Source organism: Mangifera indica, chromosome 17, assembly GCF_011075055.1.
Source record: "Mangifera indica cultivar Alphonso chromosome 17, CATAS_Mindica_2.1, whole genome shotgun sequence".
Classification (NCBI taxonomy): domain Eukaryota; kingdom Viridiplantae; phylum Streptophyta; class Magnoliopsida; order Sapindales; family Anacardiaceae; genus Mangifera; species Mangifera indica.
Window position 1 is genome coordinate 2,502,441 of NC_058153.1, and position 120,380 is coordinate 2,622,820.

The window sequence follows — 120,380 nt, forward strand, 5'->3', positions numbered from 1 at the left end:
TTCGTTGAAATTGAATGGAACTCTTGCAGGTGGAATCAAATTCAGTCATGATGTGCATGAAACCAGGGCACAAAGGCCATGAAACGTGATAGTGTCAGCTAAAATTGAGGTGTCTCTCACAAACGCAGCATGTAATCTTTGGTCCCAACTCCCAATTCAACGCTTTCCCCAATGTGTCAGCATCTTTTTGGGGGTTACAAAACAATCCCAGATTCTATGTTATAAAAACTGGACCACATTAACACACTAATCTTTTTAAATCAAATCCGATAGGTTAATTTAATTTGTTGGATGAAAAATAAGTATAAAATTTGATTAGATTAATATAAAAAATTAATTTTATTATTAATTTGATCAAATTTAACCAAATTTTGATTTGATTAAATTTTTAGATTTTTCTTAAATTTTAATTTAATAATAAATTAAGTTGATCGATTCTTTAATTGAATCAATCAAACTGATAAAATCATAAGCAAATAAAATAATTATTTTGATTATTAACCTAGTTTTAAAAACATTGGTGTTAAGTAATTTGTACACTAAAAAGAAAATTTGATATATAAAAGCTTATAAATTCAAATCTTATTTTATTAATATATTAAAATTAAAATTTATTAATTTAATAATTAAAAATTAATTATTAAAATTAAATTTTATTTTATTTAATATAATTGATTTTGTCTCGTAAAATACCATTACCCTGTTATCTCCCTTGAAAAGCACAAGGGCGTTTTATACATTTTCAACAAAACTGTGATGGCCTCTTTTGGAGCAAGCATCTCTTGGTTGTCAAAATATGTACCACAGTCGAAAGAGAACGGAGGCCTATGCATTGCATTCAAACTTACTTTCTTCTAGGGCGAAAGCGAGATTATTTTCACCCCTTGATTTTGGAGACATTTTATCCTTTTTAATTCAAGTGGTAAAACTGACCTATGAAAGGGTTGGTTGTCTTGTCAATTCATTTCACATATAAACACTGTAGAGACCCAAAAAACCCTAATGTAATGAACAAAATTACCTTTTTGCAATTTTTACCAATGCAGAAAATTTATCCATTCATGAGGAATTGGGGGTGGACACGTAAGTCCACCTTCTTCTTCTTCTTGTGAAAGATTTAATCATCTACGAAATTTAGACAAAGATTTGGGTAAATGAAATTGTAGATACTGTTTAAAAAAGTTATAAGTAGGATTACGATGTCTTCTACATAATGAAATATTTATCTTGTTATAGAAGTCGAGATGCAGGTAGATGTGGTACGTTGACGTACATTCTCTTAAAACAGTTTCTAACTTTGAGAAGGAAAGGGTGAATTGGTAAATTAAAGAAAAATAGAGGGCAAAAACAATAGTTGATGGTACATATCACGACTGGTCCCCACATCTACTTCAGCTTCCTTTCACTCTTTTCTCCTCTCTTTCACTTGTCACTTTCCACTCCCCCTTTCTCTATGGCCGCGCAGGCGGCGCCATCAAAGTATTAGTGTAACCCATAATTTCAGCCCTTTCCATTTCCAAATCTGATCAAAATTCAAAACCAGCACTTGTATTTTATTATTCCAAATAATAAATGGGTACTTACGATTCAGCTACTTCCACTGGAAGCAGCAGTGGAAGCTCTTCCTGTTCGGCAACCAAACCACCCGCTGGCATCGATGGGTTACTTGCCGGAGCTGGTTACAAGGTTCGATCTTCCGAGCTCCGTCAGGTGGCTCAGAGCCTTGAACGACTTGAACCCGTCATGATCAACTCTCCCGCTGATATCTCCGTTCTCACCTCTGATACCGTCCATTACAATCCCTCCGATCTCGCCTCCTGGGTTGAGACTCTCTTATCCGAATTTAACCAGCCCGTCACTGTACCAACCGATCTACCGGAAATTCCCCATCTAATGGCTGGCTCCGACCCGGCGCCAAATCCAACGGTGGTGGATAATTACTTGGCCGACAGAATAATTCCGTCTCAACCGCATGAGCATAGTATTCCTCCGCAACAGCAGCAGTTGATGGTGGTTACAGCTATGGAAGAAGATTCTGGAATAAGACTGGTACATATGTTGTTGACTTGTGCAGAGTTAGTGCAACATGGAGAGCTGGCATTGGCTGGTTCCCTCTTTGAAGAAATGAAGGGCCTGCTAATTCATGTTAACACCGGCTGCGGAATCGGTAAAGTGGCTGGGTACTTCATCGACGCGTTGAGCCGCCGGATTGTCGGAGTCGGTGGCTCCGTCTGCAGTTCCACTTACGAACATGAGATTTTATATCATCACTTCTACGAGGCCTGTCCTTACTTAAAATTCGCTCATTTCACCGCTAATCAGGCGATTTTAGAAGCTTTCGACGGTCACGATTGTGTCCACGTTATTGATTTTAATTTGATGCACGGTTTGCAATGGCCGGCATTGATTCAGGCATTGGCTTTGCGTCCAGGTGGGCCTCCCTTGTTACGTTTAACCGGCATTGGCCCACCGTCACCGGACGGGCGTGACTCTCTCAGAGAAATCGGCTTGCGGCTTGCGGAATTGGCGCGGTCCGTGAATATCAGGTTCGCTTTTCGTGGCGTTGCTGCTTCGCGCCTGGAGGATGTGAAGCCGTGGATGCTCCAGGTTAGCCCAAAGGAAGCCTTGGCGGTCAACTCAATCATGCAGCTGCATAAACTACTCCGTTCGGACCCCGTCCGGAATTCACCAATAGAAACGGTACTGGGTTGGATCCGAAGCTTGAACCCGAAAATCATGACAGTAGTTGAGCAAGAAGCGAATCATAACCAACCCGAATTCTTGGACCGGTTCACTACGGCTTTGTACTATTACTCAACCATGTTTGACTCACTGGCGGCTTGTTCGCTTCAGCCGGAGAAGGCCATGGCGGAGATTTATATACAGAGAGAGATATGTAACGTTCTGTGTTGCGAGGGAGCAGCTAGAGTGGAGAGGCACGAGCCACTGACAAGGTGGCGGACACGGCTTGCGGAAGCCGGTTTTAGGCCGTTACATCTGGGATCTAAAGCGTTTAGGCAAGCCAGTATGCTTCTCACGCTTTTCTCGGCGGTGGGATATCGGGTTGAGGAAAATGAAGGGTTTTTGACGCTGGGTTGGCACAACTGCCCTCTCATCGCGGCTTCGGCTTGGCAACTAAAGCCGGATCCCAACATTAATCAGCTCCTCAATTATAGTAATAAATAATGTAAATATGAATTATGCTCTTTGTATTTACCAGTCTTTTTTAAATCAGGCCAGTTATTTTATTAGTTTACTATTTAAATTATTATATATTTTTTAAATATTTTCAAATATTTATTATATTTTATATTTATAAAAATATAATTTTAAATATATCAATTAAACAATTGATATTTTATTATAGATATAAAAAAATTATTTTTTTTTCAATTCAATAAATTTATCAAATTTAATTAGATTTTAAATAAATAAATATTTTTATATAAATTAGATTAAATTATAAATTGACTTATAACTCAATCGATTAAATTAAATAATTTTATTTAATTTTAAAAATATCGATATTTACTCAACTTATCACGTAATTAATTAATTTTAATAATAAATTTTAATCTGAGATGAAGGGTGGGATTGGGAATGGGAAGCTTTAGCCATCAGACAACGGAACATTGACATGTGACTGCAAAGTTAATCGGTAACGTCTGTAGCATCCTAACAGATTTCTAAATTTGAATTCAGAAGGGCGAATGTGAGTATCTGCAACAAGCCAAATAAAGACAATTAAGCAAACGGGACCCTTCACCGTAATAATAATGCGGTTCACGTAGAGGGATATGTTAGGAGTAAATTCGAATTGAATTGATTCAATTTTGAAGAATTAGTTTCATTCAGTTTTGCTGGATTTGAAATCATTTAATTCAAATTTGAGATAAATTTGAGTTGAAGTTGACTTATTTTTAAAACAGAATCAAATTCGAATTAAGAGAAGTTTTGGTTTGATTATATTCGAATTTATAATTTTAATTAGTATTTTAAATTTGTGGATTGATTCAGTTTGAATTTATAATTCAAATCAGTGTAAATTCATATTTCAAATAGTTCAAATATGTAAACCAAATTAATTTAAATTTATGATTTAAATCAATGATTTTATTTATTATTTAAATAAAATAAAATTATTTTTTATTTAAATTAAAATTATATTATTTTTAATTTTAATTTGATAGTTTAGATAAAACTTAAATTAAAATTATTTTTTATTTGATTTAAATTAAAATTAAAAATGATTTAAATTTAATTTGATTTACTGTAATATATCGGGGACCCTGGCCTGGGCCTGTGTGACTGACTGTGGAGGGAGAAGAAGATTGAGGTGAACTGAAATGGATGTCGATTTCCACTGCTATTCTCTCCTTCTCCCCATCAACATCAACCGAAGTTTTTTTTTTAATTATAATTAAGAGTTTAATTGATCATAACTGTAATTTAAATTTAATTATTTATGCCATCAATCTAATATCCACAGTTTGAATTGACGTGATGTGCATTTTCTCACTGAGTGGGCCCGAGCCATTAACAAAAGTAGTACAAATGCTGGAACTGGGGACCATCTGATGCCGTACGTATTCACGTCTGAAATTCCTAACACGTGTTGAAAGAGACGTAGCCTGTCGCTCTCCCAAGTCAATTGTGACGAAGGGACAGAGATAATTAAAAATTTTAATTATAATAAATAAAAAAGTCTTTAATAAAAAAAAAAAAAATCTTTATAATTGATGATGGTAGAAAACGAAAATATACCCTCTTTCTTTACGCTCTCCTTGGTCAGGTTCGGTTCCATTTTTATATTAATATTTTTATAATTTTAAATTATTTATAATTTTTAAATTTATTTATATTTTTATTATATATATTAAAATAATTAATTTATGATACTTAAAATAATAAATTAATTTTATTATTTAATACATTTATATTATATTTTGAGAATACAAAAAAGAGATTTTTTGGCAGAAACAAAACCAGAGAAGGAATAGAAATGCGATTTTTCTTTTTAAGAGGTGGGAAAAAATATCTTTTACATCCTGTAATAGAAGCAGAGATTTTCCGCTTTTTATGCCATCCTTAAAAGGGCTATTCTTAAATTAAAGATCCACCACCAGCAATCAAATGGTCCCGTTCAATCCATTTTGAATCGACCTCTCACAATCAGCTTTAGAAATTTGATGCAGTGGCACACTTGTAATTTTCGATTAAACCAATGGATATTGATGAAGGCTGGGGCTTCAGAATACCCCTCTTTTTCACTCTTGAGTCTTTCCTCATTAGCTTTTATGAAAATTCTAACTAAGAAGGAACCTTCTGTTAACTTTCACACTACAGAAATTCAAATTGAAAAAATCTTCTTTTCAAAATGATGGCCACCCAACTCTCAGAAATTCAGCCGAACCCTACTCTTCCTGCCTTAATATGCATCAAATCTACTATTAATATGTTTACCCGTTGCGTTAAAGCATAAAACATAGAGCTGCAGCAGTTGGTGTACATGCGGATTTAATCTTTGTTTGTGTTCAACAGTAAAACATGAGGTCCTTGACTTTGTCTTTTAAAGGAGGAAGGGGACGAATGTGCTGCATTTTACCATTCTCAGGGGGGGTTTCAGGCTCCATGTAGAATCGAGCTCGATAAGCTGCCAGATGGGCATAATATGCAGGAGGCACTGCATACATTGGAAATGAACATGCTTAAAAACCATAGTTTTACTGCATACTTACATATCATATTCATATTGTTGCACTCAACAACATGAGATAGCCAGAATTTTACCAACTGAAACCGATCGTGTGCACCTAGCATAACTGCAGCCGCATAGGAAACTATAGTTAAATTATTGAAAAAAAAAAAAAACCAAAGCAAATTATAGGAACAGCATAGGAAGTAAGAAAATTTCTTACGTATAACAAAGGTTATTCGTCAGAGATTGTATCTCATCTGCGGTAAAATTGTTCTCGTCCCAGAGGACGTTATAATGAGCAGGTCGACTTGTGCCCTGTGAATGAGCATTGTAAGAAAAATTTGGATTGGATCTGTTTTGCAAAATTTCAAAGCAAATTTTCCACCCCAAACCTGGATTCCTGCATGACTGCATAGATAGAAGTCGAATTCAGTAGGATGACAAATCTTAGTGTCCACCACTGTTCCTGCAGCGCAATTGAAATCATCAATTTCATTGGAGAATTCATTTCTATTCCATTGATCAATCACAAAACAGAAAAGTTATCACCAGGTAGGATATTGCCGCTCTTGTCAGTGCTATTTCTGTCTTTGTGGTTGCTTGAGAAGAGTCGTGTATGGTGGCGCTTTTGGACAACAACGAATGTAACTGGGGGTTGATAACTAGCTTCCAGTGATGCACAAGCCTGAGTAGCCAGCTTATAAATGCAGGAAAGATGTAATTCTTAGAATCAGAATGTGCAGTGTTAACTGACCTTACGGATGGCATCGAGTTCGTAAAGCAGGACTTGGTAGAACTGGCCCTCGCTAACACCATCTCTGAAAACATTGTTGAATACAACACAAAAATTATTCCAATTGAAACGCTTGAGCCTGAGCCTTTACTCAACTTCGGGTACTCACTGTACCTGTAAAATATTATTCTCAGTGGTTTTTGTCCAGTGGCCTTCTTAAATGAAAGTAAGAGCTCCCTGCAGTAGAATGAATAATCCCATTATTTAGACTATAGCTCTAGCCAGTTCTTTAGAAATAGCTGCAAAACAGCTGCCATTGTCAGCCATGTTGAAGATGAGCAAACAAGATCAGCGAGCTATAACTTGGTATATCGTCTTCACTCGTATAGAGCATTAAGTGGGTGACTCTTAACTAATGACAACCTCATGCAAAACTCTAATAGAAGCCGTAAATGTACAAACCTGATCATGCCTCCAGTAACCATGCCCCTCTCAGGGTCTTGCCAGGTTTTGAACAAATCTTGAATTAGTTCTTGTCGATGAGGCTGGGCGCATACCATACCCGTGTACTTTGTAACTTCGGGCCAGTCTTGTGAGGCTACAACCTGTGCAGCAGTGGTAATAATGGCTAGGATACATTTAAAAATGAGATTTCAATCCACAGGGTTTAATTCACTTACAGCAGCTATAGATGGACTTGAGTCCTCTCCAGACTCTGGATGAGTTACATCAGCTCCAAAAATTATTGTTGGAATGTCACTGACCAAGGGAATTCTCCAAGTTAAAGCATCTAAAAGCACAGTATTTCTTCCTCCCATCTACAGAAAAATGAACTATATCACATTTATAGGAAAAATAAAGGAACATACTATATATGAGAGAACTTCAATAATTATAACAGACCTTGACGTTGATTTTTAGAGACAAATTTTCCAGGTATTGCCTGCTGATCTTGAAGACGTGTTTTGCAAGGCAGCACTGAGAAATCAACCCCAGATCTGTCTCACAAATTCGTTTCAGCTCACCTGCATGCAGAAGAGTTTATCACTTTCTTTGCAGAACCAACAACAGAGGCTACGAATTCAATTCATTATGAAACTCAAAATGAGATTGTTTACATATTTGAGACCTAATTTTCAACTGCATGAGAATGAGAAAGAAGTGCATATGTTCAAAATCACTGCGTATGTTTTACAAAGGTGCCTTCATATTATTATTGTAAGATAAACTAAATGGGTATATGGTGGCAGAAACCACTGCTGTACCATATAAAGGGCCATTATTGTTGGGAAGAATGGCAATGAGTAACTCCAGTTCATCCCCTTGAAGTTTGTTTGCTGAAGCAAAGTACACATATTTTAGTGCTCTCTTCACCTGATCTGGTCTTGCTGAATAGACTGGAATTACAGGTTCTTGGTTGAATTCCTGAAAAGATGAGGGTGCCACTTATTACAAACATCTGCAATGGGGAGAAATGGGAGCAGTAGTATAATATTGGGTAAAAGTGACCACTAGATGTCACTCATCCATCCTATAATTCTATATGGGAAAGCCTACCATGCCGGAGATTCGGCAAGTCTGAACCAACTGTTGACAAAAAGCTTCTGCAGTGTTCTCTTGGACAGTTCGAGAGAAGTTAATACATGACCAATATCTTACAGTGCTTCCATTTATCACTTTCTAAAGTAAAAGCAAAATAAATTGCGTTAGATTACATTAAAATATTTGTGTTGAAAAAAAGAGATGAAAGTTTGCTGTTCGGTCTTAATAAGTTTAAAATTTTGACATTAACTAACCTTATTCATCATATTCCACTGACCAACTTGAGGTAAATATTCTTTTTCTTTTCCGGCATCATTATACTTCAGCTATCAAACAATGGTACAAAAGAACAATTGTTAACAGTACAAATCTGAATCTTGTAATGAGTAGATGACTTTAGACATACCCAAGGTGCCGGTAGAACTCGTGCCTCAATTGATGCAAGCTTGCTGGCTACTTTGATTCCAAACTCTCTTGCATATTCATCTTGCCCATAATGATTTTGGTGAACTGTCTGAAGATACACAACAGAATTCTTAAAATAGCAAGCATTTTATTTTGGTAAATAAAAGTAAACATTCTACCCAGTAATCAACCATCCAACCTGTAACTACTGAGTATGTAAGCAATTATTATCTGTCTAATTTATTCAGTTTTGTGTCATTTGGTTTAGTTAAAAAAAGCTGAAATTTTTCGAGGATCTGTTAAATAGACCTGCAAGATATCCATTTCTTGTTCACGAGGTCTTTGGCATGAAATTTTTAGTAGTGAAGTTATCTGCTTTCCATTCAACCTTTTTGTGTATCTCTGTCCCTCAACTATCTTGCAAGCCTGTAATAATATTTAGAGTGAATTGGCTTGAAGAATCTTTAATTGTTGCACATAAAAGGTTAAAAAGAAATAAGCAGAGACCTCCATGGGCAAGTACTTCTGGTTTCCAACTTGAAGACAAGGTAGATGGGTATATCGAATGGTATAGCCATACACTTCTTGGAAGTACTCAACAACTGACTTCATATTCATTTGCTCATCAAGTGGGAAACTGTTCAAAAGGACAAGCAAAAAATTTTAAAAAAAATCCCAGAAATTAGAATCTTGGAAAAGCAATTTGCTAAAATAAAACAGCAGAGGCAAAGTTCAGGATAGTAATTATTACATTAGCTCTCCAGTTGGCTGTGTTGACAACCCTGAAATCTTATATTTCCTTCGTATGTTTCCCCTGTGAGTTACTTCAACTTTGATACCTCTAAGGGATTTCTTGACCTGTACAGTATTGACACAGCCATAATTTATTTACATGACTAAAATATTTACTAATCTTTTAAAACTACAATGAAGGATGATATTAGACAACGTCACAAAAGCAAGCTTCCTGCATTTCATCTGCCACTCGGTATTGTACTTAGTTCCCTGAATACAGCCCCCTTGGCTGGTTAACATTTTTAAGGGAAGACATAATTTCTGTCAGATGAATAACATTATTCTGAAACTACTGATTAGATCTAATTGCATAGGAGGCACCTTGATCAGGAACATAGGTAGAAAAAAGTATAGGTGGCTCTTGGGGAGCTAAAATTTACACACCTAGCCTACAGAGGAAGCAACTACTTTCAATTTGAGGCAGAAAACAAAACAATTAGATCTATTTGAGGAGTTAGAAGTGAGCAGCAGAAGCTCAACATGGATAAACAAAATGCTTTTGTTATTTGATATATGATTATAGCAATTATGCTACAGAATTTATATAATGTCTCCCTAAGTTTGTCTAAAATTATGATATTTCAGAATGGTAATCTTGGCTTCTGTGACATATAATACCTTAAAACGGTCTGCATCTGACAGTGGCCTTGTATACACATCTTTATCCAAAACTTTGGCAACAAATTCAATCACAGGAAGTGGTTCAACGAAAGCAGTTGTCGACAAGTCTGGAAAGGTAACCATGGCAGTGAAAATGAATGCCATAATTTTAACAATTAAATGAATAAAATGTCTCAGAGGATTCTACCAATATTGAGTGACAGTCCCATCTGAGTAGGCCTTATACTCTGGTAAAAACCACGCCATGACTCTAAACCACCACCCAGCTGCTCCGGTCTCTTAAAAATCGGAGAATAAAGGAACTTTCCATAGGCTAAGTATCTAGATGCGTTCATACAGATATATGAAGGAAGAATTTTATATCTATTGGGTATAAACTCAGTTAAATTAAACAGAAAAATTTTGCAAAACCAAATTCATGGAAATAAAATGAACCTTTGTGCTGCAATCTCCCTTAGCACAACATCTATAATCTTAATGGATTTTTGAGGGCAATCAACCTGTTTCCCCAAAAGAAGCTTGCGTAACTGTACCATTGTAGCATGAGCTACAAACTTGATCACCACTTTAAATTCGAGTTTCCTGATACAAATAGTGAAATGTTAACAGAAGAAACATTAGCTTTTAGAGCAAGTATTAGAAGTAAAATACTAAATTACCTTATGTAACCTGTGCCAGTCTGTTGATCAACCAATGCAATGGTAAACTCTTTTGAGGTAAAAGGTAGCATTCCAGCGGTGTAAAGGGTACTTCCTCCATCATAAACAGGAAGCTTCATCCCCAAGTCACTGTTTCTGTGATTTTTAACCAACTGGGTCATAATAGCTTTGCTTAATTTAACAGAATGAACTTCAGGGGTAATCTTAACCTGTGCTAGGAAACAATGCCAAAGTAACTCTACATCAGCTATTAAGCCTTGATAAAGATATTTCAATACCGTAGAAACTGATGCTAAACTCACACTATAATGACTCAAGTCTGATCCCGTTATCTCTGTAAGAAAGTGGTTGGCTTTAACGATGCATTTGGTTCCCAACTGGCCATACCCAGGTCTGCTTTGGAACTTAAGGCTTTTGCAGGAACTGTTTGAATTTAGATCAAGAGTTGAATCTTGTAACCTCTCTACTTTGGCTCCTCTGCATCTTCTTCTTCCTTTCTTTCTTCCAATAGAATCTTTTACATCTTCAAAGTTATCTCCAGTTCTTGGCATCGCTTGAAATAATTTCTTCTGGTTCATTGACATCACATAGTCTTCCTCAGGGACTCTTATTTGCATGAGGGGCATATCTGTACAAAAAGGCACCTTCACTGAGTCCCTCAACAGAACACATTGCACTCTAAAGACACTGAAGCATTTTAATAAACTAGCAAAGCACACACATATACTCCAGTATTCACACACCAAGAGACAGAATGACAAAATGATATTTTGCACTTTTTGTTGCGAATCTTTGAGTATATACAAGAGATGGCATTAGATTTTCGATACTTGGACAGAGTACGGATACATAGCATGGCTACAAGCTAAAAACAAGCAGAAGGAAGCATCAAATATCTACAGTGTTTTATCACTTCTCAAGACTACGCTTATGCATCTCTGATCAAAAGCAGACGTGAAAAAATGCAGCATTGACAACACAAAGCTTTGAAAACGAAAAAGCTAATACCCCTAAAATTAACTCCACCATTCTAGTAAACAATAACGGGTGAAATAAGAAATGAAAAACGTAATTTCAGAGCAATAATCTTTTTCATTACTTCTGGCATAAGTTAGGCTTGCCTTTGTATTGTCGCCAATCACAGGACTATGACATTTACAGAGGCAATTACGAAATTCATTAATTTGCATATCCATTTGTTTTTATTCTCGGGTTTTTGTGGTGGAAAATAACTCGCTACTTGTTTGCATGCAGTGAGGCTGTGAGGAGCATATGAATATACACAACATAAATCTCACCATTCCTTTCCTTTTCAGTGGGGATGAAGGAGCTTTTTAGCTCATCAAAAAGCTTATCTAACAGTGACAACACATTCATCAGCACCTAAACTGTTAAAAGCATTAGTAAAAAGGACAATGCCTTTAAAAGTGATGGACTATATGAGTTGTAAACTTGTAATAAAGCATATCGTCAATGTATGTACTTCCTCTTGTCGTTTATAAACCCAACACACTGTTTGGCGTTTGTTCCTGTCAGCACTCCTCCATTTCCTCCTTTTGACAGACTCTAATTATAAAGCCATGGATAATACAATACTATTCATGGCTCAATTAGTTTGAGAGAGATTTTAAATATGAGAGCAAATACGAAGAAAACAAGTGAAAATAGCCAAACAGGAACAAAGGCAGCTGGGGAAAGAAAAGTTTCATCAATAAAATATGCAATATATAAAATTTATATTTTCCTTCTTTATGGCCGGACCATAATTAAAGCTGGTTTAGAAGCTAATACGCAACGCCAATGAACTAGAAAACAAACAATTTGCAGGTAAAGAGGGAAATTAAGGCCAAAAAGACTATTCCCCACCCAAGGTTTAGTGAAAAACCAATTTCCATCTTTTAACTTTTAAAAACCTAAATATCTACCTATCTATTAAAATTTACTATTAAAATTATACATAAAATTATCATTTAGCTAACAATATTAAAAAAACCTAAAAAATTATCGCATTCTCTCATAAATATAAAAATCTAATAATTTCCTTTCACTTAAGGTTTGAAAAGTTGTATTTTCCTTTTTAAGGTTTTATTTTTTCCAATAACCATTTTCTAGTAACCATTCAGGGAAGACCATCGGCTAGTCTTCCCACTACCTCCCTCCCCAACGGTTTTTTTATATGAAAACTACGGAAAAATCTAACCGAAATGATTGGATCATATCGCACAAACTTGTACAACATTGTATGGATCTATGTGTCGTTTTTCCACTTTGACATCAGTCAGATGACACACAGACGATGACGCACATGTCTTTGTGTCGCTTGGCTAACACCGAAGTGGTCGAATGATGCATAGATCAGTGGCACTTTGTATGACCATTTCGATTAGATTTTTTGTGGTTTTCACATTGAAAAACCACCTAAGAGGGAGATGGTGGGAAGACCGACCGACAATCATCTTGGAACAGTTGTCAAAAAGTGGTTATTAATAAAAATAAAATCACCCGAGAAAAATACAATTTTTCAAACCTGAAATGAGAGAAAATTGTTAGATTTTTAAATTTGGAGAGAATGTAATAATTTTTTAATTTTTAAAAATATTTTTAGTTAAATAATAATTTTATTTTTTAATTTTAACAAAAAATTTAATTAGATAAATAAATATTTAAATTTTAAAAAATTAACGAAAAAAATTTGTCGGTTCACTAAATCTGGGGTGGGAAATTGTCCTTTGGCCAGAAATTAATGGCGAAAAGCGAGTCAAAATTTCCAAGAATGCCATGGCGACTAACAGTTAGAAAGTGCAACATGAATCTGCAATCAAACCTTTTGCTTTACGTTAAAGACTTGTCTACCTAGCCATTAATGCAATGCTTCTTCTTAAAACTGGAACCTGCCAACTGCACCAAACCAACTGGACCACTCTGCACGTAATATATTAATTTGGTAAATAAAACAAACTCAACGAACTGCTGCTTGCAGTGATGAGTCAAGTCTTTCACTGCAACGCATGCAATGTGGTTGAAGATTCAGAAGCCTGACAAAAAATAATGCTATGGAAAGAGAGTTCATAATCTGTAGGCACGTAGGCAAGTGAACTAGATCACGCAAGAGGGTAAAAAAATTTTGGAAACAAATAGCTTATTGTACGAGGATAAGAATTAATTAAAGAAGTGAAAAAAGCTTCAAAGATATAGAGCTGCTGCTGTGTACTAAAAGTGAAACCGGCTGTGGGAGGATGAAATATCAAAGCTGCCAAAACACAGTTAGATCTTCATCTTCCCCAGATAGTCATCAAGTTGGAAAAGAAGAAAACATAAAAACCCTGGAAAACTTAAACCAGTTCATCATGTTAAAGAAATACTACACAAGAAAATAGTGCAACACTCATGGAGAAATCTCACATTTTTGTGTGCATTTTACTTCGTTTCTAGATATATTAAGATATAACTGATTAAATAAAATATTATTAAAATCAAAACTGTGATCATTGTATATTTTAAAAGTAAAAAAAATATTTTTGAATATAAAAAATATCTATCTTAAAATTCAAATATTTCTGTCTTTAAATTAAAATTCATTGCAATGACAATGGCCGCTACAGACCAGGAAAATTGAAATGATTTACTGTATTTACCGCGGAGCTACCTGTTACCTACCGGTGAGAGAATTTGTACAGATGGTGAAACTGGGATACAGATATAATAATTGTTTTAGTTTCTTTTTGTTCTCAGAGACTCACCATCTTTCAGAAAAGGAACTTTAAAGGAGAAAAAAAATGTGGGATTTACAGAAGCTTTGAGATGGGCTTTTAAGCAAGAAAGCCTGCATGCATCAATCTGGTGGAAAAACACAATAGTAAAATTTTTCAGAAAAATAACTGATTGGATAAAGAGCAGATTGAGTTAGTTGAAGAAATCAATAAAGGTGCAAGCTTCCTATTTTCAGAGAGTGATTAAAATGGTGGTCGTGGTTGTCTGACTTAACTGATCACTAGAAAGGCTTTCACTGCATTCCCAAGCTGGTGCTTTTGCTTTAAAGCCCCAGCAGTAGCTGAATAATGGAGAGAAAAAGACCGTATCCAGTTCTTGACTGGTACTTCCCGGCAATACGAGACGCCGACGAGAGGGAAAGAGAAAGAAAGAGAGAGAGAGGTGCAATGCAGAAGAGTAGCAATGAGCTCGCTCTAAAATAGGAGGTCCCTGCACTATCTTCGAGGCTGTATAAAATATTAATTAAAACTAGTTTTTTACTAAGTAGGATAAAATTATATAATTAAAAATTATTTTTTAAAGAAAAATTATAATAAATATTAAAATTAAAGGGTATTCAACCAAATTATTTAAAACTTTTAGGATTGAGTAAAAATATCTTTAATTTGAAAAATGATTAAATTGCTCTTATATAAAAATCTCACATTTTTCGTAGATTTATTGTTTAAATTTAGAGAAAAATTTGAATCTCCCACCAGTTTTTTATGGGTGCAACGAGTTTTGGTCTTTTCCATCGATTTTTCATGTTTTTTGATAACTGAAAATGACAAATAAGAATAGTACATCATCTCACTTCTTATTTAAATCAATTATTTTAGGAGTATTGAGATTTAAGAGAGATTTTGAGGTTTGAATATTTAGGGTTCCGATTTGAATAATGTATAAAATATTTTGATTCTTAGTTGTTTTGTTTGAATTTCTTGAGGGGTTTTGTGTTATTGGATAGGTAAATTTGATCTGTGTTGAAATTAGAGGCTGAAATGAGGATTTTTGGCTGAAAAATGAGTTAGATCTGTCGGAGCTACGGTAATCTCCCACAAGCGCCTATGGGGCGGGGGAAAATTTAGCGTTTTCAAAATTTTAAGGGGAGGGGAAGAGGGGGAGATCCACGGGGTTCCATGGAAAATTTTACACTGAACCGTGAAAACCATGAGTTGGGTGGAAATTGACTTTTTTTAAACTATAAGCCCTATAGGAGATAGACTTTAAACAACCATAATTTTTCATCCAACAGAAGTTACGAGGTCTATAATATATTAACGCAAAACTCATTTTGAGCTCTATAACAACAAATAGCTTTGCTGGTTGTGCCCAATTTGGAGGGCCAAATAAAACTATTTTTGTGTGTATTATGCAATTTTTTTGTTTTACCAAATTTAAGATTTTCTGTTTTTATGATTTTGAGCTTGTTTATGATGAGACTAAACTTTTTTGATATATAGTTTTCAAATTTGACACCTGTCTCTTTAGTTTTGATTTTTCTAGACAAGTTTTATGATATAATTATGAAATTTCAGATTGATTTTTTGGTTTTCTCTTTCCTAAGAACGTGTAGTTTTCAAAATTTAGATCTGTTTTTTCAGATTTTTGAGTGATTTTTTTATTGTTGAAAGGTATTTCAATATATCTATTTATTTTTAACGTGCTATTTAAATCTTTTATATACTGTGTAATATCAAAATGCCCCTCATATTTTTCTAACATTTTTTTAACCCTTAAATTATTATTAAATATCTAAATGCCCAATTTACATAGCATATAAACTAGATTTAACAAATAAAATTAAGTTTTAAGTTAAGATTCATATAAATACTTTTTTTCATGAATTGATTTTTTCGATTTGAATTCAGAAATACGAACTTCTTCCTTTTGAATGAACTCGTAGTAATTGATATTAAGTAAAAATGAGAGTGAGAGTGAATATTTAAGTGATATAAGAAGTGTATGTAATGAGAGTGAAAATGAGAGGGTTTATATAGACGTGGTGAAAGGTAATTTTGATATTTAAAAAAAAACTAGAGCATTTCTGTTTAAGAATAGGAGAAATGGGCATTTAATATAATTTTCTTTTTTTAATTTAAAATTATTTAATTATATAATATATATATATATATATATATATATATATATATATATATATATATATATATATATATATATATACATATATATATATATATACATACATATATATATATACATACATATATATACATACATATATATATATTTGTATATCTAAAATAGGTGTATATAGTTTTATTATAAAATTATATGTATGATTTATATATGCATCTCTAATTTAAAATCATTTAATCATATAGTGATAAATCATTATTTATACACAAAATTATGTATATTATTGGTACATATAACACTGCTTTTTTACATAACAAAACTATATATATAAATAATGTGTATAATTTTATATACAAACAATAATATATCAGCATGTGATTAAATATTATTTTTTCTCTAATTTAAAACTATTTAATCATATATTAATATGTCGTTGTTTATATATAAAATTATATATATTATTTATTCGTATAACACTACTCTTTTTTAAAAAGTTATAAAATAGAGTAATACTATATATACATATTTTTAATATATAAATATATATGTATGTATTATAATGCGATTAGTTATTATTTTATCATTAATTCAAAATTATCTATTTATATAATAACATATTTATATATATATATATTTATTTATAAATAAAAAATATATATACACATAATTTTATTGTATAAAAGACATTATCTTTAATGCAAATTATTTTTTAAGTATATTGACTCTCCTTCAATTTCAAAATTGCAATAACTCAAAATAGGGACAAAAAGTTTTACTAGTGTTTCATTGCTCATGGAGATGTTATTCAAATAAGTTAAAATTTTTTTGGTTTAAGAGTTTATATAGATTTTAGATTGAGTTGATTGATTTGTTGTTAAGTTTGTTTGCATGACATTATAGCCAGATAGGGCTAGAATCTAGCAATAAGGAAATCAAACATGAATTCATTTTTACGGTTTTTTTAGTACATATAAGTCATATATAAAAAAATAACTCAAAGGATAATTGAGAATCACCGATTAATTAGACAGTGAATGAGATGGGCCTAAAATTGATAAAAAAAGTTATGTTGATAAGAGAAATTGAGATTTAAAGTTTTACATAGATGATTAAGTATTTGTCAAAATAGTTTTGTACAAGCGCATCATGAGATTCGAGAAAAATGGGAAGTTGGCTCTAAAGTGTACCAACCCTTTTGAGATAATGGAGTGGGCTGATAAAGTGGCCTGCACACTTGTGTTGCCAGCTTGCTTGAACCGCACCCATAGTGTATTACATACTTTATTGTTGTGCAAGTATACAGGAGATCCTTTGCATGTGTTAAGGGACTAAGGAATCCATCATGCCTTTGCCTATAATTTCAATCCTCATTTGGTCCCCCATTGAAAGCATTCTATTCCTCATCATTGTTGGGTTCTTGTTAGCTTGTAGGTTCCCACTAACAGTCGTGAAAAGGTTCTGTGTGTCGGCTACACTATTGGAGGCTCATAGTTACTAGAATGATGGTTGGGCGACACAATGAGCATTGATTTTGGAAATTGAAGAGCTTCCCCTTAGCTTGTCACACATTGAAGAATCTGATAGAGGTTGATTCTAGAAGAGAGAAGTGAGTCATAATCAAATAGAAACAACGATTGATTGCATGTTCATACAAGTGGTGATACCACCAACTAAAACGTGCATTTGGGTTGCACAAATCTAGTGCGAAAGAGCAGACTGATCCCATGAGATAAAGAGTGATGATAATATTATGTATAAATAGGGTTTTAATGATCATGTCATCATAAAGATATGAAAAAATTAATTCTTGAAAATTAGTGAAGTTTTGAGCCTTGATATTGGAAAGAGGGAGAACAAAAATGAAAAGGAGGAAGAAAAAAAAATGCATTTTTTAAAAATCAGACTTTCACGGTGGCAAAATTTAATCACCGAAAAAAACTATATATATCTGTCAATCTTTTCACGGTGGATAAAAAATCAGACTCGGTAGTAAACGCGGGCGAGTGAGAGGACGAGCCGGAGAACAGGAAAGCAAAATGCTTGCACGGGACCAAGCAATAGCAACAATTAGATTTCTGATTCTGATATTAGTTGAAGAGTTTGTAGAAGGTCAGAGTGAAGATGACAATTGACGCTGAGAGTTGTGTCTACGTTGGAGGACTTCCCTATAACGCCACCGAGCGCACCATTCTCGAAGTCTTCGATCTCTACGGTTCTGTTGTCGCCGTTAAGGTCTCTCACCCACTATTTATTTCATTTCATTTCTCTTTCTCTGTCTTTTTTATGTAGGTTTTCTATTTCTGTTTAATGCTGCTGCTTCTTTTTGTATTTAAATTTTCAGTGCTTCATACTGTCATCATTGTTTTTCTCTTTGGTTCGTTGAGATATTAGTACAATGTTTACTGAAACTTACATGTTTCATGCTTCTTTTTGAAAAATTCCCATAGAAATCGACTGGATGATTCTCCTCTGCAATCTAAGTGAGTTGATCTTTGTAAATTTATTCTCAATACGTGAATCGGAGTCACCTGTTTGGTTTTCAGCTATAATTTTATTAATTTGTGCCATATTAACTGGAGATTTGTTGGGTTTATTTTGCATGTACAGTGTTTGTGGTTTGGTGTTTTAAGATGATAAACTTTGTCTGTGCTTGTGGCTTCAGATTGTTAATGATCGTGGGACTAGGGGAAAATGCTATGGCTTTGTTACTTTTACAAATCCTCGATTGGCAATTGATGCCGTCAATGACATGAATGGCAGGGTATGGATTTTCTCTATTAAATATTTTAAAATTTTACTTGAACTACTGCTTGCCAGTTTTGGAGGTCCCACGTTTATTTGAAAACCCTGACATTGTGAAACTTGTGATAGACAATTGATGGATGAGTTGTGAGAGTAAATGAAGTTACAACCAGAGGTAGGAAATCAACGTTTGGGCAGGAGTGTTTTCGTTGTGGAGACTGGGATAAAGGTCAAGATCATGAAAAGGATGATGATCATAATAGAAATAAGCATTGGGACCGGTACAGTGATAGGTCCAGAGGATATACTCCATCTCGAGACCATGAAAAAGATAAGAAAAGAGGATATGAATATGCCTATTATCATGATCCATCAAGGGACCATTTCTCTGACAGAGATCAAGACATAGATCTAGAGGATCATGAGCTAGGGGATGCTAGCTACCATGATCAAGAGTGTGACAGGAACAGTGAGTTTGATAGAAAATGAGATAGGGAAATTGACGAAGCCAATGATTATCATAGAAGTTTTGATAAGGGTAAAAAATATTCATCAAGGAAACACAATGTGTAAGTTAATCTGTCTCTCCTTTTATCTTTATTTTCCTTCTTTATTAGTTAATTATTTGTCATCGAAGGCCAATTAAAGTCAGTTATTAATTAGCAGTCTGTACTAATTTGGCTAGATTGTAGCATTCTTTAGTTATTTAGTATCAGGCCTTAGTTTATGGAATTGGCAAATACATTAATTACACCGCTGTATTTCTATGGCTTGTGTAGATCTCCCCTTCACCTAACAAAGAAGGAACAAACTACGAAAGCACACATGGTCACTCCCACACGCAATGGCAGTAACAACAACAATCCTTCCTGAGTTGTCAGCTGACAACTTTCAATCCTTACAGAAAGAATGCAATATGAATTATGTGACAGAAACCAAACCATTTTGAAGACAAATATTTCTATATTTTATAGGTTTATTGTCTTAAATCAGCAAAAAATAATGTAATAAAGAAAATTTCCATTTAGGGGATCAACTTTTAGAGTATATAGTCATTGTAGGTGTATTCTGCAGTTAGTTTAAACCATTTTGAAGACAAGTATATAGTCAGTATGACTCTGAAACCATGCAATTATCATTGTAGGTGTATTCTGCAGTTAGTTTAAAGCCTGGTCTAGCTTAAAATGTGTGCGTTTACATGACAACTGCAGTTTTGTTGGTAATGCAGCTCATTATCCCCTATTATTGTTGACACTAAGGATTGACTGTGTAGTAAAAAGCCTTGGATCTGAACCAAGAGGTACAGTTTACAAAATTTTAAATCCTCTGAGGGTCACATGCTTGGGATATCACATTCTAAGTTTCCTGTCCACCAGATTGTTGGGTCTGCAAGTAGCCTCTAATATAGAAGTTGGTGTATGTAGGAAGAGCATAGGGATTACATAAATTTAAAAAAAGGATACAGTGTAGCTGAAAACTCCTTTTGTGCTTCTGTAGAGGTGAAGAGTGGATTAAAAAGAAATCCTATTTCATCCTTTTCTCATGAATTATCTCTTGTATACCATTTAGTGGGCAATTCTGCCACCACACTGGATTACATACTTCATATGGGATCATGCACTGGGTTTGCAGTCCTATATATTAATTGGTTTATGTTCCACAATTGAAACTTAACATTTTATTCATTTCCCTGTAGGAAGGTCTTTTTTTTTCCAGATTAGCTTGTCACTACTGTTACATGATTTGTTTTGCGTGAGTTTGACGTAACTCTGTTTTCTAATTTTAGCTTGTTCTGATTGTTGTGCATGAGGTGCAAGCATTGTGCATAATATGAAGAGAATTTATGACACAATTTCTGGGCAAAATATCAAGCATGTGTTGTAGTTTGCATGTTGCAAAAATTTGAACGGCACATCATGATGATTGATATAATGATAAAGCATGGGAGGGAAGTTTCTACATCTCTGATGTGAGAACTTTCAATTCAAAAGTGTCTTGAATCTAAACTCCATGGATATACTCTGTTAATCAGGATGTATGAAATATGCTAAATCATGTATCTTTTCTGTGCAGTCATTGGTTGACGATTCAATGATAGAAAGTGACATGGGTGATGATTTTGGTTTAAAGGACATAGGAGCCCTGACAAATGCCATCAATGCATGATTTTGTGGTGTAGTTTTGAGGGTTTGATTCAGGAATCTAGCAGTCTTATAATCTTCTTAGTGGACATATTTATGCAGATATCTATACTGGGGCCAATTATCTCTTAATTTTAAGTGTTTTATCTATGCTTTCCTCTCATTATTGTGATCAATCAATGAGAAGTGTGATTTATACATTTTGCGCACTATACTTTTATTTTGAATATATAAATGGGTATACACTAATATGTGTCATAATGTGATTCAATATTATTTTATTTTTAATTCAAAAACATTTCCTCACGTGATAACACACATCAAATATGTACCTATTTGTATGTTTAAAGTGGGTATGTATAATTTTATTGATACATTTTGTGGTGAAAAAGTTTTTAGGAGAAATTATTGGTGGGAAAATGCAAATCACTTCTCTTACAATAAAATGCCCCCAAAGGTTGGCAGGCACCTCAGCACTTGGTTTGAAAACAATGAAATAAATAAAGGCCACAAAGAGAAAGAGAAAGAGAAAGAGGAAAGAGGTGCTTAGGAAAGTGTAGTATGTAGTGCAAAGACATCCTCCTCTTACCACTTTCGGTGCTACTTTCTCACTTTCTTTTACCTATTTTCACTTAATTTATGTGGATGATGGTGCCTATAAAAACAAAACAAAACCTTCAATTCCTTTCTCCCAAACCCTTAAACATTATTTTTTAGTGTAACGATATATGTGCAAATAATATATATAATTTTATTGGACTAGTTTTCTTAAAGTCTATCAACTTGATAATTGGAATTGGGTTACACCAAATGAGTTGCTTGTAAAAAATAAATAAATAAGCACAGACAGTGATGATCATAGGTTCCTTTTTTAAAATAGGCTAAATGATTATTTTTCACTCAAAGTTTTATAAAACGATAAATTTTAATTCTTTAAATTTGAAGAAAAATCATTTTTGTATTTGTTTGTTAACATTAGCGGTTAGAATTTAACCGTTAAAAAGTCCTTTTGCTATTTTATTTAAATATTATAATAATATTAATATTAATACATGTAAATTAACAAATATTTACATTCATGCAAATGAATTGGAAGAATTTGTTTACGTCTTTTTATATATTTTCATTGAAATGAGAAACTATAATAATAATAGAGAGTTTAAATTAAATTCTTTAATGGTATATTAAAATTAGACTTTTGACTTATTTGATTTAATAGTTATAAGATTAATTATTAACTTAAGATTTAATTAATTTGATGCAATTAATTCAATCTCATAAAGGCAATCTTATTCTAATAGATCCTTCGTTGACAAAAAAAAAAAAGGATAATGTATGTAAGGGTAAATTCGTCCAAAGGGAAAACGCCAAAGAACATTCAGAAAAAAGCCAACAACTCGTATAATTCAATTTTCAGTGTTTTCGTCGACATCAAACTCTAAAGGAATACAAAACAAACATTCACTTTTTCTTCATGTCGTTTTTACCCTCTCTACATATTTAAAATAACAATTTCGATTAATAATAATAATAATAATAATTTAGGATACCAACTAGGAAGACCTTAAAAAAACCCTAACCCTAATCTAGTAAAAATTAGAACTTGAGAGTTATGTCAATTCCATTGCTCTCCTCCCCATCTTCCCTGAGTGCAGCCAACCCTTTGCTCTCACCGACGCCATTCTCACCACTCTCACCTTTCTAGCTGCTGCTCTCCGACTTCCCATCTTCTATACTCTCGGAGCGGTCTCCAGCTTCCCGTAAATCTGAATCCGGTGAATTATGGCCTTGTGAGGTGGACCGGTAGAGGTGGAGCTGATTTTGGAGGTTGTGGTGGTGCATCTGGTGGTGGGGTGGTGGCAAAGGTGGTACTGACGGAGATGGAGTATAAAAATCTTGAGGCACAGGTGATGCAGCACAGAAATGTGTTGGGGTATGAGGGGAGGGGTGGTGGTTATATAGAGTGGGAGCTCCGTTGTGAGCCGCAGCTGCTGCCGTGGCGTACTCTGGTGGGACCCAAATGCCACCGAGGACTACGAGCTGTGCTGCGGCGGTTCCCGGTGCTTGGGGACTTGGACTCGGTCGTCTTGTGTGGAGCCTGTATTTCTGTTTATTCCGACAAGGACAAAAAAGAAACATCACTAGACGTTTACCGGCATTTTACTTTATAGTAGGCTTTTGACACCTTAGAGAAATCTCGTATCAGTAAAGAAAGTTAGGCATGAATATGTGTCTCTTTTATTGGTGTTAAGACAAGATATTTAAAAGTAAAATTATAATTAATTATGTGTCCAAAAATAGATAATATTGTAATAATTACTCAGGTTATTAGACTCTATATGATGGGTGATCTGAATTACTGGATCATGGTGTTACAAATTCGAGATTGATAATAGGACAAAATCCGTTTTATGCCTGCCTGCCTGCCTGCAACTGCTTGTCTCAGTAGAAACAAAGAAAGAAAGAAAGGGAGAGATACCTGCAGATGGCTTTTAACTTCATCATTAGTCAAGCCGTCAACCTTCATCAACTCCCGGATTTGTTTTGGAGTAGCAACTGTTTGCATCACCCAAAAGGATTCTTTAAATATTTTAATTTTGACAATAATATATAATTTGAGTTCCTGCTTGTTCTCTTACCTTGAGAACCGCCGAGCATCTGGAGAGCATTCACAAATCTGCGGTGCAAGTCCGGTGACCAACACCTCCTTGCTTTCCTATGAGTATTATTTGTAGGATTGTTTGAATTTATTTGACCTTCCGTTGAATTACAAGCCCCTTTTGCTTGTTCAATTGTAACCCCACCATTTCCAACCTTACCGGTATTCTCCTTATTTTCAGTAAACTTCTTATCTTCCATCTCTTTATCAACAGATGCAAGTGCCAAATCCGGAAGAGCCCTTAAAGTTGGACTTGGACACGAAATTCGTTCTTTTGAGAATGGAAGAAAAGCTCCTCCATTTCTCTGTCTGGTATCTAGGACTAGCTTGTGGCTGCCATTGAATCCCATATCGGTTTCTTTAGGGGATGTAGTATTGGTTTGTGGTTTGGTTTCATTTCCTGTTTGGCTCCAAAGTTGAGCAGTTGTCATCCAATTTGCCTTATCGGAGATAGTTGGGGATTTGTCTGAGTTATCGGAAGTGGATTTTTTGAGGGGTATGAATTCTTCAAGAACTGGCCTTGACCCTTGATTTGCTCTGTAGGCCTGTAGTTGTTGCCTTGAAAACTCCATAGCTGAAAAAAAAAAAAAAAACACAGAAAATTGAAAAGATTGATAATTATTCAACTCTCTTTTGGAAATTTCATGTCGGCTTTAGTTTCTTTACATACATAAATGTAGAATAACATGGCTACTTTTGAATTCAAAGAGATAGGGCTAACAGAAAGTAATCAAAAAAGATATAAAAGATACAATACAAATACGAACCATTGGTGAGAAGTTGCATGCAGAGAGGAAGCTCACGCTTCAGACCATCAATCTTGAACCTTTCTTCCTCAAGACGATTAAGGACCTCTTCAAGCGTCTGGGTTTGGTCTGCATGGTCTCCAAAAGATTTTAATAACAGAGAATAGCTGTGTGGTTTGCAGTCCAGACTTAATTCTGAGGGAGATGCCATAGTTTAGGTAGGTAGGTATATTATCAACAATATATCAAGAGCTCTCTTGTATTCTCTTCTTAAAATGCACTGTTTTTTAAGATGTTCATGCTCAAATAGGAAGAGCGAAAGATATTGTGTGGCCTCTAGCTTTCTAGTTTTGATTTCAAAGAGAGAAAGAAAAGGAGAAGGTGGTCTTCTTTTAATGGTGAGTTCAAGAGAATAAAGTAGAGAGAGATTAAAAGAAAAGGCCAAGGGATAAAGAGGGATATTGGTGGCTTCTTGCAAAGAACAAAGGCTGAAAAAAAAATAAAAATCAGAGTGAGCTTCACTCTTTCTTCTCTGAGAAAAGGAATCAAACCTCTGACAGTTGAGGGGTCATGGGCTTATGGCCTGGTTTTTGAACCCCCCTTTGGCATAGTCTTTGTACCAAATCAAAATCATACAAAAGATGATTCCCCTTCTTACTGTTAACTTTTTCTCTTTCTCCTTTGATGCGGATGCTTCTTCATCCTACTTTTATATTCTCTTAACTGTGTCATCTTTCACTAGAAATAAAGCTTCAGCTCTTCTTTATCTGGTTTTTCTTTATTAATCGATACTGATTACATCTGGGTTCGAGGCATCAAAGTCTCAGATAATACCATCCTCAGCATGATCCACGTTTAATTCTGCAATATCCTGATTAGGGAATCATTAGTTCATTAATTACATGAATATTGCCAATGATCAAAAGAGAACGGACGGATTGTAGGGTTAGGATGAAGTGATCAAGTAGTAGGATTAATCACAAGAATTTTATCATAGATAGGTTATAGAATACAAGAATTATTAGTTTTCAAGATGCAAACATATCTTATGTGCTACAATTCAGTAGAAACAACTTCAAATCTATAGATTATCAATTTTTATAAAACTGATATTCCTTTTTATATACTCCCAAAATGACGATATTACGATAGATGGATATTCATATGTGCACTGAAAACGGGGCATCTAGCCTCTTTTATAATAGTTTATGAGTTTTTCCACTAAAAACTTGATAAACTCAATAACCCACGTTTGAATCATCATAACTTATATTTTTATATAAATATAAAGACATTCAATGAAATTGATCACGGTATACTCATAAAACATAATTTGTTAAATTATACATTTGTATTGTGATCAGTTTTTAAATATATTTTAACTTGGGGTTGGGTTCAAGTTCATATATGTCAGGCTCAAGTTTGGGTTTATTCGAACAAAGTTTGTATAAAGTTTGAATAAGTTTGCTTCGAATCTAATCCTACCTTAAACATTAATAGAAAGATACATGAATTAGATAGGGAGATGGGCATCTTTATCAAAGTATTCGAATTAGGCAATAATAAAGAAATAATGATTCTGGGATGATTAATAAATAGAAAAGGGCTTGAAAAGAAGCATATACCAGGCATTATATTAATGAAAATTAAAGTTAAAAAAGAAAATAAGGCAAAATATATTGAAGAGGGAGAAAGGGAAAAGACATATTCAGAGGGGAGCTTAGTATCAATCCACCATGCAACTTTCTTTTTGGTTTCAAAGTTGCATAATTGTCATGAATTTGAGTGCATTCAGAGAGAAAAGAAAGGGAATATCTAATCTCTGTACATAAAAAAGAATCAAACATCTGAGGCCAAGGAAGGAATATCTTAGTTCCAATTCTACGACTCTAAATTAAGGGAATAACACAACACAACCTTCAAAGCTTAAAGGGAAAAACTCCCTCCCCAAAACAACATTAAAGGACTCTAAGACCTGGGAATCTTCTTCTGCTACCAACTTTACTCAAGTGCTTTGGAAGGTAAGCAGATTCTCCCCCCTCCCTCTATATATATCACTTATTTATTTCATGGGTTTATCAACTTCTTTTATTATTATTATTATTTTTTATAACGAAAAACTTTATTCAAATTGAGTCATTTTTTTAAAACTGATTCTGAAATGTGAGTCTTTTATATATACAGAGAAAGACAGAGAGAGAGAGAGAGAGAGAGAGGAGTGCATCGAATTCTCTCATATGAGTCTTGTATGAAATGTGAGATCCATAATGAAGTTTGAGTCTTATCCTACAAGACTCCAAGCCATGACTTTTCTCTGGATTCTCTCCATCTCTCTTTCCTCCCCAACTTAACAAAGCTAAAGATGAATGAGAAAGCAAACTGATTCTGTTCCTGACACGTGTCCCTTTATTCTCCTATTTCCTCTTCTGAATATCCCTTTTGTCTGGTGCATGAAATTTTGGGAATATTCCTTTCTCTTTCTCTGTTATTTATTTTCTCTTTTTCATTCTTTTGTTTGTTGTTATAATTTGACACCGAGCTTTATATGTTCCACTCCTAATTCTACCATGACAATTCACTTCTCTTGTAACTGAGCTGACTTCCCTTCCTGCAACATGTCTCTACAGAATCTCGTATTTTGATTAGTAGATAAACATCCTTCTAACAAAATATGTATTATATCAATTGACACGCATTTTATAGTATTTGTCTATGATAAAAAATTATAACTTGCTTTCCTATTAGTCTCGATCTCGATCTTAGTCTAATATTTTATGTAATAAAAAATAAAACGGACCTCCCACAACATTTTTTTTTTAAGTTACAATCTAGATAAAGGACATTATATATAAGAGTCGGTTCTCTATGTGCTTCCGTAAAATTTTCTCCCTAAAAAGGGGAATTTTATATTAAGAGTCAAAAATATTAATTAAAACAATAAACACTTTGTTATATGGTCAAAAATCCTCTTTAATCAAACTTGTGGATACGACATCTACAGAGGTAATTAATGATTAGTAAACAAATGTCGTACAAACTAACATGTTGAGAAAATCAGGTAATCTATCTACTACAACTCCTAAAACATTAAATTTTAAGTTTTCACATAAATTAAATAATGACAATCAAAATGCAATCAGTCTCCTACCATTTGACAAGTTGAACGATGTCCATCAAGTCACTTAACCTCACACTTAAAAAGCTCTAACCTTCATTAGTATAAATTTAAGACAATAAAATAGTTACGGAAGACAACACTTCTAGCATCTTACTCGCACTCTAGTATTATAATACTTACTCTTCTCTTTATGTTACTAAAAGAATATTACTATCGTGTATGTAGGTTCTTGGTTTTTCCAAGCGAACTATGTTCCACGTTAAAAATCGATTATCCTTTGATCGTCTCATGTAACCTAATCTTTTTACACTGAATTACATAATAGTTATTAGTAATTCTCCTTGGTGCCAATCAAATCACCAGCACATCTAAAGTTGAGAAGGATATTATTCATATTAAATGTAAAAGAGAGTGTTTTGCCTTTAATTTTATTGTTTTACTAACTATTGTTGATCCAAAACTATGCTCAGCTTAGCTGCAATATTAATTGCAAACCCTAGTTTATTCGAAATGGGCTAAGAAATGTACACAAATCTACTCTAAAGCCCAATTGGGGAGCAGCATTTGCCTTCTAAATTTCACTGGGAGCTGAATTATTCTTTCTCCCATCTCACAAAATTGATTTCTATATTTTCATTAAATTATTCAATCTTCTGCAAGAGGGCATGACATAATGTATATAATAATTTGCCCAAGTTGAGTATATATAATTTCTTTTTATTAAAAAAAATGCTTGACAATATGACAACATATAAGACTCTAAAAATTAATAAAATTAGTGGAACATTAGAACTTCTAAAATGAAGGTTTGGATTCAATTTTTTATAACGCGTATAAAATTTTGATTTACCTGATGTTGTAGGGGTTTACCCATCTAACAAATACATTTATATAGTAGAGTGGGGGTTTACCCGTTTAACAAATACGGACAGATCCCTGGTTAACCAAGGAAAAGTTCTTACAAGCTTTGTAGAAAGACGAGCGGATCCCGGTTAACCAAAAAAAAATTCTTACAAACTATGCGAAAAGACAATGATATTATCATAAGGTTTTTTCGTGAGAATAATATTCCATCAAATGGGATATTTCGATTAGAAACTCATTGTTCTTTTAACTTCAGGATACATTATTCCATTCGAACATTATCAAAACTGCTAGCTGTTCTCTTCTTTCGACGACTTCAAAATATGCTCAGGCTTTCTTTTAATCTTACATTTGTTTCCATTACAGATCAGAACGTGGAGATTGAAAGGGAACCAAATAGAAAATTCATAAGCTTGCCAATAGAGATGATAAGTATAGATAGATAGATATGACATTTACTTATAATAATCGAATATTATTCTCCCTTTTTTTTCACTTTTTCGCTAAAGTCTGTTTTTTCATATGTACATAGTGGGAATCCTGCATGATAAACAAGAGTTTTCTCTTTAGAAATAGAATTTGTATCAAAAAAATGTTTGACCAAAAGATAAGACTATTATGGAGTGAATATGAATATAGCATCTGCAGCAGAACCCATAAGAGTGGAAAATGGAATTAGAATCACTTTGGTCGGCCTCTAATCAAAGATATTTAAAGCTACATCCAGAGTGCCATTCAAGACTCCATTTTTTTTTTTCTTTTTAAAGCCACTTTCACAAGGTTTTACAAATTTAACAAAAGTTCGAACCCATATCTTCTATTTGAAAATTCTAATACTAACCCCCCATTTTTCTTTTTAATAAAAAAGTTCAGCACGAGCCCCCGAATTTTATTAATAATTTTAATGATTATTGAAGTTATACTTTGTTGACTTATTGATATTTCAACTACTGTCAACGCTCTATATATGCATACATATTCTATCAAAGTTAATTTAATTTTAGGTCTAAATATATAATACTTCTTTATCTAAGGATTATCTTCATCTTTGAATTTGAGCCACCATCCTAATATATGCAATGGCTGAATCAGGATTCTTGTCAAGAGAGGACCTTTGCGGCTTTGGTATTGTTTCTCAATCAATTAGTAAAACTTTTATTAAACCCACTAAAATTTGATCATAAAAAATAATATAATATGAAGTTATATTTGGTTTAACTGATTTAGTGGTTGTAAGGTCAATTATTAGTCCGAGATTTCTCTTACTCGATATGATTGATTCAATTCCGAAAGTGACAATTCAATTCAAATAAAGTTTTTTATTATAAAAAAAATACACAATTAATTTTTTATTGGAAAATAATATAATATAAAGAAGTTGAAAGGAAAATTTGCAATAACACAATTAACTTTTTAATTAAAAAAAACCTCTTTAATGTGAAGAAAGCAAAAGCAAAAGCAAAACTACGGTGATCGAACAATTAACTTGATTTCAATATAATCAAAAGTGGTTATAAGAGCCGAAACAATTAAATTGAAGAGTCGCATTATAGGAACAAACAATGAGTATAAATTTGTATATAAACGATAATATATTATTATATAATTGTGTATTATTATATCTCTATTTTAAAATTACTTAATTATATAATGACATATCATCATTTATGTATAAGTTTATACTTATTATTTGTATATATAATTTTATTATAAATTAAAATCTATATTTTATTCCAATTTATGATCCTTAGCAAAACCCCATAATAAATGCCTGAGTTGGAGTTGGACTAGGCCCATTTAATATCTAATGGCCCGACTTGCATATCTAAATTATCGCAACAAACACATTTCAAACTCCCTATTTTACAATTTCATGGTGATTTGACATGATGAAAAAGAGAAATTAGTTAAAATGACCATAATTCAATTAATCTAAATGAAATTAATGATTTTTTTTTTTTGGGTGTTGAACATATATAACCAATATTTTATATTTTGGTAAAAATACCCATATATAAATCAGTCTTAAATTCATTTCTAACTTTGAAACTCATATTCTCACCTTGCACACTTGATATCACCATGCATGCATGCATTGTTCACTGAATATAAATTCAATGATTCCATCCAATTTCCGATGGAAAAAATGGTTAAAAAATGTTAGTAAATTGTTTCTTATCATATTTAATAGCTCATAGTATAGAGATTTAAGCATTTTGATATAAATGTATAGTGTTTTTGGGCTTTGGTTCATCAGTTGATATTTGGTGTAAAATAACTTGAATCCTTTGCGATTTGATGAAATTTGTTAATGATTTTATATTCGAATAGATGTAAAATCTATTAATATTGAAATCATATATGAAATTATAGATTTACAGTGATCTGATCACCGCGTGTGATTCACAGTCACATAATGATAGAAGTTAAAGACGAGTTTTTTTTATATTTTTTCAACCATATGCGTGACTCACATGATAAGGGTTTTATGAGATTTTCACTATACCGGGGATATTTGATATAAAACTAGAGTAATACTATGTATACCCACTTTAGGTACACAAATATATACACACTCATATGTGTCATCATATGATTGATTATTATTTTATTCTTAATTCAAAATCATCTAATCACATGATGATACATATAAATGTGTATATATTTGTGTACCCAAAGTAGGTATACATAGTTTTATTGATAAAACTAGTATGTATGATTTACGTGGAGGAGATTTTCGGTTATTCATTATAAAGTATATTTTGCAATCCACCATGCAGGACACGTGTGATAAGTTTTTTTTTTTTCACTACGCATGTTTTATTTGGTGTGCGCAATACGCATGGGGGAGGGGTTTGCTTGTATCCTCAATTTTGCATGTCATAATCTCTTCTTAATCAAAAATCATTTGTCATAAATTGCCTCTTACATGATAATTCATCAATTAGTTGGTAAATATCGTAGTTAATCTTTTGGTAAATATCAATTAGTTGGTAAAATCATTAATGAAAGAAAACTTTATTTGAATTAAATCATTCTTTTGGAAGACAAACCGATCACACTAAACAAAACTTTTACTATTATATTTGGAATCTCACTTTTTTACTTCTCAAATTAGTTGGTAAAATCACTTTTTTTACCACTCAAATCTGGTTTAGTGCAACAACTAAGCATATATTGCATCTTCTACCCATCCAACCAAAATTTTGTTTTCCCTCTTCAGTTTACTCCACCTAGTTAACTTTTTTAAAGCTGGAAAAAATTATAATGAGGCCAGACAAGACTTGCTGGTGATGGACCAATCATTTCATAGTGGTTGTGATTATTCTTTCACAACAAATAAAGCATCTTTTTCATCCTTACGTACATGCACTATCATGAACCTCATCAATTCTAGGGGCAGTTCTTATTGATATTTATATATATTAAGTCTATAAATTCTTGGATCAAAACTCTTGAAATTCAACAAAAAACAAGATCTCGAAAACATTTGATGAATCAGACTGATGTTTATGATGTGCAATGGAGACCTTCTTCAGTAAGCATGATTATTATCTAAGATACCCAAAAGATATCTTTAGGTACTGAACCGATGCTTTTCTACGTTTCTGAAACGTTTCCGTTTTCGAAACACTCCAAAGTCGTGTTGTAACTATAACATGGAAGAGTTTTGGAATCTAATTTCATTGTTAAAGGAGAGAATAATGGGAAAAAGTCAGGTGTAATTGTGGTACCTTTTGGCGACATGTAAATTATTTTATGTTTACTGGGTGATGTTGTTAAAGAATAAACTTTGAAGGCAAGAAACTCTGTGTCTTTAGTATCACTCAAAGTTCTAACTTAATGAATAATGCCATCAGCTCACAGTTCTTTTATATTTCCTTCTTTTTTTAATCTACGGATATAAAGGCTGTGCCTAGACAGTAAGAAAGGAGTATCTTTCTGTAACCCACCAAAGACCCAGCTTGGATTTGACTACCGAAAACCTTATTCCATGGAGAATATAGAGATGTATTAAAGCCCCAGAGGTAATTAGAGTGATGAAAAGAAGGACTTCATGTATAAAAAAGTTGGATTTATGTTCTCTTTCAATATATTTTAAGATTAAACTTTTAACTTATTCAATCTTAAAGAATCGGTTAGGCTCGTATGGAGAAGGGAAAAAAGACTCTAAGCCACAAACATTTCAGCCATAACGGTGAACTGTAGGCGAGTGAAAATTTAGATGAACTGTAAAGTGGAGAGGAAAAAAGGGAGAAGTGATTAAAAGTGATGCTGAAGCATCCAATGTAATTTTCCAAATGCTTGTGGCTTTGAATTAATTGCAGATAAATAAATTATATGACAAGTCAATAATTGAGGCCAAAAGACTTATTCCCACTAAGGTGGAATGAAATTTCAAACTCTCGTTTTCTAATTTTTAAAAATTTAAACACTTATTCATAAGTTATAATCTATTAAAATTTTTAATTAGAGTTAAGAGTAAAATTGTCATTTATCAATAATATTTAAAAAATAAAAATTTATATCATTTTATCTCTTAATCTGGAAAACTGATAATTTTTTTCAAAATTAAGTTTTAAAAAGTGATATTTTCTTTGTTATTCAGGGTTTCAGATTTCTCCAACAAATTTCCGACGAATGGCAACTGATGTCTCTTCCTCCCGATGTCATCTCTATCTCTAACATTTTACTCCGGTCGATAATATTTAGACTCAATGAAATCTAAATAAAAAGTTAAAATTTTTCGTCTAAATCTTTATCATTTAGATGAAGTCGATTTTATCTATACGACAATGGTTGTTTATGATATGTATAAAGATCAAACTTATCATATTAATAATATATGAAGATCATACAAATATAAATTATCATTTGTATACAAATTTACCTTTTATCCAAAAGGGTGAGAAGCGCCTCCCTTCGGTGCACCAAAACATGAAAATGTGTTTTGCCCAAAGGGGCACCTTCTTATACAGGGTGTGTCACATGGTATTAAACTTAAACCAACTCAAAGACGAGACGGCGGCGCGTTAGTCACACTTTCCAATAACATCCACATGAAGAGACATAGTGGGCCTTCTCTTCAAAGAACTGTCTAAATTTTCCTATCAATTTTTAAGGCTTGATTTATTTGATTAATTAAATATTAAATGTTGTCACCTACATTTAGAATTATCAATAAATATTTAGTTTCCACTGGAAATTATAATTTTTTGTACAGCAAAAAGACAAAAAGGGCCCCAGATGTAATTGGGAATTGAGGTTGGTGGGTTCGAGGTCTCGTGAAGCACCGGCTGACAGCTAGTCTGGGGGTCAAAAGGCTCCGCAACTCTTTTATGTCAGATAGCAAAGAGCTTAGCCGGCCTACCTGTTCCCCGCTGGTCCTTCGATACACAACTGGACAAATCAATCTTTAAAATCCCCAATATGACCTTGCCCAATCATATTGCTTTACTTTAAGCCACGCGTCAACCGATCTTATTGTATCAACCCCACGTATTGCAAATTTTTGCAGCGCTCGTCCCTGCTTCTAATTTTGTGATAGGATAGTACAATCAAGACCAAGTTATTATTATTATTTTAAAATAAAAAAATCCGACATATGAAAAGGAAATTTTAACGGACAAAGAATATATAGAAGGTTACATTTAAATCAAATTTATTAAAATTTAAGTTTAAATTTGATTTAAATAAATTAGATTTTAATGAGTTTTAAATTAAATTTAAATTTAAGAGTTAAAATTGTTTTAGTTCAAACTTTAGAGACATTTCATTTGTTAAACTTATGAATTTAAAATTTTGATAAAAATTAATTAAAAAATATTATTTTAATTAATATATATTAAAATAATATTATTTTAATATTATATTATATTTAAAATTTGATTTAAATTCATACTTAAATTAATTTAAACTCAACTCTTATTAAAAGACGGGACTCAAATACATTTAAAATAAACTTAATAAACTTAACCGGTTTTCACCCGCTATATTTAAAAAATATTTTTTTAAAAACCGATTTGCATTAACACAGAAAAACGAAAAACCAGCGCATCCTTCTATTCTACAGAAATTTATTAAATAAGAAGAATAAAACAAAATGTTTTGGCATTTTACAAGAGCAAGAGGAGACAGTAGTTGGAATTTTCAGATGATTTTTTCAACGCCCAATTCGTACACTGCATTTAAAAATAATAATAAAAGGCCTGAACCAAAGGAAAACGTACATGAAAAGAAGAAAAAGCCATGTATTTACTGACAGAGAGGATTTGAGAAAGAATCATAAATAAAAATCAAACTAAATCCATCGATGGCCAATTCCAATCAGTTCATGGAACTCTCCAATGCACCCTTCATAAACAATCCAAACCTCCCCACCTGTAAAAATCATTGAAAGATGAAAAGGAAAAAGCTAAAACCAGAAAACACATTTGCAACAACTTTTTGTCGTCGCTTTAATCCCCCAACAGTGGCTAAAATTAGGGTGTTACAGCTCTAGGTGGGGTCCGTGATTCAGGGGGAGGTGTATGACCGTCCGATCCTTTTGAAGGATCATCAGACGACTGTCGTAACCCATCATCAGTCTCGCCTCTGTTTATATCCTCAATCATGCGTACCACCTCTTGCATTGCCGGTCTTTGATCAGGTACCGTCGAAACACAAGCCATTGCAATTTGCAACAACTGAACCATTTCCTCTTCAATATTGTGATACCTCATCAACTCCACATCAAAAACTTCCGCCGTCCATTCTTCCCGGACGACGGATTGGACCCACCGAGGCAAATCAATGCCTTCATCACCCAACGATGCTTGATTAGGCGATTTCCCGGTTAATAGCTCTAATAACAATACACCGAAACTGTACACGTCAGATTTGAAAGTAACTTTGCGGGCCTCAACTACTTCTGGGGCTCGATAACCGGCCATGCGATTGGGTGGAGTTGCGTTCCCGAAAAGCGGGTTGAGTCCGAAATCCGAAATGCCAGCATCATGGCCGGCTCGGAGCAGAATGTTGGAGGATTTTATGTTCCCGTGTATTACTTTTCCTGACACGTGGAGGTATGCCAGGCCTCTTGCCGCACTTAGTGCTACTCTCATCCGGTTGTCCCAGTCTAATGGCGTACGGCCTGAACCTCTGCTACCTACAAAACGGATTACCGCAAGTTCCGGTTAACAGTCAATGTAACTTTAGTAAAGATCTTAGTATACGTGGAATCAAGCCTTAACAAACTCCAAGGAAACGTAGCACAGTCCTTGTCAAGGAAAAGTTCAACTAATTTAAGTATAATTCGGACGGGAGAATATCTTTGTTCCCCCCAAACTATGTAAAAAATTAAGTGCTCATTCTGAAACAATAAAACTACTCAGCTGAGTACTCAAATACACATTGCATTGTTCTTAATAAAATTAGTTTATTCTTAGTATAAATACACTAAAAAAACAAAAATACCTTTAATAACTTCTAAAACTTATTAAAAATAAATAACATTTTACTACCCGTATTTTATAAAAAATAATTTTAAAACACAAGACAAAACTCAAATAAGTCATATTGGTGCAATTTCAATATTACATTAGAATGGTGTGAATACATTAAAAATTGCATTGATATAATTCAATTTCAACGAAATTGCATTATTCTAATACAATTTTGACATATTCACATCAAAATAGTGTAATTTCAAAGAAATTATAACATTTCGCTTTGATTCAAGTGCAATTCTAACCCTACTTTCAATTTTAATCGATACGATTATGTATTTGAGATTAATTGGAGTTGGGTTTTTTTTCTTTTAATTGAATGGAGGGATCTAAGCCATTTTTAAAGTTGATAAGAGAAACGTAATTTGTTCGTATTTTAGTATTATAAGTGATATTAATTGTATAACATTTATATATTTTTACAAAACTAACAAGTGACTTTTGACGTAAGGTGAAAAATGTCTTTATTTAGACTTTAAGGGTGGCAATTAGTAATTTCGCATAGTTAAGGTCAGAAATAGTGGCTCTGCCTCTATTAAATTGATAATGTCGGCGGTGCCATGGACAAATAAGACTAAGATTGTTGATCTCCCAATGTGCGTAAGCATTACCATAAAATAAAGTAAATATTCTTTAATCTAAGACTAAAATAATTTCCACGACTGCAGCAGAAAATATTAATTAAGCAGATAAAAAATAACAGAGGAATTGAAATCATACCGTGAAGAAGAGCAGCTAAGCTACCGACGGGCAAAAAATCCGATACAAGCAATTTTTCATCTTTGGAGTAGTAAAAGGCCCTCAGAGGAGCCACATTGTCATGCTTAATCTTCCCTAAAAGCTCCATTTGCATCTCGAACTCCTTTTTACTTACAGCCACTTCTTTCAGCCTTTTAACTACCACTGTTGTTCCCTCTTCAAGCACCGCCTTGTAGCTCGTCCCCACGCTTCCTTTACCCAGAACCTCGGCTGAAGCCCTCAATAAATCCTCCAAATCGAAGTTGTAAATCCCTCCTTCGAAGAACACAAGTTTATTCCTCTCAGCCTCTGCTGAACCACCCGTGATATCGTCTTTCGATGAAGAAGTTCCTGCCTCCAACGCCGCCGCACGTGTCGCCGCAGCTGCACTGGGTTTTGGAGTCTTCCTAGGCTGTTCACGGCGCCGTTTTTTAATACAAAATACCAGTAAGAGCAGTAAAAGAAGAAGGAATACTGCGCTACCAATGACAATTCCAGCAATGGCGGCCGTTGAGAGCTTCTTAGATTTCTTGTGTCTCGGAATTGAAGGTGGGTTTTCAGATGGCGACAGAGATGGAGACGGAAAAAATGAGTTATTACAAGGTTGCAATGGTCGTCCACATAGATCTAAATTTCCGGTGAATGCTGATGAAGGGAACTTTGTTAGAATAGCAGGGATGGAGCCATTGAGATTGTTGTTTGACACATTGAAGGCTAACAGATTTGCAGGGTTGATGCTTGGAAGATTGCCTGAGAATTTATTATTCTCCAGAAAAAGACCAGTTAGATGGGTTAAATTGTTGACAGCGAAAGGGATTGCTCCAGTAAAATTGTTGGACGAGAGATCGAGTCGACTCAACCGATTCAGCGCAGTCACGCTCACTGGAAATCCACCAGAGAACTCATTGTCTTGCAAGTACAGATTCCGAAGGAGCGTTAAATTCGAGAAATCGGAGGGGATCTCACCGGAGAGACGATTTGAGCGGAGACTCAGAACTCGGAGCTTACTCAATCTTCCTATCGTGTTGGCCGGAATCGGACCCACTAGTCCAACACCGGGGAGCCGTAAAGTGTAGACGTACGACCGGTTGGCATCACACTCAACTCCGACCCAGGTGCAGGCCGAGGTGGACTCATTCCATTCCACACGATTGGCATGTGGAACTTTTGAGAGAAATGCAAGGAGAGCTTGCTTGTCTTGAGTCGGCTCGGAGCTAACCCGCCCATCACTCAGTAAAAAAACGAAAACAAAAAGCAAAGAGAATCCACACCTACAGCCAATTAACAGTGCCATTTCAAAACAAAGAATGATAAGAATCAAACGGACTGTTTGTTATCTATAAGCCGGTTACGATTTGTACAAAAGCGAATAAATGGATTTTCCGGTAAGATTCCATGTGAGAAAGAAAGAGAGAGAGAGAAAGAGATTTTGTAGTGAAAGTAGAAGAGAAAAAGAAGTGGTTTTGTATTGAAAATAAAGCTGAGCGAGAAACAGAACCATCGAGCTGGCGAAAGTGTGAAACGTTTTTTTATTTTTATGTTGCAGTAATTTTCTTAATTCAACGTATTTCATAACCATCTAAGTCGCAGTTTCGGCGCGTGATCTTTCGTTGGAAATTGATGTATGGCTACTTGTTTGGATTGCGCATGTGAGAAAGAAGGCCTATGGGTCCCCGCTCTATCCAACCTCATAATAAATACTTTGGCATAAGAGTGCCCATAGTTCAATGAGCAATGCTGACAGAGAGATTATACCAATTAATATAGTTGAGCATTTAATAGTGACATTATAGTAAATAAAAAAAATTGTTATATCACTGTTATATTAATCTTTCTAATTTTTTTTTATAAATTCTATATAAATATAATATTGATGTAATTTAATTTAAACTATAAAATTAAATTAAATACAGTAAATATTACAATGTGGTTTGATTATTTTATAATTTAATTTGATTTACGTTGATAAATTTAAAAAAAAACAGTTTTTATTTTTTGTTTTAGTTTAGATTATTTTTAAATCAAATAAAACTATAAACTGTATTTTTTTAAATACACATATATATATAGTATTTTTTGATAAAATTTTTCACTGAATAATTAGGTGTTTAACTTATTTTTTTATATTTATTTTAGAATATTTTTACATGTATATTATATATATTTTATATTTCTTTTATATACTTAAATTATGTTTTAAAATATTATAATTTAATTAAATAATATATATTTAGAATCCAAAAGTTAGTCTAAATGGTGAAAGGTCAAAAATCATTTACAAACATCCAAAGTTTGAGTGACTCTAACGTAATATATAACAATAAAGTTTACCTTTAATTTTTTCAGTCTCTAAATACTAGTCTAGGTAGATGAAGCCCCCAGAACTTATCACAAAGCAAAAAAAAATGTATATTTATAAATAAATAATTTTAATAAATTCGAACTATAATCTAAATGGACTTAATTGATTTGGTTTAAAAAATTTAAAAATTTTTTTTTCCAATTTCAAAAAACTCCCTTATATCATACCTGAAGGCACTCACGCATGACCCAAAGTCTCCTGCTTTTATTAAAATAATATAATTTATTTATTTTATAGAAGCACACTGTCACCCTCATTCGCCCGCTCAACCTACTCACGCTCTCTATGGACGCGTGGGGGTTGCTGTGTATAAAATACGGCCATAAATACAAATTGTGCATCATAACTTGATGACAAAAAAAAGAAGGCGTGAACGATCCAACGGTCAGAATTGTGTGAAGAGGAATGTTGATGGGGTATGCATGCGAGTAGTTTGAACGTCCGAAAATGTTCGGTTTGACCAGTAAAAGTATGGTTTTAGTTAAGCAAAATTAATGGTGGTGATGACACATGGCACCTAATTAGAGGCTGTCAATGCCAGACAAGCTCAATGTTGGGGAACTAACTTCGAAGCCCTAATCTTTATATATTATTTATGTTATTTGTGCATTTCCATTATTATTTAATTACTAAAATTATTTCGTTTGAACTCTTCTACATTCCGTAATAAAAAAAATACAAGCAATTTTGAATTTATTTCATGAAAAAAGTCAAATGAGATTGAGGTAAATGTCCTTTTCGAGGCAACTGAATCTAAAGAAAACGGATTTTGAATTTGCCCGCTCCATTTAATCATTCAAATTATTCCATCAGGTGTCATAATGTACGTATGTAAATATATATATATATATATATACACACATATATGTATCAAATGTTGAATGTGACCTTCACTTTTTCGGCTGATTTTATATGTATTTTATTTAATACCTAGAAGTTGAAAGTAGGAGGTAGATGATGATTGATGTGAGCATTAAATATTGGAAGTGGCATGCATCATTCATGCTCTTATTATTGATTAGGCCAAAGAGCTATTTCCCACCCAAGGTTTAGTGAAAAGATAAATTCTCATTCTATTAACTTTTAAAAACTTAAATACGTATTCATATGTTAAAATTAACTATTAAATTAAGGTAAAATTGTTATTAGATAAAAATATTTAAAAAACTAAAAAACTATCACATCCCCCCACCAAGATTTAAAAACTAACATTTCCCCAACCAAATTTTGTTCAGTTTAGCTAAATTTTTTTTACCCTTGAATTAGGGTTTCCCTCATATTTTCTCTTTTATAGTCGCCCCTCATTTTTTTGAAACTTTCAGTTTTATCCCTTTTTGAGTTTCATCATGCAGATAACTTTTTGGTGACTGTCCTTCCTTCGTCTTTGGTGATAAACATTACTTTAGACAAAGCCATCGTCGCTTATATTCTTCCTTCTGGACACTCTCTCTTCCTGATGACAGTATTAATAGATCGACAAACACGAAATCATCGAGAGGAAATGCGTCGTTATTCAACCACGACATTTGGGTTCTCTTCGGCTCTCCTTGTCAGTAATAACTTCTCCCCCTGTAGGCGTCGTGCTTGAAGTTGGCGACCAACTGGATGAAACTCCCATGGAGAGGAGATGCGCAAAGAACTTGAGAGAAGAGAAATACCATCACGTCGTTGTCAGAGAATTGCTCAAGTGTCAAAGAGAAAGCAAGGTCGATGACAACTCAATCTCGAGTAAAGGATGACGTCAGATATGGTAGGAGAAGTCATCGAAATTTTAAAACCCTAGTTAAAAAATCTGAAGTTGAAGGAGAGTGGCCAAATGAAGTTTTCAAAAACTTTCAAAAGATTTTGGATGGTGACAATGAGACATAGAAGAAAAACCAAAGGGTGACACTGGCCAAAAAAAGAAGATATAATTTGTCTATATTAAGTGTATTATATATTTTATAAAAGGTCAAAGGACTATTTCCCACCCAAAGTATGTGCATTTCTCAAGTTTCCCCCTATTAACTTTGCAAATCTCATTTACCCACCCATGGGCTGTTAAAATTAACTGAGTCTGTTAGTTATATCATTCTCTCCCCTAAACCCTAAAAACTAATAATTTCACCCCTTAACCCAACAACATTTTCGCCTCTAGGGTTTCCAGTTTTCAGAGTGCATTTTTTTGGTGTAGTTTCTTCCTCTCCGATGACCTCCAGGCCACGACTCTTCCTCTCCGACACAGTCTTCTTCCGACAGCTCTCCTGGGAGCGGTGATCGATGAAGACGAGTAGTCTTCGTCGCATCTTTGTCTAGAGACGAAGACTCCTCATCGACGAAGAGTCTTTGTCGTTGACAAAGACGACTTGTCTTCGTCGATCACCTCTCCCAGGAAAGCCGTCAGAAGAAGACCGTGTCAGAGAGGAAGAGTCGTGGCCTGGAGGTCATCAGAGAGGAAGAAACTACACCGAAAAAATGCACTCTGAAAACTAGAAACCCTAGGGGTGAAAATGCTATTTTTTAAAACTTGGGTTGGGGTGAAATTATTAGTTTGTAGGGTTTAGGGGGTGAAAATTAAATTAAATTTAAGTTTATTTTTTATAATACAGACAAAATGACGATTTTACCTTTAAAACCGTTAGTTTTAACCATGCATGGATGGATAAATGAGATTTTCAAAGTTAATGAGAGGAAACTTGAGAAATGCGCATATCTTGGGCGGGAAATAGTCCTTTGGCCTTTATAAAATGACCAAAAATGCATTTTTACTGCTAAATTAATACTCGACTTTGACAAATAAATGTGAAAATAGACTTTTCAAACTTGAATAATGAAAAATCTTTGTTTTACCAAAGTTTGGGTGAGTGGGATATACTATTTTGGCCGACAAAGAAGAGGTCCATAAACTAATTTTGGATACATTTAAAGGGATCCATATTTAAACAAATACTACTTCATTGGCTCATCAAATGGTCCCCAATATAGTCCTCTCTACCATCAATTTCCATCTCAAGCACTTTAAATCTTTTTTTTTTTAACATAACCCACTTCATATCCCCACCAAACTTATATAAATAAAACTATGTATATAATTTTGTATATAAATAGTAATGTATCATAATATGATTGAGTATTATTTTATTTTTAATTTTTAATTATTTAATCGTATGATAATATATTACTAATTACGTATAAAAATTATGTATACAAATTATACAAATAACACTATTCTTATGAAATTAAGGGCTGCATTTTTTGGGCAATTCAACATAGATCGCACAAATTGAACTTAAAACATAATAGGTTAGCTTATCCTTGACAATTAACGCCTTAAAGTATCTCATCCAAACCTTTAAGTAGGGCCCAGACAAAGTTGTAAGTCTACTCCTTCGGCAGAAGTTTGAAATTTCAAACATGAAAGTAAAAATTTAAATTTTTTTTGAATAATCAATTTTTTGTTTATTTATACGGGGTTGATGTGAACATACTTATAAATCGAAGGTTCACCGACAGCTTACCATGCCTTCATCACCGGTATTTTTATAATTTTATTTCTCCGAAACTAAAGCATCATACTCTCCTAATCATTCTGTCCGTGATCTCATGTTCTAACCCACAATGATATCTTTAGGAGCATTCTGCCATGGAAATACAAATTTTTTAAAAGTGCTCAAAATTCCTATCCTTGGCTCTCACCTTTAGCATTTTTGGTGGAATTTGATATCAGTCTTGGTGGGATTTGATATCTGTATAGTTTTAAAATTCGGGTTTCTTCGAGTCCATCGAATATGAGTTTGCATTATTTCAAAAACAGTGGTTTGTTTTCTTATTATAACGAAAAATTTCATTTGAGTCAGATCTCTATATTGGGTTGGAACCAATCATACTAAATAGGATAGATCTTGGGCTGATAATATATGTTACAATCACTGAATAATAGTTCGATTTTAATATATTATCAGAAGAGATTTTAACTCATACTCTTTTATGTATTAATTCTCCTCTTTTATCACTTCGGTGAAAAGTTATGCTCCATAAGAGAGTTGAAAAAAGACAGTACAATGTACAAAACTTCTTTTCTTCTTTTTTTTCTCAAAAGAGAAGCAACATCTGAAGTTGAAAAAAGCTGATAAGAGGGTGGAAAGACAAACAAATAATTAAATGGGGAGCCAGACCATATACCAAATTACAGATTTATATATGGAGGAGGATAATTCACCTTCAAGGACCCAATATTGCTTAGAGTTTTCGGCCATACAATCCAATAACATGCTGATGTTCACAAAAAGGCTTGCCATTGTGCAAGTGCAGCATCAATTAACAGTTGACTACTCTAAAGAACGACCAGCCTCTTCACATCAATTGCAACAAAAGCAAGCATGACTATTGTTTGGTCCATGAAGGCAACGCTAGTGCACTTTTTTTTTTGGGCTTGACCCCATATCATTTAAGTGAACATTGTACCATGAAATCATGTATACACATTTTTAATATATAAAATAAGTTTATAGATGATATATCATTATATAATTAAATGTTATTTTATCTTTAATTCAAAATTTTCTAATTACAAAATAACCCATTATTTGTATATCGATTTTGTATACTCAAAATATATACAAATAGCGTTGCTCTTAATTATATGACTGATTAAAAAGCTAGATTGGTTGGTTTGACATGAAACTAAGAGCCAATCAGTTCATAAGTTATGAACCTCGGTTTGGATTTTTAACTTGATTAAATTTGTCGAATCAATTTAAACTCATTTATTTTTGTTCTATCGATGGTTTATCTTTATCAAACCCTTATATTGTCAGGGTTTTAATCCAATTCAAGCCTAGTCAGCATACAAATTGCATTTTTTTTTTTTTTGCACATTTGGTTTATGTTTTCCTTTATTTAGCCTATTTTCCGGTTTTCACATTTTAAAGAAAGTTAAAATTAAAATACATACATACATACATACATACATACATACATATATATATATATATATACATACATATATGTATATATATATATATATATATATATATATATATATATATAAAATGAATGATCCACCGATCAATACAATGCTCTGATAAATGTGTTTGTTCTTTATAATTAAAGTTTTAAGTATGAATCAATAATTAAAAAAATTATTTATTTATTGGCAAATCAGCTTTTAATGATTTTAGGATTGATCATAGGGGTATGGTTTGTTGGACGGTTACATCTGAGAGGAGATCGGATGTGAGTTGAGTTTCACATCAAGTATGAATCATAGCAAAGACAAAACAACAGTGGATTTGCCTCCTATAATAAGCTAAAGAAGACAAGAACTACTCTGTGAGATAGAGATGAGGCTACTCTCGAAGTGTGTGGCTCATTGGTGTCCACGACCACTTCATATCCACATTTATAACTGAAGCCCTGACTTTTTGGGGCCAAGCTGCCCAGTGTTCAATTAATTTGGGGTGTTTTAGACTCCTATTTAATGGCGTCGATGTCAACTAGATTTGTTGTTAGAGATGGTGCTAATTTACATACTTCGCGTACTATCTACACAAACACTTCAATTTCTTCTAGGAGGCTGCAGGCTCATCTGGGTGTGTTTGATATCTGCATGTTACTTGTTTTTGGTTCTGGGTTGTATTTTTATGCTCTTTTGGTATATGGGTTCTTGTTCTTTTGCTTTCTCTTGTTTTTGGAGTGTTTTTGAGTATGTTTTGCAACTTCAATTCCAATTTCTCACTTGTTTTACTTCTTTTTTCTTACTAATTTGAATACACAGATCTCATGGGTGTTTTTTCAGTGCCCAGGAATGCCAAAAGTTTGGCAATCAAAAACAAGCCTCGAAGTCCCACTGTCTACCTTTCAGCCCCTTTCTCGATCATTCAACGTTCAAGGTATCTTTTCAGACCGAGTGTTTTGAGTATAAAATATTTGGTTTGAATTAGCTATTGTTTGCTTTAGAATTTGAGCATTTACTTCTTGCTAAAGACACAGGCTTGGTCACTGTGATCTTTTTTTAGGTGTTCTGAACTACAGTTGATGTGAAATCATATAGAAATTATAATTCATTTTAGTTAATGGTAGATTAAATTGCTGTGTTGTATTTTTTTATTAGCAGAAGAGAGTAAAAGAACATGTCTTGATCCTCGCACTCTACCTCTTAAAGTGAATAGACATCTTCTTTTGTCACATAAAAAGCTGCAGTAAATCATATTGTTTCCTTCTGTTTTTCTCTTTAAAGGTTCATAACTGCTATTTAGATAACAAGTTTGTTTCACTGCTGCTTAAAGGGGGCTAAACCCAATAATCCCTGCTTTATCCTCTCTATTTTGAGGTCCTCCATATAGTGCTAAGTGTTCCTTATTTTGAAACAGACATTAGTGCATTAGGCTCTTGATTTTCAAGATTTGCTAGGCTTATTGGACCAAGTGTCATTCTAGTTCATAATTATGCAATTGTAAATTCTCAATATCCAGTGATAATGATCTGACTACTATATTCAGGAACTCCCAAGTTTTGTGCAAGACTGCTGCTAATGTGTCTGGCGATATTCCCAGTAACACTTCTAGTGGGATGAGTCAGTATGAGAAAATAATTGAAACTTTGACCACTCTTTTTCCTGTCTGGGTATGTCTATCATTTGTTGCTAGCACTTGATGGAGTTATATGCAATCTTTCTAAAGGGAACACTTCAGTTGAATAGTTACTTTGACTTTTTCATGGACAGGTCATACTGGGCACCATAGTCGGAATCTACAAGCCTGCTGCGGTAATTGTTGGTCTGTTAGTGATTCTTGGATTAATGAAAAATAAACTGTTGTTTAACTAGTTGATTATGAGGTCTTCTCACAGGTAACTTGGCTGGAGACAGACCTTTTCACTCTCGGTCTGGGTTTCCTTATGCTATCAATGGGGCTGACATTGACCTTTGAGGATTTTAGACGATGCTTGCGGAATCCATGGACTGTAAGTAGCAAAATTTCCACACATGTTAATAAAATGTTATTAAAACAAAAAAAAATAAAATTCAGTCCATCAGTTTCCTTATTTATGTCACTGAGAACTTACTTTGCAGGTGGGTGTAGGATTTCTTGCTCAGTATTTAATCAAACCAATGTTAGGCTTTGTCATTGCAATGGTATATCTTCTCAATTTCTTAAATTGGCTGTTGATTTTTTCTCCCGGATGAGATGTCCAATAATCCTAGTTGAATGCTAATATATCTCTTTTGTTTCAGTCCCTAAAACTTTCTGCACCGCTTGCAACTGGACTTATTTTGGTTTCATGCTGCCCTGGTGGTCAGGCTTCAAATGTTGCAACCTATATCTCAAAGGGAAATGTAGCACTTTCTGTCCTTATGACAACGTATGCTCCCCTTGCATTCATACAATTAGAATCCTTAATTTTTTTAAGTCTCTGGTAGAAGTTTCCTGCAGGTCCATATTAAGTGCTTATACTGTCTGTCATCGTACAGAACATTTGATTGTAGAATCTAAACTTTGCATTTGCAGCTCGTTTTCTTTTTCTCTCTCTATAGTAAAGAAGTAAATTATTTTGTCTTTTCAAATACGAGTGGTCTCTAGCATATGTTCTTGCATAAAAACTTTGCCATTGGTCAAGCCTTTACATGTATGTAACAGCAATTGATGCAAGTAAAAGCAGGGATATTTCTTTTTTTTGTGTGTATACATATATTTGCTTTCTTCTTTAAAATGAATTTTGGATATTCTACTGTTCTGTAGTAAAAATTCAGGTCGTTTTCTGTAGATTAATACTTAGTAGATATAGGCTTTAACTGAACAATATTTCAGAACCTTGAATTTATTTGTTGTGTGCACAAGTTTTGTGCATGCTTGTACTCACAATGAGGGAGAGAGGAAGAGAGATCAGTTTGGGTGAGTATCAGGTACTAGGTAGAGCTTGATTCTATTTATCATTATCGAGAAGTGAACTTAGACATTAGAATTGTATTGTTTAGGGCTGGATTCGAGCCGAGCCGAGCTCGGCTCGCAGCCAGCTCGGGCTCGGCTCGGCTTTTTAAGGGCTGGCTCGAGTTCGGCTCGAGCTCGACTCGAGCCGAATTCGGCTCGTTTTCAGCTCGGCTCGTTTTTTATATCAAAACGACACCGTTTTGTATATATATATGGATTAAAACGACGCCGTTTTGTATAAAAAAATTTTTAAAAAAATATACCGAGCCAGCTCGGGCTCGGCTCGAGCTCGAGCTCGAGCTGGCTCGGCTCGAATCCAGCCCTAGTATTGTTATTAAACACAGAAAATTGGGGCATCAAACATGTGGAACATGTGCCGTAGAGTAGTCAAGTACAAATTACTTTATCATGTATGTTCAAAGGATCACAAGTACATCTATTTGTCAGAGAAAGGAAAAGAATTTTTCCTAGCCATGCTTGTGAACATCAAAATTGATATTCTAGGCTATGGAGAGCCTTCATTCAATATAGTTGGTTGTAACCTGACCACACACCTATGAGGGCAATGATTTTCATTTATGTTTTAGGAGCAAGTGATTGTGGTGTCTCAGAAAGTGTCCTGATTTATTGATGCATTTTAATGCTCTTGTACAAATATTGAGGACTTGACTTCAGATCTCATAAATTTCTTGTGGATTTCTGTAGTTGTTCAACTATTGGAGCAATAGTCATGACTCCACTCCTTACTAAGCTACTTGCTGGTCAGCTTGTTCCAGTTGATGCTGCAGTAAGTTGATTCATGCTTTATAACTTCGTAATGTATTGTCCGTGAATCTGTACCATATGAAAGTGATGATCTTGAAGAAACTGCTGCTCTGAATTCCGAAATCTAATTAACATATTGTTATATTCAAAGACACCCTACAAAATTATCATTTTATGTTATGCATGGGAGTTTAAAGTACCCATCTAGGAGTTCTCCATTCTAAAACCCGATTTATTAAATAGGGGGCTAATATTCGGAGTGTTGTAACCTATTACTTCACCTTCATATGTAGCGATTCCAGTTAGTCTAACAACTACACTCTATCATCTTTGCAGGGACTGGCTATTAGCACATTTCAAGTGGTGTTAGTGCCAACAATCATTGGAGGTATTTAGTTGAGGTTTACAGTTGTTCGATTTCAATGGATAGGAATTAAACTTTCCTCTATATCTGATCATAGCTAATGAAAATTTGTAGTTTATCTGTCTATAAATAATGCAACTTAATTTTTTCTCTTTCTGCTAGTGTTGTCAAATGAATTCTTCCCCAAGTTCACTGAAAAAATTATCACTGTGACACCCTTAATTGGAGTTATTCTTACCACCTTACTTTGTGCAAGCCCTGTAAGTTCTCAAAATATGAAGTGAAGAATAACAATTGCTTCAGCATTCTGGCTCAGATTTATTATTGTTGCTTTAAGTGGAAAGAACTGATTCTGCTGGTTGCTATTTTCAAGATTGGGCAAGTTTCTGAGGTCTTGAAAACTCAAGGTGCACAACTAATTTTCCCGGTGGCTATCCTACATGCTGCTGCATTTGCTCTCGGTTATTGGGTTTCAAAAATATCATTTGGTGAATCCACTTCTCGTACCATATCCATTGAATGTGGGATGCAGGTAATTATCTAGGACAAGTGTTTCTAATTCTATGCCATATTATGTGAGATTGTTTATCATTCTGAAAACAAATAAGATGAAGTAGAGAGTAGTGTGGCCAGAGAACTATAAATTAATCATTTCACTGTATAGTAAATACTTGCTATTATGTTTTAGACTAGAGATGATAGAAATTTGACATTCTGAATATTGAAGTCTTTTGTGGATGTAAATGAGAAATTCGCCCAGATAAAATATTGTTGCTTCATTCCCCAGTCCATCAAAACAAAATAAAGAAAAACCTTCTGAATAGCTTGCCTCTATCTGTAGTGTGACTCCTCTTGTATTATTTATTGAAATGTGGAGGGATACCAAACCTATTGCCTGACTGCCCTCATGAAGCAGGCCCTAATAAATTTTCTTTTACTGGTTTCCCATTGCCTTAATTTGCATCTGATATATGTAGATGATGAGTCTGATGTTATTTACACATAATTTTAGGACGTCCTGACTTGAGAGTTACCTTATTTATGCATATATGGCTTCAATGAATTATTTTTTTGTGTTTTTATAAGTTTGTTTACTCCTTCATTTGGCCCTCCAGAGTTCTGCACTTGGATTTCTTCTAGCTCAGAAGCATTTTACAAACCCCCTTGTGGCTGTCCCTTCTGCAGTTAGTGTTGTCTGCATGGCGGTATGGCCTTTTTCACTCACAAACCTTTACATTTTACATTCCTACTAGCTCTTGTTTTGGTTCTGATTGGGATTTCTACCGATTATTACCTCCTTTACAGCTTGGTGGTAGTGCTCTCGCAGTCTTTTGGAGGAATCGGCCTATCCCAGTGGATGACAAAGACGACTTCAAGGAATGAAATCCCTGGTGTATAATGTTTTCTACTGAGTTTTTGTTTGCCTTTACAATGAAAACACTTCTGGTTTAGTTCTAAGTGGTGGTAAGAGTTCTGGATTCAAGTAGGTAATCCATCTTTTGCTCATAGGAATAGCCTGAAAAAATGTGGTAATTGAAAGATAGAGAAACTATAAACAATAATGTAGAGTCTTGTTTATTCTTTGGTTTTTTGCTTCCTAAAATTTCCTCTTGATTATGGGCAATTTCAAATTATATTCTTTGCAAAGGATTTGATTATTTGGTAAGAAAAATTTAAGTGGGTGGTGGCCTATCATTTTCCTTTTTCCTTTTTCCTTGAATGGTTTTTCGTGCTGCAGGGTATTTGATAATTTGGCAAAGAAAAGTAATTAAATGTACAGGTCAAAAAGAGCTATTTTTATTGCTAAAGCAAAATCCTTGCATATTTAGCTTTTGTTGTGATAAAGTTTTTCTCTTTTATTCTTACGCTACTACCTCATCTCTCATGCCCACTTGTGGACATTATTTTCCTTATTTCATTCTGAAACCGGTAAAGAGTCCCTCCCTTCATTTTTTTCCCTTTCACTTTGGCAGCACCTAAACCTTGTTAGGCCACCGTTTCTCAACTCAAAGCCCTTTAAACTTGAGTTTACAGCTGCCTTAGTTCTCCCTTATTTTGGCTCAACATTCACCAAGATCAGCATTATCACCAGTGCTCTTTTAACTCATTATTTTCAGCATTTTTGATATACCAAGAAAATCCACAAGGTTTGAAGAATTCTTATGCCATGACTGATGTATGAAATTGTTAAAAAATTGTGGATTTTTGGCTATATATTTTATCACTCTTAGCTAAATGAAAGAAATGTATTTGCTCTGATGTTACTGAGACTAGAGACATTATATTAACCCAAAAAAAAAAAAAAAACCCAGATTGGAGGTGAGAAATGAGAAATAGTTAGAAGGAAAGTATCCCAATATAAGAACAAATTCTCTTAATTTTCATGATGAAATTGTTGTTGTGGATGTTGAGGAGATTTGAATGGACTAACACAATAATTAAAGAATAAAACTGGATAAAAAATACAGAGATTTATGTGGTTTGACAATGTGTTTATGTTTATGGAAAAGTTGTTATTTTATTGATTTCTTGATAAAATAATTATAAAATAGTTATACTTAAACAAAGAGGGTCGAGTTAAGTTGACTTATCTATTTTGACATAACTTGTAAAATTGTGAGTTATGTTGGACTTGTGGGTTATGTGGGTCATGTTCAGGGTTGTGAAGTTTGGCACGCGGCCGAATCTAACACAACCCTATTACTTTTCATCCATTAAAAAAATGAAATTAATATGATATTCATAAGAAATTAAAAAAACATTAATAATTAATTAATATGATATCCATGAAAATATAAAAGATATTGATAGTTAATTTATATGATATTTATGGGAATCCAAAACATTAATATCAGGGAAACCAAAATGCAATAACTATTAATTAATATTATATCCATGAGAATTAAAATGCATTAATAATTAATTAATATTATGAGAAACTCAAAAGACATTATTAAAAAAAAAATACAATTTAGTGGATTGACTTACAAAAACATGTGAGGCAATCAGTAAAAGACCCACAAATGCACGATCTAAAAGACTTTAAGGTGTGTTGCAAGTCTTATTATGCTAATGGGTTGACCTGACCGCCTAGTCTCCCAATTTGCGAGTCCATGTTTGCCTAACTCTTAAACACGATAGGTTGCAATAGAGCAGACAAAATCTATTGTCGTGACTAGTTATATTACATAAATTATAATGTTCATTTTACATATTCAACTTCTACTTGTTCTATTTAAAATAATTTATTTCTACTTTTCACAAATTAACAAATTTGGAATGTCTTTGTTCTTTTTTGGAATAGTTTCGTTTCTTTTTGAAAAAATTATAACGTTTGTAAATACAATAATAAAATTTTTAAAATAACTATTCGACTTTCTATGATACTTAGAATGATTGTTTTATACTTGAAACAACTCTATTCTTCTACTTTGATGTTTCAAACAAACATTCACTTCTAATGAAACTCTCATTCCATCCATCCCAAAACTTTAAGTTAATGTATATTTAAATATGAATCATCTTTTATTTAAAATTCTTCACCTTGCCAATTATTTGCATATTCAGAAGACTCGCTCAATCATGAAAACATGTGTCTCCACCTAAAACTCCAACCCCTTACATAACACATAATGGCCTGAAGCAAGTCCCAAGAACGGTAACATGTTTTTCAACATACCCGTCACATAATCTTTGGTATACACATTCAATGGCAGAATCCCACTGAAGAAATCAATTCTGCGACCTCGAGCCTCTTCCCTGAATTGAATTCAAGATGGTTAAACTTTATACTAGTGTAGCTTATGAAAACTCCATCGTTTGGATTTAAATATCATATCCAAAGAATATTCATTACAAACATTATAAAAGCAAATGCACTGGAAAATACGGTGGACTAAGACCTAAACAACATGGAGTGATTATTCTACTGATTTACTGTTGCTTTACAACTACGCATTCCAAATTACAATGTTTTTCACGTTTTTCACAACAAAATTCCAGAGATAAAATTTCCAACGGTTTTTCAGCAAATGAATACTGAACTGCCTACTATAAAAAGCTGATAAAAAAGAGAGTTGAAGAAGGTTCGCTCGCAATCAAGACAAATTTCCAGCGCTTACTGGTTGCGTGAGTTTTGCACTTTAGAGAAGAAAAAGAAAAGAAAAGAAAAAACAAACAAACAAAGAAGCAACTAGAGAATTTTTTAGTACTCACAGCTCTTAACGTTTGTTTAATTTAAACTCTATCGATAATCATGTCGCAGTCCAACTGGGAAGCCGATAAAATGTAAGTATTAGACAACTAAACTATTTCGTTCTTGTTGTTAATAATTTTGGTGTGGGTTTGGATGTTCTAGGGTTTTGGTTTTTGTGTGTTTGTTTTTTTTTTTTTGTCGGTTGTAATGTTTTATTGTTTTCTGAAGTGGGTATGTTTCAGTTTTTGTGGGTTTGTATTTTGTCTTCAATTTTCACCGTTTTCCTTTCCTCTGTTTTCTTTAGTTCTTTTAGTTGCCGATAAATCTTTTATGTTTTCAATTAATGGTTGCTGGTTTAGGCTCTAGTGTCGTTTGAAATAGTTTCTTAGAATGGTATGAGGAGAAATTTGTTTTCAAAGATTAGTTTCAGTTGTAGTTATTGTTGTTGACATTACTTAATGATTGATGGGTATAATGGCTTTTATGTTTTTTCTAGTATTGGCTTGTATATTTCTCTCCACGGTTTATGTTCTCTGTTTATTGTACATTTTATGATGTTGTTGCTGTTGATGATGATGGGATTGCCACGTAATGCTTTTAGGGCATTTGTTTCTGTATTCTTTTTGGTGATTAAGAGTTGTACTTTCTTTCACTGCCTCTTTGATGCTGCTCTGATAATGGCTTTTTGAATTTTATTCCCCATGTCTTCTGGCTTATCCCTCGATTTAGTTGCCAAGAAAACATAATGGAAGGAAACAAAATTTGTTTTGGTCTCATATTTACCGTATTTCCTCAATAATGCTAAAATTTAATGCTTTAAGGTGGAAAGTCTGTGCAAACAAACCACTTTATACTTTGATGTGGAGCAAATTGATTGAAAATAAAGGTAGAATCTCTAATATAATGTTGTGTGTTGTTTGGCTCCGTAATATGGAAAAGTTTTATCTGAACTGAATTGAACAATTGCATTGGCTGTTGTTTTGTGCAGTTTATGTCTCCAAGGTTTTCGATAGCAAAATTTTAAACCCTGCATCTCCTCATTTGAACAGTGGGCTAATATCTGCTTTAGATTTACGTCATACGTTATTGCCATCTGAAGCATTTATACTCCCAGTTGTTTCGTACATTTTTAAGACTGACTTTTTGACTGGTGGATTTTTTGGTCAATAGGTTGGATGTCTATATATATGATTACCTTATGAAGAGAAAATTGCATGCTTCTGCAAAGGCATTTCAAGCTGAAGGGAAAGTGTCTACAGATCCTGTAGGTAGGATTACTGAAAGAAATGCAAAGGAAATATTTTTATCTTTTCATGCCTCATTATTCTATTTGCAACTAATTGATGTTGGGTTTTATGTTTGCATGTCCTCCAGCTATTGACGCGCCTGGTGGGTTTTTATTTGAATGGTGGTCAGTCTTTTGGGATATATTTATTGCTAGAACAAACGAGAAGCATTCTGATGCTGCGGCATCCTACATTGAGGTGGGTTTGTGAGATTTTAAGTTGAGTTTATCTCCTTCTTTATTTGGGCTCCCGAAATTTTCCTCTCATGTTGTGGCTGGTCCTCCATACTGAATCAGAATGAATTATAATAATTGCAAGCTGCAAAGTGCTATAACTCCCTGTTTTACCGAAAATATTTTCTTCCAAGTCATTCTTTGCTTGATAATTGGTTTAGTAGAGGGATTAATAAATTGATTATGATTTCTAAAATATCTTAAAATGGCAGACTCAAATGATTAAAGCTCGGGAGCTGCAACAACAACATCAGAAACCTCAGCAGCATCAGCAGATGCAGATGCAGCAGCTCATAATGCAGAGGCATGCTCAGCAACAGCAACAGCAGCAGCATCAGCTACAGCTGCACAGAAGAGATAGTGCCCAGTTTCTGAATGGCACCAGCAATGACCCTCTCATGAGGCAGAGCCCTGGAACTGCAAATAACTTGGCGGCAAAAATTTATGAGGACCGTTTAAAGCTTCCACTTAAGAGGGATTCCTTGGATGATGCAGCTATGAAGGTACTAGGTTTCTGATAGATTAATAAATTGGCTTCTAGTTTACCAGTTGTATAATGTTGCCTGATTATTTCAGCCAAGATTGGGTGAAAATATGGGCCAGCTTTTGGATCCAAATCAGGCCTCTTTGTTGAATGCACCTGCAATGTCAGGCCAGCCTTCAGGGTAATTCTTCACATGATGTTACCACTATTTTTATGGATATAATTTGGTTTATGTATGGTCTACTTCTTGCTGTGGCTTTCATTCATGTGTAATTTGATGTAAGCTAACCTCCTTTTCACTGGCAAACACTGCATGTTACACCTGGAGATAGTCAACAAGCTCAAAGTCGGAATCAGCAACCTCCAGTGTCTTCACAGGTAAATGTATATATTTTCACTGTGCTGTCATCCTTTTAATTCCATGTTTCATATCTCATTTGCTGTGTCATGTATGCTGAAACAGGATATAAAAAGTGAAATGAACCCAATGATGAGTCCCAGACCTGCTGGTTCAGATGGATCACTAATTGGAATTCATGGTATTATTGATGCTGTTTTATATTCTTATAAACTGTGCTAATGAGTGTGATTACAGTCAGTTTATATCACGTAACTTTGGATCCTGCTTTGGTGGGATCAGCACCAATGGCCTTATTCATAAAACTTTAATAAAACACTGAAGTCATGAATGAAATTCTTTTTCCCCTCGTGAGTTCCTTTATTTAGTAGGGATTCAAGTTTGGAATTGTAATCTTAGAGTGAAATGCTTGCTGCTGAAGGAAAAAAGTAATTGAGGGTAAAATTACAGGGAAATTGGAACTCTTTAAATTCTTTTCATAAAGCGAGGAAGTCAGTGTCAGGGCTTGTGCAATTTGAACTCATTGTTGCACTGGTTGAAGATTTTGATTCTAAGTTTATGCTTTTGGAATCTTAAGTTTTGGTTTTTATGGTTATTGTCTTGTTTTTTAGGATCAAATCCTAGTGGCGGCAATGTGACTTTGAAAGGATGGCCTTTAACGGTAAGAACGCCCTTGGTATCTATTGTTATGATGTTGTTCTATAATTTTTAGTGCCAACAGCCAAATACTAATGTGGTAGAGATTAACAGGAGATGTAGTGCACTATTAATTTGAATATTTGAGAACTATGTTATGTTAATAATGCTTAAGTTTCATTCTTGGAGAAGTCTATTTGTTGAACATTTCATTAGTTAATGGTGTCAATTTGCCTTATAAAAGGGAAATATGATATTCTATTTTTCTTTTCTCAATTCTTTGTTGTTTTCACATATAAAACTCCAATAATCTTAGTTGAGGAATTCTTTTTGGAGTTACAAGTTAAGCTTTTAATGTTGCTCATAAAGAATATCTAAACTAACTTTAATTATCATATAACTTAGAAAGCAATACGGTTTATTTTTGGAGCAGGGAATCGTTAGGATTGGCTGCTATACCACATTTTAAAATGCAAGTACTTGGTCTGTATATCTCGTTGTTTTGATCGTTGCACATAGATTATGCTGACTTTTGTATATGGTGTTTGTAAAATTTTTTGCCCTCCCATTTTGGACAGGATCATCTACATAATTGGGCCTGTGTAAAATTATTTTGTGTCTTTTAGTTCTGTAACTGACTATCTGCATGGTTGATATTGCAAACAAATTAGGACTAACTTTGTCAAGTCTGGATTTTATATATACTCATATTTAATACCTTAAGACAAAATGTGCGTGTTTGGTTTCATTGCTTATAGCACCTTCACTCTTAATAGGATCTGGATCAGCTTCGACCTGGGTTTTTGCAGCAGCAAAAATCTTTGATGCAGTCCGCACAGCCCTTCAGTCAACTTCAGTTGCAACAACAACTTATGCTTCAAGCACGGCAGAATTTGACATCTCCATCTGCCAATGATATGGAATGCAGAAAACGAAGAATGCTTCTTAACAATCGAAATATGGGTCCTGGTAAAGATAGCCCTGTGAATTCTGTCAGTGATGTAGTGTCAAATGTTGGATCAACTGCACTGCCACGTGGAGATGCTGATATGCTAGTGAAGGTATCATACTCTTTTTTACTCTTGAGTTGACAAACATTATAATTGTTTGATGTTCCCAAAATTTTAAAGCCCTTTTGGCACTGTAGGTCTTTACTTATGTATATTTGAATTTTTACCAGTTACAGCAACAACAGATACAGAACAATCAACAGCTGCAACAATATCCACAGCATCCCCTTTCAAGCCAGCAGTCTCAGAATACAAACTCCAGTCTGCCGCAGCAAGATAAAATGATGGGTGCTGGCAGCATGACAATGGATGGTAGTATGTCAAATACCTTTCAAGGAAATGATCAGGTTTGTTATCTCTTTGCTCCTGGTATTACAATTTTTATTGGATGCACATTTTTCTTGTTAGTTGTAGTTTCATGCATTTCTTAGACCAATTCTATCAGAAGTCTCTAGTGATTGAGTTTGTTAAAACATTTTAAGTGGTTCTTTTAACATAGTTTGTTCTAAGTTTGATTCTAACATCCTTTTAAAATCTTTAAGTTCTTTCAGAATTCTGTTTTATTATTTGGACAACAAATCACAAACATATGAGATTTTTCCAATCAATAGTATGTTTATTTTTTTGTTGATTATTTTTCCCCTTCTAAAGTTTTGCATAGGTATCATAGTCACTACTTTTTCGTCCGTTTATTCAGTCCTAATACTCCTTGGCCTTAACATGATTTCATGATGCAGAATATGACAGTGGTGTATTTGGCCTTTCAAGAAGTTAACCTGGTTAGTGTTTCTAATTAGTGTTCCTTGATTGTTTTTAAGGCATCAAAAAATCCAATTGGACGTAAGAGAAAGCTACCTGTATCATCTTCTGGTCTTGCCAATAGCTCTGGAACTGCAAACACCACCGGACCATCCCCAAGTTCACCCTCATCACCTTCTACTCATACACCAGGAGATGTGATTTCAAGGCCTACTATGCAACATAATGGTGGCTCCTCTAAGTCTTTGCTTATGTTTGGTTCTGATGGTTTGGGCTCCCTCACATCAGCACCAAATCAATTGGTGCGCAACTTCCTCTTCCCTTTATGCTCATGTATAATTAGCACTTTTCATTTCATAGTCGTTCACAAATGTAATTAATTGCAGAGTGATATTGAACGTTTTGTTGATGATGGATCCCTGGATGATAATGGAGAGTCATTCCTGTCACCCGACGATGCAGATCCTAGAGATAGGGTTGGTCGGCCTGTGGAAGTCAGCAAGGGTATGTTGAATGTTGATTTCTTATATTTCTGTGTACCTTGCATGTTTGCAGGGAAAAGGGGTTGGAAGGGAGAACTTTGCAGAAGTAGAACTCTTGGATATAATGTTGATTGTATCATGTAAATTTTACCCAAGGTTTTGACAGTTATGTTGTAATAATAGGCTTCACATTTACGGAAATCCAGCCTATACATGCAAGTAACAGTAAGCTTGAATCTTGTCACTTCTCATCCGATGGAAAACTACTTGCCACTGGTGGGCATGATAGAAAGGTAAGGACTATAGGCGAAGCTGTTTTATGAATTGTTTCTTGATACATTCAAATGATAATTCCACAGCAGCTCAGGGAACTTGTGGTCCTTTCTTGTGTTTGTCCCAAAGGACAGTATTTATTCTTTTTCTTGGTTTTGTGGTGTAGGCTGTAATATGGTGCACAGAATCGTTTAAAATGAAGTCTACACTTGAAGAACATACTCAATGGATTACTGATGTTCGTTTCAGTCCAAGCATGTCACGGCTAGCCACAGCTTCCGCTGATAGAACTGTCAGGGTTTGGGACACTGATAATGTCAGTAAGCATGTCCCCTTTTCTCTGCATTTTTTTTCTATCTTTTAATGTTTACACCTCACAAAATGATCCAGATTAATTAATTGGACTGACTTGTGTGTTTTATGTGATATTAAAAAAATAGAATCTTCAAGGAGATCCATTCTTCTTGTGATATGAGACTGATTGTGTGTGTCTGTGTGTTTTGCTTTTAGCTATTTCTTTGTTTTTCGATGGTAAATCTTGACTTGTTTCTTTTACATCCTACATCAGGTTCATTCTTATTTCCTATATTCTCGTAACTTCAAAAAGAAAATTCATATTTTCACTTTGTGGAATTGGTTAACTTGGTTCAAGACTTGACTGCCTTTAGTTCTAATGGAAACAAGCTCACAACCACAAGAAATGGTTTGAAATCTGGATTTATGATTTAAGAATATTTCCTTGTATTTGTTACATTAACCCTTTATTAATAAGAGACCATGTAGTTGAGTGTCAAATACATTTAAACCCATAGGTGTCATTATGAAAATCCCCACCATCTTTGAATAATTTAATGATAGATAGATTATTCTTCTGTGCAGCCTGGTTATTCTCTTCGTACTTTTACCGGACATTCTACAACTGTTACGTCTTTGGATTTCCACCCTAGTAAAGAGGACCTTATCTATTCATGTGATAATAATAGCGAGATACGGTGCTGGAGTATCAACAATGGCAGTTTTGCTGGTGTTTTCGAGGTATAATATATTCAAAGGAAACTGCGTTATTGAATTCTATTTTTTGTCTATATTTTCTGTAGAAGTAGTTTTTTTAATCCTTCTGCATTTTGTCAGGGTAGTGCAACCCAGGTGAGATTTCAACCACGTCTTGGAAGGATTCTTGCAGCTGCTGCAGAGAACCATGTATCCATATTTGATGTGGAGACCCAAGTTTGCAGACATAAATTTCAGGTTTGTTGCAAGTATTTCCTAATGTTTGAATGGCCATGTCAGATAATTAATCTAGATAGATGGTAATGATGAAGTGTCTGTTGTAATTCTATTTTTGCACTTGGATGGACTTCCTATGAGTGAAACTGACTTTCAGTTCCCTGACTGGCAAGAACACATGAGAAAGAAACAAACAATGTTGCATGATCTTGACCGCTTGAAATAATTTAGTTGGCTGAGGTTTTGTTTGATGACCATCCACAGTATTCATTCATTTGTGTTTTGTGGAACTATCATGCTAGGGTCATAAAAACCAAGTTCATTCTATATGCTGGGACCCTAGCGGTGAGTTTCTGGCATCAGTGAGTGATGAATTGGTCAGAGTGTGGACTGTTGGCTCCGGAAGCAAAGGGGAGTATGTTCAGGAGTTGAGCTCTACTGGCAACAAATATCGAACTTGTGTTTTCCATCCCACACACCCTTCTGTGTTGATTATTGGCTGTTATGAAGTAAGTCATCCATACAATGAATTATAATAATCTACATACGTTTGTCTTTTAACATGCATGAATATTCATAGTTTGTGAGCAAAATTTACCACTTCCTTTATAGAAATTAAAAAAATTAAAAAAAGAAAAAAAGAAGTTTACTCGGCTTATCAGTGATTCATAGTACCTGTATCTGTTCTGCCCATTATTGTATGAGGACCCCATATTAGGAATAAATTCATTTATTTGGCCAAAGTAGATCCTTACATGGAACAGGAAATGAATTGACAATCTCTGGCTGAAGGTGCTGATTTGTACCTATGTTTTGATGTGGATTGGGTTTTCTAGACTCTGGAGCTTTGGAACATCGCCGAGAACAAGACAATGACCTTGAATGCACATGACAAGCTTATATCTTCATTGGCAGTATCAAATGTTACCGGTTTGGTAGCCTCAGCGAGCCATGACAAGCGTGTCAAACTTTGGAAGTGACTACTTGTTTTTGGGTTCACCTCACATCTTAGGTAATGTAATAATTATATATCTACTATATCATATGATGTAAAGTCAAGTTTCCAGCCTCTTACAGATGCTTTTGGTTGTTTATATTGGTTTAGAGTCTACAGGGAAATGGGGTTTTTAGGTTTCATCCTTTTGAGTTGTTTTCACTAGCATAGTCTGTTTATTTCCCGGAAAAGTGATTAAAAGCAAGGGGTTCAAAGCCGATTGTGTTCCGGCAGGATAAACTCATGCAAACATCTAGGACCGTAGTTAGACATGTGAAATATGTATATCGTGCATCATATGCATACGTGGTTTCTGTACAAATTTTTGCTTGCAGGAAAAATAAATTATCTTGTTGCCATGAATTTTTTCTTAACTCTGCTATTAAGAGGAAGCTGGGTCTGAATTTTACCTTCTTGATGCTCCTGGTTCAACTGAGAAGATCTGCACTAAAGAAAATGTTTACATTGTAAAATCAATAAAACTGTGTGCACACTTTTAAGGGCACAAATGCTGGTCTTGTTGGCTGTCCAGAGCTGACTTTATTCTCTGTGTTGGAGGCCCTTTTGGGGTCAAGGGGATCTAATTGATTCTCTCGATGTGTTGGCTCTTCTGTAGAGTCTTCTGAAATATGTTATTATATAATTGAGTGATTTTTAAGTATGAATAAAGTCAATCACATAATAACATATTATTTATATATCTAATTATATATTTAGAAGTATATACACATTATATTATTTGTTCCTTCTATGAATTTATAGACCTCAGGTGTTGTTTTGGTATGTCAAAGTAAGTAGAGATGAATCGGTATGCGGGGCTAAGTGCATGGCCGTACTGGGGTCTGGACAAACTGGGTATGAATTCAGTTGGAGCACAGCCTGTGGAGGTTTGCTTCCGTTATTGGGGTTGAAGCATTTAACGTCTTCTTGGGTTAAACCCAATCACTTAAACATCAGTCCATATGTATCTTCTCAGTCAGCACCTTCGGTTCATTTTAGTATGGGTAGATTCAAATTGAGTTAAATTTAAATTTATTTAAGTATAAACTTAATTTGATTTACATGGAATTGAGTTTGAGTTTGGGTTCATTGAGCTTGCTTCAAATAAGTGTGAACGTGATTTGTTTTAAAAGAGTCAAATTTGAGTTTGGTTTAAGTTCAAATTTTTAATTAATTCGTTATTAAAAGGATATTGTTTTAATGCTTATTACTCAAAATGATATCGTTTTGTATAAAACTTTTTAACTCGTGTGTTCAAAGCTTGAGTTCGAGTTTGAAAATATTAAAGTTTTAAGTTCAAAATAGTATGTTTCGGGCTCAATTGAATTGAGTTTGAGCTCGAACTCGAATAAATTCTGTTTGAATCTAACTTTACATTCTAATACTCAACTATTACATTGCTGCATTTCATAGTTAAGGTATAGTGAAACTATGTAAATTTATTTTGAGTATACGAATAAATACACATTTAATGTGTGTCTTCATATGATTAGATATTTTTAAACTAAAGATTAATATTCAATCACATAATTGATACAAATAAATATATAATTATTTACGTATTTAAAGTAGATACGTATAATATTGTTCTTTAAGATAACAATTTATGCTTTTTAGCATAGTAATCAAACTGTGTATTAAAAATTTAATTTTATTTATAGTATATTATAGCTTTTAAAAAATAAAATAATAAAAAATAATCTAATTAACACATCATCATTACAAACAACTTTGAAAATTTATGATTTTTTATATACGTTTTATTATATCATATTTTTTTTAAAGTGTATTGATTCATATATAAAATATGTATTGTATAATAAGATATATATCGATAATATATCTTATGTTGTAAAATATATATTGTATTATATAATATATCTTTTGTAATACATTACTTTATAATTTTTTTATAATACATATAATTTTTCACCTCTACCATAATGTAAACTATAAATGTTGCTAATAATAACCATTCTCTTTAGGACAATATTGCTCTGTATGTCTCTGTAGACGAGAAGGAACGAAAAGAAAAAGTCAGGCAAACAAATTCAGTAGAAGGGATAGATAATTATAGGCCAAACAACTATTTCCCCTCCAAGGTATGCTGTAATGATAAGTTTTCATCTTTTAACTATAGAAACACTAAACACCTACCCATGACTGGTTAAATTTAACAAAACCCTAATAGTGATAAGGGCAAAATCGTTATTTTCTCTATAATATTAAAAATAAACTAAAATAGAATCAACTTTTGCCCCTCTAAACTTTAAAAACTAAAATTTTCCTCCAACATAAGTTTTAAAAAATAACAGTTTCACCCTAGGGTTTCGTTTTGAAATCTCCGACTCCATTGCTGACGACCTCTCCCTCCCGAAACATCCTCTCCTTCTGACGATCTCTTTCCTCCCATTTGGACGTCCGATCGGCGTCGGAGAAGCCATGGAAGACGAAGAACTTTGTTGGAGAAGACGAAGTTCTTCCTCTTCTCAATCGTCGTTGTCTAGGAAGACGATTGTCTTCCCAGACGATGAAGACGAGATTGATCAATCTCGTCTTCATCATCTAGGAAGACGATTTCTCTTCCCAAACGACGTCTCTCTGCGTCGGATGGGTTGGGGTGGAGTTGAAGGGGGCCGTCGGTGGAAGAGAAACCGTCGGGAGAGGGAGACGGCCGGCGATGGCGCAGAAGAAAGTGAAAGGGTTCGGAAACTAAACCCTAGGGGGGGAAATGCGATTTTTTCAAACTTAGCTTAAGAAAAAAATGTTAGTTTTTAAACTTTTAGGGGAGAAAATGAGATTAAATTTTTAGGGGTTAGGGTTTCGTTAAATTTAACCGGTTATAGGTGGGTATTTGGTGTTTTCATAGTTAAAGGGTGGAAACTTGTCATTATAACATACCTTGGGTGGGAAATAGTCGTTTGGCCATAATTATATTATAATCATATGAAATTACCTCTTAATCAGCTAATTAGTAATTACCGTCTACCAATCCTCATCAGTTTTTTGCTTTAACCTCCACCAACTCCTTTCAGTTTTTTCATAACACTGCAAAATGATGTGGCGCTGATGTACACACACCGGTGCCAACAAACTGATGAACAAGAAGCAAAACATGTCCAACATAGATTTTAAATGTAGCTAATCCCAGATCAAAACTATCGTATTGAAGAGTAATGTTATATATATCTAATTTTGAATATTTAATTAAATTATATAATTAAATACTATATTATCTTTAATTTAAAAAACTTAATTGTATGATGATGCATTACCAAGATACCTAATTTTATTATCAAAACTGGGTACATTCATTGCATATTGAAAATAAAAGGAGGTTGACAACTAACGGGAATCCATAATCAAGTGACATCCAAACACTAGTTAGACCACCAAAAAGCCACTTGTCTGCTAAAACCCTTCTGATAACAACCTCCATTGTAATTCCTACCCTCACAAAAATTATGATTGTTTTCATCATTCCAAAATGAATATACTAGAAGAAACTATCTGAATTCACTTTATAGGTCAAGATATTTTGCATAATATGACATCACCCATGAGAATCTCTATAAGGCACTGGACTACACTTCTCCATCATAATGACAATAATACTTTACACTTCAATTAATAAATATATATATTAAAATTTTCCAGCCAACTTTATCTTCACTCTACAATACCAGGTTGCTATACAAATTTCAAGCCACCATTTTTTTAAAGGAAATTGATAAACTTGGCAATTTGCCATGCAAGCTTTATCATACAAACTCAACTTGTCATCTCTTCTGGAACTTGAAGGCTTTTATTGCAAATGCAAATATGAATCCGAAAAATGCAGCGAAGGCAACCACCATTACACCCACGAAGACCAAGAAATCATGCCTAAATCCAAACACATCCTTCAGTAAAACCTTCACTGGTACAGAGTGAATTCCGTCCGAAAGGGTCACCGGTTTATCATCGTCACCAAACTGGGATGTCAGGAGTCCATACAGACTCCATGCCACTGGGTTTGCCCAATAATACCATCTCCAGAAAACAGGCATTCTCTGAAAGAGGAATTGGGAACACACATTATGATATGTATACACATATTGAAGACAGAAAAAATTACAACTGAAAATGCTCATGGAACTCCTAATGAACTTGTTCAATTAATGAACCGATCTAATTATAAACTTGATCCTAATATAAGGTCATATAATATATCGAGCATGGCGACGAGATAAAATATTATAAATGAGCCCGGTGCCTTCAGCATTATATTTAAGTAGACTTCAAATTTGGACAACTGCCGTTATGTTGTTAATAAATGTTTGAGGCGGGCTGTTTTCCATTTGATTGATTTATGTAAAATGCAAGCACTATAAAGAAACTTTGATCATATGTATAGAAAAGAAAATGAAAACTTCTTTACCTTGCGAGGAATCATAAAGCCACTGAAAAGGTTCCAAAGCATATAAAATGGGGCAGCAATGATGGCAGCAACATTATGATTTGGTGTGATAGCAGTGGTCATCATTCCATATAAGGTGAAGTATAGCATGGTAAAATACATGAAAAATATGTACCAAATAAATTTCAAAGCAGTCCACTCAAATGCAGCCATAGAATAGAAAATGGAGCTGTAAATAAGAGTTTGTCCAAACACGTAAGGGAATTCAATGACAACCTGCACATCAAAGGAAAAAGACACCAGTTTCAGAGAAAAGAGAGTCCTTGCTTGCACAAATAGAAGGGGAAAGAAGGAAAAAAGCCCTGAAGGTAGACCTGAGCAAATGCAAAAGGCAAAGCTGAATACATCCCAGCAGCTCGCTCTCTATATGAAACAAACCTTTCAACAGAAACAACCGGTTGAACAGCAGTACCATTTGTAATCCCAATAAACAGGACCGCAAGATACATGGATCCCATGGCATTGAACAAATCTTGTTGATTCTTCCTACATGAATCAGAATTCAAATATCACAGAGAATTGAGTAGTATAAAGATCTATACAGGGTGCCAGAGTAAATGATAAGGAGATTAAAGATGGAAGATATTCAATGTTGATATGTTGAAAACAGCTATCTGCCACCATGAGTTGAAATAAAATAGATATAGATAATAATGATGAATCATAAAATACTAGCTTCCAACCTCTCAAAGCAATTTATCTGCAACTTATGTGGTATAATTAAGTTTTCAAAATACCCAAGAGTGAAAGCCTTTCAACAATTTTTAAGCAATACTTCAGCCAAGGTATCAGAAGATGTCCATAAATAAAAGTTCAGTAGAAACCTTTTTGAACCAAATTTCCAACATATTGATCCAAGCATTAATGAAATGACAACAGTGTAGAAGAAGCGAACTGCTGTATATTGTGGGTTCCGCCAGTAAGATAGATTTTGCTTCCACAGGCAAGCTAAAAACTGATTAAAAAAAGACAGCGAATACTTCGTTGGAAAGTTCAATTCTTTTGAATTTGCACTAGGCTGGCTCAGACTTTCAACCAATTCTTTATTACGTCTGAAAACAAAGCAAGACAGCATGGTTAGATAAAGGGGAAAAATCAAAAAGAAAAAAGATATATTAGATGCATGTAATGACAAAACCAACAGCCAACATTGAACAAATACAAGTACATACTGAAACAGAGTCGATGATCTGTAAATTTCTGCAAAATCTACACCCAGGCGATTTTCTTCAACTGGTGAGGTAACCTCAAGCATCCATGCAGCAGGATTATATCCGGACCTTATTTTTGTCACTCCTTCGACTGCCTACAGATCAAATATATAGAACCATAAGATAAATTTAAACAAGTTCATAATGACTGAGAACAAAATAGATGTAAAATATTTTAAGAGAGTTTAAAATGCATGATCTGACCTCAAAATATTTGATAAGCTCACAAGACTTAGGACCAAGTGGACCAGCATATATGACCTCTCCTCCACGCTTCATAAACAAAAGCTGCAAAGTTGATGAAGATTATGAATTGAGTAGGCACTCAATGAAATCAAAATACTTAATAAGGATCATGTGTATGATAAAATTAAGCTGTCTCTGACTTTCCATCCATGTAACTAGATTACAAAGCTATAATATAGAGTCCATAATATACAAAGCTATAAGATACTGGCTATAACAGCTACAAAGACATGGCATGAAAGCAGTATTGCTTCCTGGAAACCTTTCCTAATTTTAAAAATTTTCAATGCCCGGAAAGAAAACCAAATTAGAGAAGAGCTCTTACAAAATTTAAGAGCTAACCTCATCAAAAGATTCAAAAATGTCTATGCTGGGCTGATGGATTGTGCACACAATTGTTCGCCCAGTATTTACAATGTTCCTGACAGTTCGCATCACTATTGCTGCAGCCCTTGCATCTAAACCTGATGTGGGCTCGTCCATGAATACTATAGAAGGGTTGGCAACCAGTTCAACAGCAATTGTTAATCTTTTACGTTGTTCAGTTGACAAACCATCAACTCCAGGTAGACCAACTAAGGCCCCCCTCAACGAAGTCAGCTCCACAAGCTCCATCACCTCCTCAACAAACGCCTGAAAATGTAAATTAGTAAGTTACCTCAGACCAATGACACATGAAAAGGCCAAAGATGTATTACCCTTTGTGTCTCCAAATCAACGCCTGAAGGTAACCGCAGCCAAGCAGAGAACAGTAGTGATTCCAGAACAGTCAAACCAGGTGAATGAATGTCACTCTGCTCACAGTAACCTGAAATTCTCGCAAAAGTTTCTTGCCTTTTAGGATAACCAGATATATGTATGCTTCCTTCTATAACCCCACCAGTTTTTCGACCTGCTAAAACATCCATAAGAGTTGTTTTACCAGCGCCACTGACTCCTACCAATGCTGTAAGCACACCAGGTCTGAATGCTCCAGTAATATTAACCAATAACTGCAATCTATCTTCTAATATCCCTTCTTGCTTCAATTCCTGAAGAGAATCTTGGATGAGAGAAATAAAGAGTAAAAATATTTCCCAAAATAAGTGGCAAATGACAAAGAAACTGTATACACACCGTAGGGACATCCACAAAGTAATTGATATTACTGAAGCACATGGAAAGTGGTTGAAATGGAAGAACCATGCCTCTCTGCTTGAGGTATTTTCCTACATGGAAGTTAGGAAGAATAAGAACTTGAACATTCAGCTGCAAATTTATATATACAAATAAGAAAAAAGGTAAGTAAACTGCAAAAGTCAATCCAAGATACATTTTACAAACCATTTAGTGAGCCTGAATGCTGCAAGTACTCTCGCAGTTCAATAACAACAGTTTCACCTTTCCTTCTCCTATCTCTCTCTTGTAACTCTTCTTTAGAGACAACAGCTTGTTGCTTTCCCCAAGCTGTTAAAATAATAAAAGCAGAACTTAGCGGGTATATATGTAATTAATGTCTTCATCTAAGCAGAAGCAAAAAGGAAGTTCTAGTCATCACTTTTACCCAGTGAGATTACTTACGTGTGAGGTAGCTTAGGAAGAATGTGAAAAGAATGTTGAATAATACTGCATATCCAATCATAGCACCAACACCAATCCAATACCAGTAACTTTCTGGAAACAAGCTTCGCTGTCTCAGTAATGCCTCTCCTAATGAAGAGTTAGCGTTCACAGCAATCTACATATTAAAGAGAGATCAATGAGATTTGACATATATATGCAGAATATCGTATATTTCCGCATTGATATGTGTAAGTTTAGGTTCCCGAGAGCAATGGATTATGGGAAATTTGTTAACCCTGGAAACTGTAGTAGTACTTTCAATCAGGTTCTGTTTTGATTGGCAGCTTTGTCACAAATTTAAGGCATCATACTGCGTTCTATATAACACAGGCGGCAGTGTTATACGTTCCTAAAATTGACTTCATATTTCTCATAGAACAACCTAAGACACAAGGGAGAACATCTCTCACATTTGTTGTGAGGGCAATTGGATTGCGGATGAATTGGCTAATGTGGATATTCATCTTTTTGTTGAGAGATAACTGCAACTTGCTCCATAATTTTTGTTTAATCATGTTTACGTTTGGCTTGGCTGAGGAAGGGTCGAAAGTTGAATTTGGTATCAGAATTCAGATAGAAACAAATTTTCATCGTTTCTATTTTAATCTTTATTTTTTTTTTTTTTTAGGGGAATTTGTGTGAAATAAATTAAAAAATCGCACGTTTGTATATAACTTTTTTAAAATTATTACAAATGACAAACAAGATTTAGAGCATGTAAAATATAGAATTTCATTTTCAAAAGATAAATATAACAAATGAATATTAATATGGAAAAAGAACTATTTTCCACCCAAGTTTTAGCTGAAATTCAAAAGTACACCTGTAACAGTTAAAAAACTCAAACTCTCACCTATGCCCTAACTTTTGTTAATTTTTGTTGTTAGAAATAAAAGTAAAATAGTCATTTTACTATTTATATTCAAAAGATATAAAATTTATTACTTTTTCTCCCTAAGTTTTAAAAATTAATAATTTTAACCTTACCTAAAGTTTCAAACTTTGAAAAATAATATTTTTACCCTCAAACTTAGTGTTTCCATATTTTTCAAATTGCAGTCGTCCTCTAGAATTTTCAAAAACAGTTTCACCCCCATTCTTTAACTTCAGCTTTCGACATCCCTTTCAGTGTCCTCTTTGGCCTCCTCTTTCTTCTGAACCAACGATAGGTGGTGCAACGAAGAGACGAAGATCTCTTTGTCGCACCACCATGAGATGAAGAGGCATATCTTTATCGCACCACCTACCATCAGCTCGGGAGAAGGAAGAGACCGGAAAGGATGCCAAAAAGGACACTGGAAGCTGAAATTGAAGAGTGAGGGTGGAACTATTATTTTTGAAAGTTATGGAGGATGGTTGAATTTGAAAAATATGGAAACCCTCGGTTTGAGGGTGAAAATATTACTTTTCAAAATTTGAAATTTTTAGGTAAGGGTGAAATTGTTATTTTCTAAAACCTAAGAGAACAATGTAACAAGTTTTATATCTGTTTAATATAAATAGTAAAATGACTATTTTATCCTAACTTCTAACAGAAAAAGTTAACAAGTATTGGGTCATGGATGAAAGTTTAGGTGTTTTAACTACCACGGGTATGCTTTTGATTTGCAACTAAAACTTGAGTGGGAAATAGTCATTTTCCTTATTAATACAGTTACCAATTGTCGTATACTAACTGCTAATCTTTTCAAATTATGGATATGGTCATGATCACAATAGGTAGATTAAATAGTGTACTGCATAAGTTGACCGGTGCTATGAAATTTGTAAGTGACTAAACTAGTCAAAACAATTATACGGACGTCTTCACCTGTGATAATGATATTCATTTCAAACCCTATTTTTATATAGTTACTACATACCATACTGTTGTTAATGAACAACAGTATGTTATGATACGCAAATGCTAAGCTATATGCATAAATGTGCTCAGCAAAAATTATATACTTAGCTAATGATGTTACCTTATCCCAGGAATGTCCAAGAAATTCATTCACAGAAGCTGCATTTTGAGCATACATCAAAGGAGAAACCCAGAAACCCCAAATCCACCAGCTTGGAATACGATCTGTCAAAATGATACAAAGAAATGAATAAAAGATTGGCAAGAACAATTAACCATGATGTTGCATAACAATCAGTTTTACCTTTGGTAATAATGAATCCTCCAAGAGCCATGACCACCAACATGGCAAAAGATCCAAAGGTATTGGAAACTATCATATTTCTGCCTAAGGATCCTATAACACGGAATAGACCTATAGACATCTGGTGCAGAAAGAAATATAGCAAGAACTGCTGAAAAAATCTGCAAATTAAAGGATCAAGATTACAAAGTCATTCCAATTCAACCACGATAAATCATGCTCACAAGCAGGGAATGCATATTATATACCTAGCAACATCAGGGTCATATCCAATAACATAATATGTAATAGCCACCCAGAAACCAGATTCTATGAGCGAAGTTGGAATACTCAAGACCCAAGAAGGAAGTGTGTAAACCCAACTTGGATAAAAATGCAAATCCCTATGCTTGTAAAGCACAGGGAGCTTGGCCACCAACATTGAAACCTCAGTGAAACCATTAAAAAGAATAATGACCATGGAAAAGTAAAGTGCCCCAAGAAACAATCCTCCATCATCAATTGTCCTATGGTGCATGGTTGTCCGCACAAAAACAGTCATTGTTATTAAGGCAACCAAAATAAGCTGGAGAGAAATAAACGATAATAATCAGCAATAAATTTTTATAAAGCACTTTGCTATAAATAAATTGTCAATGCACACCTACCATGAAAACAGAAAGAAGAAAAGGTTTCCAGGACCAATGTAAAAAATTACTAACCAGCATTAGTCACAAAGAAGTTAGCATTAACTGAATCACCAAATTACCATTTAAAATTCACAACATTACCTGGACAAATTTGAAAACATAGATAAATGAGTTTCGTTTCATCAGGAGTAACTGCCAGTTGAAGCTGGTTTTGAGAAGTTCACTCTTCTTCTCTCCGTACTGAGAAGTTGACAAGGCTGCTGGATGATTATAGCGTCTATCAAAAGGAACAGCCAGTTCTGCAGACAAATTCTCCCCAATTTGATACAAACAAAAGGCCTCAGCAAACTTTTCAGGAGGTATATGCCGGTAAGGTTGGAAAGAGTTGGACCAATACTGCTCTTGGTCCTTCTTCGACGTAACCTGTGTTTCAAGATTTCAGCAAAGTTGCCACATGAAAGAGAATGAACCCAAATATTAAAAGCTCTTCTAAACCTACTTCTTGCAAGAAGTCAGCCACATTCTTCCTTTTTGGACAACTAAATCCCATGGATGAAAAGAAATGGAGGACAGAATCACGAGGTCCCTGATACACAATTTGGCCCTCACACAAAAGTATAACATCATCAAACAACTCATAAGTCTCAGGAGCAGGTTGAAGCAGAGAAATGACAGTGGTCCCATCAAGTGCACGAGTAGAATGCTTAAGATATTTGATGATCTGATAAGTAGTTGAGCTATCAAGACCATTTGATATTTCATCCATAAACAGAACTCTTGCAGGACCAACTAATAATTCACCTGAAATCACATATGTCCTAAATTGGCATGAATAAAAGCATACAGCATTCTAGTACATAAGAAACAATGAACTAAATCATCCCAACCTGTTGTAAGCCTCTTCTTCTGGCCTCCAGAAATCCCTTTAAGCATTTCATCTCCAACCAATGTGTCAGCACATAGGTCCAACCCTAAAATCTTTGTCAGATATACATTATTGCTTCAGATTTTAGAAATCAAGTTCAACGATCACATAAACATTATTCATAACACTGAACTTCTTTAAGGAACATTGGTACTTTTAAAATCGAATTAAGGAGGCTAATAGCTCATTAACCAACCTTTTTGATGAACCAATCCTTAGAGAATCCACTATGATGTCCTTCTATACCCTTTTTCAGATGTTTGTGTTCTCAACATCAATTTATAAAACCAATTTCCTAAGCCGATCGGCTCTATCCCAATGTGATTATAAATCCCAGTGAAACAATACTTAGGCCATTTTTGAAGGTGTGCCAATTAATAAAAAGTCAGGTAAGGTGCACTTGAAGGCAATAGTTGCAATACTGTAATCCCCTGTTTACAAGAGAATTCAGCATCTAAGCATACCTTCATGATGTATTCCACCACAAGGCTTGTCTCCTGTCCCCCCAAAGCAAACGACTAAAAGAAAAAATTGAAACAGTGAGAGTCTTGGCAACAATCATCTATTTGTAGAGAATAGAATCTTACAAGTACCTTCATAAATATATCAAGATCTTCATCAGGTTTTATCCCAGCAAATTTCTCTCTTCTTGAAAGTTCCGAAATCATATCTTTTGCAAGAATTCATGAGTCAAGAACTAGGAAAGCATAGTTTATGCAAGCATAATTTTTTTGCTGTAAAGCTTACCATATTTGAATCCGACACCTTGACAACGTCCTGCAAATTCTAGAGTTTCCCTTACAGTCATCTCTGCCACATGCCAATCCTGTTGACTGACATAGGCAGACGTCCTTGGAGCCACAAACTCATTGAAACCATGTCCGTTATATGTAATTTTCCCTGACACCTTCGAAGCAATCAAAGTATAACGACATTACAATTAATGGAACAATCAACATGGAAATATTGGCAATATATATGAAACTGAATCATCCAAAGTTCTTAAGTTTAATCATTCAATTAAGGGAAATGCATAATTCACATACATTATTAACAGCTGCAAGGCCTGCAAATTTTTAGAGCGTGAATGAAGTCCATTACATAAGGAATAGATCCATCAACAACATGTTACAAACCACCATTCTATCATCATTCCTATCCTCTATGCTTAGATTAAACCTTTATTGAACCCCAAAGTCATCACAACTGAGGTCAGTTCAACGATGTGATGAATACAGGAGCAATAGCATGAAAACTGGAAATCAAAGTATAAAACATGTTCAACATCTTTGAAAATAAGCAAAATCTCAATACCTTTAAATCATGTCCTAATCGGTCAGCAAGAGCCAACAGTAGTGTTGTCTTTCCGGAGCTCGGAGGACCCAATAGTAGAGTCAGTCTACAAATTATCGTTCTACCTTATCAAAAGCACATAATCCTGGCCAAAAAACTTCACCAACCGGAATATAATTAAAAGTCCAATATACCTTGAAGGTCTAATAATCCCACTTGTATTATCTAAAATCGTCAACTTGCTTCTCTTTCCGCTGTATATCCTCAACTGCCTCAGAAGAGCCTGTTGAACATTCACAAATATAAGTTGGTACGAAATTAATTTATAGCAGCGACCGAGTGTAAGATTTGAGTTTATTACCTCAGTCATGTTTAATATAAAATTTGGAATGGTTGGAAGTGCTCTACTTCCGAGATGGACAAAAGATTCAACGGTCAAATTCTGAAATCGAACCTCAATCTTTGGAAAATCCAAATCTACTCTGTAATGCCGCAAAGGTAAAAAAATCACAACAATAGAACTTGTTCCAATCCGAAATTACTCGAAATTCTTACATTTTCTGATGTCTCCACTTAATCTAGTCAATTAAACAAAGACTCTGTCACCAAGAAATTACATAATTAAGCGTCAAAAGTATTTTGTTTTCAAATCATCAATATAATTTTATCGCTATGTTGAGTTGCTACAGCTTCTGACACATTACAAATTTAAACTTGGCTTATGCAAATTGAAAAACATAAAATGCAAATCAAAAGGCAGGGTTTAAAAGGTAAACTAAGCTGACTAAGTTGACTCTCTAAAACAAAAATCACTGAAAAACTCAACCGGAAGAAAGAAACAAGAGATAGATTAAATAATCAGTACGCATCAAATCTCTTTCTCATGCGATCAAAGAAGCGTTCAGGATCATCTTCAACTGAGTTGACCAGACGTTCTAACACAAGCTTCAGCTCCTGAGCTTCAAGTTCACTCACATCAACCTCCTTAGAGTGACCAACCACATCCTTGAAAATGCCACGACGAACGCGAGTGTAGGTTGGCAGCCGCTCCAGAGCGGCCCAACGAAGAGCCTCCTCGTCCTCTCCATCTTCTCTAAATGACGACGTTCTGGCAAACACATTCTCTGCCGTGTTCCACATTGGATCTATTAAAGCAACAAAAACAACACAGAGAAGTAGAAGTGATGATATATATAGTATAAAGCAGGTTTGATTGTGAGATTGGAATTTGTTAGACATGTGAACAACTATTGCTGCTTTTTTCTTGCATTATAAATATAATAAATTGGTTGTTGAGTTTCTGGCTCTGCATTAATGGTGATTTTGCTTTCGCACTCTCTCTCTCTCTCACAATAAGTCTTTGGTTGTTCATCGCTCTTTTTCTTAAAGGTAAGCGTTTCTTGCCCTCCGTAACTGCACCTCCTTCTCTCCCCATAACAGCGTTTCGTTTGGATAATATTTTATTATTAAAATAAAAAAATATTTTAAAAATAAATTTTTTAAAAGATTATTAAATATAAATAATTATTATATTTAATAAAATTTGATAAATATAAATAATTATTATGTTTAATTAAAGATAATAAAATATTATTAATAAATTATTTTACTTAAATATCTTTAAATATAATTATTTTTAAATATTTTTAAATTATTTATTATATTAATTAATTTTTTTTATCTTAAAAAATTAATAAATACTAATATAATTATAATAAAATTAAGATTAATTTAATAATCTTTAAATACTTAAAATAAATATGATAATCAGATTACCACTTATATTATTTATTATATTAGTATAAATAATAAAAAATTATTATAATTTTTTATTATTAATAAATTAAATAAAAAATAAATTAATAAAATACTCTTTACAACTCATAATCAAACGTCCCTCAATTCTACCTTAAGGGTGCGTTTGGTTAAGGGTTTTTAAGATCACCTTGGTAATATATCTTTTATTCCTTTGTTTGGTTTGTCAGTAATAAAAGATTACAGTAATCTTCTATTACCAATGCTGACGTGACAGATAATATAGGTGGTAATATAATTACCATCTTCACCTTAGGTATTTAAAGATTACTGGGATAATCTTGAGTTTATTATAGAAAAATGATTATTTATTAATTTTTTAAGATAAAAATAAATTTATTTTTAATTAATATGACAAATAATATAAAAAATATTTAAAAATAATTATATTCAAGGGCATTTAAGTAAAATAATTTACTAGTAATCTTTTATTACCTTTAACCAAACACAATAATTATTTATACCTATCAAATTTTATCAAACATAGCAATCATTTATACCCAGTAATCTTCTAAGTAATCTATCTTCAAGGTAATCTTTCTATTTTAGTAATCAAATATTACCCAAATCAAACGCCCCCTAAAGTTTATCACACTAAGCGCAGGAAAACTCCCCTATGGCATGCAGAAAAGACAATTCGCGGGCAATCAAAGACAAAAGACCCTCGAGTAAGTAGAAGAACAAACTCGCTGTAGAAAGTTGACACGATAGTGAAGTGCACGGTTTTTTGACACGTCTTTCGTACAATCGAATTGTGACCGAGTATTACAAAGCCGTTATTGGAATTGTGTGAAATTTTTTTAATTAATTCAAAATTATTTTTTATTTTTAAGCGATTTTAGCACTTCAATATTTTTACCAAATTACCTCACCCACACTTTTTAAAACAAGTAAAACAAAATTCACTTTTTAAAACAAGAATAAAAAAATTTCAGTTGTCGGTAATATTTGTCCTCTAATATTTATCTAATTTATCTTTAATCATTTTTATTATAATAATATTTTCTAAATATTCATTTAATACACAGTTATAATTAGTTTTAAATCCTCTCAAATTAATAGGGCATATTTAAAATTAAATTTAAATCAAATTAAATTTAAATTTAATTTAATTTGAATAGAATTAAATTATAGTTTAAATTCACTTTTAAAGCATTCAAATTCGGTTCAATTAAGAAGAGTTGAACTTAAATTTGAATTTAAACCGAGCATTGATCTATTCGATTTTAAAATGATATCGTTTTAATATAATTAGTCAAAATAATATTATTTTAGTTTATTTATATCAAATTTTTTATACTCACATATTTGACAAATTGAACACCCTTAAAGTTTGAATACAAATTCTAATTTAAAAATATTTAATTCTTAAACTTAAATTTAAACTTAAACTTATTTAAGATAAACTCATTTCAAATTCATTCAAGCAAAAATAAAACTTAAATCCTGCCCAGCCACATTAAAAATTGCCGTAGTCTAAGTTTATGGATGGTGTTTGGTGGGACGGGTAATGAAGTGAGTCGGGGTAAACTCAGTGCATGTACAAGATTTTAAATTAGGCCAAAAATCTTATTCTCACCCACCGTTAAGTGAAAACTCTATGCATACACGCCAACTTTTAAAAATTTATATGTTTATTTATAAATAAATTTTTGTTAAATTTTTTAATTATAATTAAAGATAAAACTTTTATTTATTTAAAAAAATAAAATTTTATTATATTTTTCTCCCAGATTTAAAAAACTCATAATTTTTCTCTTAATTCAAAGCTTAAAAAATGATAAATACCTCTCTAGAGTTTTTTCTATTTCTCTTCGACATCAATTTATTATCTTTAACCATTCATTATCCTCCCTCTTGTCTTATCTTTCTTTTTGGTCTTTTTTTTCTTCTCTCTTCAACTATGTCAAGATAAAGATGAACAATCTGATGGGAGTAAGTCTTTTGGCCTATAAAGTAAAAGGGTTGGGTGGGCATCATTTTTGTAATTTTACTGCTTTGTCACATGTACATATTTGTAACGGAGTTGGATGGTGGCGTGGGTTGCATTGATTGGAATGTGTAAGCGTTTGACGTCACTGTCTCAATACTGGATTCATTTAGCCAAGCGTTTAGCATCACCTTGGCTTCGCCATTTATTATTCTCTTCATTTTGAATGCCTGATTTTTATCATGTGAAACTTTAGGTCATGTTCAATTTTGTTATTTTCTGAAAAAATAAAAACAATGTAAATATGAAATTGACTTACTTTCTTGTATCAAAATAAAATTAGAATTTATAATCACAAATAGTGTTAAATTCAAGCCAAGTTTACGGTCAAACTCAAGTTTATGAAACTCATTTCAAAGGTATTTAAATTTAACTCATTTGAGAAAAATCAAACTCAAATCGAATTTTTAAGTTGACTTAATTCTAAAATAACATTGGTTTAAGTTCAAAAATATTAAATTTTTATATTTAAATTTACATAAACCAAAATAATTTTAAATTTATTTTAATTAAATTTAAATTTAATTTAAATAAATTTGATTCGAATTAACTTTTAGTAACAAATTATTTAATTGACGTCATTCAATGGCCGCAGTACACGGAAACTACTTGCACCACACCTCTTAATGAATCATAACTCTCCAACTAGATTTTGGACTTATTTATTAATGTTATATGTCTATCCTTGTATAAAAGAAATCTATGCATTTTCTGTCCCTGTTGATCTTCATACCAGTTACACTATGCAAATAAATGCTACTTTACTTTGTGTAAAGTCTTATCACTCTCCAATAATGGCTTCTAAGTACAATTTTATTGAAATAAATGAGCCGATGAGATAGTGGAAACTTACTAAAACAGTCATTAAATAGGAGTTCGGTGAGAATTCTACTAAATGAGAGACCTACAAATAAAATTAAGATGGCTCAAAATAAATAAGATTTAAATAAGAAAGACCTAAATATTAATAAAATTGATAAAATATTTAAATTTTTGAGAATAAAGTTTAAATATTTTATTATTATATTTTAAAATTTATTTATCCAATTAATTCGATTAAAAATTTTCAATTACCAAAAATAGATTAAAATATAAGAGAGTTAATGAAGAAATAATAAAATTTAAAATGGACAAATAAAATTTTAAGGGGCCGTTTGATTCCAGTTTTTAAAGATTACCTTGATAATATATTTTTATTTTCTTATTTAGTTTGTCAGTAATAAAATATTACAATAATTTTTTATTACCAATGCTGACATGACAGATAATATAAGTGGTAATCAGATTATCACTTTCACTTTAGGTATTTAAATATTACCAAGGTAATCTTGATTTTATTATAATTATATTATTATTTATTAATTTTTTGAGACAAAAATAAATTTATTTTTAATTAATATGACAAATAATATAAAAATATTTAAAAATAATTATATTCAATGGCATTTAAGTAAAATAATTTACTAGTAATCTTTTATTACTTTTAACCAAACATAATAATTATTTATACCTACCAAATTTTATCAAACATAGTAATCATTTATACTCAGTAATCTTTAAGTAATCTTTCCATTTTAATAATAAAATATTACCCAAACCAAATGCCCCTTAAAAATTATATTTAAAAAAATTTCAAAGTTAAGAAAAATGAACTAAAAATTAAGAAAGGTTAAAAAAATTTTAAGGGATTAATTTAAAATTTTTTCAAAGTCAAAGAAGTCAGTTAACCTTCCCTAACCCTACCCAAGTCTCCCACTGAGATATAATATTCGGTTAATGTTATCATGTAAGTTAAAAATTCTTAATATAGATAGAATATAATAATATAAACTTAATACTACGTCCAAATGTATGATATTTTTCATGACAAAATAAAAGTTAAACAAGAACTATAACAGAGTAATTAATTAAAATAGTCATATTTATGATTTAAATCTTGGGGGTAATTTTGTAAATTTGACTTATAACTCTGTGTACAATCTTTTGCATTGTCTTTTGTCACATCCAAATTGATAAAATATGACAATCATGTGTAATTTCTATATATTCATCTATCTGTCGTTAGAATATCTAAGATTAAATGATGAATGATCACGTACACAATCGTATATGACATATGTAACATAGATATTAGATATATTATGGTTATGTGTGTCTTTGGAACAATCGTGCATGACATTATTTTTTTATCTCTAACGTCTTAAAATGCATAAAATAAGTCTCTATCACTATCAATCCATATAATACAGTCATCAATCCAACTTAGATTCTCATACAATAATTTCCAAACACCACATTAAGAGGATAATAGAGATCATGATCGGATTTATTTTTAAAGCATTTATCTATCATTTCTATACACAAGCAATAGTCGAAATCAAATCACAACATACAGTTGCAGCCTCTCTCTCAATCTCCATTACATATTCAAGTAATAAGATGCAAATCACATCCTACACTACATATCTCATGCAAAAACTCTGTAGATCATACCTAAAAGAAACACAGTAGAGTTCCTACTTGCTTGGTCATCTCATGTTGGATGATTTGATATTAGGTAACTTCTTTTCTTTCGTTTCTCTTCTCCTTCTCCTCGCCAAAAGAGTCTCCCACTCCCTAAAACACAAACAAAATGGGATAAGACCGGTTTGTTGAACTTATGGGGTATTCAACCCATTTGCACATAATTGTGCCTAATATAAAAGCAATTCCCATAATGGGTTGCACAAACATGCACTCTTCTTGTGCAAGACCGTGCACCTTGTTTTAAATTTCTTATGTGACATGTTGTTCACTAACTGATGATGTGACAATGAATGAATGGGAGTGTACCTTTCATGCACTATTATTTATCAATTTAAAAACTTAATGCAATTGCAATTTCAACACACTTAATCTATGTCATTTCAAATACACTCAAAAAATCAAGGAAAAGATTATTTTAATCTTTGGGCATACTTATAGAAATTTACCTAGTAGGTATGATCCCCTTAGTATTTTATGTCTACTGGTGAGAAAATTGTTGATCTTTCAGCCAATTCATTATTTCACTATACAAATTAAATCATAAATTGACTACAAACATTTTTTCTTCAACTAATAACCAATTTCAACATAAAAAAAAGTTACCTTCCTGAGTAATATTAAAAAATTTACCCTTAAACCCTAAACTTCTTGTGGATAAAATTCACAATTTTAGCCCTAAATTCATCAATTAATAACTAATTTTCATTAGAAAAACGTGTTATTCATTACAAAATACAAAACTAAATGTAAATTAAAAATAAAACAATAAACATTAGAAAAAAATGATTAAATTTGTTAATACTAATCTCATAACCAATTTTGGTGACGAATTTTACTAGAAATTGACGTAAAATCGAAGATTTGCAGGAGGACATTTTGGTAAGCAAATTAGGCAAAATTCGAAAGAGTCAACCATGGTCAAATCTCCTTTCTATATTCGGGCAATTTCGATATATCATTTTTTATTGGTTTTATTTGTACAATTTATAAAGTTATGGCTAATGTCACATTGATTTCCCATGGCCACGCTGTTTTAGTTAATTACCCTTTGAAAGTGCATTATCTTGTCTGAGTGGTGGGAAATGTTGTTTGAGTAGTTTCAATCTTTTCATTCATTTATTGATAGTCGATGTATGTATTCAGATCCCCCAACACAGATGAACATATTTCAACAACTCAACATGATTGAAGTTTGATTTCTTTTTATTATTATTCCACAAAGATTCAATTTTTATGTGTGATAATAGCATATATTTATATAATTGGTTAAAAAAAAAAAAGGCGGGTCTATCTGTCTTTCAAAAACAACATTTTTCTCCTTAGGGTTTTCAAACTTTCGGATTGAATCTTCTGATAACGACCGATGATCTCCAGGCGACGTCTTTTCCTCCCCAACGTCTCTTCTTTCTGACCGTGCGACGTCCGATGTTCCTAGGCGTTATCGTCGATGAAGATGAAAAGAGAAATCGTCTTCGTTCAGAGACAATCGTCGAGCATTGGAAGTGTACGATCAGAAGGAGGGGTCGTCGAAGAGGGAGAGTAGGTGTTTGGAGATCGTCGGTTGTCGTCGAAAAAATTGGATCTGAAATTTGAAAACCCTAGGGGAAAAAATGTAGTTTTTAAAAACTTTGGTTGGGGGAAAAATGTTAGTTTTTAGGGTTTGGAAGGAAAAATGATATGACCAACAGACTCAGTTAAGTTTAACAGCTTATGAGTGGATAAATGAGATTTTTAAAATTAACGAGGAAAACTTTTGAGAATTCAGCGTAGTTTGGGTGGGAAATAGTCCTTTGGCCTATTTTAAAACCAAATTATATAGATAATGTAAGAAATCATCAGGCCTAAGTCAGATATATAGTAATGTGTGTGTGTGTTAACGAGACCATTCATATTGATTGAACGCGTGGTAGTTTAATTTTTTATATTATATATTGAATATTGTATTATATTATATGATATAAATTTTAAAAATTAAAATAATAAAATAATTAATTAATACATCATCATTTTAAAAAATATTATAAATATTTTTAAAAATTTTAAATTTTTTATATATAAATTTAAATATGTATTATATTATAAGATACGTATCATATTATACAATACATTTATTATATTGTATTAATTTGATATATTTTATGATATATATAATTTTTTATCTAAATTATATTGTATAGTATTGTAAAATATATATCATATATCATAAAATATTGATAATTATGATTAAATAGATAAATTTATGATATAATAATTGAATCTATAATTATGATATCAATAAAATTAAAAATTTATAAATATAACGTAAACTCAAATTCAAATATTTTTTTCCAAGGATGTAATATTTTATCAATTTTTTATGGATATGTTTTTTTTATTACAGGCATGAGGTGTTTTGTGCTTCCTACACTGACGATCGTTAAGGCCCAACAACATCTCTCAAAATCAAAAGCACACCAAACAGGCGCTAAAGGTCGTAAAAATGGAAGAAAGCTCGAATTCTTCAGCAGAGGCCGTCATCGAAACCCTAAGAACCAGAGGTTGGTGTTTCGGCGATATCCAGCAACTTAGAGCCCTAATTGTCATACACTCCGCTTTGGCCGATGATAGGGAAACCAGTACGGTGGTCGATTCACTTGAACCGGACCTACTTAATATGGACCTTCGATCCATCGGGGGCAAGTCGTTGCCTGACTCTGTCCGAAAGCTATCTCATATTCAAGGCCCCAAAGTCCTCCAGGCAATCTCTCTCTTTCTTTCTTGAAATAAGCACACAATTGTTTGAGATTAAATTCTGTAAGCAAAAATTCTAACCAACTTAGCTTATGAGAGTCGTATAATTTTGTTTTAGTTACAATGAATGTGAATTTTCTAGTAAAAATTGGAACAGTTACCAAAAGAGTAAAAGTTTTATTCAAATGTTTAGGTTCGTGGCTGACATGTATCAATTTTCTGTTACACTTATAGCGAATAATGGATTACTGATATGTGACAGCCGCATCAGCAGGTGATCAGCCTTGTATGTTCTCAGCTACTGAGTGTTGTTTTCTTAGTTTATAATGAAGGGTTAGTGTTATATTGGTTTGAAGAAAAAAACTTAACATTGGTACTTCATTATATTAGGTCTATTTTGGCCTTTTTTTTTATTGTTTCCTCTGTGTTGATCAGATATCTTCAGCTAGGGACATATCCAGGAGCAGCATTGAGGATTTTTCTGGAAATTCAAGTAGTGAGCGTTTGCTAAGATTAACTCTTACGGATGGGCACAGTGAAGTAACCGCAATAGAATACACGCATATCCCAGCTATTTCTAATGATGTAGTTCCTGGCACAAAGGTATTCTTATTTTCTTGTCTAACTTGCAATGTTTATCATGATTATGATTGTTTTGTTTGAATTCCTTTATATACCCTTCTTGTAGCAGCCCCTTAGATTATTTGAATTGATTTGTAATCATGATAAACTGTTCTATTGTTCTTGGGATGTTGTGATTTAGTTCATGGAAAATGTCCAGATTTTATGACTTTTAAGAAAAAACTATTAGGATACTACTTGAATTTTCTTGATGTTGCCTGTGTCAATATTGATATTTTATTTATCAATAATCTTGGTTGGCAGGTCCGTTTGGAGAATAAAGTTGCAGTACATAGTGGTATATTGTGTTTGAATCCAAAAGTGATTACAATTTTAGGGGGTGTTGTACAATCACTCTATGAAGAATGGGAGATGAGTAGAAAATATTCGGTGTCCTCCCGATCTTCTGTAAGACCACCACAAGAAAGTGATGGTGGTGGTCCTCCTCCATTTGAGAAGTTGCAGATTAGGGCAACTTCACATCGGTTTGCTCAGCGTGGCAGATTACACCAAGGTATCTTGTGCCCTTTGCAATATCTGATTTAATAATTTTGCTATTTTTTAGCTGCAGTTTATTATTACTGTGAGAAAGATAGGAACACTCTACCTTTTTTTCAATTATTTCTCAATAGTTAAAGAGTTGAATTATATACAGGAAGCAGACCCCAAAGATGAAAACTTCTGACCACCAGCTGCATCATTAAATGGAAGCCTCTTGAGTTACAGAACTCTACTCACCTAGGACAAAACTAGCCAACCTAAACTTACTTTCACAGCCTTCAACAGTCAACACTTGTTTTTCCACACTTCCCTCAACCTAGTGAATAGATATTCTCCATTCTCAGCTTAGATACTATTGTTAGAAACACCACACTACTCAGCCCCTTGGTAAGCACATCTGCTAGTTGGCATCTGAAAGACATAAGGTGTGTAGATCAAACTTCTCCTTAATAAAGTGCATGCCCACTTTTATGTGCTTTGTTCGGTCATGCTGTACCAAGTTTTGGGTGATTTGTTGCAGATTTGTTATCATAAAAGAGTCATCTGACCGCCAGCCACATCATTAAATGGCAGCCACCTAAGCTTCAGAACTCTACTCACCTAGGACAAAACTAGCCCACCTAATCTTCTTTTGTCAGCCTACAACAGTCAACACTTGTTTTTCCACAATTACTTCTACATAGCATTTTATTTATTTCTATCATTTTTTTCATCTTCCCTCATTTTGAAGGACCCTTTTAAAAGCAGTGTGTAGTGAAGAACAAAGGTGTGCTTCTCATACTTGATAAAAACTTGTCATGAAAACTGGAGCTGTTAATGTTTCTCTTGATAGAATTTTTTCTCAGTAATTGTTATTTGCACTTTGGTGACAAATACATTTCTCACTCAATGAACTAAGGTTGATGCTTTGCAGATGACTCTCCGTGGACCTTAAAGACTAATGAACCTATTGCTGTGGAAGCTGTTGGAATTGCTGAAGTTCGGCTGAAAAGTAGTCAGCTGAGCTCTGATCTGAGAACAAGCAACTCGATTAATAGTCTACAAGGGACTTCCCTTGACGAAAGGACTGAAGAAAAGCCGAGTAGCTCTCAGGCAAGACCAAAAGAAGGTGCGAGTTTGTTATATCATTTATTTGCCCCTTTGATTCTGTGTGATGGTGCCTCCAGATTTCACATGATATAATTTTATTTCTATCACAGTAAGGCAGCCTGGTCTATAATGTGGTTATGTTTTATGGTGAGAACACAAGAAAAACATAATGGAGCTTATGTATCCATTTATGGACTATATTTCTTACACAGAAGATAGTAATTCTTATGTTTGTAAGGAAGATGGTGTCTAGGAGGAGGCCAAATTTCTGCAGTGCACCATACTATTCATGTATATTGATGATTGATCAGCATTGTTAAGTTGTGTAGTTACCTGATTTACTTAAGGAAAAATAAATGGAATCAGATAGGAATTAGATTATTTCTTGATGTCTGAAATCTAATTGTAATGATAAAAGTGGCATGTAGATCTTTGTACTTACCGGCAGTTGTATAAGAATCATGTAAATCTGTACTGCTATACTAATATTTATCTTTCTGTTTGGCAGCTGTTGAATCTTTTCCTGCTCAAAACCAAGCGGCTTCCCAAAAACTTCTCCAGAAAATGAGTAATCCCAATCAAGATAATCATTATTCTAGAGGTCGAAAAAATAGAGGGAAAGGAAGACAAGAAGAGTCTAAGGTTTTCACCCTTGATGAGTGGGAAAAGAGTAAAGGGGCAGTGAAGCTGTCAATTAAAAATGAGCTTCCTGATACCAGTAATGATGAAGATCTTGCATGGAAGCTTCAAAACCAACTTGATTTGGAAGAATCTCATGCTACTGTACTTTCATCTTTGACTCTTGTTTTCTATTTCCTTACAGATTGCAGTGCTTGATCTAATTGGTTTTCTACTTTGTTCAGGTGCAAAGGGGAATGCATGATTCAGCAGCAGAGAATATTAAAATGAGCATGTTTAATTATGAAAAAGATGATGATAGGATTCATGGTTTGGAAAACACAGGGAGTGGAAGGGGAAGAGGGAGAGGGAGAGGGAGAGGGAGAGGGAGAGGAAGGGGAAGAGGAACAGGAACAGGAAGAGGGAGGGGTAGAGGGAGACACAATTAACCTTTTGGCTGTCGTCTCTACTCTCTGCCACCATCGTTCCTTGTACCTCATAAATTTTTATTTTTAATCTTCTCTGTATGTATCCTCAGCTGTCATATACTTGTAGTGAGGATGCCTGCACACTTTGATTGGTCTAGTTGTGATTGCATTAGCGAAACTGGGAATTTTCGTGTGTCCCTGTGTTTGATTGAAGCTTACCAGAACTGAAGCATTTATAACGGACCAGGTAACTTAACTGTGCCAAAATTTTTGTTGATTCAACCCTGCCTTAGAGGAGGTACCACATAGAAGTAGTCAACTTGGCTTAGAAATTTATTTGGTTTATCTACTGACAGATATTCTTCTAAACAACTTATAAGAATATCAAGCTTTTCACCATCTAAGACAATTCGGGCTGGAAATAGCAGGATGCCTGTCAAGTGGCAAAGCTCATTTTTGCTCGAGAATAGGTTTTGCCTATCTGCTTTAGCTCTCGCTTTTGAGTAAATGCAGTGCGAGAACTTTTGGGCATTACCAAATTAGATGGTAAACCATGTTGGGATGTAGACGTAAACACTTGTATGGTAATAGTAATATGCCAACAGCGGGCAACCATTTTGTGTGAAACAAATTCATTACTGAGTATCATATAACTGATTTGGTTTTGCCGTCAGCCAGAAATATCAGTAGAACTTTAACTCCGTTCACATGCCCAAAGTATAAGCATATAGCTTTCTGGGTACATAATTTCTTACGGCAGAGGGAGAGTGGGAGCATAAGTATAAACAATAAAATTATATGTACCTTTTTAGATACATAAATGTGTATATACTTATATATGTCATTATGTAATTGGGTGAGTTTGAATTAATGATAAAACTATACTTAATCATGTGATGACACATGTAAGTGTATATGTAAATATTTATGTATTTAAAATGAATACATATAATATTGCCTAATAATAAAGAATCCATCTTCATAATGGTTTAGAGAATTCACATACGGTGGTTCAACAGATTGTGCTAACGTAAAAAGATGTAAACCGAAATAATGAAGAAAGCAATAGAAACAAAGGCTATAATTAAGCCAACAAAAAGACAGACAAAGCGAGCGTAAAGGAAGCCTTTTTTCTTAATGGCGCCTGCGGCTGCGGACATGATCATAGTATGCCATTTCTTGAGAAGCTGCTGCTGCATGCATTATCTCTGTAATAAAATTAATAATTATTAAGTAAAGTTTCTCAAGGTAGAGTAGGTTCCACAAGATAAGCAAAGAGAATCTAAAGATTGTGAGAAGTGCAGTGGGCGAGGGGGATTTTTAGCACCAGTAGACGATGAGGAAACATGGTGGTGGGTTCTTATTTATTTTGATCGAGTTTAATCCTTGTTGTCTAAATACTTCCATATCAACGTACTCCTACTTCCAGATGCGCTTTCACATTGGCAAATCAGTTATTTATAGCTCATACTAAACTATCATCTTCTACTAAAAACCGTTAAAGGGTGGATACGAACCGATTAAGTCCAAACATTCTTTTATTTGAGTTCGGTTTTAAAAAAAGTAGTTCAGATCGAATTCATTAAATCAAAATTAAAGATAATTTGAGTTTAACTTGAATAAAAAATAATTCAACTTAAATATATAGTTTGAATTCATGGTTCGATTCAATTTGATATAATAGTTTGAATTTGTGGTTCATTAATAAAATAACGTAATTTACCTAAATAATAAACAAAATCAACAATTCAAGCCATTAATTCGAATTAAAGCGAATCACGAATTTAAACCACCAATTCAAACTATGCATTCGAACTGATCTGAACCACGATAATTGAATCAAGTTATGAATTCAAACTACCGATTCGAATTATGAATTCGAGTCATACTGAGTTGAACACTTTTTAACTCGAGTTTAGATTGGTTTAAAAACAAATCAAATCTTTCGATTTAGATTCGGTTCGAATTTGGATAAAATAAATTCGAATCAAACTGACCTACGTTGAACCACCTTTAGTTGGGATCCAACCCTAGCTATTATCCCATGTACAGATGGTGGAGTCGTTACAGGATAATTGACACCATTTGAGATTGCAAGTCTATGTATATTTATGGAAAGTGGTTCGACCAAAGGAGCAATTCTATATACATTTTTTTCCCACATTGACTGGTGCAGATTGAATTAGACTGTTAGGATGAAAAATAAAGTAGCTTCATTATCCCAAAACACCACCAAGAAGCAGCTGTGGAGATCACATGTAGACTTTAATACAAGACTAGCCTCAAATACACATCCTATACAACTATTCTGGGGTAGAAACCAAGAACTTCATAATTTTAACCAGAAAAGAAAATACAAATCTTGTAAGAATAAATTATGGGCAAAACAAACGACCTCTGACAAAGACAGAAAGAGACATCCGTACAACAGAAGGGCTCTTCCAACTAGACACCCAAATGCCAAATAAACCTTTTATCACAGCAGCAATACTGCTCAACATAACATAGTATAGAGACAAACCTATTTGCATCCAAAACCTGCCCAAATTCAATAGCCAGCTTCTGTTTCTGCAATCAGAGCTGAAATGGTATTTTTCTTCTCTTTTCCAAATTACAGGCATTAACAATCAGCATGCGACAGAGCATATGGTAGGCTTCATGGGAGTCATAATATAATCAGCAGAGGATTGGAAACCAGCGGCAGTTTCCAGACGTTGCCAAGTTAATTTGCGCTTCTCAGCTTCCACGATTAATAGAGAATTCTCCTCCTCTACCTTATGTTGGCAAGCAAGAGCTAGCTCTTCATCCATTTCACAGAACATTTTCCTCATGTTTTGTGACAGATTAAGTACTGCTTGGTTCCAGTGATTCTGGGTGTTGCGTTCAAGAGCGGAGAAAACAAGAGGCACAATGACTTGCCGATTTTGTTTAACAAGATTAAGGATGTGCTCATTGTTCAATAATAAGTGAGCCCGTTCGGCAACCTGAAATTGGTAGAGAAGAAAAAAGAATGAAAACAACTTCACTATGCTCTTCTGAGACAATTATATCGCCTCTCATTAACAGCTTATGGGGCACTAATAATTTGCATTAAGGATGTAGGCATCACTGACCAATATGGAGGCAAACACATAACTAAGCTGTACGTCCAAATTTCAATGTCACAATAAGTAGCAAACAATTTATTGCAGCAAATTTCATTTGTCATCAGTTTAAATCCTGATTTTAGATTGATGAAAACCATGGCAGTGTCTTCACCTTAACCTAAACAAGTCATCAACACATATCTTCCTACAGGTGGAGGAAAAGTATTCTAGTTCAAAAGATTAAAAAGAACAAACATGCCAATAGAAGAGTATGTAAAATAGCTTGAATTGATTAAATAACCAAAGTCTGGAACTTCAATTAACAGGCATGAAAAAATTGGAGTTAAAGATGGCAAGCAAAACATATACTTCGTTTAGAGGCACTTTATGAAGACAAACGTATACCTGGTAATGGGAGCTATTGAGGCAGCATCCTATGCGCCGAAAAAGTGGAACCATTATTTTCTGGAACTCAGCCATGCTAGTCATCTCCAAAACCTCTTCCAACTCGCTTATAAACATCAACTCTTTCTGGCTGTTTGTTACTGGCCAGAACTTCAAAAGTCCCTTAATCACAGTAGTTGCCAACTTTGGATCCTTATCTATAAACTGTACAACACAATATGTTAATTGTTGATGATAAATGCCCATTGATTTTGGTTTGTGTAGAGGAATCAAAGCTCTGCATAAGAATGTTCTGTGTTCTTCCTTCAGAGGCAATGCAAACCCACTAATAATACTCCCAAAGATTTCCAACAGTTCGGCAATACCATTGTGCCGTTCAGTTTCAAAAACAAAACGATATATGATATTGCTAACAGCTTGTCGAATGAATTGTCGATGCACCATGAATTTCCCATAAGTTCTGTGCAAAATTGTTTTCAAACAGTCCCTTTCTCTTGGGTCCTCTGAATCAAATAGTTCAAGTAATCTCAAAATAAATGAGTGATCTACATACTTTTTCGCCACCTTTACATCAAGAGAACTGTAACTGGTAAACCGCAGGAGTAGATCATACACAATTTGCAAATGTGACCAAGCAGGATCAAACATCGGTTCTTCATCGTCAGCTTCACCACCAGTACAAGTAGAGCGACACTTTGGTGGAAAAACCCTAAACAGGTTAATTGCACACATTCTACACATTGCAGAAATTGCTGGTTCAGTGAATTTTGCTGATCCAGAAGAAACAAAATCAGCAAGTTCTATCAGTGTCTGTCGCTTAAGATCTTGCTGAGCAGTATTGTTCTCAGGATCACTGAAATCAGAAACCTCACAGCACATATTCAACTTACTGACGAATAAGTTCTGCTTTTGCTGATTGGACACATCTTTGAAGGATAGATGCGGCTCCACATCATCCGCTCCAGACATGATGCTTGCAGGAAAAACAGCCGAAGAGACCCGTTTAACAACACTCAGTCTAGTTGAAAGACTATTTCCACCATTTGTACATTGAACGACATTGCTGAAATTCGAACAATTGCTGCCAGAATTAGCCTCAGCTGAATCTGGTGGATCAGATTTTGGTGACTTCCGAGGAAGTTTGCTTAGAATTTGCTTGAGCATGATGGAAATGCAGCAATCTTCAGCAGAATAAGTGCCTGGACCACAGTTGGCATTTATTTACTAGATACAGAAAGAATCACAAAGGGGAAGGGAAGGTTGACAATTGACATAGCAATACTCTAGCAAAAGAAACTGAGACAGCCTTGGATTTGAATCAGTTGTGATTTACTTTGGCATATCAGTACAGAAATTCAATAGTAATTCACAAGTGTTAGAAATTATGATTTAATTGCAGACAAATGGATTCATGCTAAAATTATTAATATAGAGGATCTTATCCTAGACTTGAATTCTTAACCTGATGACACAATATCTGCAGATAATAACATTCAAAGATGACGATAAACAACAATTTTAACAGAAGAGATCAATGATGAAGCCACTAAAAACAGTACTAAAACTCATATAAGGTCAGAAAAATGATAATGGCAACAGGAAGACAAGAACATAGCAGGTGAAAAGATGAATTAAAAAAGCCAGGTTATTATTAACTGGAAATTCACCATGAAAAATCCTAAACACTAATTTCAGAGGAACAACAATTTAGTTTAATGTTGACACGATGCATACTCCAAGTAAAAAATCAGCATTACCACATTACACTAGTTGAGAATCTAGACACTGTGAACCTCAAGAGTTGCAAAAGGAACAAGTTTCAATTCCGTAAGGTGAGAAAGCCAACCCAGATCAAGTTCATGGAAATCGTCTACACACAGAACTGAAAAAGAAATTAAAAATTAAAAATTAAAAAAAAACAATGGTCATAATCTAGAAGGAAACTGAGGTTTACCATCAACAATGATCTTAACATATACAAATTAAAGACTTAAGCTTTGGCCACAACATGAAATTGGAGAACCAAAACCGTAGATCCGGGTTTATAACGAGAACCGGTAAGTAAATTCAACAAGGATCTAAACCAAATTTCAAAACATGAAACAAAAGGACAAACCCCAGATCTTAAAAGGCTTCAAGATCAGAAACACCAACACGATATAAGATTTTAACGGCAGTATTTAAAATAATTCAGCATCAAACAAAGAACAGGAACAAAAGATGATGCATTAAACCAAAACTAAAGATTTTAAGAGAGAGAGAGTAAAAACCTGTTGAATATTTCAAATGTTACAGGGGGAAGAGAGAGAGAGAGACGGTTGAACTAAAAAAGAAGGGACAAAAAGAAAGGCATGGTTAATAATGCAATGAAGAGAAAATGGGCAATCTACTTTATGGTATTTTGGGAGGATTCTCATGGATCTCCATGAATGATGAAGAGAGGTTCCTCGATACAAGAGAATAATAGGAGTCTGAGCATTGCAGTTGCCTTGCAGGTACACAACCAACAGGTGAGAGGAGAAGGTAAAAATTACAGTTTGGGTCCCTGTGTTTGTTCAATAATGTAGATTCTCATTGATTTAAATTGAATCAGAACCCTTTTCCATTCATTTTCAGTACCAATAGAATTTTTTTCATAAATTTATACCATTCCATTCATAAAATTCAATCACTTGAAATGGACAGAAAGTAGAAAGTAACAAACCCACAACATATTTGCATTGCTTTGCTCATCTCATGCATAGTCTACGCATTATCGCTACTGTAAAAATGTCATCTTTTTCGTGTAAGTTCAAATCAAAACAAACATAATTTCATTTTGTTGTATTTTTACCCAATTACAGTAATAGTCAGCTCACCATTTTTAACCACTCCTTTTGTTTTATGAGTTGTTGTGTTGTAATAGTCAACTCAAACTGGTTATAGCTTTTCACAATAAGATGGAATGAAAATTTATATATATATATATATATATATATATATCCATTTGGTCTCCTTGTAAATTAGTATGCTATAATGCCTAGGTCTACAGCATTTCAAGTTTCAACTGTGTAGCAAATATTATGTTTTGTGGGTTAAAAAAACAGCAAACTTTTATGGATCCAAGAAGTTAATTATTATTTTTAAGAGAATATCTATCATGTTTAAGGACAGTGCATGCACTTCCAAGTGGGTAAAAAAAGAGAGAGTAAAAGTAGAATGATTTTGTCCCCATCAATTTTTTGCTTTATTATTATTGATAGGCCTGTGCTTTCTAGAGCAGTGAAGCATTTCATATCATCTGGCCCAAGCTTCTTTTGTATTTATATATACATATACATGTACACACCTTCCTGCCTGCAACAAAATATATCCTCGTACACCCTGCAGTAAATTAATGATGCCCTTTTTAGCGAAACTTGCGAGTAATTTTAGTGAATTCTAGACAACCTGATTGTAATTTAGATTGATTTTATCAGATTGAAATAAAATTTGAAGGATTCTAGAAAAGAGAAATTATGATACTGGTTTTGAGCAGTGCAGACATCATATCAGAAGAAGAAGAGAAGGAGGAGGAGAACAGAGTGATTATTGAAGCACACTTTTACTAGACAAACAATGATTTCAAGTGGGCTTCCTTCTCCACACCATCAACAGAAAATGAAAAAGGAAAATTCAACCCAGATTTCTCTCTTATTTTCATCTCCCTCAGCCAGAAAAACAGGGATATATATCCATTACTGTACATGATACTGATTACTATCATACTCCTTGGATCCTCTTAATATTTTGTTTCAATTTTCTAATTGAGATGCAGGAATTTGTTGGAGTCCCTGTAGCTACAAAGAAACATGAAATTTAACAATCAATAAGTGTCTGTAAGAAAAAAAAAAAGAAGTAAAATTTAGATTAAGAGTTGAAACTGTAGAGAAGGAAATTCACCTAACCCCATAGCCTCCGAGCTCTTCATTAATCTGATACGATTGCATGACTCCATGAACATTCTATCGAAATATATAAAAACATTAATTATTTAGCAACCAAAAAATAATGAAGAACAAACAAACCCACAACAGAAAGCTGGGCTCAACTTATTCCAAATCTATAATATAATTATTTAGTCTCATCTTAAAGATTTGATGCCGATCACAGCATGTAAATAAAGATCACTGAAAGAGATATGACAGTCTGAAAATGGGAATATCTATACATATTTACATATATATATGTTGGATAATATATAAATACAAGTCTCAATTCACAAATCAAGATTTCAAAATCAAAACTTACTTCCAAGGAACATCTCCAACTAACATCCAGTCGCCCTCCTTGTCTTCATATGTTGCCACATATTCCATTGCAACTCGACCTCCTACCTTATTCCTATCATTACCTTTTTTAATTATTCATTACACATAATTAATACCCGTTAACCACACTTCTAAATTATTAAACCATCTCTTAATTTCTAAACGAATTACAATCAATATATATATATGTGTGTATATATACAGACCTTGCAGGGTGAAGCAGGTAAGCATCTTCTCTAAAGTCTTCAGTAGCTCTTCATAGCTACTGTATATCTCCAGGTCAACTTTCCGCAGATACGGTGCTCCATCAACCGCCACCTTTACAAGCTTACTCGACCTCTCTAACTCCTTCTTTCTGAATGATCGGACTGGCGGCCAACCAGTAACTTGTGCTCTTTAAACACATATACATTCACTCGTTAAAAGATTTTTTTTTTTAAAAAAAAGGTTAACTTCCACAGACATGTAAATGATCCATGATCTTAACATCAACACATATGCATGCACTGTTTCATCATCACAGTCTTACTTGGCAGCCGGTAGTTTTCCGTTTTGACTTTCAGAGTTATTGCTTACATGGGTATTCGCGTTGCCGCGGGAGCTTCCCAGGTTAAGATCAACGGTCTCGATGAATCCTCGTTTTGCGTAGCTCTTTCCTCCGGCCGGGGAACGACCCTCGCCAGGTAAACCCAAAGTGAGTTCAGTGTCGTCGAAATTCATGGTGATGCTGGCGTCACTCTCCGGGGAGTCTGCAGTTGCGTCGTTTGACATTGCAACTGCATACATACAGCTACCTGTTTTTGTTTTGTTTGGGTAAAGTTGTAAGGGCATATATACGAAGGTAGTCCACTAAAGAGATGCCACGTGGAATGGGATACGGTACTTTTAGGAGGGTAACATGGTGATCATGACGCAACTGTCATAAAACTTCGTGCCATCGGTCCATTCATTCAACCAAAATTTTTAATAAATAAATCAATTTTGGGTCAATAATAAAATAGGATCGAATTAAATTAAATTAAAATTTATTTTTGACTCATTTTTAGGGGGTTTAGTTTAGGTTTGGTTTAGGTTTATTAAGTTTAGAGGATAATTGGTTTGTGTTTGATTCATTTTGTAAATTAAGGGTTCGTATATCACTTATAAGAGTCAGATTTGTATAAAATAGTCAAACATGACTCGAGGTTGTTGAATTTATTTATTTGAATTTGATTTTCTTATAACTTGTGTGATGTTATTTAAACAATTTTTTTGATATATTTTAGTTTAAGTTTGAACTCATAATTAGTTTTGAAATATTTTTTAACTTAAATTTGTATATGTTAAATTCAAATTCGAGCTCGTGATTAATTTTTAAATATATTTTAACTCTAATTCAAGTTTGAATCCGTATATATTAAATTTAAATTTAAATTTATTCAAGTAAAGTTGGTAACAAACTCGTTTAAAATAAGCGCATAGTTAATAATATAGTTATAAATTATTAAAGTAAGAATTTGAATTTGACATCCAATCAATTTAACGCATAGATTAGTTACTGAGTAATAACAGAATATTAAAAACCAATTACAATCATGTAAAAGTGTTCTTCGGAGAGGGCAAAAATGTCAAATAAGGAAAAGAAAGGGTTAGTGAAGAAGTAAATTTCTTGACAGCCGACAGCATGTGACAATGACTGGGCTGTCGGCTACGTGTCTCTCTCAAATTCAACGAATCAAAGCCTGTATATCTTTGTTCAAAACAATCCAAGGGTCAATATTAAACGTTGACGTAGATGTTTCAGTTTCAGTGTAAAACCGGCAGCCGCACGCGGCTTTCAGGAGGGCTAACCAGTAAACGTAACGGGGTTGGCAAGGGTGTACAAAACTGGTTAACTGAATTAGTTGGTTAATTTTTTGAATCAAACTAAATTTTTGGTTTGAAAAAAATTATAAACCAAAGCTGAATCAATTTTAAAATTAATTAATTTTGAATCAAATTAAAAATATCAATTAATCGAATTGAATTTTTAGTTAATCTATTTTGATTTAGTTCAATTAGATTAACTGGTTTTAAAAATTAAATAAACTGTTAATCAAATTAAAAAATTAGTGTTTTAATATTCTTATATCAATATTTGAATTAATTTTTAAAATAATTTATTTTTGATTTAAAAATTAGTTTGATTCGATTACCAAATAATTTTGAATGACAATTAGTGCCATGTTAAGGATTTACAACATGGAATTGGGATTAATTATTTCATAATTATATTTTTAATTAAAATATGTGATTGTTTAGTATGAGTCCAATGCATCATCCACACTTTTCCTCAACAGGTGCACTGGTAAAGAATCAGAATTGTGCATGCACCTGCTCCGAAATTCATCCACAGCCCGCCGCCTACTACTTTGGGGTTGTGTTCAATATATTCAACCCCTCATGTTTGTCATTGTCTCCCATCGCCAATGGTTTTCTTTTCACTAATACATTTTTGTAGCGAACAAAATTATAAGTATAAATTTTTTATATATAATTTAAATATATAAGTGATATATTATTTTATAATTTGATTAATTTAAATTAAAAATAAAATAATATATAATCACATAATAATATATTATTTATATATTTAAATTATGTATAAAAAATATATACGTATGATATTAATTTTTATAATAATATATCATAATAAATCACTGTCTTTTTTTATATTTGTTTTTATGAAACTAGAGAAGTGTTTTAAGGAAACTTTGAACTGAAAAATGTACAATTTTATTCCTGAATTTCCAATGATAGAAATATATAAAGATACATAGAATTAAAAAATAAAAAAAAGTTACACCCTTTGCAATAATGTAAAGAGAGGCAAAGAGGGCTGGAGTCCATTATCCAGAGTCCTGCTAGATTCGGGAAAATAATAATATTACCTTCTAACCGACTAAGATCAAAGTTGCTTTTAGGGTGGGTTTAGTTTGAGTAATATTATATTATTAAAATTAAAAAATAAATAATTTAAAAGATTATTATATATAAATTATTATTATATTTAATAAAAATTAATATATATAAATTAAATAATATTATATGCATAAATAGTGACATATTTTTATGTGATTAGATAATTAAAAATTAAAGATATATCAATACTCAATTATGTAATGACACATTATTGTTTATTCACATAATTTTATTGATAAATAATTATTGTATTTAATTAGAAATAATAAAAAATATCAATATATTATTTTATTTAAATGCTTTTAAAGAAAATTATATTAAAATATTTTTTTGATTATTTGTTATATTAATTAAAAATAAAATTATTTTTGTTTAAACAAATAAAATAAAAATAAAAATAATAAAATAAATATTATCTTAATAATATTGAAGGTAATAATAGAATTACTATTTATATTTTCTGTCACATTATCATTCATAATAAAATAAAATTAATCTTTTTTATATAAATAATAAATGATATTAATTACCACAATATTTTTTCTTTACCCGATCCAAACCTGGTAATAAAAAAGATTAGTTTACAGACACGTTTTTATCTGTGTCTATTCATCAAAGGGCAATTCAAATCCTTTTCATTATATATATATATATATATATAACTTAAATATTATTTTATTTTTAATTTAAAATTATTTAATCATACAATAATATAAATTAAATATATATTTATTTATATATTCAAAATAAATTCAAATAGTTTTATTATTCTATCATTAATTACTTGCAACTTCACATGCAAGAGGTGTAGTGTACTCTGTACAATCCGCCTGATTCAATCAAAAGAGCGAAAAAAACAAAAGAATCAAGCATCGCATAGGCTTACAGCTAAATATGACGGGCAATTCCACTTGCCAAACTCTCCTCCAACCTAACCAGAAAAGCAAGCAACAAAAATATACATCATGTCCTATCAAAGCTCATGAACCTGGATTATCCAGATAGGTGAAAATAAAAGGGCTTAACAATTAACAACTCAACAGGTTAAGCAACCATAGAATTTCCCTCTATATAATTCATCCATCTTTGCATTGCATCCGTGGGAAGAGGGCTAATTGAATTGGTAGGGTTGAGAGGAATTCGAGACTGCAGCAAGGCTAATTACACTGAACTTCCAGCTTTTCTTAAAGTAGGACAAACAAGTAAATACATATAAAGAAGCATAAAAATCATCCAACACAAGCAGGATTGGATTCTGCACAAGCAATGTGACCATGGCCTCCTAGCCACAATGATCAAGTTTTATGCGCTTTCAGCCGGAACCTCACCCACATTCCCAAAGTTGTTTGCATATTTAGGCCTCCATTCAGTCCTTCCTCTCACTATTTCAGCCCCATCCTCGAGTTGTAGCATGTGCTGGCACTCGACACGGCCAAGGTGGCTCAAATTGCCAACATCAGAACCAGAGACAGCAGTAAGAGACTTTAACACACTGTCCTTCCCACACTCCCTCCGATACTCCAAAGTCATAGATGCAAGCTCGTGACTCTCCAGGATTGCCTGCGGAGCACTCTGAAACAAGTAGCATTATATAGACTAGTTCAGGACACGTGCAACTTTTAAAACAGAAAAAAAAAAAATGCAGTCACATATACAGAATTCTGTCAAGCCAAGAGAGAATACTATAATTCCCATTTCCTAAAATTTTATTTAGATTTCTTTTTTTTATTTTGCATTTAGGTCAATTACCAACCATGTCGTCCATGACAACACTACAAAGCCTCACAATAGTGGAACCATGCTGGTGCAATAAATTCCAGATAACAGGTCAAATGACTCAAATCTATCTATATTCAAAGATTTTGCTGGAGTTACAAAAAAAAATAAAATGTTAATTGTCCCCAATCATTACACAACCTATTACCATGTATGTATGCACTACAAGTGCTTAATGGTAATTTCCGGAATTGAACTAATGCCAGAAAATGATTGGTTCTGGTTGCAGAAAGTCAAAAGTGGTCATAGAGTCACGAATTTTAATCAGGTTGAGCATCTCGATATTTGGTAAGCATCATAGCAGACAAACTATAGCTACTAAGCAAGCATATCCAAACTAGAATCAGGGGAAAATATGTTGTTACAATGCTGAAATCTGCACAATGAAATAAAATAGAAAATCTACCTCAAGGATCCAGCCAATGTACTTCACATTGTTAACATGCTGGTTGACATCTAAATCACTCCATCTAGGCTGCACATTTGAAAAAGGATGAAATTGTCACAAGAAGGCGGCAACTAAGAATCAAGATTAAAGTCATTATAAATAAAAAAGTCAATAACCATTATTATTAGAATCAATGACTTACAGTTAAACCTCTGTGAACATAATCAGCTGTGTTGTCGTCAAGTTTTGGTAATTTCCTACCATCCTCATCCACAACAGGATCAGAGTTTACAAAATAAGGCTCAATTTCCCCTCTGACTTCGTCTGGAATTTTGGATAATCTCCTAGTCTGTTTATTCATCATCACCCACACACTGCAAACATTAAAAGCATAAGTCACAAGACAGATCTGACGATACCAGTAACTGATAAAATCACTATCCAATCAAAATAATAATAAACCACCATCACTCATTTAGATGCAAAATTGTTGATTTACACATTTTAAACCTAAAACTATTGTAACTACATGCAAAGAAAATACTACCAAGAAAAACTCTTATATGTCCCAAAAGCACATACTGATATATACAACAGATCTACAGAACCAACATCTAAACATGTTTTAGAAGAACATATAGTTTCAGTAGCCAGCACAAACATAGATGATAACAAATACAGAACACCAAAAGGAAGTGCTAAATTCTATTAAAAATAAAATGTTCCTTACCTGGAGGCCCTTGTTAAAGTTTCCCCTGTTTTACTATCGCGGACAAGCCAATCACGGCGCATACCATTCTTTCCCGATGCACTAACCCAAGAATCTACCTCAACAACATCACCCCTGAAGAGAGACATAAAACAGTAAATTGATCTTCATTGATGTATACAAGAAAATACCAAAACAGATAAGAACAATAAAGCCGTATATCCTAAGAATCAAAGCATACTAAATTTAAAAAAAAAAAATGGCTTCTGAAAAGGGAAGAAAGGGGAAAGGAGGGTGGGCGGAGGAACCAGTTTTCACAATATAACTACCATATTTTCAGGGAACAACCCCTCAAATTCATAATGTCCCATATGTTATAATGTACCATGAAACTCACAATCACCGTCCTATATTTAAAATTAAAAAAAAAAAAACCAAAACTAATTGGTTTCTCTCGTACCCTCCATCGTTAGGGTGATTTTCTTCCATTTTCAAGAATACAGTACACTCTCTCTCTCACACATTCACTCTGTTCTTTCCTCTATTTATCTCACATTTTGGCTTGGTTAAGGAGGAAGGCACAGGTTCCTAAGCTAGTTTATATTCTTCATTGAATGGGAACACTGATTCATGGCAGCCAAAAGTTATCAATTTTACCTTCAAGCACATACAATACTTCTACAGCTTAGATATAACCTAAAAAACTGAATAACTGAACTAATTCTTAGCCACAAAGTAACTCTCATAAATTTCATGCAGCGGACAGTCATCACACCACCATGATTTCAATTAAAAAATATAAGGGGATAACATTATCCACTCATATTAAATTGCCACCAGAGGGTCATACTATGATCAACTTACCAGGTAGGATAACGATCTACAACAACCTGCATTCGGGTAACCACCCATATCAGATTCTTCTTGCACATCCCTGGGGTTGAACCGAAGCCATCACCAAGAAGACCAGCACTCTTAACATGATTAAGAGCTGTCTCCTGCCACATATGTAAACAAAAAATATTAGGCAAGTGAAAGAATAAAATGAAACCACATTGCAATCAAAAAACCATGTTTAGTATTTTTGTGTTTCAACATAACTAATTTATATTATAGCAACACATTCAAAATGCTGGTTCATCTAAAAGAAAAATCAAAATCAAATATTTGAAGCACCTGTAAATGATTCATCAATGTCTCTATAGATGCAGTACGATCAGCACCTATCTCATAGGATCTAATTGAAAAATTTTGTCGGAATATCAGACCATCCTGAACAATCCTCCCAATACCAAATGGATCAATAAGCATGTCGGACCTTCTTGGTTCCAGTCAAGCATCAAGCATCATCCACTTTTTCTCCGCTGCCAAGAATATGGTTGTTATGGCAGCAAGAAGCATGCTCCAGTCGGGTAATTGGTTAATAAAAGTCCTTGGGTGAGATGAAGGCATCTCATCCTCATTCTTCAGGCTTTCCGATGGTTTTGTCAAACCAACTGAAGTACCATTTATTTTGGAAGGCGCTTGGGCACTGGCCTTAACCTGCAAACCCCCAGAAGATGATTTGGCTTTCATACCTCCCAAACTAGCAGATCCAATATTCTTGGTCTTTGCAACAGAATCTGAGGATGGAGAAGAAACTGGAAAAAAACATGCAGTAGCAGCAGTAGAAGCCATCTTGAAAATGTAGAGGGAACCACCTATAGTGTAATATATCAAGATATAGAAAAAAATCACTTATAAATAAATCACATGTGAACAAGGTACTACAAAAATCATCTATTAATTAATCCACAACTGAAGCAGATGGAAAAGCCCATAATCACAACAGTAAAAACTGACCCTTTTTTTGAGAATGCAAAATAACCGAAACTCACTGAGGTTTTGTTCAACATCACAAAGAAAAAGGTTTGGCTGTCATTACAATTCAAAGAGTCCCACAAAAATAATAATAATAATTTTAAAAAACAAATGGAATTTTTTAAGATATGTTATTAGCTTTCTAGATGTCAGTCCTAATAGCAAGATAAAAATAAAATAGAAAGAAAAACCAAAACTTTAACGTTTTTATCTCAAAAATCATTTTTTCCAAAAAGAAACTAATAACACAAATGATTATCTTTTGAGACACAAAGAAAAAGAAATAAAAAACATAAAAGCTTCATCTATAGACATCAACGCCCGAACAATTTCCACAAGGGAGTTAATTTCCTGACCACAAAAACACAGCCACGAGAAATAAGCGAACATTCTAAAAGGTTATTTAACTTTTTTTTTTCTAAAGTATACTGCTTAAGACTAAATAAAAGTGAATAAAATGAGTGATATATTGAATTTTAACACAAACTAATTATTTTTATGTAATATGAGTTTCGATTTCCATATTTATAGACCCAATATATATTCCAATATGATATCAGAGCCAAACAGTAGACCTAACATCCTAACTTATTACTGGATACAAATAACAATACATCCGTTTAATCAACGAGTCTAATGGTGGTAATTGCACTTGAATGAGGGCGTTGAAGGTTGTACTTAAGGGATGGTGTTGGAGACTAAAAGAAAAGACTCTCACACCTAATATAAGTAAAGGAAGTTGAACATAAATATAATGAATTCAACCTTCACACAAGTCAATTAATGGGGTTTAGATCTCTACACTTACAAGCCCAATATATATTCCAATATAACCTCACTGTATTTTAAGCTATATAAAATCAATAAACGGTCCATATATCTAAACCAAACACGTAAACTCGAAAAAGAAATGAAATAATGATTATTGGTGAGAGCAGATCTATCCTCAAAACAACGAAAACCAGACGAAAAATCACAGAATATTTTAGTTCACGGATTGTTAGTAACCATCATCGCCTCTATGATATAATATCCGCATTACAATCCCAGTAAAGAAAGAACGAAAAGAAATGAAAAACCAAAGCTGCATTTGGTAGCCGATAAACGTGATTAAGAACTACATGTTTCATGAAGTTGAAATCTTAGATCTCTCAACGTCATGAAAAGACAATAAAAGAAACACATTCAAAATTCATTTCCCGGCAACCAAACGGAGAGGTAACATTTCCGATCAGAACAGACAGATCAGAGGAAAAAGTGAAACAAGCACTCCAATACCTTACCTTAACCGGCGAGAAACAGAGAAATGACGAAGAGAAGCAAGAATAAATTATCCGAACGTCGTAAAAATAGTCAGGCAAGAAGACACCATTGCTTCATTTTGGATCTGCTAATCCTGATGCTGCTCACTTCTAGGGTTTGCGATCTCTATATTTGGCTTTATTTTCTCTCTAAAGTAGAATGTTTTGTTAAAATTTATTTTGTTTAAATCGTTTAGAATTAAAAAAGGAAACGGAAAATCTAACAAAGCAAGAGAAAGTGTAAGTTTGTTCGAGAAGAAAGAGAAGATTTAGGGCCAGCGGTTTTCTGGGCAGCTGGCTTCCAGAGAGGCAGATGTCCCTTTTTATAGTGTCCACCTGTCCTCCCGCCTCCCATAGTCCCATTTAAATTTCCAATTGCCAAACTATTGTGTCCTATTTACGTATTTGCCATCGTATATTAAATTATTATTATTATTAACCATAAAAAACATTAATTTTTTATTTCAAATATCTAAATAATAAATTATCCAGTATATATCTAAGTAAATATGTTAAATTTATGGTAATAAAATAATAATATGTTATTTAAATAATTTATATATAATTTTATTATTAATAATTTTATATTATATTTACCTTGTTTTAAAAATCTGGTTGAGTTATTCATATAATAATTATTATATTATTAAAATTTTATATAAATTTATAATTTTTTAATAATATAATTAAATATTTAAAATCATACAAGATGATCTATATCTAATTTTTTGTATTGTGTTTATTTTAACCCGTTTGGCTCGGCCAGCATTTTTGGATCAGTTCGGCTGAGTCTGACGTGCTACCAAGAAATCATATAAATTATGTTTTTTTTAATTAAACTGTACTTCATATAATACGATGCCGTTGCGTAGATTTTGATCCTACATTAATGGAAAGGATCGGTATATGGTAGTTGTTGGTGTAGTTTCCCATGATCTAGTTGTGGTCCTTGAAATTACTCTTAATAGTATCTAATTATTTAACAGCCAAAAGCCAATTCTCACCCGGGGTTTGTTACAAACCCAACTAATATCTATTAATTATTAAAAATTCAAACTTTCGTCTATAAATTATTAAAATTAATATAAATAATTAGTTTTAAAGATAAAATCATCATTTTACTGTTAATATATTAAAAATAATAAAATTTTATCTATTTTTCATATATATTTATAAAACTAACCATTTTTCTCATAATTAAACTTATAAAAAATCACATTTTTCCTTTATTAAAGTTTCATTTTCAACGTATCCTTACTTTGGCCAACAATGGTTAACTTTCCTTTGAAGACAAATCACATCTTCTCCCTTGGAGTTCGCGATGGATGACATCTTCCCTCCGACAGTCATCCTCATCAAAAACGAAGACGGACAAAAAACTCGATCATCGAGTCCAATCATCGTCGATTCGTCTTTCTTCATTTTTTATAACAATTCTTCCAAATTCGGACTCTTTATAGGCCAAACGAATAGTCCAAACCGATTATGTATAGTTTCGTCGTTGTTCAATTTCATCTCATTTGATTTTGACATGTTCGACAATAATGAGATACGACCACCAGATGACAAAATACGTTTACCAAAACCAAAGAGTCCACCAAGCTGCATGTCATTAGGAGAGAAGGCGGATGAAGAGGTCCCAAAAAAGAAGGTCATAGATAAAGAAGGTAGTCGGAGAGAAGAAACTGAGAAAAAATATGATCTTTTAAAAATTAATCCAATGGGAGAAATGTTAGTTTTCTAAGTCTAAGGAGAAAATGAATAATATTTTATTATTTTTAATAATTTATCGATAAAATAATGATTTTACTTTAGAATTGACTATTTCTGTTAATTTTAACAACATGTGGGTGGAAGTTTAAATTTTCAATACTTAATAGGTACTAGTTTGGGTTTGTAATAAACCTTGGGTGGGAAAATGTATTTTGGCTTTATTTAATTAATCAATAAACCCATGTACACAATTTATTACATAAATAATAATATATCACTATATGATTATGTGTTAGTTTATATTTAACTTTTAACTATTCAATCACATGATGACACATCATTATTTGTATATAAAATTATATACAAAAATTATATATGTAACACTGCTCTTATTTAATTATTTTTACGTTTGAAATAAATTACGATTATTAAATTATAATTATGAATTATGATTAGAAAATAATTATTATGTTATACTCCATTCTAATATGTTCAATACAAGAATCAAATTATATATATAAATAAATTCTATTATTTTGTTCATTTAAACGGAAGCCGTAACAATTTATTTGGTATATAATTATTTATTTTTTTATTTTATAATCATTTAATTATATATTATCATATCAAATTATATAAATAAATTATTAAAATTTAATTTACACCAAAACCATTACTATTGATATAATTAATAATTATTAGATAAAAAATAATGATAATTCTGTTATAATTGTTTGATAAATAATCTAAAAGGGGGTTGTTTGAATTAAAATGTTTTCCGTGCATAATGGTTTAACTTCTAGATTCCAAAGATAAAAAATTAATTAAATCTAATAATTAAAAATCTATTTTTTTATAATATAAAATTATATTATTCAAATAAAATATTTAATAATTTGAGTCAAAATCTATGTTAAAATATATTTGAAAATTAATCATGAGTCTGAATCTAAGTTTGACATATACATTTTTGAAATAAAATATATTAAAAAAAATTTTAAACTACACCGCACAAACCAGAAGTGAACGAGTTTGGCAAGTCCAAGCCAAGTTTGATTTGTCTATACTAATTCGAGTTGATATGAACTTCCGATCTATAAAGGGAGTCAAACACAAACTAACCCAATCCCAAGCTCAACGAGCTTGAGGTGAACCCTTGAAAATGAGTTTCATCTTTTTCAAATTTGATTTAATTCGAATCTAATTCTAATATTATTTTATCATTAATTTAAAATTATTTAATTATACAATGATATAAAATTAACCAAACAAATATCGGTTGATGAGTTATACACGAAAACATTTGATAGGTTTGATCTGCAAACCAAACAACAAAATTAACAATAATTACAATTATTAATGCAAGTTAATTAAAAGTCGGCAGACAAATTTGTTTTTCCATCTTCATTAATTCATTTATGTTCAAACATGAAGAGGACAGAACGGAAGCAACTTGTGGAAGATAAAGTGTGATGGAAATAGAAATAGAATAAAAAACTTTGATAAAGCTCAATATTAAATTAATAAAAAAAAAATGAAGGGAACATGCATATTTATTTAGAAAAAAAAAAAAAAAGATACGCGGCTTCAGTGATTGACCAATGGATAAGATGTCCTTTCTAGGACGACCTTTAACGAACATTATTTCACAAGTTTCTGACTTTTATTTTTTTAATTCTAGAAATTAATAATCCGACACGCGGAGTGCCATTCTAGTAATTGCTGGAAATTAAGAAGGGTATTTATGTAATTTTAGAAACAGTTCTGAGGCCGTTGCAGTGGGTTTTAATACTGACCGTTGGGCGTTGGCAATTGCCAATTGGCATGCTCAGAGCCCTGGGTCCTGTGTCTGTCATGGGGCAAGCAACCTGTAATTTCAAATTTAATGCAATAAATTCTTTCTTTCTTTCTTTATTTTATTTTATTTTTTCGTCAGCTCTTTTTACAGGTGGCAGCAGACCTTAAGCCTCTTACTCAATTTACAAACAAAACAATCACGTAAATAGGTATTTATACATTAAATACGTATTTATTTATATAATTGAGTTATCTGCGCTGAAAATAAGTATATTAGATTTTTGAAATATACGTTGTGCCAGTGTCAATATGTTAGATTTGTTAAGAGAACAAGTTAAATAAGTACTAATAATGGTTATTTTAATGAAAGAATTAAAGTGTATGGCAAAGTAAACATCAGGGTAAGTAATTAAAAAACCAACGGTCAAAACTTAAGGTATATTAAAATCTTAAATTTATATTTTTTAATTTTTAAAAATTTAAATACTTATTTATAAATAATTTTTTATTAAAAATTTTAATTAAGAATAAAGGTAAAATTGTTATTTATTAAAAAATTAAAATTTTATCATATTTCCCTCTTTAGGTTTAAAAAACTTACAATTTTCTCTAACATAAAGTTTGAAAAGTGACAAATACCTTCTAAAGTTTTTTCCACTTCTCTTTGACGCTAATTCACCATCTTTAGTTGTCGATCATTCTCCCTTCCTTCAGTCTCTCTCCTTATTTCATCTTTGTCTCGACTGAAAACAATCAAAAAGGGAAGAGAAAGGGACCAGAAGGGAGAGATAAAACATGAGAGAAGACAATTGACAGGTGACGATGATGAATTATCATCAAAGAAAAGAGGAACAAAAATTGTTATATAGTTTTTTTGAATCAGAGTATCCCAAAAACTATGAAACAACATTTATTTGTCTTCCAATTTACTACTGATGGTTCAATCACAGAGATAGATGAATATCTTAGCGTAAAAAGAAGATTGAATTAATATATGATTTCAAAATAAAAATAATAAATTATGTGTTTTTTGTCATTTTGTCCAAGTTAAAGTTCAATATTTTAAGAGCAATGTTATGTGTACCTATTTTTTATACATAATTCATGTACACAATGATGTGTCATCATGCAATTAGGTGATTTTAAAACATGTGTCATCATATGATAAAAAAATATCCAATCACATACTGACACCTCATTTGTGTACATAAATTATGTATCAAAAATAGGTACACATAGTTTTATTGATATTTTAAATCACGTCAATGTAAAATATTATCAAGTGTCAAAATCAACCCATTAAGCTTTTCAAAAAATAAAATAAAATAAAACTATGTATAAGTATTTTGATTATATAATTTTTATATATAAATAATATGTTATTATATAATTAAATAATTTTAAATTAAAAATAAAATAACGTCCATTCACATGATAATACGTAATTTATGTATATGATTAATTTTTAAGATTAAAGAAGTTTTTTTTGGGTCAAAGTAAAAGAGTTGTGGTTATGAGTTCTACGGGTCTTTAGATAGAAAGCAAAAAATGATGAGTGATATTATACGTACTTATTTTAAATATATAAATATATATACACTTATATTTATTATCACATAATTAAATATTATTTTTTAAATTTAAAATTATTTAATTATATGATAATATATATAAATATATATATCTAAAATAAATATAAATAATTTTATTAAAAAATGATGCCAAGTAAATTTGGCTTTTAATTGAAAAGTGAGGTTTGTTTATTTTTAAGGTTAATTGGTTAGGTTAGTTAGAGGTTGTTCAACTGCGAGCAATCAGTGGTCAGCATTCTATTATATATTACTTTTTATTATTCCTTTATCTTTGCCGACAAATAATTATTTCATGTCAGTGCACGCATGCATGTTAGTCCACGAATTCCAGCCATCACAACCCACGACACACACACACAATGTATATATATATATGTATAAGATTAATGCTTCTTGAAGATTCATCGAAATGATAAATTCTTTTATTTTAAATTTTAAAAAATTAATTTTTTATTCATCGTTTAATTTTGTTTGTAGATTTTGTTAAGTGAAACTATAGGGAAATTATTTTGTGTAAATTATTTTATTTTTGTTTTTTTCTCTTTTATCACTTATTTTTTATTATTTTTATTTTCCCTCTAATTTTGTCTTTCTTCTTTCAAGAGTTTAGAAGATAAATTACAATTTTAAAAAAATATTAGATGTGGTAATAAAATTTATAGAGAGTTTAGAAAATTTAAAAAAAGTTTAGAGATATTTTTAAAATTTTAATACATTTCTTGATAGTTTAAAAAATGATAATTACACTCTTAAAGGATTCATGAAAATGTAACGTTTTTAAGTTTATTAGAATTTTGATTTTTTTAGAACTCTTATTGATAAATTTTTAAAGTGATAAATATATATTCGTAATTTGATATTAATATTTAGTATTAATGATAATTTTGTAATTTTAATGAAAGAAAAAAGTTATTGTTAATCCTATAAATTAACAAAACTAGTAGAATATTAAAATTTTTAAAGAGAAGATTTAGATTTAAATATCTATCACGCTTATAAAATTTTGATTTATCTAATATAGTGAACGACAGTGAAATTTGATTTTTTTAAGTTTTAAAAAATGAGAATTAAAAGGTGGGAGTTTATCTACTCATCAAAGCGTGCGCGTGTGTATATGTGTGTGTGTGTGACTTTTTAAAATTAAAAAATTTTAGGTGAAGAAAAATTATGAAAATTTTAAATATAAAAAAAAAATATGGTAAATTTTTAATAAATAATATTTTTATCTCTAATTTTAACTAAAATTTTTAATAAAAATTAAATGATGGACATATATTTATGTCATTAAAATCTCAAGAATATGTATTTATTTTTATATTAAAATTTGGTGGGAAATAGTCTTTGGCCTTAATTAAAAAAAGCAGAAGTGCATGAACCTTTTTCAATCTTCTTCCCGGCAAAATAACTCCAACCAAATTTTAGTTTACAGGCTCCATAAATTTCAAAGTATTTGGCCATTAATGCAACCGCCTATTAATTAAATTATCTGTCTTCCCCCCTCCTATCTAAATTTCAAAGTATTTTAAGTTTTTTGATTCAATGATTGGGGATCGGTTATTAGATTTATAATTGGGAAATTGAATTTTTTTTTTTTTTTACCGTGTGTATATATATATATATATATATATATATATAACATCTATCTAAAAACTTAAACAAAAATATCACAACAATATTTTATTTTTTCAAAATACCTATGTTGATATAACTCCTGCATGTGAAAAGAGAGAATTTTTTTCTTCAGCCTTCCAATGAGGAAGAAATTTCTGTAGTATAGGAAAAACACTTCTTCAACAGAGAACACATGTGATTAAATAATAAAACTCGTGAAAAAGCCATTATAAGGGATTCAAATTGGACACAAAGGAGGAGAGACTAAAATTGGTAGATTTATCTAGAGAATTAATATTTGTTGTAAAGATTTCACAGCAAAATAATCTACATTCAAGACAGTCTTGATTCAAGCTCATATGTTATGTGTTTTCTTTATGAATAATTGAAAATTAAATAATGTATGATATATTCATGTTCATAACTTCATGTGAAATTTAATTTTGTTGAGATTTCGCATTGTTAGATTGTTTAATATTGTTATTTCATATTATTTTCATTGTTTAAAGTTGTTATAATGTTGCATTGATGGTCAAAAAATACAAAAATTATGGTCTGAAAAATTTCCAGACAAAGAACGGGTTGGCGATGCCAACCTAGGGCTTGGCTTCACCAACACCCGAACTGATATTTTTCGCGCTTTCTTCCATTCCACTCAATTTCATGTTGTTTAATATTACTATTTCATGCAATTTTTATTGTTTAAAGTTGTTATAATGTTGTTTAATATTATACTGATGGTTATGAAATACAAAAATTCATTTCTGAAAAATTTCCAAACCGCCAAACCCCCCCCCCCCCCCCCCCCCCCCCCCCCCACACATTGTTTTTTTCTCTTTCATTTTCACTCAATTTCATGTTGTTTAATATTTGTATTTTATGTTATTTTAATTATTTAATGTTATGTGTATTGATGGTTATAAAATACAAAAATTTAAGTTTGGAAAGTTTTCGAAAGTTACTGTTTATCGATGGTTACTGCCCACAGTATATAAACTTTGCCTAGACATTAGTATTTTTTTGTTTTTAGGGTTATTCCTAGTCAAGATGGAACAAGCTGCATTTAAGATTCGTATAAACACCTTGAAAATTTAAAATTTTTCACATAAACTTCTGCTATATCTCTATTTTATTTAAAAAAAATGTTGATTTGTATCGATAATATATATCGTACAATATAATATAATCATTATAACGCTTAATTTGATATATCTTAAAATATATATAATTTTTCATTTATATTATATCGAATGATACGTATTTAATATATAATTATAAACTACAGAGAAAAGAAAGTTACGGTGCAAAATGAAAAAGTCTTGGTGGCAATTATGATAGTGGTTATGGAAAACTAATAAGAGTCAATTAATACAAAGAGATTGGTATGAAGTGTCGGAGGGTTCGTGTACAAAAGACGACATAGCAGATGGATGAGTCATCTTACATCTTTCCCATCGACTTTAAGGTTCTTTGCAACATCATCACTAACTTAAGGACTTCCCTCAATCAAATCTTTCATAATGTATCAGTTTTTCAATTGGCTTAATTTGTTAGGTTAATATCAAATCGAATCCCACCCATCATTTATAATCTATGTAAAATAAATTAGAAATATAAATGAACTGATACTGAGTTAAATCATTTATATTTTAAAGGTGTTGCAATTGTTCTATCATATAAATCCAGCCACATAAATGTTGAAGAGAATGACGGATAGTGATTTTAATGGAAGACCTGTATTTGAAGACGATGCAATAATTACATCAGAATATGCTACTATTTCCTCCCTGCACCACCGTCACCATCACCCCCTAGAAAAATCAATAATTTTCCGCTACATATGTGTATGTGTGTATATATATGTGTGTGTGTGTGTATGTTGTTTGAGAGTTGAGAGCATTTTGAGGTTTAAAATCAAGACTTTAGGATAGTGTAAACCTTGGGGATAGTAATCGAATCTACAACTATTATATCAGATAAATTTGTGCCTTGCACTTACAGTCATTGTATCAAATAACTGTGTAAACCATTATTACATAGAAGTTTGGCATTCATAAATGGCCAATTAGTTGTACAAGAGAGGTGTAAGTACCAATAATGGCAACTGTAACACCCATTAGTATAATACTCACAATGATCACCATTTCACATCCGCATCTCCTGTGAAGTCCTGAGATCTTCAGGTAACATAAGCATGGCAGAATAATGGAAGCCGAGACACTCAAAAATGCTCCTACCAGTGACATCAGATATCCGAACAAAGGCACAACAAGGGCTACAATTACAGCGCTCACTACCAAACTGGTGCTGATAAAAAGGCTATAAGGCTTCTTGCTGTAGAGGCTTGGCAAGCAGCTTTTGGTGGCATTCACAATTGTGTAACCATCAATGCATATTTGGAAATGGGATTGACAAGGGTGTGTAGATTGCCACTCTTGAGCTGAGTCTGTTGGTTGGAAGGTTTAATGTTACTTGTGATTGAACCCCAGAGCCAAACATCATGTACCCCAAAATCGCCATTGATGTATAGATGAATGTACACAGGAAAAAGCACACAAGCAGAACCTGCAATCAGAAAATCTAGAGTTATAAGTAAACTCATAAACACAATGAATTGAAATTTGAAAGTAAACTTTTTACTTACATTTGAGAACTGGCGCTTGTTTTTTAATGAAGAGTATAGAGTTGGAAAGACAGGATGAGCACAATAGCAGAAGGCATACAAGCTGACAGCAGTAGGGATGCGACTCCAATTAAGAGGAGTTCCTTTATGTTTGAATCCAACTCCATCAAAAGCACCAGTCCAGAAGATTGATCCAAGAGTCACAGCAGAAGCTAAAACCCCACTAGCAGAGATATATGAAAGCAAGCTAAGATTATCTAGCCAAACAGTAGGCAAGATAATAAGGGCAACAATCATCACAAAGCTTTGCTTTCCACCAAGAATTAACCCTCCAACTTCAAGCTTCATGTTTGGGAACAAGTTTATCAAGTTGTCTCCTTCCAGGATCAGGAAACCTGTTGCCACCAAGTAGAGCTCCACATTCATGAAAATGGATACCACTAGTCTCCCTTTCATGCCAAATGCTTTTTCACCTATGTCAGGATAAGTTCTGATACTTGAATCTGCATCCATGCATCTTTGAATCAACAAGCCTGAGTAAAATGCTGCAGTGGCAATAAGCAACAGGAGGGCCAAGCTCCACCACCCTCCTGAGGCTAGTGCATATGGGGTTGAAAGTATCCCAACTCCTGAAAATCGAAAAAACAAACTTAACAGTTAGCTCTCAAAAACAACTTCTACAAGAAAAAATATTGAGTCCTTTTATACTCCTGATAGGATTATAGAGATATGTTCTTAATTCTTATGAACCTGACAAAGCATTGAGTCCATGGAAACAAGTCTTGAAGAAAGAGGTGGAGCCTGTTCTAGGACTATCATGGTTTGATTCTATCTCCTTGAGCTTTCGCCCAAGCCCATGTTGCTTCTCATCATCAACAATCAGAGGGACTCTCAAGGATGAGCCGTCGTGTTCCATGGTCTCCTTGGATGTCATGACTCAGAGAAAGAAAAGAGAGAGAGCTCTAGAGCGTTCTGAGAGGCAAAACAAAAGGAAAACTAACCCTAGGAGATAAGTTAGAAGGGCTGAACTCAGCCGCCTAGATTTGCTTATTGGTGTTTTGAGATGGATTTGAAGTTGCCTGGCTCTGTATATATAACATTATTGCCCTGAACTGGATGGTCCTGGAGGCGGTAGCGTCTCTACATGGTCCTAAACTGCCACTCGTATTGTAATGCCCTAGATACCCTGGGCATAAAACACACGAAAAAATGTTAAGTATGTATGAACATTCTATATTATTTGGGATGCTAACAAAAGATTGACATCTATTTTGAATTGTAAAAACAAAAAACAAACTATGTATTCAAATTGAATAATATATTAAAAGTAAATCGAAAATTTTAGGTCGTGACAATTCAAATGAATCATTTATCATTTCATGCATACCGAAAACTGTCTAGATTTGAACAATAAATTCATATACATTTCCTTTTAAATTTATATGCACTGTCATGTGAATTCATTTCTGTCATTGCCTTGTAAATCCTGAACTTAAAAGGTCTGTTCCTAAATTTAGACATATTATCCAAATTTGTTAATATCAAGAATTCATCCTATATGTACTGGGATTTATTTAGTATTATCATACCACCATGAAAGGTAGTTTTTTTTAAGGGAAATTGAAATTTTTACCACTATTTTATTTCATGTATACAAAAATGTCACATATCCTAAAGCTTAAACAAATATACTACAACAGTAATCAATTTTTCTAAAATACCCCTCTTTAATGTTTCATACAGATATTCTCTTTCTTCTTCTCTGTAATTTTTTTTTTTCTTCTTCCTCTTCTTTCAAAGTGATAAAACAATCACTTTTCGATATGTGTTCCTCATATGTGAATTAAAGTTCGGTTGGGAGTCCAGTGATTAAATTGGAAGTAATTCAATCACTTGACATTGAAGTGAATTGTATTCTTTGTGTTAAATATGGTGGAAGACCCTTGACGATTTTGAAACTGGAGCAAATTCTGAGGTTTACTTTCTTCTTTGTTATGTTTAGATTGGTTGATTGAATGCTTAAAAACCAAGTTAAAACTTTAAAGCATGATGTGCTTACAGCAGGCATGAGAGACCTTTTCCCAGGTTCACACCCCTGATCAAACAAGATTTATTGCATTATCTTTTTCATGCTCATTGCCAATTGAAAGAATTTGAATGCAGTAAAAATGAAGGAAGTTTAGACATAAAACCCGCGACAATAATTTCATCGTATTTCCCGAGATGTGCTGATACTTCCTTTAGGAAATCTAGGTTCTTTGTCATCCTTGAGTTAGCTGGGTAGGTAACATGAAAACGGAAATGTGAAGAGTGAAAATACATTTTAAAAAAAAATATATAAAACGGAGACAAAGGAAACTTATAAATATAAAAAAATATAAGGTTTTTTTATAAATATAAAACATAAATTTATATAGCATAAAAATAAATAAATAAAAAAAGAATATTATAAAATAAAATTATACAATCTATTGTAAATTGCTCTTGAGTAAATATATGTAGATATTTAAGAAAAAAAATATACATAAATTTATATAACATGTCAGAAAGTAGATGAGTAACACATTGAAGAGTAGAGAAAAAATAAATTTAGTATGAGATTTAAAGACATTTCAGGTTTGAAAAAAATAAAAGATGTGTATTTAATTAATTTCACGATTTTTCTTTTAAAAGAAACGTGTTTCAAAATTTTTCAAAAATTTCGAAACAACCTAAAACGATTCGTATAAGTGTCGGAGAGTTTCGAAAATGAAAACATTTTTAAAACGTGGAAACGCATCTCATGGTGAGTATAAGAATATTACGTGCATACAATGCAAAATAAATTGGCAAATGGAGCAGAAACCAGTAAGGAAATGATTGCTTTCGTGTGATTTTCTTCAATATTGTGATATAAGATGCAAATTTCAGTCGAAACCTGGTCCAAGTTTGTTCATGTAAGATTCCCCCAGAGACTAGCCTTCGGCTTTATATAAATATAAACATAGAAAATCATCCGATTCATGAACAAAGAAATGAAAAATTGACAAAGTTCTTAATCTACACTTGCACTTAACCAGAATCTCTAATGTTATATGTATATATTTGTATTTACAAATATGTGTATATATATATATATATATAAATATATCATTATATGATTAGGTTTAAACCTGGGCCTAACATATATCAATTCAAGTCAAACCCGAGCTAAAATATTTTTAAAAACTAATCACGAGTTTGACATATACGAATCTAAGATAAAATATATTAAAAATATATAAACTACACTGCACAAACTACAAGTGAACAAATTCAACAACCCTGAGCCAAATTTGATTTGTCTACACAAATTCGAATTGAATATAAACTCTTAATCCATAAAACGAGCCAAACACGAGTCGAGCCAATCCCAAGCTTAGTGAGCTTGAGTTGAACCCTCTGAAAATGAGTTTCGACCTATTTGAGTTCGGTTCAGTTTGACTCTAATCTTAATATTATTTTATCATTAATTTAAATACGAACCTTACGAGAATCACACCTTAAAAGCTAATTATTGAAATGGGAGAATTCAATGTCATATAAACCCTACACTAATTACTTATACTTTTTAATGTGAGATCTAAGTCTCATACACTTAACCAAATAAACTTATTACACAAAATATTGGTTGATGAGTTATACAAGAAAACATTTGATAGGTTTGATTTGCAAAGTTAACAATAATTACAATAATTAATGCAAGTTAATTGAAAGTGGGTAGACAAAATTGTTTTTCCATCTTCATCAATTCATTTATGTTCAAACGTGAAAAAGACAGAACAGAAGCAACTAGAGTACAAACTTGTGGAAAATAAAATGTGATGGAAATAGAAATAGAATAAATAACTTTGATAAATCTAAATATTAAATTAATAAAATTAAAAAAAAATGAAGGGAACATGCATATTTATTTAAAAAAAAAAAAAAAAAAAAGATACGCGGCTTTAGTGATTGACCAATTGATAAGATGTCCTTTCTAGAACCATCTTTAACGAACATAATTTGACAAGTTTCTGACTTTGAATTTTTTAATTCTAGAAATTAATTTGACTTGAAGAACGTCAAGCCGACACGCGGACCGCCATTATCGTAATTGTTAGAAATTGAGAAGGGTATTTTTGTAATTTAACCGAGGCCGTTGCAGCAGGTTTTAATACTGACCGTTGGGCGTTGGCAATTGCCAATTGGCATGCTCAGAGCCGTGGGCCCTGTGTCTTTCATGGGGCAAGCAACCTGTCATTTCAAATTTAATTCAACAAATTCTATAATATTACTGCAATTTCAATTTCTTTCCAATTTAATTGGAGTTTATTCATCAGACACACACATATATAGTAATAAAAAAAATTATAAGATTTTTAAATATAAAAAAATAAAATAAAATATTAAATTTTAAAATTTTTAATAAATAATTATTTTATTTTTAATTTTAATTAAAATTTTTAACAAAAATTAGATCATAAATAAATATTTAAATTTTTAAAACATTACAAAAATATATTTGTTTTTATATAAAAATTTGGTGGGAAATAGTATGTGGCCTTAATTAAAAAGCAAAAGTGCATAAACCTTTTTAAGCCAACCGTATTTAAAACCTGAAAGAAAGATTATCAATTATGACATTATAAAAGATCCGCACTTTCTTCAATCTTCTTTCCCGGCAAATTAACTACAACCAAATCTTAGTTTACAGGCTCCATAAATTTCAAAGTATTTGGCCATTAATGCAACCGCCTATTAATTAAATTATCTGTCCTCCCCCCTCCTATCTAAATAAATACTCTAAAGTAATAATTTTAATTTGGGGAAAGGACTATGTCCCACCTATTTTTTAGGTCTATCTCAAACTGATACCTACGACAGATCAAAAACCACTTTTCTCACCTATGAGCAAACTACTGTCTATTTTTTCTATTAAAATGAAGGGTAAAATAGTCATTTTACTGTATATATTAAAAAATTATAAAAGTTATTATTTTCACCCCCCATAAATTTTAAAAACTAATATTTCACCTTTACCTAAAGTTTTTAAACTTTGAAAAGTAACATTTTCACCCCCAAACCTAGGATTTTCATATTTTTCAAAATACAGTCGGCCCCCATAACTTTCAAAAATAACAGTTTCACCCCTGTTCTTCAACTTCATCTTCCGACGTCGTCCCTGACCTCCTCCTTCTCCTGGTGCGACGACGGTGGTGTGACGAAGAGATCCACCCAAATGACGAAGGATGACGCTTCGTAGTCCTTTCGTCGCTTGTTGCGTCGTCCAGACTCGACGACGAAGTGTCGTCCTTCGTTTGTTCTTCCAGATCTAGACAACGCTTCGTCGTCCAAATCTGGGAGACGAAGGGTCGTCCTTTGTAGTCAAAGATGCGAGATCGGTGGAATGCGTCGGCCGTTGGTGGTGGCCGAAGAAGGAAGCAAACCCTAGGGGTGAAATCAAACTTTTTAAACTTTGAGGATGAGTTGAGTTGTTATTTTTTAAAACCTGGGGGGGGGGGGGGGGTTTGAGGTTTTAAACAGTAAAATAACTATTTTTCCCCTCTCTCTAACTGAGAAAATGGATGACAGTTTGGTCATGGGTGGAAAAAGTGGTTTTTGATCTGCCGTGGATATTAGTTTGAGATAGGCCTAAAAAATAGGTGGGAAATAGTCCTTTTCCCTTTTAATTTTTAAGTTACTTTATTCAGCTGGTTATATGATTGATTATGAGATTTAAAATTTATCTTATTTAGTGTAATTAATTCGATTCCAAAAAAACAATCTAACTCAAATAAAGTCATCATTACCAAAAAAAAAATTAATTTTTAACGGTAGTTATAGGTTTAGACTAAATACCACATGGTTTGCCCTTCATGATTTTCTTATATTATATGAGTTGTTATGTAAATTAGAAGGGAAAGATTGTAATCTATACTAGGACAGTCGAATAGCATATTATATCAATAAAAAATTTTGATTGATACGCTATTGTTTTGAAAAATACTTTAAACACCTTAAAAATTTAGAATTTTTCACATAAACCTTTACTACATCTCTATTTAATCTAAAAAATGTATTGATTAGTATCGATGATATGTATCGTATTTTATGATATATATATTATATCATTTCATTTGATATATCTTAGAACAAATATCGTGTTTTAGTTGTATCATATCAAATAATATGTATCTAATAGATAATTATAAAGTACGGAGAAAAAAAGCTACGGTGCAAAATGAAAAAGTTTTGGTGGCATTTATGATATTGGTTATGGAAAGCTACCAAGAGTCAATTAATATAAAGAGGCTAGTATGGAGTGTCGGGGTATTCGTGTATAGGAGATGACATAGCAGATGGATGAGTCATCTTTCATCTTTCCCATTAGCTTTAAGCTTCTTCGCTAACTTAAGGACATCCTTCAATCAAATCCTTCATAATGCATAAGTTTTTCAACTGGCTTAATTTGTTAGGTTGATATCAAATCGAATCCCACCCATCATTTATAATCTATGTAAAATAAATTAGAAATATAAATGAACTGATACTGAGTTAAATTGTTCATATTTTAGAGGTGTTAAAGTTGTTTTATCACATAAATCTGGTTACATAAATGTTAAAGAAAATGACGGATAGTGATTGTAATAGAAGACCTGGTTTTCGAAATGTGGAAAACATTTATGTTCTATCACGATATATCTTAGAACAAACATCATGTTTTAGTTGTATCATATCAAATAATACGTATCTAATAGATAATTATAAAGTACGGAGAAATGAAAAAAGTTTTGGTGGCATTTATGATATTGGTTATGAAAACTAGCTAGAGTCAATTAATATAAAGAGGCTAGTATGGAGTGTCGGGGGATTCGTGTACAGAAGATGACATAGCAGATGGATGAGTTATCTTTCATCTTTCCTGTTAGCTTTAAGCTTCTTCGCAACATCATCGCTAACTTAAGGACATCCTTCAATCAAATCCTTCATAATGCATAAGTTTTTCAACTGGCTTAATCTGTTAGGTTGATATCAAATCGAATCCCACCCATCATTTATAATCCATGTAAAATAAATTAGAAATATAAATGAACTGATACTGAGTTAAATTGTTCATATCTTGGAGGTGTTGCAGTTGTTCTATCACATAAATCTGGCTACATAAATGTTAAAGAGAATGACGGATAGTGATTGTAATGGAAGACCTGTATTTGAAGACGATGCAATAATTACATCAGAATATGCCGCTATTTCCTCCTTGCACCACCGTCACTATCACCCCACAAATACTTTTGCAGAAAAAACAATAATCTTCTACTACATATATGTATATATGTATGTATGTATGTTGTTTGAGAGTTGAGAGCATTTTGAGGTTTAAAATCAAGACTTCAGGACAACGTAAACCTTGGGGATAGTAACCGAATCTAAAACTATTATATCAGATAAATTTGTGTCTCAAACTCACAATTATTACATTGAATAAATCAAAGTTTTTTCTTTTTAAAAATTATAATATCTTACTAGTTTTGTTAATTTTTAAGATTAAAGATAAACAATTGTTTTTCTATATACATAGAAAGTTGTTATTAACCAAACCATTTGAAAAGGATTTATATCTCCCATAGTATTAGTAATTCTCTCAAGATTATTGTATATTCTCTTCAAAAAAAAAAAATCAAAAACCTCAAGATAGAGTTGAATAATTGTTTTCCAAAATGTCTAAATGACAAGTTAATTTATTAGCTAAAGTTTGATGAAAGGATAATTTTTTATCCACTAAGTTTGAAAAGCTTATTTTCCATCCATATAATAAATTTTTTAATAGAATTGGTTAATTTTTTTATAAAGTTGGTGAAAACACAAATAATGCTCTTTGTCTTTACTAAAACTAAATAATAATTTACCTCCAAAAAAATTATAAAATTTGTGTACTTAATCCTTATAAAAACTAAAAATTATAAAAAAATCATTAACAAAATTGTTCTTCTCTTATTGTCACCACCCCTACGTCGCAAACAACCAACCTTTCAACTTCCTGTGATAAGTGTGACTTGACTCTCCCTATGTCTTCATGTTTTTAACTCTATGCATAAATTTTCAACACCTGAAAACTAGTGTTGTGAGTACTTGGTGTAACACCCACAAGTCTGTAACAAGATTATTTAAGTTATTTTATTGATTTATGAATTGAATTGATATTTAAGTTTGTGAAAAAATGATTAAGTATAATAAATTCTATTAAAAGGTTGTTAAATGGTCGTGCATAAGAAAAAAATGAACACACATTCATAGTAGATATATAACTGTTTATAGAGTTGTTTCATGAGAAATTAAGAGATTATAAAGTACAATGAAATATCAAGATGTGCTCAAGAGAGAATATGATGGGTAAGAGTATCATGAACATGTATATGATAGGTAAGACTTAAAAAGAGCCCAAGATGAGATTTAAATGGGCTTGAGAGCATGATTTTGAAAATATATATTCAATTAATGATTTTTGATAATTTATCATGAGAAAAACGATTTTCTAAGTTTTTTTAGAGTTGGGTTGAAAAGTTGAGACATAGAAATGTCGTAGAACACATGTGAGACCTAAATATCCTTTAGGTGTATACATGGGACACAAAGTTCCCCTAGATGGAGAGATTTTATGTCACCTATGAAAACATGACTTTGAAATATGATTTTTAGAAGATTGCTATGAGATGACATACATGACATAGAATATATGCCTACAAATAAATGTTGTAACACCTCTAAAAAAACTATACTCAAATGGGAAGTGTTAAAATAACTTTATATATATATATATATATATATATATATATATAAGACATTAAACTTTAACTGAAAAAATTACAAAATTACCCTTCATTAAAAAGTCAATGAAAACATACGAAAGATGTATAATAATAATAATAATAATAATAATAATAATAAAAACATAAAAATCCCAAACTTCACTATATGTGTAGCAAACTCAAATCATAAATGAGAAAACAGTTTAAATACATCATGAACATAATTATCAATAATGATTGATATGCTCCCTTATGAAGGCTTCATGCTTATTGACCTCGCATTGCAATTATCATAATTACTTGTTACTTGCAAAATATAAAATAAAAAGGGAATGGGTGAACATTCACCTAGTATGTAGGAGAACTTAGTTTTATAACATAAACATTTAGTCCCCTTTGTAAACTTAACATTTCATTCCACCTGGACTTTGTTATTAAGAAAACACCTTCAGACTCTGAACTTGGATAATGTGGAACTCACATTACTTATCTTACTTGCCTTAGATACATTTTTTATCCC

At 32.8% G+C, this 120,380-nt stretch overlaps 10 protein-coding genes and 3 pseudogenes across 19 annotated transcripts; 5 read left to right on the forward strand and 8 right to left on the reverse strand.

Annotated features, from left to right (window-relative positions):
* The first annotated feature begins 1,382 nt into the window (after positions 1–1,382).
* LOC123201102 (DELLA protein GAI1-like) lies at positions 1,383–3,251 on the forward strand. Its single transcript, XM_044616563.1, has one exon. The coding sequence runs from the start codon at positions 1,573–1,575 to the stop codon at positions 3,184–3,186; it is 1,614 nt and encodes a 537-aa protein (XP_044472498.1). The 5' UTR covers positions 1,383–1,572; the 3' UTR covers positions 3,187–3,251.
* Positions 3,252–5,209: 1,958 nt separating this feature from the next.
* On the reverse strand, positions 5,210–11,664 carry LOC123199958 (protein argonaute PNH1-like). Of its 3 annotated transcripts, XM_044615018.1 has the most exons (23): positions 11,553–11,664; positions 10,756–11,081; positions 10,454–10,662; positions 10,230–10,376; positions 9,982–10,115; positions 9,792–9,901; positions 9,130–9,236; positions 8,886–9,015; positions 8,688–8,804; positions 8,380–8,487; positions 8,228–8,299; positions 7,989–8,111; positions 7,697–7,856; positions 7,335–7,456; positions 7,112–7,249; positions 6,894–7,036; positions 6,606–6,668; positions 6,453–6,516; positions 6,248–6,383; positions 6,091–6,164; positions 5,919–6,013; positions 5,791–5,822; positions 5,210–5,683 (listed from the first exon to the last, which is right to left on the reverse strand). In XM_044615018.1, exons 1-23 carry the CDS (start codon positions 11,647–11,649, stop codon positions 5,535–5,537), a joined length of 2,856 nt encoding a protein of 951 aa, XP_044470953.1. In that variant the 5' UTR covers positions 11,650–11,664; the 3' UTR covers positions 5,210–5,534. The 3 variants fall into 3 exon arrangements, with proteins under 3 accessions (XP_044470953.1, XP_044470954.1, XP_044470955.1); XM_044615019.1 differs by lacking the exon at positions 7,989–8,111; XM_044615020.1 differs by lacking the exon at positions 11,553–11,664 and having other exon boundaries at positions 10,454–10,667; positions 10,756–10,897.
* A 6,165-nt stretch (positions 11,665–17,829) lies between these two features.
* Positions 17,830–21,432, forward strand: LOC123200166 (annotated as a pseudogene).
* A 1,156-nt stretch (positions 21,433–22,588) lies between these two features.
* LOC123200396 (myb family transcription factor EFM-like) lies at positions 22,589–25,074 on the reverse strand. Its single transcript, XM_044615561.1, has 4 exons — positions 24,613–25,074; positions 23,826–24,419; positions 23,666–23,742; positions 22,589–23,292 (listed from the first exon to the last, which is right to left on the reverse strand). Exons 1-4 carry the CDS (start codon positions 24,800–24,802, stop codon positions 22,888–22,890), a joined length of 1,266 nt encoding a protein of 421 aa, XP_044471496.1. The 5' UTR covers positions 24,803–25,074; the 3' UTR covers positions 22,589–22,887.
* Positions 25,075–34,711: 9,637 nt separating this feature from the next.
* Positions 34,712–38,248, reverse strand: LOC123200060 (probable inactive receptor kinase At2g26730). The gene is made up of 2 exons (XM_044615156.1): positions 36,781–38,248; positions 34,712–35,720 (listed from the first exon to the last, which is right to left on the reverse strand). Exons 1-2 carry the CDS (start codon positions 38,090–38,092, stop codon positions 35,056–35,058), a joined length of 1,977 nt encoding a protein of 658 aa, XP_044471091.1. The 5' UTR covers positions 38,093–38,248; the 3' UTR covers positions 34,712–35,055.
* A 6,135-nt stretch (positions 38,249–44,383) lies between these two features.
* On the forward strand, positions 44,384–49,891 carry LOC123201085 (sodium/pyruvate cotransporter BASS2, chloroplastic). Of its 2 annotated transcripts, none has more exons than XM_044616536.1 (13): positions 44,384–44,730; positions 44,916–45,030; positions 45,640–45,763; positions 45,864–45,905; positions 45,989–46,102; positions 46,212–46,274; positions 46,374–46,501; positions 47,773–47,854; positions 48,169–48,220; positions 48,359–48,456; positions 48,570–48,728; positions 49,312–49,401; positions 49,502–49,891. In XM_044616536.1, the coding sequence occupies exons 1-13, from the start codon at positions 44,619–44,621 to the stop codon at positions 49,577–49,579; spliced, it is 1,257 nt and encodes a 418-aa protein (XP_044472471.1). In that variant the 5' UTR covers positions 44,384–44,618; the 3' UTR covers positions 49,580–49,891. The 2 variants fall into 2 exon arrangements, with proteins under 2 accessions (XP_044472471.1, XP_044472472.1); XM_044616537.1 differs by having other exon boundaries at positions 44,389–44,730; positions 44,937–45,030.
* Positions 49,892–52,096: 2,205 nt separating this feature from the next.
* LOC123200810 (transcriptional corepressor LEUNIG-like) lies at positions 52,097–60,496 on the forward strand. Its single transcript, XM_044616194.1, has 18 exons — positions 52,097–52,483; positions 53,562–53,659; positions 53,766–53,875; positions 54,123–54,413; positions 54,487–54,575; positions 54,727–54,772; positions 54,858–54,933; positions 55,364–55,413; positions 56,165–56,449; positions 56,569–56,745; positions 57,217–57,459; positions 57,544–57,661; positions 57,823–57,932; positions 58,079–58,228; positions 58,792–58,947; positions 59,044–59,160; positions 59,442–59,648; positions 59,976–60,496. The coding sequence occupies exons 1-18, from the start codon at positions 52,452–52,454 to the stop codon at positions 60,117–60,119; spliced, it is 2,499 nt and encodes an 832-aa protein (XP_044472129.1). The 5' UTR covers positions 52,097–52,451; the 3' UTR covers positions 60,120–60,496.
* A 1,599-nt stretch (positions 60,497–62,095) lies between these two features.
* Positions 62,096–73,979, reverse strand: LOC123200661 (ABC transporter G family member 32-like). Of its 4 annotated transcripts, XR_006498653.1 has the most exons (25): positions 73,511–73,979; positions 72,840–73,127; positions 72,667–72,751; positions 72,100–72,259; positions 71,946–72,022; positions 71,817–71,870; positions 71,315–71,405; positions 70,927–71,228; positions 70,569–70,850; positions 70,047–70,363; positions 69,799–69,959; positions 69,616–69,719; positions 67,610–67,766; positions 67,373–67,495; positions 67,166–67,257; positions 66,748–67,080; positions 66,392–66,682; positions 66,008–66,091; positions 65,765–65,898; positions 65,417–65,644; positions 64,907–65,078; positions 64,554–64,808; positions 63,909–64,185; positions 63,090–63,181; positions 62,096–62,140 (listed from the first exon to the last, which is right to left on the reverse strand). XR_006498653.1 is itself a non-coding variant. In XM_044615980.1 (24 exons), exons 1-23 carry the CDS (start codon positions 73,882–73,884, stop codon positions 63,913–63,915), a joined length of 4,437 nt encoding a protein of 1,478 aa, XP_044471915.1. In that variant the 5' UTR covers positions 73,885–73,979; the 3' UTR covers positions 63,079–63,181; positions 63,909–63,912. The 4 variants fall into 4 exon arrangements, 3 of the variants coding, with proteins under 3 accessions (XP_044471915.1, XP_044471916.1, XP_044471914.1); XM_044615980.1 differs by lacking the exon at positions 62,096–62,140 and having other exon boundaries at positions 63,079–63,181; XM_044615981.1 differs by lacking the exons at positions 62,096–62,140; positions 63,090–63,181 and having other exon boundaries at positions 63,628–64,185; positions 72,840–72,928; positions 73,007–73,127; positions 73,511–73,978.
* Positions 73,980–81,350: 7,371 nt separating this feature from the next.
* LOC123200662 (tudor domain-containing protein 3) lies at positions 81,351–85,238 on the forward strand. The gene is made up of 6 exons (XM_044615982.1): positions 81,351–81,713; positions 82,142–82,309; positions 82,592–82,841; positions 83,742–83,936; positions 84,426–84,700; positions 84,781–85,238. The coding sequence occupies exons 1-6, from the start codon at positions 81,456–81,458 to the stop codon at positions 84,982–84,984; spliced, it is 1,350 nt and encodes a 449-aa protein (XP_044471917.1). The 5' UTR covers positions 81,351–81,455; the 3' UTR covers positions 84,985–85,238.
* Positions 85,239–87,159: 1,921 nt separating this feature from the next.
* LOC123199931 (serine/threonine protein phosphatase 2A 57 kDa regulatory subunit B' kappa isoform-like) lies at positions 87,160–91,066 on the reverse strand. Of its 3 annotated transcripts, none has more exons than XM_044614978.1 (4): positions 90,725–91,066; positions 90,212–90,336; positions 88,455–89,653; positions 87,160–87,947 (listed from the first exon to the last, which is right to left on the reverse strand). In XM_044614978.1, exons 3-4 carry the CDS (start codon positions 89,616–89,618, stop codon positions 87,591–87,593), a joined length of 1,521 nt encoding a protein of 506 aa, XP_044470913.1. In that variant the 5' UTR covers positions 89,619–89,653; positions 90,212–90,336; positions 90,725–91,066; the 3' UTR covers positions 87,160–87,590. The 3 variants fall into 3 exon arrangements, with proteins under 3 accessions (XP_044470913.1, XP_044470914.1, XP_044470912.1); XM_044614979.1 differs by lacking the exon at positions 90,725–91,066 and adding an exon at positions 90,409–90,663; XM_044614977.1 differs by lacking the exon at positions 90,212–90,336 and having other exon boundaries at positions 90,725–91,065.
* Positions 91,067–92,018: 952 nt separating this feature from the next.
* Positions 92,019–93,547, reverse strand: LOC123199934 (auxin-responsive protein IAA1-like). Of its 2 annotated transcripts, none has more exons than XM_044614981.1 (5): positions 93,273–93,547; positions 92,950–93,137; positions 92,724–92,826; positions 92,376–92,437; positions 92,019–92,266 (listed from the first exon to the last, which is right to left on the reverse strand). In XM_044614981.1, exons 1-5 carry the CDS (start codon positions 93,527–93,529, stop codon positions 92,196–92,198), a joined length of 681 nt encoding a protein of 226 aa, XP_044470916.1. In that variant the 5' UTR covers positions 93,530–93,547; the 3' UTR covers positions 92,019–92,195. The 2 variants fall into 2 exon arrangements, with proteins under 2 accessions (XP_044470916.1, XP_044470915.1); XM_044614980.1 differs by having other exon boundaries at positions 92,019–92,272.
* Positions 93,548–96,576: 3,029 nt separating this feature from the next.
* On the reverse strand, positions 96,577–102,025 carry LOC123199932 (annotated as a pseudogene).
* Positions 102,026–110,376: 8,351 nt separating this feature from the next.
* LOC123200327 lies at positions 110,377–112,208 on the reverse strand (annotated as a pseudogene).
* Positions 112,209–120,380: the final 8,172 nt, after the last annotated feature.

Coding starts and splice junctions, on each gene's coding strand:
- LOC123200662 (XM_044615982.1), top strand. CDS start 81,456: ATGGAAGAAAGCTCGAATTCTTCAGCAGAGGCCGTCATCGAAACCCTA. Junction 83,937..84,425: donor TCAGGCAAGACCAAAAGAAG/GTGCGAGTTTGT, acceptor TCTGTTTGGCAG/CTGTTGAATCTTTTCCTGCT. Junction 84,701..84,780: donor TGGAAGAATCTCATGCTACT/GTACTTTCATCT, acceptor TACTTTGTTCAG/GTGCAAAGGGGAATGCATGA.
- LOC123201085 (XM_044616536.1), top strand. CDS start 44,619: ATGGCGTCGATGTCAACTAGATTTGTTGTTAGAGATGGTGCTAATTTA. Junction 45,906..45,988: donor GAATCTACAAGCCTGCTGCG/GTAATTGTTGGT, acceptor GTCTTCTCACAG/GTAACTTGGCTGGAGACAGA. Junction 46,103..46,211: donor GCTTGCGGAATCCATGGACT/GTAAGTAGCAAA, acceptor CTTACTTTGCAG/GTGGGTGTAGGATTTCTTGC.
- LOC123199934 (XM_044614980.1), bottom strand. CDS start 93,529: ATGTATGCAGTTGCAATGTCAAACGACGCAACTGCAGACTCCCCGGAG. Junction 93,138..93,272: donor GGAAAACTACCGGCTGCCAA/GTAAGACTGTGA, acceptor ATGTGTTTAAAG/AGCACAAGTTACTGGTTGGC. Junction 92,438..92,723: donor GTTGGAGATGTTCCTTGGAA/GTAAGTTTTGAT, acceptor ATATTTCGATAG/AATGTTCATGGAGTCATGCA.
- LOC123199958 (XM_044615018.1), bottom strand. CDS start 11,649: ATGGATATGCAAATTAATGAATTTCGTAATTGCCTCTGTAAATGTCAT. Junction 9,902..9,981: donor GGGACTGTCACTCAATATTG/GTAGAATCCTCT, acceptor TTACCTTTCCAG/ACTTGTCGACAACTGCTTTC. Junction 6,165..6,247: donor GAGCGGCAATATCCTACCTG/GTGATAACTTTT, acceptor ATTGCGCTGCAG/GAACAGTGGTGGACACTAAG.
- LOC123200661 (XM_044615980.1), bottom strand. CDS start 73,884: ATGTCTAACAAATTCCAATCTCACAATCAAACCTGCTTTATACTATAT. Junction 72,023..72,099: donor AGGTGTCGGATTCAAATATG/GTAAGCTTTACA, acceptor TTCTTGCAAAAG/ATATGATTTCGGAACTTTCA. Junction 71,229..71,314: donor GAAGAAGAGGCTTACAACAG/GTTGGGATGATT, acceptor ATGTGATTTCAG/GTGAATTATTAGTTGGTCCT.
- LOC123200060 (XM_044615156.1), bottom strand. CDS start 38,092: ATGGCACTGTTAATTGGCTGTAGGTGTGGATTCTCTTTGCTTTTTGTT. Junction 35,721..36,780: donor CTTAGCTGCTCTTCTTCACG/GTATGATTTCAA, acceptor TCCGTTTTGTAG/GTAGCAGAGGTTCAGGCCGT.
- LOC123200810 (XM_044616194.1), top strand. CDS start 52,452: ATGTCGCAGTCCAACTGGGAAGCCGATAAAAT. Junction 55,414..56,164: donor TGAAAGGATGGCCTTTAACG/GTAAGAACGCCC, acceptor CACTCTTAATAG/GATCTGGATCAGCTTCGACC. Junction 57,933..58,078: donor CTGGTGGGCATGATAGAAAG/GTAAGGACTATA, acceptor TTTGTGGTGTAG/GCTGTAATATGGTGCACAGA.
- LOC123200396 (XM_044615561.1), bottom strand. CDS start 24,802: ATGGCATCTCCCTCAGAATTAAGTCTGGACTGCAAACCACACAGCTAT. Junction 24,420..24,612: donor CATGCAACTTCTCACCAATG/GTTCGTATTTGT, acceptor TTTTTTTTTCAG/CTATGGAGTTTTCAAGGCAA. Junction 23,293..23,665: donor AAGTTAAAAGCCATCTGCAG/GTATCTCTCCCT, acceptor CGGAATAAACAG/AAATACAGGCTCCACACAAG.
- LOC123201102 (XM_044616563.1), top strand. CDS start 1,573: ATGGGTACTTACGATTCAGCTACTTCCACTGGAAGCAGCAGTGGAAGC.
- LOC123199931 (XM_044614978.1), bottom strand. CDS start 89,618: ATGCTCAAGCAAATTCTAAGCAAACTTCCTCGGAAGTCACCAAAATCT. Junction 87,948..88,454: donor TCAATAGCTCCCATTACCAG/GTATACGTTTGT, acceptor TACCAATTTCAG/GTTGCCGAACGGGCTCACTT.